The following is a 144,179-nucleotide window of genomic DNA, read 5'->3' as shown; positions in this document are numbered from 1 at the left end:
ATGCGTTGCAGAGAAGATTGCCGCCGAGGAGCAGAGAGAAGCTGGCCTGGGGGAGGAGCGCTGACACAGGGCCAGTCAGCACAGTGCAGAGAGGGCTGTGTGCAGCGGGGGAGGCACCGGCTGTGAGACAGGGAAGGCGCGCTCCCCTGGCATGCATTTAACCCCTGGGACGCCGCAGCGCTACCGCTCTGCTGCGGTCCGCTGTCCCAGGGGGTAGTGGAAAGCGCAGGTTCAGTACCTGGCTCCACGCTGCAGCCAGTCCCCAGGGAGCCTCCTGCCTGGGGACTTAGGACCATGTGACCAGCGGGGACCCACCGCGGGACCCCGCTGCTTACCTTTGTCCCCCTTGGATCCGGACATGGTCCGGAACATCTGGGGTCACCGCTAGCTGTGACCCCAGATGCTCACCAGCATCCCCGGATCGGTACCGGCGTTCTGGTACCGGCGGGGGTGTAGGGAAGACAGCATGGACGTCAGGACTGACTGTCCATGCTGTACATCCAGATGTGCAGCCACAGCTGCACTGAAGAAAGCTTCAGGGGCTCTTCTAGCCCCCACTCCGACAGGTGCACCCGACGCCGGCCGGGCACCAAACTAAACTAAGGTGCCTTGGCCCGGGGGCGGGGTATAGGAGGGGGACCTAGTGCATCCTGGGAGGCTGAAAGCTTAACTCTTTGGTGCCCTGCGACTGACGTCACACCTATACCCCCAAGGTATCCTGTGGATACCCTATGGACCCTGAAGTAGAAATACCGTGACTAGTGGGTGGAGGGGATTCACAGGGACAGAGCTTTATTGCAAGCTCTGTCCCTGCAAGGGACAGAGGCGGATCTAGACTTTTCACTTAGGGGTGGCTGTTTAATCATAATAACCATGACTCCTCCTCTTTCCTATCCTGGCATCTCCCCTTTTGGGTGGGGTGGGAACACACCTTAGTGCAATTGTGAATAGGTGCATGGAAAGGTATGCGTTCATTATCCCAGCAGAGGTGATGACGACGCTTTGCAATACCGGCGCCAGTATCCCATCTGCCATGATGCCTAAGGTAAGTAGCGGGTTGGTGGGGATGGTTAGGCACTAGACGGAGGCTGAGGCACTAAGGGGGGATGATTGGGTTTAGGGTGCAGGGAGGGGGGCGTTAGGTTTAGGCACTACGGGGAGATTAGCTTCAGGCACCAAGGAGGGAGGGTTAGGGTAGAAAGAAGGTTAGCATACCGACCAGCAAGTGTCGGTATGTTAACCCAGTCGGGACCGAGACGTCAGGATTCTGACTGCCTGGATCTGCTCCCCATGGAAAGCACCTAATATATATATATATACACACACACACATATATGTTACATATACTGTATCTATATATACACATACACACACACATACATATATATATATATATATATATAAACACAATTCACTGAAAGCCCGGCACTCTGCTGACCACAATGAGGGTCTATACCTTGCTCCGGGTGCTCTCAGAAAAAACCGAGATCACTCCCCCAATGTTAACAGCAGCACATCAGCGGCACTCCGAAGACTTTGATAAAGGTGAAAACAGGTGTCTTTTTATTCTACGTTTCGGGTTCAGTGACCCCTTCCTCAGGAACACACATTATGTGTGTGTATAGATTATATACTTCACCCCACAGCTCCTCAGTTGTTGGTGCCAGCATGCACATCACAGAGTGACACACACATTTGTTCCTCGAACCCTCCCCAGGGCTGCAGAGACTGGCTGCTCCTGCAGTGTGTGGCACAAATACCAGGGGGGCAGAGTGGCGGGAGGAGGATGAGGGGACGCTTGGAACTCTAGCAGGAGGGATAGAGAGGTAATAAAAGGGGAGCCTTCTTTTACCTCAGAGGCAGAGCTGCTTCCCTTGCTACTGCCTGGCCTCGGTCCTGGAGCCACTGTCACGTTGCACTAGACAATGAGCATCAGCAGTGGATTGTGCCCAGAGTCGGAAACAGACAGGAACAGGAGGTGGAGGAGTGGAGCGGGAGGCGGGACCATCAGCCAACACTGCAGCACTGCCAGTGCCACTGAAGTCACAATACTCTATGGTCATGACTTGCAGTTCGCAGTTCAACTGTGATAGTATGGTAATCCATTGCGATCGCTATGCCGCTGGAGAACAACATAAGGACGCCCACTTTACCTTACACACATCCGTAATGTTTAGCAAGACTGTGAAACCATCAGTACAATCGTGTACCATCGCAGCCACACTTGCACAAGCCCTGACCTTACTCAGAAAGTGCTAACTTCCACGCACGCTATCAGGCATCAGGCTGTGTAGGGCATCATAGTGGATAATTTATGTACGCCCTGCAATGGCGTTCAAACGCATTGGCATGCCTGAGTTCAGCCGACCACCCCCGTTACCACCCACAAACAGCACTTCCTGGCAATCACTCTACGATGGGTCTGTGTAGTCCCGATCCCAGTAGATATATATATCATCAGAAATACAGCATGAAATATATTTTCACATCTGAGCCAATTCACCCACCCGCTATCAAGAGATCCCTTTTTGAACTAAGGAAAACACAGACGCGGCGGCACCGACGGTGACAAAGCGGGATGACAAAACAGCAGACCGCTGTGGCTATTGTGCCTACACTAGTGAGATGAGATCGGCATCATAAACACAAGCTCCTGCATATATATTGTGGTTAAATCAGAAAGCACTGTGCGGATACAGTACCCCTGGACTGATAATTTGTGGGAGTCGCTCCAGCTACAATAATACTCTAGAGTAGTAAATAGAGACATTACCAGCGCTTCGGGACTATATCGTCCCTTTGTCAAGGCTTGATAAAGGGATGATATAGTCCTGAAACGTTGGTGTCACATTTTTCATATGTACTTTTAAATATACGCTTTTGACACTTTCATACAAGTCTCCGAGTGTTGCCGCTTGTTTGTGCTGGTATAGTATATGTATATATATATATATATATATATATATATATTATATATACACACAGTATACCAGCACAAACAAGCGGCAGCTTGTTGCTTGTTTTTATTAGGGGTGAGCGGGTTCGGATTTCTGAAATCCGAACCCCCCCGAGCCCCCCCGATCCGAGTCCGATCCGAATCAGGCTCGACTTTTCCCGCCTGACTCGGATCTGAAATCGAGGCAAAACGTCATCATCCCGCCTTCCGAGTCTCGCGGGTTTTGGATCCTATATAAGGTACCCGCGTCGGCGCCATTTTCTCACTCGGCTGTGGACAGTGAAGAGGGAGGGTGGGAGTTAGGGCTGTGTAGTGTAGTGTAGTGTAGTGCTGCTGTTGTCCACTACTTCAAAGTCCATAGGGGCTGGCTGTGTTGTGCTGTGCTGCTGTTGTTAATAGGGGCTGTGTCCACTACTTCAAAGTCCATAGGGGCTGGCTGGACTGTGTTGTGCAGTCAGTTCTCCATAGGGGCTGTGTCCACTCCAAAGTCCTGTGCAGTGTCCCAGTCCTAAAGGGGTGCTGTAGTGTTGTCCAGGGGGTGCTCTGTCCATCAGGGGTGCTCCCCCCAAGTGCTAAAAAAATAATATATTTTCTGTGTTTGTGAATTGTGTGCGCAGTAGCCGCACGTGCATCAACAAAGTAGTGCCAAGCGTGCGCCTGTGTCATAAGTAAAGGGCCAGCTGGCTTGACCGTTAAGGGTGCTGTAACCCCCGAAAGTACACTCCAGTCCAAACCAAAAAAAAAATTATTTTCTGTGTTTGTGAATTGTGTGCGCAGTAGCCGCACGTGCATCAACAAAGTAGTGCCAAGCGTGCGCCTGTGTCATAAGTAAAGGGCCGGCTGGCTTGACCGTTAAGGGTGCTGTAACCCCCGAAAGTACACTCCAGTCCCAACCAAAAAAAAAATTATTTTCTGTGTTTGTGAATTGTGTGCGCAGTAGCCGCATGTGCATCAACAAAGTAGTGCCAAGCGTGCGCCTGTGTCATAAGTAAAGGGCCGGCTGGCTTGACCGTTAAAGGGTGCTGTAACCCCCAAAGTACACTCCAGTCCAAACCAAAAAAAAAATAATTTTCTGTGTTTGTGAATTGTGTGCGCAGTAGCCGCACGTGCATCAACAAAGTAGTGCCAAGCGTGCGCCTGTGTCATAAGTAAAGGGCCGACTGGCTTGACCGTTAAGGGTGCTGTAACCCCCGAAAGTACACTCCAGTCCAAACCAAAAAAAAAATTATTTTCTGTGTTTGTGAATTGTGTGCGCAGTAGCCGCACGTGCATCAACAAAGTAGTGCCAAGCGTGCGCCTGTGTCATAAGTAAAGGGCCAGCTGGCTTGACCATTAAGGGTGCTGTAACCCCCAAAGTACACTCCAGTCCAAACCAAAAAAAAAATTATTTTCTGTGTTTGTGAATTGTGTGCGCAGTAGCCGCATGTGCATCAACAAAGTAGTGCCAAGCGTGCGCCTGTGTCATAAGTAAAGGGCCGGCTGGCTTGACCGTTAAAGGGTGCTGTAAACCCCAAAGTACACTCCAGTCCAAACCAAAAAAAAAATTATTTTCTGTGTTTGTGAATTGTGTGCGCAGTAGCCGCACGTGCATCAACAAAGTAGTGCCAAGCGTGCGCCTGTGTCATAAGTAAAGGGCCGGCTGGCTAGACCGTTAAAGGGTGCTGTAACCCCCGAAAGTACTCTCCAGTCCAAACCAAAAAAAAAATTATTTTCTGTGTTTGTGAATTGTGTGCGCAGTAGCCGCACGTGCATCAACAAAGTAGTGCCAAGCGTGCGCCTGTGTCATAAGTAAAGGGCCGGCAGGCTTGACCGTTAAAGGGTTCTGTAACCCCCAAAGTACACTCCAAACCAAAAAAATATATATTTTCTGTGTTTGTGACTTGTGTGCACTGTGGCTGCACGTGCATCAACAAAGGAGCAGCGCCAAGCGTGCGCCTGTGTCCCATAAGTAAAGAGCTGGCTGGCTCATTTCTTAAAGGGTGGTGTAACCCACAAAGTGCACTACTCTCCAGCAAAAATAAAAAAATATTTTCTGTGTTTGTGTGCGCTTTAGCCGCACGTATATATATCAATATAACATAAATGGAGGACCAAACTTTCTCCGATAAAAATAAAATAGGGAAAGATCAAGAACCACTTCCTCCTAGTGCTGTTGCTGCTGCTGGGAGTTGTTCATCATCCCAGAGAGGAAGTAGGAACATCACTACTTTTACTAAACAATTGACCCTCCAACAGTCCCTAGCGATGAGGATGAAGTACGACAGCAGTCATCCTGAAGCAAAACGTATAACTGAGGCCTTGACTGCTATGTTGGTGTTAGACGTGCGTCCGGTATCCGACATTAGTGCAGTGGGATTTAGAAAATTGATGGAGGTAGTGTGTCCTCGGTTCCAAATCCCGTCTAGATTCCACCTGCATCCTCAAAGCAGCAGCGACAAGCGTGCGTCTGTCTGTTAAAGGGTGGTGACACCCTCAAAGTGTGCTACACAAACAATTAAAATATTGTTCTTTTTTTTTCTGTCTTTGTGAATTGTGTGGGCTGTAGCCGCACCTGCATCCTTAAAGCAGCAGCGACAAGCGTGCGTCTGTCTGTTAAAGGGTGGTGCAACTCTCAAAGTGCTCCAAAAAATAAAAAACTATTTTTTTAATGTGTTTGTGACTTGTGTGCGATGTAGCCGCACTTGCATCCTCAAAGCAGCAGCGACAAGCGTGCGTCTGTCTGTTAAAGGGTGGTGACACCCTCAAAGTGTGCTACACAAACAATAAAAATATTCTTCTTCTTTTTTCTGTCTTTGTGAATTGTGTGGGCTGTAGCCGCACCTGCATCCTTAAAGCAGCAGCGACAAGCGTGCGTCTGTCTGTTAAAGGGTGGTGACACCCTCAAAGTGTGCTACACAAACAATTAAAATATTGTTCTTTTTTCTGTCTTTGTGAATTGTGTGGGCTGTAGCCGCACCTGCATCCTTAAAGCAGCAGCGACAAGCTTGCGTCTGTCTGTTAAAGGGTGGTGACACCCTCAAAGTGTGCTACACAAACAATTAAAATATTGTTCTTTTTTTTTTGGTCTTTGTGAAATGTGTGGGCTGTAGCCGCACTTGCATCCTCAAAGCAGCAGCGACAAGCGTGCGTCTGTCTGTTAAAGGGTGGTGACACCCTCAAAGTGTGCTACACAAACAATAAAAATATTCTTCTTTTTTGTCTTTGTGAATTGTGTGGGCTGTAGCCGCACCTGCATCCTTAAAGCAGCAGCGACAAGCGTGCGTCTGTCTGTTAAAGGGTGGTGACACCCTCAAAGTGTGCTACACAAACAATTAAAATATTGTTCTTTTTTTTTTCGGTCTTTGTGAAATGTGTGGGCTGTAGCCGCACCTGCATCCTTAAAGCAGCAGCGACAAGCGTGCGTCTGTCTGTTAAAGGGTGGTGACACCCTCAAAGTGTGCTACACAAACAATAAAAATATTCTTCTTCTTTTTTCTGTCTTTGTGAATTGTGTGGGCTGTAGCCGCACTTGCATCCTCAAAGCAGCGCGACAAGCGTGCGTCTGTCTGTTAAAGGGTGGTGTAACCCTCAAAGTGTGCTCCACAAACAATAAAAATATTCTTTATTTTTTTCTGTCTTTGTGAATTGTGTGGGCTGTAGCCGCACTTGAATCCTCAAAGCAGCAGCGACAAGCGTGCGTCTGTCTGTTAAAGGATTACATCGGTGACAGCATCCAAGTAGGCATGTCAGACAGTCCGTACCTGTACTGGCAGGAAAAAGAAGCAATTTGGAGGTCCCTGTACAAACTGGCTCTATTTTACCTGAGTTGCCCCCCCTCCAGTGTGTACTCCGAAAGAGTGTTTAGTGCAGCCGGGAACCTTGTCAGCGAAAGGCGTAGGAGGTTGCTTCCACAAAATGTGGAGAAGATGATGTTCATAAAATTAATTATCAACTCTTCCAGGGAGACCAGCCTCCAGAACGTACAGAGGGACCTGTGGTTCCAGCAGGGACGAATTAATACTCTGTGAGGATGAGGATGTACACACTGAAGAGGGTGAGGAATCGGTGGATGAGGAGGATGAGGATGACATCTTGCCTCCGTAGAGCCAGTTTGTGCAGGGACAAATAAATTGCCAGCTTGTTTTGTGGGGGCCCAAACGAACCAATCATTTCAGCCACAGTTGTGTGGCAGACCCTGGCGCTGAAATGATTGGTTTGTTAAAGTGTGCATGTCCTGTTTATACAACATAAGGGTGGGTGGGAGGGCCCAAGGACAATTCCATCTTGCACCTCTTTTTTTTCTTTGCATTATGTACAGTTTGGGGCCTAGTTTTTCAATGCCATCCTGTCTGCCACTGCAGTTTCACGCCTAGATGGGTCACGTGTTTGTGCCGCCCACTCGTGTCGCTTAGCATAGTCATCCAGCTACCTCAGTGCAACCTTTTGGACATAAAAACACTATTGTGAGGTTTGAGGTATTCAGAATAGACTGGAAATGAGTGGAAATTAAGGTTATTGAGGTTAATAATAGCATAGGAGCAGAAAAACCTACAAATTCTGTGATTTTAGCTGTTTTTATGCTTTTTTTCAAAAAAATACAGATCCAAAACACAAAACCCAGAACCCAAAACACGGAAGGGTGGTTTTGGCAAAACCAATCCAGATCCAAAACACGAAGAAAGATCCAGATCCAAAACCAAAACACGAAAAGTGGCCGGTGCACACCCCTAGTTTTTATACATTTCTGTGGAACCGTTAGTATTGTCAAAAGCGCAGACAATGCTATAATGTAAACTGGGCACTGCAAACAAACATAAAATGAAACAGCCTCTGAAGGATGTGACTCTAGAATTATTGGGAGTTCCTTCAAAATTATAGTTACACCCTGACCCTACATAATATGCATTAGGCTCCAGTGAGCCAGGATAGTTAATAGCTGGGTAGCCAATCAGGAGCCATCTCTTAAGGTGCGTACACACTTGATGATTTTTTGAACAATTTACCAAATTCCAAAGCATCAGAATGACAAATCATTCAAATTGTCAAGTGTTTAAGCACTATGTTGTGAAGTGCGCACTCTTGTGGGGTCGTCAGCCACATCATCAGGTTGGTCCTACATGCAGCCCTACATGCAGTCCAACCTGACGATGCGGCTGATGACCCCATGTTGTGGGATGCGGCAGGGTAAGACATATCGGGCAGTCAGGCACCGGATCGTCTACTGTGTACCATCCATCCTATATGTCAGCCTCCCGGCAGGGGGGGGGGGGGGGGGAGACGCCCAGTGCCAGATGAAGGTCCACATGGGCCTGAAGCTGAAACTTATGAAGGGCCTATTGTGTGGGGTTGTGACCAGCACAACATGGGTCTGACTAGTAATGTGGAGGGTATGACCAATGTTGTGGGGGTGTGGCACTCCTCCAAACATATATTCTTGCCAGGTGCAATCGGCATCAGCACTCAGGGAACTTTTAAACAGATGAGTCAGCACTCAACACTTGTGTTCCAATGTTTCAGAATTGAATTCTTTCCTCAGGGAACAATGGGCCTGATTGAAAGTTGTACACAAACCCAATGATTTACGCACATCTCCGATGTTTGTCAATCTGCACATGCACAGAACCTGTACTGCGCATGTACAGATCTCTATCTGCGATTATGGTTGCAGTGCTCCCTAAGCCACAGCATGATTGACATGCTGCAGCTGTTTGGGGACAGGGAAGGGGGGTTGATGGCCAGAGTTACAGAAAATGATGGTGTGTCAGCCCCATTTTCTGGGCGTACAGAGGCTTGTGACTGCACCCTTGGATGCATTTCACTTGCCCCAGAAGTGAGAAATTCACAGCCATCCTTGGTAACCTGAGGGTCACTCAAATGAACGATATTCATACAGATGCATGCAGTGGGTGTTTTTCTGCTTCTTTTACATATTTTAATACAGCAGTTGCGTCTCTCTGTGAGAACTGTGCACAACTGTGAATCAGGCCCAATGTACATTATAAACTCACCTTAAATATCCATAGTTGAGTTTCCAGCATGGACCTGGTAGGCTGCAATCGGCGGCAGCTGCTCTCAGTAAAAGCAGAAGTGCATAATCACGTTGGCGCATCCTGACTGGGGTTTGCATAGTTACTATAATAGAGTGTATACATAAAAAGAAATAGTCCCAAGTACATGAAAGAAGGTAATAACACATATACAAACATAATGATCCTGTGAGCTTAAGATGCTAATCACAATGAGCCAATAAACCTGACACGTATATAATAAAAAGAATGTAACAACTGCATTAGAGTCCTTATCACATAGAAAATGTACAAATCAACTAGGTCTAAAAGGAAAAAAAGTATAAATAAATCTGTAGCACATATAATAGGCCTCCATCTACATAATGTAATGCTGCATTCAATTGTTGACATCCTGGATGTCGACATTCAGAACATGTCAACTTTATGCAGTGGACATGCTGAATGTGGACAAAATATAGCACTCCTGTCGTCAGGGGTATGCCAAAACTAAAAGAAAATAGCTTACCTCATATCCCATGATACCATGTGCGATTCCAAATGCTGCCCGGCATTTGGAATCACACATCCTGACTATAGTACACTGTGTTGGTGTCATAATAATAAATATATATATCTGTATATACATACACACACACACATATATATCTTAATCCGCCAACATCTGTCCCGCCTCTGACATGCATAGTGGGAGCCGGGGCAATCACCATAACAGCCAAAAGCATCCACTGCAGCGAACCACAGGACAGGCCGTAGCTGGAGAGGACGAAGGAGGACCACTCTGTGGGTGCCAGGAACGGGTAAGTATTGAGCAGGGATGGATTGGGGAGGAGGGGAGCTGGACGGATCGGGAGGCAGGATGGGGCTGTGCGAGTGGCAAACCGAGTCCCTTTACTAGTGTGTGTGTGTGTGCATGTGTGAATATAAATATATTTATAAAATATATGTATTCGTATCCACTGTTGTCTTTAAAAAGGAATATATGTATGTATATACAAAGGGCACTGGTCATTGACGAAATCATGATGAAGCCTGGTCCTTCACTCATTTGAACTGAAAATAATGGAGTTCTCCCTCTCTGTACAGGGAGGGAACAGCATGGTGGTTTTCATTGGGCTGGGCTAGGGCTGGATTAATGGTTTGGGGGTCCAAGTCCCTTAAAAGTAGGGATGTGCAGGCTCGGATAGGTTCGAGTTTGCACGTGGAGTTCGGATTTTTCCCTCCAAAAAAACGGAACTCAGAAAGAGGCAAAACGTCATCTTGCATGGACGAACATCATCATTCCTGGTTCGTCCGTGCAAGATGACGTTTTGCCTCTGAGTTCCGTTTTTTTGGAGGGAAAAATCCGAACTCCACGTGCAAACTCGAACCTATCCGAGCCTGCACATCCCTACTTAAAAGTGGGGGTCCCTATAGCCTTAAATTAACAGCATAGTCATAATAAATTAGATAGATAGTAAGAGGGAGCTACAAGTAGGCGGTACATAATAAAGAGCCTTTCACACCATTTCCATAACATAAGAAACATTTATTTAGCATATATTCATAATTTCATATACAAGTATTCATATAGGCAGAGCCACTCATGCAGATCACATATAAAGTCACTCATGCAGCAGGTCATATATGCAGTCATATATGCAGCAGGTTACATGTGCAAATAAGCATGCAGGGTCACACATACAGAGGATCATATATGCACACATGAGACACACACACATACTGTACTTAACAGTAGTTAAACTCTCTTTTACCTTGCAGGCAGGTACTGGATGTTGTCACTAGGGAGTTGACAGTAAACAGGGGCTCTGTAGCAGATCATCTGCCCTCTGTCCCATGATGGCAAACCAGGAACAGTCAGCAACAGGCAGGAGGACAGTACACTGGGCCGTTTAGCCCCGCCCCCACACTCGGAACACGCCCAATCTCTCTTTGCTTGCTTCCTTGCACTGCAGCAGTTCCATTTTAATTAATGTCCGATGTCCGTTTCCTCCCTTTAATCCAGCGCTGTGTGCAGGGCCACGGAGAGCACACGCCACACAGCAGCTGGCAGCTTGAGGCAGGATTTTTTTTTTCTATCAACACTGCCAGCTGATCCTGTTGACAATATGCCTATTTTTATGGTGGGCCTGGAGCTGAAGCTCCACCCGCCCCATTATTAATCCGGCCCTGGGGACACCGGTCGCATTGATGGGTACAATCGTTGTTTAGTGTGTACCAAGCTTTACACTGTCAGCTAATCACACATTAGAGCAGCTGCATATTCCAAGTACTTCAAGTCTCTTTCTGCAAAGTGGAAAACACTAATGCACACTTAGCAAATGCTCCTCTCATCAGTATCTGCATACTTTTACCTCCAGCAATTAAGGTGCTGATAGGGGGTGGAGGGTGGTGTATATTTCAAAGTACCTGTCCAGGAACACTTGGAACTGGTGATCAGACCCTTTTCCTCCCATCCATGGTCCCAGCTAAATTGGATTATGGGTGTGGGAGGGTGCATACATAGCAAAAGCTTCTTATGGGTCTATCGTTTCTTTTTCAGTAATCCAACAGGTAATACACAATCACTGTGATACAACAATGCATTTGCCTTTACATTCCTGTGTGGCTTATGAGGATGACTCTGTAATATTTCCTCTAGGTCCTGCTGGCTGCAGATTCCTATGGCAGTCACCATTTGGCCGTTAAAGTCATGAGCAAGAGAGAGCTGCTAGCGGAGGGCGAGGAGGATATGGTGTTTGTGGAGAGGAGGATATTAGAACTTGCATCGGGAAGCGCCTTCCTTATCCATGGGTACTTTGCTTTCCAGACCAAGGTACTGCTGTCATTATCGCTGTATTGCTCAATATATACACATATACCATATATCCTCAATTTCCTCTGCTGTGACTCTTCTTTCCTAGAAAGCAAATCTCATCTAATCATTTCCAGAAATCCTGGCATTCTGTATCTACAACACTTGGTGATATAGAGGTTATTGAAAATAGACAATAGAATTGAACGTTGTACCTGAGTGTATGTGTCGCATCAGACTATTAAGTGCTTCCTGCAGTTTTATATTCATGTACACAGCAATTTTGTATCTCCTGCCATATCTACTCCAGTGCTGGCAGTACATGAATATGGTTACATTTCTTATTAAAAGTGAAGGATGCAGTTGTTAAAGTGGGCTGAAAAGAGGTGGAACTGCATTCCGTCAGTTCCTCGTTCCCCCTCCTCCAGCCCACCTTACCGGACCAGTCACACCATGCCGCAGGGAGGCTCCATTTGCCGGGAGGCTCCATTTGGCTGTTTACTTGGCCTAAATATGTCACAGACCTTCGCCGATAATCATTTAATAGTGGGGTTATATGAGGAGCTGTAGTTACTGGGCTGATAAATGGGAGGACATAGCAGGTGATGAGTATGGGATATCCTAATATGGAAATACAGCTAAGAGCCAGCTGTCCACTATTTTAGGGATATATTATTTATTATACCACCATCACTGCTATAACACATTCCTCCCTAACCTCTGTAACATCACTGCAGTAACATGCTGTAATTCTTCCCCACCCCTCCCAACTCATACTTACCTACTTTTACATTGTGCTCTCCAGGAGAAGCCGGAAAGGAGATGCAGGTGGGCAGTAATGGGCAGGACCAGACTATTTATATAAATAGGCTGTGTCCCCTTATGACAAAATGCTGTGAATCGCGCATATTTGAATAGGTAGTGGGGCCAAATGATGCATTTATCATAGAAACGCGTCATTATGCCCCTCCCCTCCAGACGGACCATATATTCCTAGTAAGATTCTCCCTATTCTGCCCACTTTACTCGGCAGTAGGTGGGATGCGGGAGAAGTGCCTGCTCTTCCGGGGGTGCGGGAGGACTACCTGAAAAATCAGGAACCTCCCACAGGTTCCATAAGAGTAGCTGTCCCAACTATGCAGTAACACATTCCCCTACATAATACTTACCTGTCCTCCCATGTGGTAAAACTTGTGAGACCATGCTCTACAATAGGACAGTAATGGTCTGGGGGCATATCACAGTGTAGCTCATTCATTCTTGCTGCTTGACTGACATTACTTATAAGAGGCCTCATTGCAGCTGTGTGGGTGATTGCAGAAAGCCAGACTCAGGGCCATGCAAGAAAGGATAGATACAGGGAGAGAGTGGTATTTCTGTACCAGGTATCCGTGTATCTGTCCTGGTTCCTGCAGGAAGAAGAGAGCAGCTTTGCCTGTGTTATGTGGCCCATAGATTGGAGATCAGTGCTATGTGGCCCATAGATTGGGGATCAGTGCTATGTGGTCCATAGATTGGGGATCAGTGCTAGGTGGCCCATAGATTGGGGATCAGTGCTAGGTGGCCCATAGATTGGGGATCAGTGCTATGTGGCCCATAGATTGGGGATCAGTGCTATGTGGCCCATAGATTGGGGATCAGTGCTATGTGGCCCATAGATTGGGGATCAGTGCTATATGACCCATAGATTGGGGATCAGTGCCATTGATAACAGCTTCTAATGCTAATGTAGTTATGCAGCCCTTGTGTAATTATTCATTAATTGCGATGTTTTGATTTAGATGCTTGAATTATTATCAGTTTGCATGTAGGACAATTTATTTCCTTTTGTAATTTGTCATTGTAAAAATAAACATTTTACTGGTGTGATGTATTAAGAACTTCACTGTAAAAACACTATAGAGCTTTCATTCAGTGTGATACTTCTTATTACCAGTTCTCCTACCCACTGTATGTTCTCCTTGTCCTCCCTATGACTGTCCATTATATTCCCAAGAAGAGAAAATAAGGGAAAAACATTTTTAAAAATGCTAAACTCTTATATTTTTTGTTTATTTATTATTGGTAAATAGATGACATTTCCCCACAGTCCAATTTGTTCCCTCCTGGATTCCCCGACATGTGTAATGATACTACTGCTTCTTCCATAAACAGGAGCACGTGCTTCTTGGCATGGAGTACGCATGTGGTGGGGATTTCCATCAGCTCCTCACAAGGGAAGGCCGCCTTGACATCCCCAGTGCAAGGTGAGGATATAGAATGATATCTTGTAAACACAACTAGATAGAGGATGGACTTAATGAACATTTTTTTCTGATGTATAGAAATAGATAACACAGTGTTTATAAGCATAAATTACATCTGTGTTATATCTTAGAATAAAAAGGAGTATCTTGTAAACAGAAGAAGGCTAAGAAAGTAATCAGATGTGCAAAGGTAAAAGCGGAGGAGAAAATGGCACAGTCAGTGGGAAAAGGGGGCAAAACTTTTTTTTTAAGTATATAAGCGAAAGGAGAAAAACAAAAGGTGGAATAAAAAGATTAAAGACAGAAAGAGGCAGTATTGTTGAGGGAGACAATGTAATAGCTGATCATCTTAATAATTATTTTTGTTCAGTATTCACTACTGAGAGAGAAGGCAAGGGGACAGTGGCATGTGGGGAGTTTGACTGGGGTGGTACACCTGTCAAACCGTAACACAAGGTGAGCTCAGGGAGGACAGAAACCTCCCATGGAGCAGACGGGAACAGTAGGTACAAGCACATTTACAGAGGAGAAGATCCTAACAGAACTCTCAAACCTGAAAGTGGATAAATCAATGGGGCCTGATGGGATACATCCAAGGATACTAAATGAGCTTAAAGGGGTGCTGGTAACACCATTAACAGAATTATTCAACCAGTCACTAGCTACTGGAGTAATTCCAGAGGACTAAAAAAAAGCAAACGTTGTCTCACTGCACAAAAGTGGAAGTAAGGAAGAGGCAAGTAACTACCGACCAGTGAGCCTTACATCAGTAGTAGGGAAATTGGTGGAAACACTCTTAAAATAAAGAGTCATAGATTATCTCAAAACAGCATGGATTTACTGGTGGGAGATCATGTCAAACAAATCTTATTGACTTTTTTGACTGGGTGACTAAGGAAATAGATAAAGGGGGGCCATAGATATAGATAAGCTAGACTTTAGTAAGGCTTTTGACACTGTTCCACATCACAGACTGTTAAATAAACTGGAAAGCATGGGATTGGATACAAAGATAGTTGAATGGATATCATGGCTGCAGGATAGGAAACAGAGAGTTGTAGTAAACGGAGTGCAGTCTCAAGAGGGAAATGTTACCAGTGGAGTACCTCAGGGATCTGTACTTGGACCATGGATTCCTGGTGAGATTCTCCCTATTCTGCCCACTTTATATGGGCAGAATATCTTTATTTGTGACATTGCAAATGGTATTGAAGGGAAGCTATGCCTTTTTGCAGATGACACAAATATATGCAACAGGGTAGACACACCAGGAGGGGTAAAACAAATGATTGATGATCTAGGTAGACTAGAGGAATGGTCAAGAATGTGGCAACTACAGTTTAATGCCAAAAAATGCAAGATCATGCACTTGGGTCTCAAAAATCCAAAGGCTAAACATAGTATTAATGGCACCATACTGGAAACTACTGAAGAGGAAAGGAATCTACAGTAGGAGTCACTATTTCAGGTGACTTAAAGGCAAGCTGTAACAAAGCAGTGAGGAAGGCAAGTCAGATGCTTGGTTGCATAGGGAAAAAAATCAGTAGTAGAAAGAAAGAAGTGATAAGACCACTGTATACTGTAGGTCATTGGTACATCCTCATCTCGAATACTGTGTTCAGTTCTGGAGGCCATATATCCAGAAGGATATTAGTACATTAGAGAATGTACAAAGAAGGGCAACTAAAATGGTGCAAGGTCTACACCCCAGAACGTACCAGGAAAGACTGAAAGATCTTAATATGTATAGTTTGTAGCAGAGAAGGGAAAGGGGGGACATGATAGAAACGTTCAAATATATAAAGGGTTTTAACAAGGTAAAGGAAGGAGACATTCTTCAAAGAAAGAGAAGTATTAGAGCAAGAGGACATGTTCTGAAATTGGAGGGAGGTAGATTCAGGGGAAATTTGAAGAAAAATTACTTCACAGAAAGGTAGTGGACAAGTGGAATAGCCTCCCATCAGAGGTGGTAGAGGCTAAGACAGTAGAGCAATTTAAACATGCATGGGATAGACATAAGGATATCCTTCAGAAGAAGTAAGGCTCAATAAGGGTTGAGGTAACAATATGTTTAAAAATGGGGCAAGTGGTTCTTATCTGCCGTCAAATTCTATGTTTCTATGTTAATTGGGATATCAGTAATATTATCCGGGAACAACAGCTGTGACATAATTGTAAAGCTGTTTTATCAAAGTGTGCAAACAAGCCACTGATCACGGCTAAGTCTTATGCTGCGTACACACTGAAGCGATGTGTACCCAGATAATATGGCAGCCGATGGGCCGACATATCATATCCATGGTACACATCAAAACTATGTAATGAAGGACGGAATTATACCTTGTTCTGTTTTTCATTACCTTGCATGGCACTGCATGCGATATCGTCCGGTTGGCCATTCAGCAGGGCCAACCAGAAGATATCGCTAACGACCATGGGAGCGTGCAGATTGGCCATACACACTGAACGATTCTGTTGATATGTTGTTCCGATATGGCCGGAAAAGTCATATCGGGCCGATATCGATATCTCTATTCCCCTCCTCTGTCTCTCTCTCACCATCCTATCTCCCCTCCTCCCTCTATCTCTCTCTATCTTTGTCACCCTCCTACATCTATATCTCTTACCCTCCTTCCTCCCTCTATTCCCCTCCTCTCTCACTCCCTGTCTCTCCCCCTTCTACCTCTATATCTCTCTTCCCTCACTCTCATTCTCACCTCCCTCTCTCTCCCCCACCACACTCTCTCTTCTCCTCCTCCCTCTCTCTCCCCTCCTACTTCTATGGGCGGAATTCAATTGTATTCACGGCCCGCATCTCCCATCTAAAGTGACAGGAAATTGCGGGCCGCTATGCAATTGTCCAAGATTTTCATGCTGATCGCGCTCATAGAGGTCAGGTTTAGCCGCGTAAAGCAGCTAAACCCAACCAAAGTGCTGGGCGCGATCGCGAAAAGTGATGTTTGGGTGCCCAAACATGTCACTTTTCGCACATTTCAGCTCTCATCCCCCAGGGGCTGCGAGCTGAAATGTAGCGCTGGCAGCTCATCATGCCCGACAGGAGCAAGAATTGAATAGCTCCGTCGGGCGCGATAGGGGCTACAAAGGATTGAATTCCGCCGTATATCTTACTTCCCTCTCATTCTCACCTTCCTCTCTCTCTTCACAATGCTGGAGGGGGTGAGAGGCTGTGTATGTGGCAGCCAGTGAGAGCTGTGAGGGGAGGGCGGGTAGGGCCTTGCTCCAGTTCTCACTGCACTTGCATAAAATTTGTCAACATTTTTTTTTTTTATATATAGATGTTTGATAAGTGACTGCAATATAGTGCAGCATCAGAAATGTTCATGTGCTAATATTAACAAACATGGTTAAAAATATAAGATTGCACTGAGATCTTTGAAATTGTGTGTGGACAATCTTAAACCGTCAAGGTTTTTGGGATTTTAAAACATTCTTCTCCTTACACCTAGCCATGTGGTGTATCACATTATATTATGTTCTCCTCCTTACACCTAGCCATGTGGTATAACAAATTATATTATGTTCTCCTCTTTACACCTAGCCATGTGGTGTATCACATTATATTCTGTTCTCCTCCTTACACCTAGCCATTTGGTATAACAGATTATATTATGTTCTCCTCCTTACACCTAGCCATGTGGTATAACAGATTATGTTATGTTCTCCTCCTTACACCTAGCCATGTGGTATAACAGATTATGTTATGTTCTCCTCCTTACACCTAGCCATGTGGTATAACAAATTATATTATGTTCTCCTCCTTACACCTAGCCATGTGGTGTATCAGATTATATTATGCTCTCCTCCTTACACCTAGCCATGTGGTATATCAGTTTATGTTATGTTCTCCTCTTTACACCTAGCCATGTGGTGTATCAGATTATGTTATGTTCTCCTCCTTACACCTAGCCATGTGGTATAACAGATTATATTATGTTCTCCTCCTTACACCTAGCCATGTGGTATAACAAATTATATTATGGTCTCCTCCTTACACCTAGCCATGTGGTATAACAGATTATGTTATGTTCTCCTCCTTACACCTAGCCATGTGGTATAACAGATTATATTATGTTCTCCTCCTTACACCTAGCCATGTGGTATAACAACTTATATTATGTTCTCCTCCTTGCACCTAGCCATGTAGTATAAGAGATTATGTTATGTTCTCCTCCTTACACCTAGCCATGTGGTATAACAAATTATATTATATTCTCCTCCTTACACCTAGCCATGTGGTATAACAAATTATATTATGTTCTCCTCCTTACACCTAGCCATGTGGTGTATCAGATTATATTATGTTCTCCTCCTTACACCTAGCCATGTGGTATAACAAATTATATTATATTCTCCTCCTTACACCTAGCCATGTGGTATAACAAATTATATTATGTTCTCCTCCTTACACCTAGCCATGTGGTATATCAGATTATATTATGTTCTCCTCCTTACACCTAGCCATGTGGTGTATCAGACTATGTTATGTTCTCCTCCTTACACCTAGCCATGTAGTGTATCAGATTATGTTATGTTCTCCTCCTCAGGCCTGTCAAGAGCCGTGCTGGGCCCCGGAAAAAGGGGGCGTGGCCTAATCACGGGAGGTGCGGTCACCGCAAAACATTTTGCAACGCCACTTGCGCACTGGTGAGGGGGGGTGCAGTGAGCCCCCTCAGCCCGGCACATAACCAGTGGGGGATGTGATTAGCTTGATCGCTCCCCCCACAGGCATACTGTCGGAGACTGCTGTGGCTGTTTCTCAGCAGCCGCAAGCAGTCTCCAGGGCAGCCCAGCACACAGCAGTGTGTGCTGGGCTGCTGCGTGATGTAAGAGGGGGGGAAGCGGTGCCGAACCCGGGCCCCTCCAGCAAGCCCGAGCAATTTGTACCCGCTCCTCCCCCTCTCGGCACCCCTGCTCCTCCTCACACCTAGTAATTATCACAAGCCACCGCACTGCCATTGCTGTGCGGGGTGAGCACTGGGCAAGCATTTGCTGAAGTCTCCTCCTTCCTCCTGTTTGGATCTGTGGTTAGCAGCATATTGTTTGAACTTCCAGTCTTGGTTGCTGCTGAGCCTCTGCACTAATTACTGCCTGTCTGTGTGCACTATCAGGTGCCCACTGATTGATTCTCCTGTCTCTGCACAGCCCAGGTGCTCACTGGTCTGTCATTAGGGAGACTTGCTCTGGTTGGGCCCTGTTTCTGTTAAATTCCAGCCAGCCCTTCACTCCATGCCGGTGATAGCGTTCCACGTGTTTCCGGTTCCAGTGTGGTCTCCTGTTTACAGTCGAGTTACCTGTGTCTAGTCAGCCTCCTTGTTTTTGCCGATTGTGTCATCTGGGCGGTACGGTCCACAATAGTACTGCCAGCTGTTTGTGTCATCTAGGCGGCACGGTCCGCAATAGTACTACTGGCCGCTTGTGTCATCTAGGCGATCCGGTCCACATTCCTGTCTCCAGCCATTTGTGTCATCCAGGCGGCGCAGGCCGCGTTCAGCGTCCTGAGTACACAAATTTGTGTACAATCGCTGGTGTCATCCCGGCGACACTAAGCACACTTCAGCTTCTTTAGTACGCAAATTTGTGTACAGTCGCTGGTGTCATCCCGGCGACACTAAGCGCATTTCAGCGTCCTGAGTATGCAATTTTGTGTACAATCGCTGGTGTCATCCCGGCGGCACTAAGAGCACTTCAGCATCCAGAGTACGCCATCAAGTGTACTATCGCTGGTGTCACCCCGGCGGCACTCAGCGCACCCCAGCGTCACCTTGCCAAGTCCTTCAGCCCTCAAGGCTGCTTCACAGTCCAAAGGCTGCAACTGCATCCAGTGACTGTTATAACCGGCCCAAAGGCCGCATCTCATCCTATTGGCCTTCAGGTCACAACTAGCAGGGGCTGTTACCGACCCAAAGGCCGCATCTCATCTTACCAGCCCACAGGCCACTAACAATCAGACATTTCCATCCCTCAAGGCTGCTACTGGCCCAAAGGCCGCATCTCATCCTACTGGCCCACAGGCCACAGCTGACCAGGCACCTCCAGCCCTCAAGGATGCTACCGGCCCAAAGGCCGCATCTCATCCTACTTGCCCAAAGGCCACAGCTCACCAAGCACCTCTAGCCCTCAGGGCTACTACTCGACCGCATCTAGCCAAGATATACCAGCCCTCAAGGCCGTAGCAGGACTAATACCCAATTATCTGACCTCAGCCATAACAGTCATGTGGTGTATCAGATTATGTTATGTTCTCCTCCTTACACCTAGCCATGTGGTATAACTATAACAAATTATATTATGTTCTCCTCCTTACACCAAGTCATGTGGTGTATCAGATTATGTTATGGTCTTCTCCTTACACCTAGCCATGTGGTATAACAAATGATGTTATGTTCTCCTCCTTACACCTAGCCATGTGGTATATCAAATTATATTATGTTATCCTCCTTACACCTAGCCATGTGCAGGGCCGCAACTAGGGGGGGCTAGGCATCGGATTTGAGGGGGTACTGAAGGGCTGACTCAGACCCTGTGGTGGCTTGGGGGCACGGAGGCTTGTGGGGCATGGTGGCTTGTGGGCTGCAGATTCCATGCAGACTAGCCGACCGCATGGAATCTGCTGAAAACGGCCCTCCAAAAATGGGCGCCGCCTAGGAGGAGACAGATGCTAGAGGTCCTACTGGACCTCTAGTTTCTGTTAGGCCAGCGAATAGCAAGCGTTCCCGTAAGCGTCGGGAATGCTGGTGCTGCTGGGAGATGTAAAACCCCTGGCAACGAGTGTGAAACCCCTAACAACGAGCATGAAACACCTGGCAATGAGCATGGAACACTTGACAACAAGTATGAAACTCCTGGCAATGAGCATGGAACCCCTGGCAATGAGCATTGACCCCTGGCAATGAGCGTGAAACCCCTGACAATGAGCATGAAACCCCTGACAACGAGCATGAAACCCCTGACAATGAGCATGAAACCCCTGACAACGAGCATGAAACCCCTGACAACGAGCATGAAACCCCTGACAACGAGCATGAAACCCCTGGCAATGAGCATGAAACCCCTGACAACAAGCATGAAACCCCTGGCATTGAGCATGAAACCCAGAGCATGAGACCCCTGGCATCGAGCATGAGACCCCTGGCAACGAGCATGAAACTCCTGGCAACGAGCATGAAACTCCTGGCAACGAGCATGAAACCCAGAGCATGAAACCCCTGGCAATGAGCATGAAACCCCTGACAACAAGCATGAAACCCCTGGCATTGAGCATGAAACCCAGAGCATGAGACCCCTGGCATCGAGCATGAGACCCCTGGCAACGAGCATGAAACTCCTGGCAACGAGCATGAAACCCAGAGCATGAGACCCCTGGCAACGAGCATGAGACACCTGGCAATGAGCATCAAACCCCTGGCATTGAGCATGAGACCCCTAGCATCGAGCATGAGACCCCTGGCAATGAGCATGAAACACCTGATAACGAGCATGAAACTCCTGGCAATGAGCATGAAACCCAGAGCATGAAACCCCTGACAACGAGCATGAAACCCCTGGCAATGAGCATGAAACCCCTGACAACAAGCATGAAACCCCTGGCATTGAGCATGAAACCCAGAGCATGAGACCCCTGGCATCGAGCATGAGACCCCTGGCAACGAGCATGAAACTCCTGGCAACGAGCATGAAACCCAGAGCATGAGACCCCTGGCAACGAGCATGAGACACCTGGCAATGAGCATCAAACCCCTGGCATTGAGCATGAGACCCCTAGCATCGAGCATGAGACCCCTGGCAATGAGCATGAAACACCTGATAACGAGCATGAAACTCCTGGCAATGAGCATGAAACCCAGAGCATGAAACCCCTGACAACGAGCATGAAACCCCTGGCAATGAGCATGAAACCCCTGACAACAAGCATGAAACCCCTGACAATGAGCATGAAACACCTGATAACGAGCATGAAACTCCTGGCAATGAGCATGAAACCCAGAGCATGGGACCCCTGGCAACGAGCTTGAGACCCCTGGCAATGAGCATGAGACCCCTGGCATCGAGCATGAGACACCTGATAATGAGCATGAGACACCTGGCAAGGAGCATGAAACCCAGAGCATGAGACCCCTGGTAACGAGCATGAGACCCCTGGTAACGAGCATGAGACCCCTGGTAACGAGCATGAGACCCCTGGTAACGAGCATGAGACCCCTGGCATCGAGTATGAAACCTCTGGCAATGAGCATGAAACCCCTGGAATCGAGCATAAAACCCCTGACAATGAGCAGGTAATTTAAAAGTAATTAGAAGCCTATCTGTGGGGCATAAAATGGTGTCAGGGGCAAATATGTAAGTGGCACTTTGGTAATAGGCATTACAGTGTGTGGCATAATGTGTAATGGGCATTATAGTGTGTGAAATAATGTAAGTCACTATACCAGGGACGTCTGACTAGTGCACTGCCTTATGGAGGAGCAAGGACAAATCCAGGTACATGAAGGGAGGAGGTGCAAAATTACTGCCTTGCCCCAGGTAACAGATATCCTAGCTTCGGCCCTGCCATGTGGTATAACAAATTATATTATGTTCTAAGCAAAATTTATATATTTGTTTAAATATGTTGATCCTAGCCTGAGAATATGAAGGGCCTAACTCTGAGTTGCACACATTGCCGATTTCTGTGCATGAATCTATGTCGCACTGCGCATGTGCCCAGATAGTGTGCGCACAGGGTCAGAGCTGCAATTGAGGGGCACGGGAGACACAGTCTCAGAAATGTGCTGCCAATGTAGTTGGCGTTCCTGGGCGGTGGCTTAGAGCATACACAGAGATGGCCCTTCTCATGGGCATGTAACGGGCGTCTCATGGGTGTGTCATGGGCGTATCAATGTGTCATCATGGGCATGTCACAAACAAGATGTCATGGGCGTACCATGGATGTGCCATGGGCGGGTCATGAGTGTGTGCTATGGGCAGGTCATGGGTGTGCCATTGTGTCATGGGCATGTCATTGAAAATGGTTGTGTACACAGACTCACAACCACTTATACCAGGAGAATTATGCCAGGCGCTGGTGTATCAAACAGGAAAAAGGAAAACATGTATAAATATATTTATTTGATATTTCATTTTCTATGTATAAGTGTCATTATTTATAATATTATTAAAAATAATTATATTACAAATAATTACACATATACATATAAAATGTGTAGAAATCTAGCAAGAAAAACTAAAAACTCCCGTGAATAATATGAAATAAAGTAATTGGACAGGCTGTCGATGGAAAGTCATAAAAGTCATAAATTGCCAGCTCAGCCGCTCATATAGGAGGCCGTACTCGGATGGGGAAACTGCATCTGCCATAGGGCTGGTGCCAGTGTCAGTGGTATGACCAATTGTATTTCAGCATTACGGGCGCTGACAGTGGGTGTCTCAGTCCTTGCACATTCGTAGGCACAGGTGTACACCAGGGAAGGACTTTGTAGCATCATTGGCATAAAGTCACCAATGGGCGACCACCAAAAGACGCACACACGGATGTGGCTGGGTCCCACTCAGAATCATATGCTCACCAATGCCAATATTACCCACATTTTTACATTGTCAAACACTTATAAAGCAAAAGCTACATGAGATGTATATTTGGGACACAGGGCCTGATTCAGAGCCGCTCGTAAGCGGCCGCTCGTTTGCTCCGAGCGATGTTCGCACAACTGCGCATGTGTATGGGTTGTAATATGCATGCGTGAACCAGTCATTGCGGTCGGAAATTGTGTGCTCGCAAAATAGTGAATGCCTGCTATTTTGAGTGACAGGATGAGGCGTTTGTGAGTGGTAACAGGGAAAGGTGCTTGAAAACGGGGAGTGGAGATCCGAACGCAGGCGTGCCAAACGGTCAAAACGGGCATTTTAAGGGTGTGCATAATTAACAAAGCAGCGTCATCGACCACGTCACTTGGTTGTCTTTTAGCCTGAACTGCTCGCATGATTGCGGTAGGAAAATCCTACCACAAGTACTGTGAGCGGTTCATACACCTTTCGATGTACTCGATTAATCTAATAAATAGCGGAGATGACGTAGGATGCGAGCGGCCAGGGGGCGTTTTTAAAAAAATAGCGAGCGCATGTTTCGTTCGCTCATTCAGACATAGAGGCGTCAACACACCGCAAAGAGCGAGCGCTCTATTTAAATATCCGGCCCCTTTTTCTGAACGAGCGAGCGCAAATAGCGTCCGGCTCTGAATCAGGCCCACACTCTTATAGTAATAAATGTGTGCTGAGAATAAAAGTAATCAGAAAGGTAATTTACATTTGTCACCTGATGAGGAATGTCCCTATAGTAATGTATACATATATTACTCACCACATGTGTTTGGAGGAGATTCTGCTCTCACTCTTGTTGCCAGATCTCAGGCTCGGCTCCATTAGGCAGGTCAGAGAGAACAGTGGGGCGAGTCAGCTTTATATAGGAAAGGAGGCAGCTGTCAGATGCAGGGAGAAGGACACATGGGTATAACACCATCCAATTAGGATAGAGCTGGGGTGGAGCTGATCACTTAGAAAGGTGCTATTTGCCTGCGGGCATGCAAGTTGGCCGATCTTATAGCGAGGTGAATACTGTTAGATTAGTGATAGGGATCACCAAAGAGAAATTAGTTAGTAAATATAAACAAATGACAGGGACATGGTCAGAATACATAGGGAGTGTTGACTTGAAATTTCTGTGCCATTACGTAAGCATCCTAACAATGAAACATTGATTTATTCTCTTTCTATCAGGTTCTATGGAGCGGAGATTGTATGTGGGGTTCAATACCTACATTCCAAGGGCATAGTCCATCGGTAAGTATAAAGCTACACTATAACAATGGTATAATATAAGTATATAAGTATGGATTGTAATATGCAAAATGTGATATATTTATTATCAGGTCTGCCTGCGCTCTACTTTTTACATATTATACTTTTATTCATTGCCACATATTTCCACCTACATCTTATACTGGGTACACACTGGGCGTTATATCCGCTGTTCAATTGAATGACCGATAATCACGAGCATGTCATCAGGTGTGTACCCCTGATATGTCTGTGAACGACATCATTCACTGACATATTGCATTGGCTGTGCAGCATAGTAGATGGCCAATATATCTGCTTTAATGGTATGACCAATAGTCTCAGTGCATACAAAGATTGTATTTTCTTCACAGAGACCTCAAGCCTGAAAACATTCTAGTTGCTGAAACGGGTCATCTGAAGATTGCAGACTTCGGTCTTGCAATTGAAAACATGCTGGGAGACAGAACAGCCAATGGATACGCAGGAACACGTGGCTACATCGCTCCTGAGGTGAGGTGCACAGGATTTCCTACTGTTACTCATGTAACTACTCACATTTCATAGAGAAGCCTGGTGTAAGTCAATATGGCTACAAAAGGCACACTGTAACATCACCTGTACATTACACCTACAAAGTATCCAATAATGAGGAAAGTAAACTGAGATTTCATACAACAGTTTCCATATCATAAGAGGACATTTGTAATATTCCTATTACAGCTGTCATTCAGCTGCTTTTACCATCTCAAATTAGACAGGCTATAAATGAGCTGCGGGCTTACTGCTGGTGGATATTGGTAAGTAATTAAATAGCTCTGAGCATTAAACCCAGGAGCTGCAGGCATGTGGTAAGTCCTGCGGATAATTGAATCTGTCTCTATACTGACACATACTGTACATGGCAATGTTTTCTCCTCACCAGGAAAACTGAAAGCTGAGACCAGCACGTGTTGTCTCCTGATAAAAAGCACCATTGCAGCCGTGCAACAAGATGTCACAATGCATTTATAGGCAATGTGTACTGTAGACACGTTACCAGGGCCAGATTAAGGCTTGTGGTGGCCCCAGGGCAACTAAATGGTGTGGGCCCTCTCCAAACCACACAGAGCCTACCCTTCCCTTCCCCCTGAAAGCCCCACATGGAGCCTTTAGGGGAGTCCTAAATATATATATATATCACTGAAATGCTGCAGGACTTCCGATCAGAGTGTAGATTTATTCAACGTTTCTGGGCTATCAAGCCCCGTCGTCAGGAATACATAAGAAGTGAGACAATTAGTCACCTTACCTTATATCCCCACCATGGAAGTGATTGTAGACCAGGCAGGGCCGCCAGGTGCACGAAACCGGAGGGAGTAAGCAGCGCATCATGATGACGCAACAGCTCACATTCTCGGCGGTTGTCATGGAAACCTTAGACGCTTGCCCGGCTCTGACCTGCCTGTAGAGAACACGTGAAGATAGAACAGAAAAAGACAAGATTAGAAAAACCGAGTTTGAAAAGAAGAGGTTTAAATCAATCAATTTGTTAAAAACAAATATCAATGCCAAATAGTGTATAGAAAATATAAGTAGCACAAAGACGATTTTCACATATGTAACTAAATATAAATATACTGTATTATAATAGCTCAAAAGTATAATAAATTTAGAGCAAACAATATATGCATGATGTACTGATTCCAAAGAATTTCATTCATAAAAGCATGTTCCATGATATGCGTTCGTTTAACCCTCTAGGGGAAACCGTATCCAGTTTGAAGATCCAGGATGCCTACCATATATATAAAACATACACTCACATATAAACAGTATACACACACTTACACATAGGGATGTAGTTATGTATACCGACAAGGAAACCCCGATAGGAACTTAAGATAGGCGTCGAAATGCTGACACCTATTTAATCCTGACGCCGGAACACTGAAGGACGCGTGCCCGAATGAAGTAAGTCTGGGGTGTCCTTAGCATTAGTAAGTCTGGGGGGAGGGTTAGGTTTCGGGAGCGTAATTAGGGTTAGGTTTTGGGGTGGTTAGGGTTAGGCCCTATTGGGGGTGGGCTAGGGTTAGGCACAAAACGGGGAGGGTTAGGGGGGGAAGTAGAGAGGCTAAGTATACTTTCCCGACCCGTTTGGATACCAATCATCGGGATGCCGCTGTCGGTATTCTGACGGGAGGCATCCCGACAGCTGGCATTACTTACCCATTCCAACACATATAGGGCGGGATGTACTAAGGTTGCAGTGACCATTCCGCCAGTTACCGCAACCTTACTAATCACATATCTACTAACATATGCGATTAGTATCGCAAAGGACAGCTCTTGCGATAAGAGTTGCCCTTTGCGAAGCAGCCGACGCCTGGTGACAGGGTCTCTGTGGGACCCCATCCCCTCCGAGCCCCGGGAGCTTCCTGCTGGTCACATGTGCAGGAAGCCCCGGGCTCCTCCTCCTCCCGCACCCAGAAGAAGATTAGGAGTAGGAGGAGATGGAGGACCCAGGAGGAGCGCGGGCCAGCGACCATGGACAGCAGGTGAGTGGGGGCCAGCGCATGGCGACGGCGGGGCGGCGGCGAAGTGTCGGGTGCAGGGTCCGGTAAGAAGCCCATAGGCTTCTTTAGGGTAATGCCAGGTTTTTCTGGTGTTACCCTCCGCGCCAAAAAAGGGTGGGCGGGGCTTAGCACATATGGAAATACGGTAAAAACCCCAAAAAAGGGGTTTTTACCGTATTTTTCCTTTAGTACATCCCGCCCATATACACATTAACACATACACACATATATATATATATATATATATATATATACATACACACATTAAGACAACACATATACACCATGACACATATACACACAGAATCACATACATACATACATACACATACACACACTGAAACAGTACTCAAACATGCCCTCACTTGATGCAGCAGCTGCTGTAGGACCAGTCCTGGTTGCAACAGAGGCCCGACACCTCGATTCATAAGGCCCCGCCCCCGTGATGTAATGCTGTGATTTTCGGTTATATGGGGGCGGAGCTTGCATATTGGCTCTGCCCCCTATGCGGCCAGTCACTGTAGGGGGGAATCGGTGTAGCAGGGGTTTTTTCTAGATACTCAGAAACCCCCCTGCAGTCGCTAGTGTGGAGCCGGCTGGCCCCTCTCCTCCCTAGACAAAAGCTGATGCAGCAGCACTGACTGTGCTGCTGCATTCCGTAGAAAAGCCACTGCTGCTGCGGAGCCTTAACCCGGGAACAGGTGTCGCAGGACACCTGTTCTCGGCAGCGTCACATTGACCCTGTGTGGGGGCCCCTGTGTGTGGGGGTCCCGGGACGACCGCCCATGTTGCCCCTCCCTTAATTCGGCCCTGCACATTACACTAAGATTGTTTTCATCAGGTGATAAATTAAAAATGAGTGATAGATTAATAGACATCACAATATGTATGTAATAGAAGATAGAGGTCTGCAGGACTGTAGTGATATAACTGCAATACACAAACTAAGATATAACAATCATTTTGGATAGAGCATTCTCACCTAAACCAATCAGATTATTGATTGAAGTAACTATCTACATTTGATTGCATGGAATGTATTATTTTCCATACACACTTGATTAATAATCCTGTAAAAACCAAAGTGAATGATTGGATTGTAAATGTGTGGACAGGCCATATAACTGCTGTATTAATGGCATTTTGAACTTAGTTATATATGAGGGGCCTATTCATCATCCTTATTTTTCACAAAATCATGTGAAAATTAACATTTTCACATACTTTTGTGAAAAGTAAGTGTCGGGGCTATTCATCAAGTTCCGAAAAAGCATTTTTTCAGGAACTTGATGGTGTTACTGACCACCACCCTGAGATGGTGTTCATCCCCCAATAACCTTCACAGACTGCTGTTTACTCAGCAACCTGTTAAGCAGGGCTGGCCACTGCAGGGTGATAGTGTGGACAGCACACAAGTGCCGTCTTCACTACACTATTAGTATAACAAACACACAGCCGCCGGCAGCTGTGTGTTTGTTTTAGCAGCCGATGACAGTCAGACAGACTCTCATCGGCTGCTGCTGCGCCCACTGCCAGAGCCATCTTCCGGCTCCTGCAGTGGGTAATGGGAGAGACGTCATTAGTGCTGGTGGCACTCCACAGGGGGCGCTACTACTACTGGGGGGGATTATATAAAGGGCACTGCATAGGGGGAACCACTACCTGGGGCAATGTGTAGGTGGGACTACTACTGGGGGAATTATATAAGTGGCACTGCATAGGGGGACCACTACTGGGAGCTCTGCATAGGGGGCCACTACTAGGGGCACTGTATAAGGGTTTGTGTAGCTATCCGCGGATGGGGGGGCGCAAGGCTGAAGAAATGCCTAGGGTGCCAAGAAACCTTGCAGCGGCCCTGCTGTTAAGATTTACATGGCAGCCACAAATCTATTCATAACTCCCTGCTGTGTGTGCACTGGCGAGCCCCAGAGCTGAGCCCTGCAGACATGTGGCCCAGCTCACTGAAAGAAGACAGGTGAGCAGGCTAATGAGAAGGAGGGGGAATGGACACCCACAGGGGGGGGGGGGAAGGGTCAAACACCTGTGGGGGATGGGAGGGGGGTCGAATCGTACACCCACGGGGATGGCAGTAAAGTCCGCAGCCAGCCTGACTTCGAGCTGTGTTTGAACTTGTGATAATTATGTTTTGATGAATAGGCCCCTGAGTATTATACTATTTTTCAACACTTTTGACAACTTTTAATAAATAACAAAATGAATAAAATATAGTTTAATAACAAAATAGTCTAGTATTATATATGTAGATAGAATGTTCCATAACTGAGACGCCGGACCCATGTTACCTGTGTACGGGATCACAGAGGCAGGAAGTAACACACCCCTAAATGGACGAGACACACTTGTGTTTTTTGCCGACACTTCCTGTTGTCACCCCCAGATGCTCCCTGTCTGCCAATTACACTGTGATTAATAACTGGCAGCGTATGACTACGGTAATGTACCGTGATACCTGCGTAGTGGCAAATAATTGCTCCACTTGCGGAAACATTGGCATTGTGTACATCTATGAATCAGGCCCATTAGCCATTGTCAGAGATCTCTTATGGGGCAAATGATAACGATATAGTTTATATCGTCCTTTTTTTTTTAACTCCTACAAAGACCAAACTATGGTCGATGCGCAGGCATGGATGGTCGATATCAATATCGACCATCGTCTGTGCATGCAGGCCAACCTGGTCGATATCGAGCAGGTTAGCCTGTTTACTATAGGGACCCACGATAGTTGATCATGGGTCGTTACATCGTTTGGGGGGTTGGTGCATATTGCTGGATGTTCAATATCGAACATCCAGCACATGCAGGATGATCAGACAATGATATCTGATCGTTGTCTGATCGTCACATGTGTACGGGCCCTTAGTGAGACTTCAGGTTCTCACATGTGATTTACGTTGTTACAGTTGTATTTGCAAGATCACTGGTGACCCAACACTGCAGAGAGCTAATCCCCACAGAGTGGTCCCTCTGCTTTAGCTGTACCAAGTCCTGGCTATAGCACTGGTGCTGGTTACACATTATTAGGGGATGACAATGAGTTCTTAGTTATTTATTTGGATCTTTCTAATGACGGCCATCATCATCGTCACGTGATTTATAATGTTGTCTTGTGATGTTACTATGTAAACAGTAAGAAAAGGTGAGTAAGGTAAGAGACAAGACAGTAACTATTATTATATTCCTGATATCCCAGCTCAGGGAAATATCTATGATATATAAATAATGAAATAAGGAGCTGAGTAATAGTAATGCCTGTATAGTATACATGCAGCTTTCCCCATACAACCCAGCACATGCCAATATGATTACAAGCTTGCACAGTCACTCATCAGTGTTCTGAATTGGAGCATTACATTGTATTGTTATTCTACCTCCATGTATTCTATCCCCACATAAACACTTATTATATAGAGTGATGGACTGGGGCAGTGAGATAAAAGAATGTAAATTAGAGAGGGATTGGTGACAGCCATAATAACTATTATCTCTCTTCTGGTAGATGCGGTCTGGCAAGAACTACAACGCTGGTGCTGATTGGTATTCGTTTGGTGTCATCCTAACCCAAATGATCACCAGCAGACTTACCTTCCAACGTAAGCTATTTAAAGCACCAGGCGCAGCAGCCAGAGACATCATTGTAAAGGTAACCTAGATATTACGTTATTTCTGTAACTTATACAATTCTAATGGCTATAGATAATGTTGTATAACATTATATACAGCATGAGGGAAATCCTAGATGTTTAATTTAAAATATAATTTATCACTGTGCTATAGGTTTCAAGATTATGGTATAATTTCACCACTTAATTTTGCCATATAACTGATTGCCGCTTTAAATTAAGAGGCAAACTTGTCGAAATTATGCCAGGTCCGTAATTTTGGACCTATTTAATATCCCTCTCTGTGTGACAAGGGCAGACACAAATGGGTTCCTATGAAACAGCATTTAACATGGGGCGTATCTATAATGGGTGTAGGGCACATGGGGCCCTGGGTCCAGGGGGGCTCACATCGCACACCCTGCTCCCATAGTTTCTAATACTTAACTCTCTGAAGTTCCACGTTGGATGGAGTGGTGCTACACAGAACGCCTGGAAAATAGCCGAAGCGGCCACTTTCCTGGCATTTTGTTCATGCACAGTAGACTCTGGGCACAGGCTAGTGCCTGGACTGTACTGAAACTGTCAGTACGCCATGGACGCCGGAGAGAGAGGAAGAGGTCCTGGATGGTGAGTGAACACGGGCCCCCTCCTCTCTAAATATGCCTCTGATTTGACATGAGCAATTATTACACTTTTCTTTAGACACTGGAGACAGTATTAGCTGCTCATCAGAGGCACAGGGCCCACACTGCACACCCTGCACCCATACAGTCTTTATACATACCTGTTTGTTGTCTCCAGAGTGCTGCAAATAGTATTAGGACAACGGCGGCGGCTATTTTCCCAGAGACTTGCGCACTAAGTCAGAATCTGCTGCACACACCGCAGCACCACTAAAGGGAGGAGGGGGCCCACACTGAGTCTGCAATGGGCCCCCTCCTCTCTTAAAACACCTCTGCTGCTCATGTGATGCCATGTTTAAAATTCATTGCTTTATAAATGCATAGATGCAGCATATAAACCCGTGTGATACCACTCTAAGAGATCCCATTCCTAATACATGAGATTAACAAATTTTCCTGATAAATGTGGCTCTGGATTCCTGATCAGAGATATTTCCCTCATACACAATATGATGCAGCAAGATAGATAAAGGGCTATTTATCAAAATGCAGCAATACAAAATGCACCACTCATTGCTGCAATAGAAAATCAATTGATGCCATTTACTGATAAAATATCACCTTGACAGCTGAGTGATGCTATGAGTGATACTCCGCTGCTTGGCAATACTGGTCACTTACTGCTTTACCGGGCAAGTCTTGGTGGCTAGCCAGGTCACGTATGCAGCCTTGGGTTTCCAGCTACACTTATATACTCATATATATCACAGGTGACGCAACAAGTGGTGACACCTCTCAATTTTCTGCAGTCGCAAAAGGGGCCTGGCCTTGTGCCCCATGACACCACACCCTAGATTTGTGCTATTTTCGGGGTGTGACCGCAATGTCACGCCCTCATACTCGTCATGCTGGGGGCTTGTCCAACACAACAGGAGATAATGGGAAGCTCGAGCCTCCACCAGCACAGTGTGTATGACACATCATCCATAACTCCTGCATCCCCCTTTGATGATGTCACCCGGTATGGCTTGCACCCCCATAGGGATGTATATACACAACTGACTACATCATCAAACTCAAACTATTTTTACCAATGTATAGTGAGATAAAAATACTAATTATTCTAACAAAGCCCATAAACATATTTCTAGTGGTCACATGTGTGGTCTTTGAAGAACTCTGGCTGTGTACCCTTGGCCTTGAACACCATGATGTTACATATAACTATATATTTGTCTAGTAAGATTTATAAGAGTAATTATTTCATTTCCAAATTTCTAAACAATTGTCCACTTTATAATGAAGCCAGACCTGATCCCCCATTGTTGCACAGACATATGACAGGGAATATGGGAAGGAATGACTTGGTGCTTAGGTGTTCCTGGAGTGGGAAATGATGATGGGCTACTGTGACTTTATGCAGCTGATGGGCTGTCTACTGAGACACCGGCCGGCTATTGCTGTAATGCTGTAATCTGCTGCAGTGCACAAATAGATGCACCATCAACTGGACATCAGTTGCACCAACGGACATGGCTGATGGTACATGGCCACTGGTGCCAGTGTAAATGCATCTTACAATGCAGTCCGTGACATAAGCCACCCCCAGTAACTGGCCAGGAACTTCTATCAGAATTGTATATGTCTCCATGAAATTCCAATCTGCGTCCCCTGGCGGTAACCATCATGATGCTTGCACAGTGGGTCTCAAACCCATGCACACATTTATAACATCCGGCACTTTTGTCTGATGTATGAAATGCATCCTCCTCTGCATCAGGCCCAATGTGAGACATGCTACAGTCCCCAGATAGAATCTCAGTGTTATCATACTGTGGCCATGGACAGATCACTTTATATTCCTCTGTGCCAGGCAGCAGAAATGTGTATAACATGATTGTGCTGAGCACGTCTGCTGTATTAATTAAAGTCACTAAATTAAATACAAATCACTTTTTCAGCTGCGCGATAAAGATCCGACCAGACGACTCGGAGTGCATGGAAAGATCCGCCACCATCCATTTTTCCAGCATGTTGACTGGGTCTCAATTGAAGCTCTTGAAGTTGCCCCCCCATACATACCCGCTCCAGTAAGTATAACACAGAACTTGTATGAGCTCCTGGGCAGCCTGTAACTAAATGCAGATCAGCAGATGATGTATAAGTGTCAGTCACATAGATATAAGGAGATGTGAACATGTCACTTCTACCATGTAACACACACATGCCCAGTTTAATCAATAGTTTGGAGTATGGAAGGAAACCCACACCAACCTGGGGAAAACATACAAACACTAGGCATATAAGGCCTTGGCTGAAAATGTAGCTCATGACCCCAGTGCCAGAAGGCTGCAATGTGACTAATATGCCACCTGGCTACTTTTACACAATTATAAATGGAAATTTTAAAATAAGATATTCTTGTGAGCAGGGCTATACAGTAATTACTGACAAGATACATTGGGGCATATTCAATTGGGCGCGAGGTATACCGATGAAAAAAAAAACTTGCGGCCCTCGCACCCCAATTTTGGATTACTTTTCTAATTGGATACAGTGGGTATCGGGAGTGTGCATACCCGCGGTATCCAATTTAAAAATAGTGCTTGCGGGGTTTTCAGAGCTGAAAACCCTGCGCCGCGTGAAAAAAAAAATTCTACACTTACCTGCCCAGGGGTCTCCGATGGTCTCCACAGCTCCCGGCAGCCTCTCCTTCATCTTCTCACTGGAGAGGGGGCTGTTGGGAGGCTCCAAGGGCTGGTGGGAAGAGCAAGGGCTGCTGGGAGATGTAGTTCTCCCAGTGCCCATTATGGGGGGCACACAGACACTTGAAGGGACAAACATACCGGGGAAAACACAACACTCATATACACACACTCACTCATACACACTTACAAACACTAACAAACACTCACACGCACTGACATACTCACCCTGCTGCATAAGACCCGGCTTCCGACGCTGGATGCCGAAGACAGTGCTGCAGAAGGTAAGTAATTAAGGACTACTTCCAATTGCTTAATTAGTCATCAGGGGGTGTGCTGCCAGGGTCCCAGAGAAAGTCCCGATTATTCCTAAAATTATTGATTTGGGAAAAAAAATCAGACTTGCTCTGGAGGAGGCGCGAGAATAAAAACCTCCCAGCGCTCAAAATAGAAAAAAGCCTGCACCTAATTGAGTAGCAAAAATCCTGCACCTTTTCTCCAATTGAATATGCCCCATTTATAAGAGTTTTCTTTCTACAAGTGGACATACAGTATATAAGAAAGGACTTTTATTACTTTGACAATAATTTCTTATAGCTGAATTCACATCTGTGACCAATTTCAGGTTTGATTACACTGACCCTCATAGTAAGTTTATAAGAACACACAGGGCTCTATTTAATCACAAATTCTTTTTCCAAAAACAGCTCCAAAATTGTTGGTTTCTTTTATGATTGAATTAGGTCAAGAACATAATTTTAAACTTATCCATCACTATTTTATGTGCAAATTTTTTTTTAAAAAACACCATAAACCATAAAAATAAACTTTTATGTTATTCTGTAGTGATGGCCATTGACAACTGTGCCATTGATGGTTCAACCATCGTTAGAAGCCATCAATTGTTTAGCGATTGGTCAAGGAGATCTGTGTAGACCACATCTGCCGATGTTTCCTAAACATCGATTGAGGGTTGCCATCGATGGTGCAACATTGATGGCCACCAGCAATGGCAAACCACTTGTTTTCAGTCAGACCATCGATGGTTTGCAAACCTTCAATGGTCAGTTGGCATCCCTAATCAGAGGCTCTGCGATATATATATCTATATATATACACATACATATATATACATATATGCATATATATATATATATATATATACATATATATATATACACACATATATGCATATGCATATATATATATATATACACACATATATATATATATATGTATATATATATGCATAAATGTATTTACATGCGTATATGCATATATACATTGTAGTTCCGGAGCCACAGCGGGAGCGTGTCCAGCTGGTGGCCCGGATACATAGCAGCAGCGGCTGCTACCAGAGCCGCTGCTGCTCCACCACCAAACAGTGATCACCTAGTGATCACTGTAGTGCCGGAGACGCAGCGGGAGGGTCTCCCTCTGGCGGCCCGGGTACAGAGCAGCAGCGGCGGCTACCAGAGCCGTGGCTGCTGGGGCCGGCTGCCCGATCACTGCTGGCCACAGTGATCGGGTCACAGCATCAGCTGCGGCTACATGAGCCGTGGCTGCTGCTTCAATGGCAGTGCACTGGGAGGGGGTTGCCGACGTTGCCCGATCACTGTGGCCAGCAGTGATCGGGAAATGCTGGGGAGGCAGCCATGCTTGCAGAGGGACCAGAAGGTCCCTCTGATGTAGGCGGCTGCGGGAAGATTAGCTTCCCATAGCCGCCTAGTTGGCATTTCTGACTGGTCGTATCAGATATGACCATGTCACGGAAAGCCCAGCCTGGTGCGGTCGTATCTGATACGACTGTGCCCGGCAAGTGGTTAAAAAGGAAAGTGAAGAGCGGCATAACAGCATCACCTCTTTTCTTTTGTCTTTTATCTCCGTATTTATATATTTATGGGTGTCGGGACAGACCTAGCGAGTAGATAACAAAGGGCCTGATTCAGACCCGGTTGCAAGCGCTGAGCGCTCACAACTGGGTCGATGGTAGCCCACAGCGCATGCGCACGACGGAGCTGGCTCCGTCGTGCGCATGCACGAGACCCGACTAGCAATGGGCAATCCATCACTCCAGGTCTCGCACCAAAGGGGGCGAGCTGTTGGTGTTGAGTGGGGGGTTGCTGCCCAAACGGAGGCGTTCCCGAGGGAATGCTTGCCGTTTGGGGGCGGCCCCACTGACATCACGAGTGATGTCAGTGGAGAGCTTCCGGCTCTGTTAGAGTCAAAAGCTCTCTGGGGCTTGTGATGAACGAGACTTGTCGCAAGCCCGCTGGTCGCGATGGTCTTGACCATCACGACCATCATCATGGGCGCTCACTATAGCTGTGTGTGGTAACCCATAGCTATGCGAGCGACCAGGAGGCCGCTCCTAAAAAAACAGCGCCCGCCCTGATTCAGAGCGAGCGCTTGCTTTTTGCGAGCGCCTCTGAATCAGGCCCAGAGTCCACTGCCATCTTTTACCCTTCTGTCCCAAAGTAGCCTGGGGTGCAATCAGAGCCGGATTAAGGGGGGGGCATAGGAGGCTAGTACCCCCGGGCCCCCCTTTCTTAGGGGGCCCCCTTCATAGCCATACTCAGAGATACCTTGAGCGAGTACTTGCACTGCTGTCCGATGGGACACACTCCTTTTCACACTGGCTGGGGACTGTCACTGCGCTGCCTGCGGTGCTTGATCGGCCTAGCTGCGCATGCGTGGCAGCCGGCAGTTCCTCAGAGCAGAGCTCTCTGACTTGAATCTATCATGTAATCAGGGCCGGATGTGACTTTTCTGCCTTCCACTCTGCTCCCAATCACAGCGAGCTCCTGAGCACCGCTGATGGTTAGGTTGGATAGATTCTACTATCAACCCACTGCGGATGCCAGTTGCTCTGTGTCTACCCTGCAGAGACTGTGACTCGCACGCAGCAGCCCCTGCAAGTTAGCAGCCAGTGTAGATGGGAGACTGTACATTACACAATGCCATTGCTATTGACTTCAGGAGGTGAGTAGTGTGGGCACCATGCTCCACTGTCTGTCTGGGAGGCGGATTTCCCTCCAGGGTAATGGCTGCAGCATTATGCACTACCTACAATATGTTCCATAAGTCTTCTCCTGTCTCTCAATGAGGTATGTGCTGCTGAATTTCCAATATCATCAAAACCGACCTGATTGGCTACAAGGTAAAAGATAATGTATTTAGCTGCAATCAGGCAATCAGTGTGCATGACTTTTCATGTACAGTGTGTGTGTGTGTGTGTATATATATATATATATATATATATAATTTATAGGAACCCTCCCCTTCCTGTGTTTGCCACAGGTCCAAGGACGATTCTACTCCTTTCCAGCGTCAGCTGCCAGCAGCAGCTCTCCCAGCAGCAACATGACAAAATGGCACGCTGCTGCTGGTGATGGAGCCTGGAGGAGGTTTCCAAGTCTGCCCCCAGTGCAGGTAGCACCTGCGCTGCTGCCTCATGAAAGTGTTTGGGGGAGGAGGCACACAGCAGGCAAAGCCAGGGGGCAGTGCTGAGAAGAGGGGGAGGGCCCCTCTGTATTAAATGCCCCGGGCACCCCAAGGGCTTAATCCGGCCCTGGGTGCAATGCAGTATGGGAGAAAGCAGGAAGAGATTCGTCTCTTCTTGCTTATCTCCCTGAGGTTGCACATAATGACATCCTTAAATGGTGTTATATTATAGTGAGAAGCTTTCAGCAGTGCCTTGTGCCTGAGTGGTGTCACTCTTTCTTTATGAATTGACAGGCTTCATTCTCATAAATGCTGGTTCAGGGCACAAAGATTTCCTCCTTGGGATCACAACACAGGTGAAACACAACACAGTCGCTGCACTGAGCAAAGCCAGCTGTGAGCACCTAGTGCACCAACATATCCGGCAAGACACATGGGCAAGATGGTGGCATCTGTGGAAGTGACACCTGGTGCGGGTAGGGGCGAGGAGGGTTATTGTGCATGTAGCAAAGCTGTGCGGTGACAAAAGGGGCGTGGCCTCCCAGGACATGGGCATGGCTCTGCGGGTAGGGGACATGGCCTCGCGGGCCAGACCCTCATTTTAGTCACTCCAGGGTTCCGGGAGATGCTGGCTGCCCCCGGAGACAAGTCTGTTACAAAGTGCCAGCTCCCTTCTTACAGCATGCTTGCCAACCCTCCTGATTCTTGCAGGAGTCTCCCGTTTTTCTAACAAGCCTCCCGCTGCCTCGCAAAACTATTAAATCCCCTGCACGCCCCACAGCTCCATCTGAAACCCAGACTGTGTGTGCACAGGTCCAGATGTGAAAGGGGCGGGACCTGACAGCAGTATGCCTGGCCACGCACCACGGGGTTGTGGTTAACATTGGCCTCCTCCCCCAGCAAGCAGAGCCTCCTGTGTGGCTGTAAGTGCAGGGAGAGACATCAGTTCCCTCCTGCTACAGCGGGGACAGCAGTGGCTACATCTCCTTCTCCTCTGCATAAACAAGGAATTAATAGTTGTACTGCTCAGGGGGTGTGTGAAAGGAGAGCAGTACAAAGTCAGATTGGGTGGCAGGGGGGGTTGAGCACAAAGGAGGTAAGTGCTCCAGGCCCACCTCTATCGGCCCCCCAGCCTTTGATTATCAGAAACTAAAAAGTGAAAGGAAAAGGGGGAAGTCTGAGCAGTGGGGGAGGGGGCGTGGCACTGTGTGTGCAGCAGGATATGAGCAGCATGAGGGAGAGGAGGATTAGTGCAGACAGTGGGCCTGATTCAGACCCGCTTGCAAGCATTATGCGCTCGCAAGCGGGTCGATGTTTGGCCACTGCACATGCGCACGCCGGCTCCAAAGTGCGCATGCGCGAGACCCAGCTAGTGACGGGCGCTCCGTCGCTCCAGGTCTCACACCAAAAGAGGGCGGCTGTCGATGTTGATCGACAGCTCGCCTCATTTTGGAGGCGGGCAGGGGGTGTAGCTGGCCAAATGGAGGCGTTCCCGATGGAATGCCTGCCGTTTGGGATCGGCCCCACCGACATCACGAGTGATGTCAGTGGTTAGCTTCCGGCTCTATTAAGAGCCAGAAGCTCACTGGGGCTTGCGGGAACGAGACCCTACTGCAAGAGTCTCGTTGCAAGCCCCGATGGTCGTGATGGTCGAGACCATCGCGACCATCACCTGGCCGCTCGCAATAGTTGTGGGTGGTCACCCATAGCTATGCGAGCGGCCAGGAGGCTGCACAAAAAAAAGAAATGCCCTGATTCAGAGCGAGCGCTCTTTCAGAGCGTCCGGCTCTGAATCAGGCCCAGTGTACACAGTGTGAGGTACTAACAGGGAGGGGGGACACTGTATATAAGTGAGTGTGACAGTATGTATGTGTGTGTGTAAATGTGTGACTGTATGTATATGTGTGTGATTGCCTCTCTCCCCCCCCCAATACTAGGGGTCACCTCACCCTGCAAAGCTGCTAATATTACCTTTATGGTGCCGATGTCACACTATTACACCCCCAATAACACTGTGAGCCAGCATCCTACATACACTCCCCCCCATGCTAGGGTCAACTCACCCAGCAGGAGGCATTGCTGGCAGCTATAATTATTAACCTTGTGGTGCCCATGTTACACCTATTATAACCTACTGTTGTTGTACCTAGAAGTGACGTGCAGTGAGGGTGGAAGTGCGGTTCCCTGCCCACACAGTTCACTAAAAAATAAACTTGTCCCATCGTGGGCTTACCACGCTTCAGGCTCTGTGGCTCGCCACAAGATTATATTTCCACTCTATGCCCTCTTGGATGGTAGAGAATGATGTTGGACAGTAGCTGATGACGGCAGGGTACAGAAACTGAGGGGGATCTAGCTGTAACCGTCACCTCACCCTACTACAGTTTTTATTTGCCACTACAGGATACACCCTTGAGAGGAATTATATATGCCCATAGGCAGAGCTAGATACGCCTTTGGGGCGGAGCCTGACACGTCCCCTCAATGGCGACCGTGCAGTGCATTCTACTAACAAATATAATCTCCCTGAAACTAGTTTTCAAAAGTGGGCAAGTATGTCCTACAGTGCAGCACCCAGCTCCTGTTACTGAGGAAGAGTCTGCACATTGGTGTCACCCCTCGGCCAGTGACACACGGGTGCGACCCGCATACCCCTTGTGACGCCCTGGCCACAAGTTGGCACAAGCAGAGATACTGAGCAGAATAAGGGAGCTCATTATGAAGCAGGGAGTAGGTACACTGGCACTCCTATGTTTCCAGAGCAGTAAGGTCTGAGATTTACTTTCTAATGGTGCATACACATGGTCAGACTTGCTAAATCAACGTTGGATGATTTATACTATTTTACCAATGATTTCACAAACGATGAATGATGAACGATTTCTGACAGTAATTAAATGAATGAAATTGTCCAAATCTGACTGCAAACACAGTCGATTTCAGAAATCTGACATGCGGGCACGCGCATCGTTCGTCGTGCATGTCAATGATATGAACGATGTAGCGATTTTTACAATTGTTATAGTTCATATCTTCCAAAAAATTGGACCGTGTGTACCCTCCATTAGAGTGATATTTTGGAAATGAGATAAGGGTGGATGTGGTGCATTTCCTTTTGTGCAAAGGGAACATTTCCACTATTATTGGGGCTTTTCTTAGCCTCCATATTGCACTTTGGGGGAGAAAGACATTTATAGCATCTCCCACACAAATTGCAGGTTTTTAGGAGTGGTGTTGTTGCCCATAGCAACCAATCAAATTCTTCTTCTAATTAGTCTAGTACCTTCTAGGAGATAATAGCTAGAATCTGATTGGTTGCTATGGGCAACATCTCCACTTCTATAAACCCGCACTTTAGTAAATAAACCTCTAAATGTTTATGTTATTGAATGGGGGGAAATAAAGTGGTTGGAGGTTGGAGTATAAAGTGATAGTTAGACTTTCTATAGTGACTCTGGAAATTCATTATCCTGTCTGCACACCAAGGTGCTCTTCTAGGTTACGTAGGCTTCTCCTGAGAGCACAGAGTACACAGAAGTTTCATAAATGCTGTTTTTCTATCTTACACATTGAAATGAAAGATGCAATAATCACTTATTTCTTCTTTCTGTAGTCAGCCATTCCTCACTCTGGATGCAGAAAGAACCACCTGGAAAGTCTGGAAGCAGCAGAGGCCAGCAAACAGCCAATAACATCCAAGGACCAGGCAGTATTTCATGGGTTCTCATTTACCAACTCCACCTGGAGAACCCTGCCAAAGCCACCCTGCCTATAAGTACACAGAGCTCAGGCAGCAGCACTGCTGGTTACACCAATGGAGGTCTCTGCATGTATGTACATAATATATTTATATTTTATTATTTGTAAACATGTTTAATTGAATATTTTAATTTTAAATGAATGAAGGATAAAGAAAGAAAAAAGGGAGCTAGAACTAACAATAATGTAAAGAGCAGTAATAATCAATATTCATAATGACAGGTGTACAATAGGCTTCTCAGAAGACCAAATGGAGAAACAATAGCAGTCTTGAGATAATTACCTAAACTGACATACAGCTTGAGTTATGCATAAGAAATATAATAAAATGGGGGAAATTGAGGGCAGGGGGTGTGGAGAAGAGGCCTGTCAGGGATGTTAGCAGAGGATGGACACCTCAGAAGAAGCAAGAGAACCATGCAATATCAGTTGTTTCACGGGGCCTTATGGTGCGTGATCCAGGGGGAACAAATGCTGGAGAATGTATTACAGTGCTCATGAAAGACGCTAGTAATGTATTCTAGCTGGTATGTACCCAAAATGGAACTGATCAGTGCAGTGGATGATTGGGTTATTGTATGTCATGTAGAGCATAACAGCCAGGGCTGCATGTAAATGGTTGTAGAGTGTATCATCAGAAATAGAATAGGGACAGGATAAGTAATAAGGTGTGTTCTGTCCACAGATCATCTGGTAACATCAGTGAGAGCCTGCTAGTAGAACACCGTCATGTCCATGAAGAGTAGGAGCAAGGATTCCACCGAGGTCGTCAGATGAGTTCGTTACTTGGTGAGTATAGTTTGGTTAGGGACATGAATGGTGGTGCTCTCACAGAACTGCCCTTCTTTTCTTTACAGCAATCCAAGGCTGGTGTACAAGGCAGGGATCCTCTTCTCCCGTGTCAGTGCTGCGTCCGTCAGTGAGGCCTGAGTTTTATTCCCTGATTACTGCTGGATCACAGCATGGTGAGTCAGGAATTTGAGGTGTCTCTCTCTTAGTCCTCTAGCTCTACACACCCTTACTTTTTGGCATAGTGGGCAGGATCATTGATCACTATAATATAGTAGGACCAAGGAGTGCCCAACACCTCCCGTACCAGCCCTAGCTCTGTATCTATTTAATCACTAGCCATTCTCTGCTCACAAATATTTCTACCATATGCCACCCTTTGCCTACCAGCTTCTATCTCACATTCCATGCTCTACCCACCAGCTTTTTGTTCATATTCCCCCTGGTAACCAACATTTCCCTCACATGCCCCCAGGCTCACCAGGTTTCTGTCACATGCCACACACTCCCTACCAGCTGTTCTCTCACTTGTCTTATCTCTCATGACACTCTCTGGTCACCAGCTTTTATCCCATAAGTCAACCCTTGCCTTCCAATTTTTCTCAACCCTGTCATTCCTTGCCAATCATCTTTGTATTATTCTAATCATTTTTATAGTCAAAACTCTGCAGTCTGACAGGGAGTATGACTGCACATCCCTGTCTCTAACATGCCCATGATCTTATCCCTCACATGCCACTACTTTCCCACCAACTTTTCTATAAAATACTGTGCTACCCCCTGCTCACCAGTTTTTATATCATGCAACACCCCACCCACTGGCGCATACTAAAATATAAGTGTAACATATTGCTTAATTAATACAATACTAACCATAAGCAGTCACTATTGTGCCAGACAGGTTGTCTTCTTCATCATGTCTGACATTTAAAGGCACATAGTTTAGGCTTATATGTTTGAATGAAGGAAGTCATTCAATGACAGCACCCATATCCAGTGGCGTAACTAGGGTATTTGGAGCCCAGGGCAAGTTAAAACATAGAGCGCCCCCAAAAGTATTAATGTGGTCGCATATCACAAGGGGCGTGGCCACTAGAAAAAAGGGGCATGTCAACATGAAGCACCACTGTTTCTCGTCACTCTGGGAAGTCCCCAGTAGTAGTGCCCCTCTTGCAATGCCCACTGTAGTAGTGCCCCATATGTAATGTCCACAGTAGTAGTGCACCCTGTAGTAGTGCCCCTTATACAATGCCCCGAGGAGTGCCTCTTATACAGTGCCCCCAGTAATGCACCCTTATACAGTGCCCCCAGTAGTGGTCCCCCCAATGCAGTGCCCCCAGTATTAGTCCCCCTTATACAGTGCCCCCAGTAGTGGTCCCCCTTATGCTGTGCCCCCAGTAGTGGTCCCCCTATGCAGTGCTCCCAGTAGTGCCCCTTAAACAGTGCCCCCAGTAGTGGCCCCCCTATGCAGTGCCCCTTATACAGTGCCCCTAGTAATGGTGCCCCTATGCAGTGCCCTCAGTAGTTGTCCCCCCTATGCAGTGCCCTCAGTAGTGGTCCCCCCTATGCAGTGACCTCAGTAGTAGTCCCCCCTATGCAGTATACCCAGTAGTGTCCCTTAAATAAAAACACACAAACAAAAAACCCCACAACACTTACCTGAATCCTCGCTCCCGCCGCACCCACCGCTGTCCGCTCCTCCTTCCTCCTGGCCCACCCTACACTCTGCATGGGTGTCTCTCCCATAGTGCAGAGTGTACAGTGGGCCAGGAGGGAGGAGCAGCAGACAGCTGGAAGATGGAGCTCATGAGTGAGCTCCAACCTGGCTCCTGCAGTGGGCGCAGCAGCCAATGAGAGTCTGTCTGACTCTCATTGGCTGCCAAAACAAACAAACCGCCGGGTAGTACACAGTAACAAACACACGTACTACCCGGTGCCAGTGTTTGTTACTGTGTAGTGTGGACCGCACTACACTTGCTTGAAATCAGTGTCCTGGACTGTGGCCTCTGGTACTGATGGTCCAACGGCACCCAGGGCATGTGCCCTGTTCAACCCTCCCACGTTATGCCACTGCCCATATCACATACTAAACTATAATGTTTAAAAAAAGAGTGACTTGTTACATTTATATAATGCCCCCTGCAGAAGGAAGAATCTGTCTTTATATATACGTATGTACAACTGCATACCAGTATCATATTCAGGTGGGGTCAAGCAGGGAATGTGCCCTGGGTGCCGTAATAGGTCTGACAAACATTTAAAAGAGATTAATAATTTTCTAATATATCTCTTCCCCCACAATACCCACCACATACCAATCACCAACTAATGATCCCCATATGTCATCCATGCCCTATATCCCTCACCCCAAATGTAATATATACCAATTAAAGCCTCATAATAAAGGCACATATATTTTGGCAAATGTAAGGCCTCATGATAAAGGCACTTACCTAAATGCATCCAAATTGAGAGCCAGCTTACCTGGGAGTCACCCCTGGGAACTTTAATTGGTATATATTACATTTGGGGTGAACGTTTGGACGTAGGGCCCCCCGAGGCTACTCTGGCTGGGCCTCCTCAGGGCATCACCACTTAATACACATAGTAACTTTTCACATCACCTTTTATGTTTGTTTATTATTCATGTATTTTCTCACATATATTTTAACCTCTCATTCCACACTTATTGATTACTCGCACACATCTATACTTTACACTGCACTATCACTCTTTTTCCATTTTCGTGTGATGCCCTGTGGAGGTCCTGGGCTGGACATTTTTTGGGGTGCACTGCGCCTCGGACGTGAACCTCTTATTGTTAGGGACTGCTAGTGACAGAGAAGCCGTGAAGAGGCCTAGCAGCTTCCCATGTATTTGCAAATGCATGCAACCAATATCTCTGATTTCTATTACCATATAGTATTCATATGTTGTTGCTAGTCAATTCAGTGTGCTGAGGAACAATAGGGGGTTAAAACCCCCCTCTCTTTTCTACTTGTATGACCCCTCCCTTTCATGCACCTGAAAAGTACTCTCAGATTGATTGAGCAGCTGCCATTTTTTCATTTTTTTGCATTTATAATCATGAAATATTTGGAAAAGGACATGTTTGTAGAAGGGTGCTTATTCAGTTTACTGGGTGGTGCTGAACAACCTAGCATCGGCCCTGTCTGTATGTTGTGTGCATATACACTATATATATATTATATGGAAACCCCCCCGCTTGTCCCTACACAGCGGCACTACTGTGTCTCTAGCATGACTCACATCACACAGCAGCACCCTCTGTGTTCTCTTTAGCTCCTAAGGTAAGACAGACTAACCACCAATGACCGTCTCCTCAGGGCTATATTTACATTTTTGTAAGCTCACTGTCTGCTGTCCTGCTGCAGCCGCCTCATGCATCTAACATCTAGTCAGAGCCAGGGACTTGAAGATTTTCCTCCCCTCACACCCCTGCAACCTAGTAGAACCCCACAGTGTCAGCACATACAGTAACCCAGCACAAAGCCCAGAAATCACACCCGCACACTAATAGAGATAGGATATAGCAGAACAGATGGTGTAATGGTTAGCATTACTGCCTCACAACACTGAGGTCGTGGGTTCATGTCCCACTACAGCCCCAACTGTGTGGAGTTTGTATATTCTCCCTGTGCTTGTGTGGGTTTCCTCCCACACTCCAAAAATATACAGGTAGGTTAATTGACCCCCAACAAAAATTAAGCCTAGTGTGTCTGTGTGTGAGCATGTGGTAGGGAATATAGATTGTGAGCTCCATTGGGGCAGGGAATGATGTGAATGGCCAGATATTCTCTGTAAAAGCACTGTGGAATATGTATGCACTATATAAATAACTGGTAATAAATAAATATAGCAATATATACATAGAATAACAGTCCTGGTTTTGGTGATATCCATGCTAAAGCACAAATGGTTTAGTCAAAATAACTGCGGTACTAATTAAGTTGCCTGTGCTCAAGTATGGCTATTCTTAAAACCTGGACTGTTAGTGTGCCTTGAGGACCGTGTTTGGGAACCACTGGTCTAGGGGATAGAAGAAGTATGATAGTAAATTACTACTTGGTTGCTCTGGACTACATCACATGTATGTTAGTAAATCAGATCCCATACCTTAATAAATAATAAGCAGGGCCGTAACTAGGGTAGTGCGATCTGTGCCATCGCACCGCAGGGCAGGGGGGCGCTGTTTGAGCCTTTCAATTTTCTGTTCATATTCATTCTCACTTGTAACTTCCTCTTAATTTATCCCCAGCATCTCCTGGCCCAGGCCCTTCCCCATGAGGCCATGCTCTTTTTTCGGGTGCGTTTCATCCCCATTTGAAAAACAGGGGGGGCGCCAATGCTCTTTCTGGCACAGGGCACCAAAAATTCTAGTTACAGCTCTGCTAATAAGACTTTCTTATGAAAAAAGTGCTAATAGCACAGAAAGGTATTGTTCACTCTAGCACCCTGCACCTGTTGCAACCTGTGCAGTTCCTCTTTCTTGCCTGGGGTGTTGCTCTCTGCTCTGGTGCTTCTAGCACACTCAGCTGATGCAACAAACTAATGAAATACATACCACAGTGTGCTAGATGCACCAGAGCAGAGAGCGACACCCCAGGCAGGAAAGAGGAATTGCACAGGTTGCGACAGGTGCAGATGCTAGAATGAAGACTACAAAGGTGCTAAGTGTCATTTACTAACTGCAACATATGATGACGGTCAGTGTGTGTTCTGTTTTTTAAATGTGCATATTAGGACATGCACAGGGGAAGCCCATGTTATACCTTTGGTAACTGTCCACAAAATGTAGATAAAGCTGTATTGGATGGATTGTGGGTGCACATGGAAATGTAGATGATGGAAAGAATAAAAGCGTCACGTTACATTCCGGCCTCCTATTATTACACCATCAGCCTATTCATTACTTTCCTATATTACACCTTCTCCTAAAACAAACATCACCAGTAATATATTAATAATGACTGGGAGGGTACTGGGAGGGTTGTGGACAGTCTCTTACTACATGTGTCCCTTTTATATGTCAGTGCTTTTATTACAAAGCGTATATATGTGCACCTAGTCAGGCATTCATCTGAAAGATGACTGGGTGATACAAAAGCCATCCTACTGATAGTATAGAGTTAGACCATCTCCTAATTACAGACACCTTCTAAGATCCTTTAGTAGAGAATAGGCTCTGCGACCACCCACTAACCAGAGAATGCCCCTATACATGCCCAATCTCCTTCCCTTCAGTCTCATTTACATATCACATCCTGCAAGTGCAGCCCCTAATATTTAGCTACAAACACTGATTATCCCAACTTCCCCCATCAAGATGTTGCACCACCCCACAGATATACAGATCCAGGTGCTTACTGTATAAGTGTGCACATTAGTGCAAGAAGAGATGTCACAAGGCAGCATATGCTCTGCAGCGGGGATGTAGTAATCTGAAGCTGGAATGCAGAACGATGCGGGCCCGAATGAGGCAAGTATAGGACGCCCATTCTCTTAGCCACGTTGTAGGTTTAGGGCACCCCTGGGGGGACTTAGGGCTATGCACCCCCCGGGGAGGGTTAAGGTTAAGCTAGGGGAAGGGGGGGTTGGGACTAGGCACCCCCCCTGGGAGGGTTAGGTTTAGGGTATGGGGAGGGGGAGTTAGGTTTAGGCCCTAATGGGGGGAGGTTAGGGTTAGGCACTAGGGGGGAGGTTAGGGTTAGACACCCCTAAAGGAGGGTTGGGGGGGGGGAGAAGGGAGGGTTACTTACCTCTCTGCTGTCAGGATTTGAACTGGTGGCTGTACAACCGCCGGCAATACAATCCCACTCCCTGCAGAGGCGTAGTGTTACACTCTGTTATATAACCCGGCTATACAGTATCTAGTTGTACATGTTACCAGAGTGCACATGTGTAATAGGTATACTGATCTGATATTCATTTGTAATTATACAGCACATCGAATACCATGCAGATGTCAAGATTATAGAAGACTGAAGATTGTAGAAGACTGAAGATTGTAGGAAGACTGAAGATTGTAGCCTTATGAATAAGATTTGTTAAATTCTATAAAAACTGTTCTTTTATATATAGAACAACATGATTTATATGTATTACCTTAATCACTTTTATACTTATTTATTTACTTTTATATTTTAATATTTAGGTTTATATATATTTAATAGATAAGAGATAATAACATCAGAGGTGTGTGCTGGCCGGCTGGAAGGGGTGGTTTGGAGGCCGGATATACATCAAATAAATTTATATAAAATGTAATGGATTGTAATATGAGGATGGTTCAATAAGTAAGGTAACATAACCTCTCATCTGTGTAATATTCTCTATTTCATTCTAATATCCGGGCAGTCCAGAGCAGGTAGACCACTGCTTCCCTTCACGTCCATTACACTGCGCCTCATATAAGTCATTGTCACAAGTCGCCATGACACCTGGGATGACACCTTCTGTTGCTCGGAGATTGAGATGCCAGATTATGTGATACTGGATGACGTTTCCTCCTCACCTGTGGATTACCATTAATCACCTGCCCTGTTAGTCTATTGGTTCAATCCCTTTGTTAAGCCTGCCTGTTCATTGCCAGCTATAGCATGTCTAACGTGTGCTTTAGGTTCCTGCCACTCATGTATCTGTGATTCTGCCTGTGTTTTGGAGATTGTCAGCTATTACGCTCATTCCATTTCTTGGCTCTCAAACTGCACCTCGGCTATCAAAGCCACATCTCGGCCCTCAAGGTCGCATCTCTACATTTTACATCTCAGCTCTCCAGCTGCACCTCGGCTCTGAAGCCGCACCTCGGCCCTCAAGGCCGCATCTCTGCCTGAACCTCGGTTCTCACAGTGGTAAATTGGCTCTCAAAGTCGCAACTCAGCCCTTTGGGCTGCTACTCAGCCATGATATCCATCAGCTCTTTAAGCCACACCCTATTCCTCCTTGTATATCTCACCCTTTCCTGAGATTCAACAGTCACATAATATCTTGTGGCCCTAGGATAGCCGTGTAAGCCTCTACTATCTCGAGTTAAGTCCAGGCGGCCACCTAAGTACCGGTGAACGTGTCCAGTTCTAAGGGAACAGCGGGTGGTTGTTATTGGTGAAGACCTCATCTGTGTGATTCTAGAGGTCTTACACGGTGAGTCCTAGGGGACCATAACAGTTATACTGTCCCAACATCAGTTGTAAGATGGCAGGGCTGGCGGAAATATGGTCAAACATTGAGGTGCGTAGTATAATCAGATTTGTGTGTCTAAAGGGCATATTAGCAGCTGAAATTCATCGCCAACTTGTTGAGGTGTACGGTGATAACGCCATATCATGGAAACAGGTTAGGTTTGGTTCACTGACTTTGATAATGGCCACACTCTGCCAACCGCACGTCTGAGTTTTTACGGTGCTGGCATTGGGAGGTACTGGACTATCCGCCCTACAGCCCTGACCTGGCACTGAGTGATTTCCATCTCTTTGGACCATTGAAGGAGCAGCTGGGTAGAATGTGATTCACAACTAATGGTGAAGTTCAGCAATCCATCATGTCCTGGCTATGTACTGATTTCTTCTACAGTATGCTGGATAGATACCTTGGTACACTGTATGAATAAATGCTTAGACAAGTATGGGGCCTAGGTGGAAAAATAATCTGTACCAAGGCCATACTATTGATTATACGTATATGTACGAGTTGAATAAACTTACGCAATGAGAGGTCTTGTTAACTTATTTACTGAACCACCCTCGTACATAAAATAAATTGATATAAAATTGAATGGATTTTAAAATAAAATATGAAGAATTGTAAGAACAAACACAATAAATGTTTTCCAGAACATTTCCTGCTGAGTGATGCATTATTCAGATACTTGGTGTACAGAAAAAGACAGGAAGCTTTCTACAATTCATTATAATAAGCGTAGTTATTATACATGTGGGGCTGTTCTATAGGAATCTGTAGTTACCAAGCTGTCTAACAGAATATTATCTACACATATTCACATAAATACTACTAAATACATATAAAATGGCAGGGAAATAAAACAGGACAACCCACAATAGACATTGCCTCTCCCAGTCAGCCACTTCCCCACACTAGCACCGGCCCTGGTGGTAGCATATTTGTGTGTACATGCAGGGCCGGATTAAGGCCCACATGGGCCTGGAGCTGAAAATGTTCAAAGGCCTGTACTGAGAAGGGGAAGAGCTGTGATCGATGCTGTGTGAGTGTGTTCAGAGTCACCTTGTTGTGTACATCCCCTACACTATGAACACTAACTACAAAGAATTAGAAAAATTGCATAATTTTTTTGGGGGTGGTGGGGACTAGAAAAACTTTTTAAATAAATACAGCTGGTAATCTTGCTGTCATGTTAATAGGCCTATTTTTATGTGGAGGCCTGGAGCAGTAGCTCCATCCGCCCCATTGTTAATCTGGCCCTGTGTACACGTGGCTGTGTGTGAGTGCATATGTACAGAGCTGGATTTAGACCTCACGGGGCCCCAGGCTGGAGAGGCGCTCTCCCTGTAGCTGCTTCTGAGTCCACTGTTGCTGCTGCTGCCCCTATATGACAAACTATATGACAGACAGCAGCAGCCTGCTGCAGAGAAGTGCAGCTGAGCCTGAGCGACTCTTTATATATACGCCCACCCCTTGCTGTTCCCTCTCCTGGCACTCCCCCTTCCTCCCCTCATATCCTCCCACTGCACTGAACCTTACATGCTGTTAAATGACATGACAGCCAGGAAGTGGGCTGAGCCTGCCTGGCTAAGCGGCTCCTCACCACCACCAGCGGCACAGCCAATCTTGTTACCCTTAGTCGCCACCCCCCCTTCTTCCCTTCTCCGCTGCGGCTGCTGAGTGGCTGAGCCTGTGCTGTCAAACTGAATGGCAGCCAGGCAGCGAGCTGTGTCTGCCCCAAGCTGAAACGGAGCTGGAGAGAGGCTCCGCCTTCTATCCTCACAGCTCAGCCACTCACTGACTGTCCTTCCCCTCCCACTAATCTGGGCTGCATGCATCGCACCGCCAGGGAAAGGCAGCCACAGACACACTCCCAGCAGCAGCAGCTGGAGCTGAAGGGCTGCTCAGGAGGCTGCAGCAAATGTGCGGGCCAGGCAGAAATGGAACAGCAGCAGGTCAGTGCTCCCATCACAGTGTTTGCCCATTCTCCAACCCAATGTTCCCCACCATTACTGACGCCCCATCCCAGTGTCTCCAATCCTACAAGCCCAGTGTCTCCCTCCTTCCTTCCCCAAACCAGCTCACTGCACCCATGCCACTGCCCCCCACCTAGAACCCCCCAGCCAGGCACAGTGATCCTTCCTCATTCAGCTTAGTGTTCCCACCTCCCACCTCTATATCACTTTCCCTCCCCATCCTGTCCAGTCTCTCTATCCACAAAGTGACCCCCCATCCAGCCCAGTGTTCCGTACTATCTGAATGACCCCTCATCGCAGTGACTCCCACCCTGCCAGCCCAGTGTCGCCCCCCAAGCAACACACTGTCCCATCTAACTGCACCTCAGCAAGAACCCCTAGATAGTCTTGTCACAGTGTACTCCTTTTTCCAGCCTAGTGTTCCCCCTCCCACTACCATCTCACTGCCCCCTTCCAAGCTGCCCCCTTCCAATCTAGTCTACCTGACATCACCCGCTACCTCTCCCTCTCACTCACTGCCTGTCACACAGTGCATCTCACTGTCATACTCTAAGTCAGGCATGTCAAAAATGCGGCCCGAATAAACATTTTATGAGGCCTGACAGTGTGGGCCCACATATATATATCAGCTCCGATTGGACAGTGTTTACAAGTTTATTTAAAGCTGGCAACGCTGGTCTCTGAAGTGATCAGAAGCCTCTGATCGCTTCAGAGGCCAGCATTCCCAATGATGCAGAGCGTGGGTGACGTCATGACGTTTCCCGCAATGAAAGGAACCTGTGCCTGCCGCTCTAGATCTAATTAGTTCAAGTCAACGGCAGTGTCTACGTGGGACGGTGGGAGTAAAGCCGGCGAGGACTGGAGCGGTGCCCAGCGGCCATAGTGAAGAAAGGTAAGTACTGCACATGAGAGTGGAGCCTGTTCTATACTGGGAGGGAGCACAGCATAAGGGGCACAACATATGGGGCATTACTGGGGGCTCTGCATAAGGGGCACTACTAGGGACATTACTGGGGGCTCTGCATAAGCGGCATTACTGGGGGCTCTGCATAAGGGTTATTACTGGGGGCTCTGCATAAGGGGCACTACTAAGGACATTACTAGGGGCTTTGCATAAGGGGCATTACTCATTACTGGGGGCACAACATTAGGGGCATTACTGTGGGCACTGCATAAGGGGCACTACTAGGGACATTACTGGGGGCTCTGCATAAGGGGCATTACTGGGGGCTCTGCAAAAGGGGCATTACTGGGGCACAACATAAGGGGCACTACTAGGAACATTACTGGGGACTCTGCATAAGGGGCATTACTGGTGCTCTGCATTAGGAGCATTACTGGGGGCACTACTAGGGACATAACTGTGGGCTTTGCATAAGGGGCATTACAGGGGGCTCTGCATAAGGGGCACTACTAGGGGCACATCAAGGGGCATTACTGTGGCACTGCATAAGGGGCATTGCATATAGGGCACAAATTCAAGGGACATTGCATAAGGGGCACTGCATTGGTTTTTTATTAATAATTAACCTTTTAAAATTGCATATAAGACTTTATATTTGTTGCGGCCCACACACTGTTAAGACCTTGAAAATTCGGCCCAGTTGGTATTTTGAGTTTGACATGCCTGCTCTAAGTAATCTACTGCCTCTCCCTGGTGTCGCCCACTGCCTCTCCCTTGTGTCCCCACTGCCTTTCTCTGTCACCCTTTGCCTCTCCATGGCATCAACCACTGCCTCTACCCTCTCCTGACACCCTCTGCAACTTCCTGTCACCCACTACCTCACTGCCTCCCATTATCTCTTCCTATCATCCACTGCCTCACCCCCTGCTTCTCCTTGATGTCACTATCTCCCCGTCACGCTCACTGTCACCCATTGCCATTCACCCTCTCCCTGTTACTTACTGCCTCTCCCTGTCATCCTCTATGTCACCCATTGCCTCTCCCAGTCAGCCACTTCCCCACACTAGCACCGGCCCTGGTGATAGCATATTTGTGTGTACATGTGGCTGTGTGTGAGTGCATATGTACAGAGCTGGATTTAGACCTCACAGGGCCCTAGGCAAGATACAGGTTTGGGGCCCCCTCCATTAAACAAATCTGTGCATATATTACAATAGGTTTCGCTGCAGCAATATACACACATTATAATATATAAATATATATATATTATTATTTTTTTGTATGCCCTCGCACCAGAGCCGGCCCTAGGCATAGGCATTCTAAGCAAATGCCTAGGGCATCTGGAATTCCTGGGGGCATTCCACACTCTGCTGGCTGCTGCAGAGATTGATAAGAGCTCAGCCCTCTGATCAGGCCAGTGGAGGAGGGTGTTGAGGGTAATTCCTCCTCTCTTTACTCTTCAAGATACATGCAACTTACAAGGAATTGCATTGTTCTTCAGCAACCCCCTTGAGGGTCCCCCAGCACCAGCAGTGTCTGGATACAGCTTCCCGGCTAAACAGTGAGTGAAGTGCAGTACTGCTGGGGAAACCTTCTATGAAGAGGAATGCTGCAACTTCTGCTTTTGTGATGCAGTGTATCCACTGCCCCCATTTACCCCCTCACTACCTGTCTGTTTAGATGAATCCACAGATTTAATTACATGGCATGAACAAGACACACCGCATCATCTAACAGTGGCCCGAAACGATCGTCGGGCCACTGTTAGCTGATGCGGTGTGTCTTGTTCATGTATATATAGTGTATATATTTATATGTATATTCTATATATAGCCCTTCCCATACTGCCCTCCCCACACACTCTCTTCTGTGGAAACTCCACCTGGGAGGCAGAGGAGCATGTGGGGGAGAGAGCAGTATGTATACAAGTCAGGAAGTCAGGGAAGCATCGGGAAGGGCTATATATATATATATATATATATATATATATACTCACACATATATACGGTATATATATATATATATATATATATATATATACACAGCCATGGCCAAAAGTTTTGAGAATGACACAAGTATTGGTTTTCACAAAGGCTGCTGCTTGGTGCCCCAATCCTGCAGCAGAATCAACTTTAGGAGATGGTCCTGGCACTTGCTGGACATTCTTGGGTGCCCTGAAGCCTTCTTCCCAACTATTGAACCTCTGTCCTTGAAGTTCTTGATGATCCGATAAATGATTGATTTAGGTGCAATCTCACTAGCAGCAAAATCCTTGCCTATGAACAATGATTTCAAGCTCCACCCTCCTTTTATTCTAACTCAATCAGCATGACAGAGTGATCTCCAGCCTTGTCCTCATCAACACTCTCACCTGTGTTAACGAGAGAATCACTAACATGATGCCAGCTGGTCCTTTTGTGGCAGGGCAGAAATGCAGTGGAAATGTTGTTTTTGGGATTAAGTTTATTGTCATGGCAAAGAGGGACTTTGCAATTAATTGCAATTCATCTGATCACTCTTCATGAAATTCTGGAGTATATTCAAATTGCCATCATAAAAACTGACAGACTTTGTGAAAATCAATACTTGTGTCATTCTCAAAACTTTTGGCCATGGCTGTATATATGCTGTGCAGGAGGGATGGGGACAACCGAAAAGATTCCCTACAGGGACTCCACAGGGACAGTGTGTCAATGCAACCATTGTCTCTGAGAAGTTTTTTCCTGAGTAGCAGGAAAATAATTGACTAACATGCTAAGATGTAAGTTGTCTTACCCAGTTTGATCAACCATGTGTGTTACTCATCTTAAGGGCTAGGCTACCCTATAATTTTATCCTGTATTTGGTAGCATGTATCCTGTTTACAAAATGTTAGGTGCTGTCCCCCTGTTATAGTGTATCACTACTCATCACACCATATTCCAACAGTCCTGGGGAAATGCTGTACACATAGGCATCTTTATAATGGGTGCAAGGTGTGCGGGGCACATGGGCCCCTGGGTCCAGTGGGGCCCACACCGCACACCCTGCACTCATAGGTAATAATACTTACCTCTCCGCCGATTCCCGAAGTGCTGCTCCGCAGCGCCGGCAGAGAACACTTACTGGGAAAATGACAGTGGCCATTTTCCCAGTGATCTGCACATGCGCAGAAAAGATGTCCCCGGAAAAGTAGGCGCGGGCGCCATTTTCCTGGAAACCTGAGCATGTGCTGTAGATTCTGGCAGGAAGCAAGAATCTACAGCGCTCAGTGCCGCGCTGAGCCGCCGAGAGAGAGGAGGGGGCCCAAACGGAGGCTGCACACGGGCCCCCTCCTCTCTTGAAATGCCCCTGGCTATACAGAAGGAGGAAACTTTGGCACAGAGCCGGCGCTAACCAAATTGGTGCCCTTGACAAGATTTTGGTTGGTGCCCCCATCAGATAATCTCTGGCTCTCCCCTCACAGCACACTGTTATAATTAAAGAAAAAAGGGTTTACAGGAAAGTCCCTTACTCTCCCACCTCAGAAAGCATTCTATAGGGCACAATCTACCCTCACAGCACATCACTCCAGGATCTCCCCTCACTGCGCAGCAACCCTAAACAATCCGGGCACAGCTTCCCTCACCCAGCACAGTACTCCTTACCCAACACAGCAACCCATTCCCAGCACAGCACCCCTCACAGCACAGATTACAGCACAGCAGCCACTACCCCTCACCTAGCATGCTTTGCAGCACAGACTACAGCACAACACCCATCACACAGTACAGCACCCCCTCTCCCAGCACAGTACCCCTCAACAAGCACAGCACTCCTTAGAGCATAGCACCCATCACCCAGCACAGCACCTCTCACCAGCACAGCACATATCCTAGCACTCATCAAAGCATAAGCGCTCTGATTGAAATATAATATATTTCCTCATTTCATGTTGAAAAAGTAAGGACAAGCGCTGACAAAAACTGTCTTTTTATTGCTTATACGAGAGGCTCGGTATAGCATATATATGCCTATAGAGCAATGGCTGGGTGAGTCTGTCTCTAATCCCCAGTATAGGTCCATAACCGAGCCCCTTACACCTCCATGCACAGAGCGTTGTACCTAGGTGGGGGAAAGACTTACAGTATGCATCCGCCTAACAGTGGGTGCTAGCAGATAATTGCCTGGAAAATTGAATTTCCCCAATTCTACAAACTAATTCAGCATTCAGCGGGACAGTCCTGTTTTTCTGGGACTGTCCCAACCACAGGCTGCAGTGTCCGTGGTGGGGGGGAGTTGGGGGGAGCACACACTGCTGCTTTGCATAGCAGAGCAGCTCGTATGCAGAGAGGGAATAGATGCCGTGAGCATGCGCACAACATCTATTCACAGTGAGGGTGGGGGGGAGCCCGGGGGCAGCCTAGCATCTTGGAGAGTGCTGGGCACGCCCCTGAATGATATAAATCGGGGGGTGTGCCGCTATGTCACACCCCATTTGCTAACAGGTCAAGGCCCCTTTTCTGGCGCGCTTAAATCCCGCATCACAAGATACAAATGTTGGGAGGTATGCAAAATGTTATCATATTTTACATCACAAAAAAGGCCACAATTTTGTATATACTGTATGTAAATCTTCTATTGCAGTGGTTCTCAAACTTGGTCCTTAGGACCCCACACAGGTCACATTTTCCAGGTCCAGCAGGTGCACAGGTGTATTTATTACTCACTCGTACATTTTAACAGATCGAGAGGTGGAGATAATTATTTTACTTGTGATTCTGTGGAAACCTGGAAAACATGCACTGTTTGAGGGCCTGATTCAGAGCCGCTTGCTGCTGGTGAGTGCTCGCTCTGAGACAGGGCTGAGATTTTTTTTTTTACCAGGCTGCTCGCTAAGCTGTGGGTGATCACCCACAGCTTTTGCGAGCGGCCTGGAGCCCGTCACGATTATCGCGACCATCGTGCTTGCGAGGAGACCCCGTGGTAAGGTCTCAGCTCTCGCAAGCCTGAGTGGACTCCCTGCTCTAATAGAGCAGGAAGTCCACTACTGACATCACGAGTGATGTCAGTAGGGCCGCCCACAAATGCCTGGCGTTCCTAAGGGAACGCCTGCGTTTGTACAGCCACCCCCCCCTCCCCGCCTGCAAAACTGGGCGAGCTGTCAATCAACATCGACAGCCACCCCATCTTGTAGTGAGACCCGTAGCGATGGAGCTGCCGTCACTGGATGGGTCTTGCGGATGCGCATGCCGGAGGCAGTGCATTCGCAGAGGGGGACCATCGACCCGCTTGCGAGCGCTGTGCGCTTGTGAGTGGGTCTGAATCAGCCCCTGAGTTTGAGAACCTGTGTGCTAATGCAATACATATGCAAGTTGGCACAAGTAGCATATACTGACCCTCCAACATGACCCGTTCCACCAGGTACAAATTGCTATGCTCCTGGACTTACCACCTAATTTATGATTGCAGCCACCTGTGGTGAAACACCTGTCTCCTCAATCAACTAGTTCAACACAGGTGTTTGCAATCATAAATTAGGTGGGAAGTCCAGCAGCAGAGCAATTTGTACCGGGTGGAACGGGTCATGTTGGTGGGTCAGCATATGTAGGGCCGGCCAGAGCCGTAGCTAGACATTTTGGTGCCCTGTGCGAGAAAGAGCATTGGTGCCCCCCCCCACCACCAACTGCACCAACCTAGCTATGGCCCTGGGCCGGCATTACCATTAGCAGCAGTTGCGGATAGATCCCTTTCAGTAGGTGTACCCTGACGTCATCAGTTACTATCCAATGTCATCAGTTACTATCCACGTGGACATAGAGTGGGAATAGCAACCTGTGGGAAGCAAAGCGGGCCATCGTTTCAGAATCCTGACAAGCAAAGTGAGCCTGCAAAGGTACAAATTTATTCTTTTGGTGAGCTTTAAGGGCATGGAACCGCACTTCCGCCCTCACTTCACATCACTTCCAGGTACAGATACTGAAGGGGAACTATACACAATCTTTAGCAGCTGCCTAGGGTGATGGGCACTAGAGGGCTCGCTGAGGCTGCCTATCACAAAAATTAAGGACATCTTGGGTGGCTGTGGGACTTATCAGCTGTGGCCACCACAGACCATACTTGCCTACTTTTGAAAACTAGTTTCAGGGAGACTACAAACCATAGCACATAGTGCCCGTTGGCGAGCCGTTGAGGGGGTGTGTCATGCTTTACCGATGGGTATATCTATCGCCACACAGCAGTGTGTCTTGTAGCGGAAGGTGAAAACTAAAGTACTAAGTGCAGCAGGCTGCCAGTGGGGGTTTGTGTATGGGTGGCATGTGCAGTCACAAAAATTCACTAATTTACGTGATCACGGCCACTGTGTACAAGTCAGAATTGGTCCCAGTATGTGACACTGATTGACTAAACCAAAATGAGTCTTTAAAAAAATATATTTTTAAAACCTTCCCTGTTTGAGCAAACAAAGGGCAGTGACAGCCTATACATGCAGGGGACAATTACAGCCTATACACACAGGGGGCAGTGCCAGCACTCACCCCGAGATCGGGCATTCCTGCTCCGAACATCCTCCTCGCTATCACTCTCCATACCAGAGCTGTAACAACTGAGTCAAAGCCGTCCACAGCCAGGCCACGGAGCTGCTCACTAGCTGGTCCAGTTCCATGTGCAGGTCCCTGGCAGCCTGTCCTCTCTGCATCGGAGCAGCAGTTCCACCAGTCCGGACAGCTGCTGCCTGACTTGCGGCTCCACCTGCTTGGCCTGGATCACAGTCATGTCTGGGTCCCACTCCCCCAGCCAACTCCCTCTCACACACATTAACCTCAGCCCTACCACATTCACATACCTCTCCCACATTCACATATATACTCCAGTCACCTCATTCTCACATATATACCCCAGCCCTGCCCCAGGCACCTCACTCTCACACATATACCCCAGCCACCTCACTCTCACATATATACCCCAGCCCTGCCCCAGCCACCTCACTCTCACATATATACCCCAGCCCTGCCCCAGCCACCTCACTCTCACATATATACCCCAGCCCTGCCCCAGCCACCTCACTCTCACATATATACCCCAGCCCTGCCCCAGGCACCTCACTCTCACACATATACCCCAGCCCAGCCCCAGCCACCTCACTCTCACATATATACCCCAGCCCTGCCCCAGCCACCTCACTCTCACACATATACCCCAGCCACCTCACTCTCACATATATACCCCAGCCACCTCACTCTCACACATATACCCCAGCCACCTCACTCTCACATATATACCCCAGCCACCTCACTCTCACATATATACCCCAGCCCTGCCCCAGCCACCTCACTCTCACATATATAACCCAGCCCTGCCCCAGGCACCTCACTCTCACACATATACCCCAGCCACCTCACTCTCACATATATACCCCAGCCAGCTCACTCTCACACATATACCCCAGCCACCTCACTCTCACATATATACCCCAGCCACCTCACTCTCACATATATACCCCAGCCACCTCACTCTCACATATAGACTCCAGCCCTGCCCCAGCCACCTCACTCTCACATATATACCCCAGTCCTGCCCCAGCCAACTCACTCTCACATATATACCCCAGCAATGCCCCAGCCACCTCACTCTCACGTATATACCCCAGCCACCTCACTCTCACATATATACCCCAGTCCTGCCCCAGCCACCTCACTCTCACACATATACCCCAGCCCTGCCCCAGCCACCTCACTCTCACATATATACCCCAGCAATGCCCCAGCCACCTCACTCTCACATATATACCCCAGCCACCTCACTCTCACATATATACCCCAGCCACTTCACTCTCACATATATACCCCAGCCACCTCACTCTCACATATATACCCCAGCCCTGCCCCAGCCACCTCACTCTCACATATATACCCCAGCCCTGGCCCAGCCACCTCACTCTCACACATATACCCCAGCCCTGCCCTAGCCACCTCATTCTCACATATATACCCCAGCCACCTCACTCTCACATATATACCCCAGCCCTGCCCCAGCCACCTCACTCTCACATATATACCCCAGCCCTGCCCCAGCCACCTCACTCTCACACATATACCCCAGCCCTGCCCCAGCCACCTCACTCTCACACATATACCCCAGCCCTGCCCCAGCCACCTCACTCTCACACATATACCCCAGCCCTGCCCCAGCCACCTCACTCTCACACATATACCCCAGCCCTGCCCCAGCCACCTCATTCTCACACTCTCACACATATACCCCAGCCACCTCACTCTCACATATATACCCCAGCCCTACACATATATGCTCCTGCTCCTGCCCCAGCCACTTCATTCTCACATTCACCTACCTCTCTTACACATTCATACCCCAGCCACCTCCCTGTCACACATACACCACAGCCCTGCGTCTGGCCCACACTCACCTCTCTCTCTCTTTCTTCCCTGGTAGTGCAGTGCAGCAGCAGGTGGGGTCTGCCTGGCTCCAGTGCTCAGCTTCTATCATGTTTAAGGCTTGGAGCCGGAGGTGCATGTGAGCCCGTGGTGCGGGCCTGCCGGCCGCTCTGAGAGACGAGCAGCAGCACTTTATTGTCAAACGCTACTACACAGGAAGCTGGCCCCGCACTGGCACCCGGGGGAGGAGCTGTCACTGTAATGATGCACACTCCTCTCCCTGCTGGCTGTATTCTGCGATAGCCCCTGCCACGTCCCACTCGGAAGCGCGCATGCGCAGTTCATCTTTTGGGCACTGGGGACTAGAAAATCCGGGGGATTTATTTAGCTTTGCGGGGCAGCGGGAGACTCCACAGTGACCCGGGAGTCTCCCGCAGTAATCGGGAGGGTAGGCAACTGTGCCACAGACAGCACTGACAGGTCACTGTGCAGCAAGCCTGGCTCCCCATGCTGCCCTGGTGACTCCTCCCCTTCCTTCCCTCACAGCCAAGCATAGAAAAGCTCTGCCTCCCATATTAGACGAGGAGCTGGCCTCTGCTGGGAGCTGCAGCAAGGTGAAAGGATCTTTTTTCTGGGTGGCAGTGTCCTATTCATGGGAGTTATCGGCAGCCAGGGCTCAGGTATGGGGCTGCCCTGACATAGATCTAGTGCACTTTCTGGCATGAGCATCCCATGTTCCTTCCCCTGGTCTGCTCCTCCCCATGTTACAGTTAGCACTACTCCTGTGCATCATCTTCCAGAGGTGAGCAGGCTGGGGGTCTACATGTCTGGGGGTGTCCTGTATAACTAGGAGACTGCCTGTGTCTGTTCAGTAGTATTGGAACTACAGGTCCTAACATACCTTGTCAGCTAGATGAGCTGGGACTTGTAGTGCCACTGCAGCAGTAGGCTACTTATAATCGGGTCCTTTTGGGTCAGTAATCACTTATTTTATGACAATAGTTACTTCTCAATATCCCATCTTACTGTATATACCTTCTGATACTAGTATTTATACACCAGGCCGATACTAGTATTTATACACCAGGCCTATACTAGTATTTATACACCAGGCCTATACTAGTATTTATACACCAGGCCTATACTAGTATTTATACAGCAGGCCTATACTAGTATTTATACACCAGGCCGATACTAGTATTTATACACCAAGCCTATACTAGTATTTATACACCAGGCCTATACTGTACTAGGATTTATACACCAGGCCGATACTAGTATTTATATACCAGGCCTATACTAGTATTTGTACACCAGGCCGATACTAGTATTTATATACCAGGCCTATACTAGTATTTGTACACCAGGCCTATACTGTACTAGGATTTATACACCAGGCCGATACTAGCATTTATATACCAGGCCTATACTAGTATTTGTACACCAGGCCGATACTAGTATATACAACAGGTCGATAGTAGTATATACATACCAGGCCGATACTAGTATATACACCAGGTCGAATACTAGTATTTATACACCAGGCCTATACTAGTATTTATACACCAGGCCGATACTAGTATTTATACACCAAGCCTATACTAATATTTATACACCAAGCCTATACTAGTATTTATACACCAGGCCGATACTAGTATTTATACACCAGGCCGATACTAGTATATACAACAGGTCGATACTAGTATATACATACCAGGCCGATACTAGTATATACACCAGGCCGTTACTAGTATTTGTACACTAGGCCTATACTAGCATTTGTACACCAGGCGGATACTAGTATATTTGTACACCAGGCCTATACTAGCATTTGTACACCAGGCCTATACTAGCATTTGTACACCAGGCCGATATTAGTATTTATACACCAAGCTGATACTAGTATTTATACACCAAGCCTATACTAATATTTATACACCAGGCCGATACTAGTATTTATACACCAAGCCTATACTAGTATTTATACACCAGGCTGATAGTAGTATTTATACACCACGCCTATACTAGTATATGTACACCAGGCCGATACTAGTATATACAACAGGTCGATACTAGTATATACATACCAGGCCGATACTAGTATATACACCAGGCCGTTACTAGTATTTGTACACCAGGCCTATACTAGCATTTGTACACCAGGCCGATACTAGTATATTTGTACACCAGGCTTATACTAGCATTTATACACCAGGCCTATACTAGCATTTGTACACCAGACCTATACTAGCATTTGTACACCAGGCCGATACTAGCATTTGTACACCAGGCCTATACTAGCATTTGTACACCAGGCCGATACTAGCATTTGTACACCAGGCCGATACTAGTATTTGTACACCAGGCCTATGCTAGTATTTATAAACCAGGCCGATACTAGCATTTGTATATTACCACAGTTATGACTCCGGGACGAGAGCGAACGCAGCTGCGTATATCCAGAATCAGGCGCACAGTATCCTAACTCTCAGCCTTTTATGGGTAATACATAATATACATTGGTTTTCAAACACAATGTGGTCTTATGAGCATATTTTTCAACAGAATTACCTGCTTGCCCTATTTTTTTTTCACATATTCTTATATGGTCCAATTTTATTTTCATCTCCCAGTCCATTTTCCTTTAACCACGGTTTCCCTATGGTACTCATTTATTTATCATGATAGACTTTATCATTATAACACAGTGATATGATCTTTAGTATAGTATGTCACTCCTCAGACTGATCCTGTGTATCTGTTAGACCACACCCACTGTCACACTTTGGGTTGCCTAGCAATGCAGCACTATACTGTACATGCCACATGCGTACCCGGCTTCTAGTGGTATACCTGATGTAGATGACAGCTTATTAATCAGATGTATTTGTTATTATATAACATGGACGTATCTGTGGGGGTGATTCAGCTTGGGAAGGAATTGCATAGCTGCATACAAGCAGCTTTGCAATCCCTGTGTATATATAGTTTTATATATATATATATATATATATATATATATGTGTGTGTGTGTGTGGAGCACTGTCTAAAAAACAGATGTCAATGGAAATATACACAAAAAAAAATTATTTTAAGAATTTCACTATATAAGAACTGCATATAAAACATGCACATAAAATCTTAACAATTCTGTCTTTGCAGATATGCAAATGCAGCAGCAGGTGTATAACACCCTTGCATTGCCAGCACTGAGACCGAGGTTGCAGGCTTGGATCACCATTGCGACTAATGGTTGCGATGGTGGATGGCATTGGGCCATCAGCCAGCTGAATAAGCCTCAGCTTACTCAGGCTAGCCAGCTTGCGAGGCCAAGAAACTACATCCATGGACGCAGCCACTGGCCTTGCCACTCCCAGAAAATGGGCCAGACATGCCCCCTTTTCCAGGAACACCGGCAGACCCCGTTCCCACACTGCCTGCCTGTCAATCAGGCAGAGGCATAGAAGTGCCTGCGTGCGATCACGCAGGACCTATTCTGAACATTCGCAGAACAGGTTGAGCACACGCAGATTCCTGATAATCTGGAATCTGCGTTCAGCATTCCACAAGCTCAATTAGCCTCTGTGTTATAATTATTTTAAACATTAATGACCTTAGAATCAGACATAGGGCTTAATTCAGAGATGGACGCAAACCGGATTGTTTATATATATCTCCGATGGTATCAGATCTGCGCATAGGCAGATGCCGCACTGCACATGTGCAGATCTCATTCTGCGAGATCACTCACATCGCCCTGGATGCCGCAGTCTGATTGAGTGGGAACAGTGACAGGCAGTGTTGCAGAAAATAAGGGCATGATGCCTCATTTCTGGGTGTGCTGAAGCCAGTGGCATGAATTCCCCTGATCATCCTGAGGAACCAGAGATTACTCAGATGGCCGATGTTCACACAGATGATCCGATGCTGCATCCACGGATGCAGAAGGGAATCAGAGAAGTTGGCAGTAGGCGTCTGTGTATACAAGTCGCATCCTATGGCATTAGCATATTATCACAGAGCCATTGCATACAGAAACCCAGTAGCTGTGTGATTAGCGTCCATCTCTGATCTGGCCCATAAATAGAATTTGTGGCTATTTATGACAGCAAGTTGCATTTTCTGTAGTGATCATACATGTCATGTCTCATTGTGCTGCTTTTCACAGCTGCAAGTCTTACTGTACCACTACAGGGCTGGATGGGGCAAGTATGTATACTGTAGGTGAGGTGTTGGGCGGAGGTTGTTGGGGGAGCATGGAAAGTATTGTGTAGCTTTGCCTAGGGCACCTAGAAACCTGTGTATGTCATATACACTTACACCCATAAGATATGGTGGTAATGTTCCACAAATGGCGCTACTCAGGGATAAGGGGAGGGGAAGGGCGTAAAAAAGATGATATTTCACAAGATGATAATAAGTAATAGGAATGACACTTCCCTTGTCTACTTATTGTGTGTTTCTTCTACGAGTTATTCATCTGCATTTAATAACATAAAATATAAATACTGTAGGAATAATGTACGTTAATACAAAATGTCCATTTTAGTAGGCATATAACCATACATTTAAATATGGGACAAGAATCAATATAAAATCCAAATGGTATTTATTAAACGACTGTTAAAAAAATATATAAAAAAAAACATCCAATGAGTGTGCACATAAGTATGGATAAAATAGTCCAATCTTTTACCAGAATGATGAATTAATCAGATGTGTATGTAATTATGAGGTTCTGGACCCTCAGGACACCCAATTGGCCTCACTCGTTCAGGGAAAATAGTCCTCCTTTATTAGAATCCCAGGAGCTTTGTACCAACACATTTTGGGAAACAGGGATCTATTAATTAGGGTGTGAATGTAAGCTCCATTGGCCAGGAAGTCAGTATGATTAGTACTTTCAGTTTCACAATGATACTCAGAACCAGAAGTGACGTCCATATCCAGCACACTTATGCCTATGTTTTTTTATGCATCAATATGACTTCATATAAGAGGCGAGTGGATGCCGTGTTATATTATGTTTAGAAGAAACTGAGATATTTACAGTTAAAGATATATTTGGCATGAATTGGACATAGCACTTTATTACACAAAATATATCAGTAAATAGACTAACATAATTTAAAATAACATTGTTACTATGATCCCTAGGTCATAACACCTTCATCCATTAAAAAAGTCATTTTTCTGAAAATTGTTACCCATGTGAGTGTTATATTCATAGACCAAAGGGTCTGTACTATACAATATAACGTTTATATACTCAACTCTGCATATCCTGCTGTCCCGTTCACATGCCCTCACTGACATTTAACTAAGTGTCAGCCCAGTTACACCACGTGGCGTCACTGCGGGGGTGCAGTTTGCACCGGCTGACACAATGCGAGGGGCTGACAATGAAATAGTAGACCTGCTATGCTATATTGTTGTCACCCCCTCGGATGAAGAGGTGATGGATGACACGCACGAGGTCACACCCTCTGATGTGACATTTTGGGGGTGTGACCACTGTGTGTGACCTCCTGGGCGCATGGGAAAGCTTCCTTTTGTGCAGTAGATGAGTGTCACTACACCCAGTGACGCCTGTGGTTACACCTCTGGTGGAAATGTGTATGACTCTGCATCACCTATACTTAAGTACGCTCAGTTTTGGTGCATACACACACAAGATACACTTTGCCAACAAGTGTATCAGCGTGACATCACACATGCAGTGAGCAAGAGCCCAGACTTGGCCTGCCAGTTCTACCTTAACATTTAAAAAAATAAAATAAAAAGATATAATAATTAAAAATAAAAAAAACAAATAATTATTTTCATTTCTTTAATTTAGAAAAAATGCATTATTAAATAATAAAACATTTTTCCCAATAAGGATGCGCTGCTATCACCATCCTGAGATGGAAATAGCGATAGGAGGAGAGCTCCCGCCACTTTGCATGGTGAAGCCTTCACCATAGAGACCCAGCGAAAGCTGTCAGTGGCTTTGATAGATAAGGAGAAACCCCTATCTCACATCTCTATGGCAATCCAAGGCATAGCTAGTCATCTGATACTAACAGAAAGTAATATAACACGTATAACACTGCTGTGTAATTTTCACCTGCAACATAGAGATTTTTCAATATTTGATGATATTTTTGTTATTGAAACAAAAAACTCTAAGAAACAAAAAGAATAGATCTGCAAATTGCAGGACACAGTGCAGGGGTAGATGTACTAAGCTTGAAGAGAGATAAAGTACCAACCAACCAGTGTCTAACTGACATTTTTCAAACATATCCTGTAAAGTGACAGTGATGAGCTGATTGGTTGGTACTATATTTCTCTCCAAGGTTTAGTACATCTCCCCCTGTGAGAGAGGGGACACTTCCATGACTGAGTGTCATTTACAGACTAAACTATAAGAATTACCTACTGTGCTCATCTGCTATATAACATTATTTGTACTGACACCTGGTTGCCCTCTATTTATTCTACCAATAACTAGTTGCTATTATTAAATATAAATAAACAAACATCTTTTCATATGTTCTTAATATAGATACATTTTTATCTGATTAATCTACATTGATAAAATTACTTCCACACCATAATTTAGGAAACCCCTATGTTATCCAGTGGTCATTTTAACCATGCCTCCCAATGGATGTTACATGCACATAGACACATCCAGCATATACCATATACAGCGCAGTGATATGGGCAGGTAACTGCCACATGTTGTGTTTGAGGCATGCGGCTGCTGCCAGGACAGCTGAGCTATTTACTTTCAAACCACTGGTACAACAGTGACAGTTGGACGTTAGCTGTGGATGCAGAGATGGAGAAGGCTGCGATGAAGAGAAGGATGGTTTCCAACTTATCTGATGAGGAAGAGGTGAAGGGAACCATCATGAGGAGGAATAAGAAGAGATGGAGAAAGTTATCTAGCTCAGAGGAGGAGAGAAATGGGTCTCGAGATGCGATGAAGAGGAGGATTAGCTCCAACTCCTCTGATGAGGAAGATGTGAAGGGATCCATCACGAGGAAGACTAAGAAGAGATGTAGGAATTTAATATCTAGCTCAGAGGAGGAAAGGAGCGGGGCTGGAGAAGCCCAGAAGAGGAGGATGGATTCTGACTCCTCTGATGAAGAACAGAAGGGATCCATCTTGAGGAAGGACAAGAAGAAGTGGAGAAAGTTACCATCTAGCTCGGACGAGAAGAGAGAGAGCGGAGCTGAGAGGAAGATGAGCGACGTACATGACGCAGTTGCAGAGAAAAGAAGTAAGGGAAACTCACACATACAAACTATTTTCATATAAACACTGTGAATGTCTTTTGGTCGCTGTACCACATTAGAGAAGTGCTGAGGCCTCTATCTCATCTACTAATATTTAAAAATACATTTATTAGAATTTATTTGCAAAATGCTAAATTACCTGCATCAAAATCTAAATGACTGTTATTTGCCTTGCTGGTCAATCTGAGAATGCCTATAAATCCCAATATTTAATGATTCTGAGTTGGGAGTAAAGCAAAACAATAATAGCAAGTATCTTTGTATCTGGAACAAACCATGTTGCAATGCAAGGGGTGCAAATACATTTATATATTTTTGTTTTATACATTCCAAAATGTTCTTGCCCTCCTTTCCTTGTCCCATTTTCTTTATTCTGTACTCCTCCCTTGAAAATTATTATTATAAATATATTTGTATGCATGCAGGGTAAATACTGGTTTGCATTGCATGTAGCCCACAAATGCTGAACAGCTTTATATTTACACTGCAATTTAGATATGAGTGTATACATGCCCATCTAAAGTCGCACATCCACTAGCAGATGGGTACACAACAGTACGATTACGACATTGTAATCGTACCATCGTTCCCCATCCCCTAAGTGCCTACACTGAAAGATTAGTCGTTCATTGTAGGCACCCTCCGTCATCCCCAAACATGGTCAATCTGTCGTTATCGGCTTATTGACCAACATGTTTGGGCGATGATCGATGCCGGCAACGACCAACGTGTACGCGCATCGCTGGTCATTGCCAACATTTTGCTGCCTGATCAGTGCGCGATTAATGGACGACTGAACGATATTGTTATCGTTCAGTCATCCATTAATATCGCGTAGTGGATACGCACCTTAAGTCTCTGCACATTTTAAATCTGCCAAACATGCAGTGCAGCATGGTTTTACCAAGGTGCACAGTTACTTGCTTTGCTCCCAACTCAGGATCAGCTCCTGTATCTTCTCCACAACAAGTATCGCTAATGTGTAATACAATGACTGTGCTATCTGTCTGTGCCATGGAGCTGCTGTTTTGAATCAGACACACATAAGAGCTCAGGTTTGGAGCAGTGATACTCAGGTTGGGTGTGTGGGTGATGTAATTGGATGTAGAGGCTTATGAGGAGCTGCCCATGGCAATGAAGCTTTAGTCACTTGCACTAGAGGCTAAACCTCTGAAATCTAATGGATATCTGACACTCACTGGCTGTTACATTTATCTCATATATGGTTACATTTCTTATTAAAAGTGAAGGAGGCAGTTGTTAAAGTGTGAAAAATAAAATTAGACACCCAAGTGCAACATGCATATGATGTCCTGGGATTTTGTAGGTCCCAACTAAACAAACATCCAGAAAAGAGAGTTCTCATCCAATTCCTTGGCAAATTTCACTGTAAGTTCCACTAAAAGGGAGGGTTTCGTGAGATTCCAGACACTGATTTATGGGTAGATCTTCCAATTCTCCTGTACCATAAACAATTATATGAAAATAGAGAAAGAAGGTCCACCATAGTGTATTACCATTTTAATAGGAATCTATAACATAAATCACATAGATAATAAAATCCACCATACATAAGTAAAAAATCAAGGCGTACCAGATGGTGTGGGTGTAAAATGGTAATACACTATGGTGGCCCTTCTCTCTCTATTTTCATATAATCATTTATGGTACACGGGTATACATCATATTCATACTTTTATTGTGGATATTCAGTTTTCATTTTTGATTGTTGCGCTTGGGTGTCTAATTTTATTGTTCACATTTATCATTTGGGTATTTATAGGGATTACCTTTTGACAGTCCAAGTGAAATTTAATCTCATACTTGATCTTAGTGAAAGGATTGACAAAGGAAGTACCAATATTGAGAAATTGGCAATTGATGCAACCCTGGCATCTAAAGACACCGTTATTAAGGCATAACCATGTCCTTTTATTCTTCACATTAGGACCCAAGTCTAAGTTTCGCAACAATATCTTTAATGTTGCTACTCCGTTTGTAACTAAAAAGTGGTGCTGTTTGACAAAATTGTCCAATATTTTCATCACATTGTAAAATATGCCAATGTTTATGAACAGCTTGACGGATATGCTTGGATGCTATTGAATAGGTTGATGTAAAGACCAAACGGTCTAGTTGTTGGTTGCATTCCTTTTTGACAAGTGCTTGTGTCTGGGTCAAATTAAGACAATATGAAATTGCCTCTTGTATCTCTTCAGCTGGGTATCCTCTGCTAATAAACCTATCACCCATCTCTCGAAGTGCTTCAGGTAATTCTGCACCATCGGAGGTGATCCGTACAACACGCAATAGCTGCGACAGCAGAAGGCCTTGCTTGAGGGGTGCAGGATGAAAGCTATTAGCTTGCAATAAGGTGTTTTTATCCGTAGATTTTTCTAAAAAGCTTGGTGTGTGTATATTAGCCGTGCGACAGAATTGCGAATGCAGCATTTTCATATATTCGCCTAAGTCCTGCCTACTGAATTGCACAGAAGTTAGCAACTGTGATCCAAGCTGAATCAGGCCCAGAGTGACAAATATATATATATATATATATATATACATACCGCATATGAGCAGCTCCTAAATATCGGGGTCAATCTAACTTTCCCCAAAGAACTTATTACACTAGAAAATGGAATTGGATATGAATATGGGTAATGGAAACATAAATGTTGTGGGCAGTCCTGTTTTTTACAAAGGGAAATCTTTAAACAAGATAAAGGGTTTATATCCAGTGGCGGGCTGGGCCGGGGGGCAGGGTGCCATGTGCCCCCCGGGCCGCAGCATCATGCGGCCCGCGGGCCGGTGCAGTCTGTGTCACTGTAACACAGACTGCACCGCGTGTGTAGCGATGACCGGACGGAGTTCGGTCAGCGCTACACTGACAAACACACAGCCGCCGGCTCCGGCAGCTGTGTGTTTGTTGTAAGCAGCAGCCAATGAGAGTCTGTCAGACTCTCATTAGCTGCTGCTGCGCCCACTGCGGGAGCCGCTCCATCTTCTGGCTCCAGCAGTGGGCAATGGGAGAGACGTCATAATGTCATATGACATCTCTCCCATAATGCAGAGCGGCCCGGCCCGGGAGGACAGACGGAGGAGCAGATGGCGGCGGCGGGAGCGGGGATTCAGGGAAGTGTTTTTTTTAATTTTGTTTTTTATATTACATGTGTCTACTGGGGGGGTGTCTGGCACTACTGGGGGCACTGCAAAGGGGGGACTACTACTACTGGGGGCATTACAAGGGGGGTGGGGGACTACAACTACTGGGGTCACTACAAGGGGGGGACTACTACTACTGGGGGCACTACAAGGGGAAAGGGAATTATTACTACTGGGGACTACTACTACTGGGGGCACTATAAGGGGACTACTTCTACTACTACTGGGGGCACTACAAGGGGGGTGGGGGACTACTACTACTGGGGACTACTACTACTGGGGACACTACAAGGGGGGACTACTACTACTGGGAACACTGCAAGGGGGGACTACTACTAGGGGCACTACAGGGGGGTCTACTACTACTGGGGGTACTACAAAGGGGGGGACTACTACTACTGGGGGCACTGCAAATGGGGGGACTACTACTGGGGGCACTATAAAGGGGGGGGGACTACTACTACTGGGGGCAATACAAGTGGGGGGGACTACTACTGGGGGCACTACTGGAGGCCTGCATAAGGGTGTTCTCTCCTGTGGCACACGGGGGCACTGCATATGGGCACTACGACAGGGGGCTGCCCTAATCTTTATTTTTACCTTACATTAATCCCATATGGACCCGCCTCCTCCCTGGAACACTGGAGGGGGGGGACGCCGTATCACGCATATTCTTCGGACACACACGCTACTCCTCTGCCAGGGCCGCCTGCATGCATTTGCCCCCCAGGCTAAAAGTTGCCAGCCAGCCCCTGTTTATATCTCTATGCATTCATACATGTATATTATTACTATGGATAGTATTAATTAATATTATTACTGCACTTGGCAGTAGGTAGTAGGATACAGGAATAAAAATCTTCATGTCACTTGGATGTCCAGGTCTTTATGTGGTCTTTGCTGTAATAAAACCCTCAGTTAATGATCTATAATATATGGCAGATGTTGATGTTCTTTTATCTCACCTTTTCTCTCTATCAGGAACCAGCAGTGCTCAGTCATCCTGCCATAGAGCCTCTGAAACCATCCAGAGACTTACATTTTACCACCAGTTAGGCCAGGGTAGTTTTGGAAAGGTAAGCAATGAAGTTCCAATAGTCACAGGGGAGTTTGGATGCTATTAGAAATGAGCAAAGCTGCAGCACAATTTCATTCAATCTGTCAGTTTTGATTTTGCATACACATTCCATATAATGATATTCCACACGTGGAAATCCTCAAGTTTACTTATGAATATTTGTGTTGTTAATGTGTTGTGAAGTATAAATGTGAGGCCTATGGGGTTGGATTGGAGGGCTTCTGGATTGTAGCTTATGTACATGCAATCGGGTGAGCTACATATCTAATAGGCTGGTTGTCAATAGATTTATTTGGGGGAGAATAAAACTTCATTGGAACTTTGTTTGATCGAACCATATTTAACTGGTATAGTGCTGGGATGGTGGCAGAGTCACTTCATTGTGCTCTGTGGTGCAGTTGAGGTTTAATTAGTGAGCAGTTTACAGAGAGGTAGAAAAATCTAAAGATAGACACATAGGGACTGATTCTGATGCATGTGCAAGTGTGTATATCTGCAAACTATGCATGCACCATAGAAAGCAAATGCTGACTGTACATATACCATAGAAAGCAATCACTGGCTGCACATGTACCATAGAAAGCAATCACTGGCTGCACATGCACCATAGAAAACAATCACTGGCTGCACATGCACCATAGAAAGCAATCACTGACTGCACATACACCATAGAAAGCAATCACTGGCTGCACATGCACCATAGAAAGCAATCACTGACTGCGCATGCACCATAGAAAGCAATCACTGGCTGCACATATACCATAAAAAGCAATCACTGACTGCACATGCACCAAAAAAAGCAATCACTAACTACACATGCACCATAAAAAGCAATCACTGGCTGCACATGCACCAAAAAAAGCAATCACTGACTGCACATGTACCATAGAAAGCAATCACTGGCTGCACGTGCACCATAGAAAGCAATCACTGACTGCGCATACACCATAGAAAGCAATCACTGACTGCACATTCACCATTGAAAGCAATCACTGACTGCACATTCACCATAGAAAGCAATCACTGGCTGCACATGCACCATAGAAAGCAATCACTGACTGCGCATACACCATAGAAAGCAATCACTGGCTGCACATGTACCATAGAAAGCAATCACTGGCTGCACATGCACCAAAAAAAGCAATCACTGACTGCACATGTACCATAGAAAGCAATCACTGGCTGCACATACACCATAGAAAGCAATCACTGGCTGCACATGCACCATAGAAAGCTATCACTAACTGCGCATGCACCATAGAAAGCAATCACTGGCTGTGCATGCATCATAGAAAGCAATCACTGGCTGCGCATGCACCATAGAAAGCAATCACTGGCTGCACATGCACCATAGAAAGCAATCACTGGCTGCACATGCACCATAGAAAGCAATCACTGGCTGCACATTCACCTCACTGGCTGCACATGCACCATAGAAAGCAATCACTGGCTGCACATTCACCATAGAAAGCAATCACTGGCTGCACATGCATCATAGAAAGCAATCACTGGCTGTGCATGCATCATAGAAAGCAATCACTGGCTGCACATTCACCATAGAAAGCAATCACTGGCTGCACATGCATCATAGAAAGCAATCACTGGCTGTGCATGCATCATAGAAAACAATCACTGGCTGCACATGCATCATAGAAATCAATCACTGGCTGTGCATGCATCATAGAAAGCAGTCACTGACTGCACATGCACCATAGAAAGCAATCACTGGCTGTGTATGCACCATAGAAAGCAATCACTGACTGCGCATACACCATAGAAAGCAATCACTGGCTGCGCATACACCATAGAAAGCAATCACTGGCTGCGCATACACCATAGAAAGCAATCACTGGCTGCACATGCACCATAGAAAGCAATCACTGGCTGCACATGTACCATAGAAAGCAATCACTGGCTGCACATACACCATAGAAAGCAATCACTGACTGCACATGTACCATAGAAAGCAATCACTGGCTGCGCATACACCATAGAAAGCAATCACTGGCTGCGCATACACCATAGAAAGCAATCACTGGCTGCACATGCACCATAGAAAGCAATCACTGGCTGCACATGTACCATAGAAAGCAATCACTGGCTGCACATACACCATAGAAAGCAATCACTGACTGCACATGCATCATAGAAAGCAATCACTGACTGCGCATACACCATAGAAAGCAATCACTGGCTGCGCATACACCATAGAAAGCAATCACTGGCTGCGCATACACCATAGAAAGCAATCACTGACTACACATGTACCATAGAAAGCAATTGCTGACTGCATATGCACCATAGAAAGCAATCACTGGCTGCACATGTACCATAAAAAGCAATTGCTGACTGCATATGCACCATAGAAAGCAATCAGAATCCCGACCCGGGACTAAAGATAGGCATACTTACCACCCTCTCGGCATGTTCATCTTTTAGGTTTCTGGCATCGGGCTATTCAGCCACCGGGACTTCCGCGGTTGCAAAATCTTTGGCAGTAAAAGTATTAGAAAAGACTCAGGAGTTAGTTTACTCTGTGGTTTATTATGCAGTTTGTTACCCATACATGAGATGGGGTTTCCAGATCCACACTGTCAGGCCTCTCTTAGGGCTCTATTTATTAACATTATTTTTACTAAAATAAAGTGAAATAGGGTGTTTTGATACCCTTTTCAAATTTTTTTAGTTTGCCCTACAGTTACTATAGGGCGATTGGAGTAGAATTCGTAAAATTCTACTCCAACCCCTAAGTATCACTTATTTTTAGTAAGCAGATTGCATTTCCCATAACTGTAATGGGAAATGTGATCTGCCTGGTAGTAACTAAAAATAAATTGTGAAAAAAATACCTAGGGAGGCCCTGTGATAATAACGCCATCTGGAGGTGGCGTTATCTAGGGTCTCCCCCGGTTACCGGACACCTGCTGTGCTCTAAAAGGCAGAGCAGAGGCAGGAGCTGGCCCCAGTGATCAGCTGTGTGGTCTCCCATGCTGCACTGCGGCCCGGTCATCAGGTGATCGAGTCTCAGTATGGGATATCACCTGACCGGAGGACATGGAAGACATCGCCGTAGGCCCGGATCATGCAGGTAAGTGTAATTAAGGGAGGGGGGGTGACGGGGGGGTCCGAGATTGCAGTGGGCGTGGCTTAGAGCCGGGGGCGGGCTTAGCACAAGGGGGTAGCAGCTGCGGCCGGTCGGCGCATGCGCGGGCACTTTGTCACGGTATTTTTTGCAAAAATACCGTGACTAGTGGGTGGAGGGGATTCACAGGGACAGAGCTTTATCGCAAGCTCTGTCTCTGCAAGGGTCAGAGGCGGATCTAGACTTTTCATTTAGGGGTGGCTGTTTAATCATATTAACCATGACTCCTCCACTTTCCTATCCTGGCATCTCCCCTTTTGGGTGGGGTGGGAACACACCTTAGTGCAATTGTGAATAGGTGCATGGAAAGGTATGCGTTCATTATCCCGGCGGAGGTGATGACGACGCTTACAATACCGGCGCCAGTATCCCATCTGCCATGATGCCTAAGGTAAGTAGCGGGTTGGTGGGGATGGTTAGGCACTAGACGGAGGCTGTGGCACTAAGGGGGGAGGGTTGGGTTTAGGGTGCAGGGAGGGGGGCGTTAGGTTTAGGCACTATGGGGAGGTTAGGTTAAGGCACCAAGGAAGGAGGGTTAGGGTAGAAAGAAGGTTAGCATACCGACCAGCAAGTGTCGGTATGTTAACCCAGTCGGGACCGAGACGTCAGGATTCTGACTGCCTGGATCTGCTCCCCATGGAAAGCACCTAATATATATATATATATATATATATATATATATATATATACATTAGGGATGTGCAGGCTCGGATAGGTTCGAGTTTGCACGTGGAGTTCGGATTTTTCCCTCCAAAAAAACGGAACTCAGAACGAGGCAAAACGTCATCTTACATGGACGAACATCATCATTCCTGGTCTTTTGTCCAGGAATGATGATGTTCGTCCATGTAAGATGACGTTTTGCCTCGTTCTGAGTTCCGTTTTTTTGGAGGGAAAAATCCGAACTCCACGTGCAAACTCGAACCTATCCGAGCCTGCACATCCCTAATATACATACATATATACACACACATATATTTTATATATACTGTATCTATATATACATATACACACACATTTACATTATATATATATATATATATAAACAAAATTCACTGAAAGCCCGGCACTCTGCTGACCACAATGAGGGTCTATACCTTGCTCCGGGTGCTCTCAGAAAACCGAGATCACTCCCCCAATGTAAACAGCAGCACATCAGCGGCACTCCGAAAACTTCGATAAAGGTGAAAAATATGAGATATGGTAAGAACTTACCCTTGTTATCTCTATTTCTACGAAGTCCATAGGGTTCCACAGGATACCTTGGGTATAGGTGTGACGTCAGTCGCAGGGCACCAAAGAGTTAAGCTTTCAGCCTCCCAGGATGCACTAGGTCCCCCTCCTATACCCCGCCCCCGGGCCAAGGCACCTCAGTTAGTTACCAAGCCATAGGCCGGAGGAGGAGAAGGAAGAGAGAGAACAAAGATCTGGACACATACAAGAATCACATTCTCACCAGAGGGAGACGGAAAACCGGTGACCAGAGCAAAGCCCATCTGCAGCACAGGTGCGACAGGGCGGGAGTCCTGTGGAACCCTATGGACTTCGTAGAAATAGAGATAACTAGGGTAAGTTCTTACCATATCTCATATTTTCTACTTCAGGGTCCATAGGGTATCCACAGGATACCTTGGGGATGTCCCAAAGCAGTATCCTTTAAGGGTGGGGACGCTCCTGTGCAGAAAGGAGAATCCGCCGCCCGAAGGAAGCATCCTGAGAGGCGAAGGTGTCAAACCTGTAATACCTCACGAAGATATGGACAGAAGACCACGTAGCAGCCTTGCAGATCTGAACTGCCGAGGCACCACGTCGAGCTGCCCACGAAGGACCCACAGACCTAGTGGAATGAGCCTTCAGAGAAGGAGGGACCGGTAGGCCTTCATGAAGATAAGCTTCAGAAATAGCCATACGGATCCAGGCTGCCAAAGTTTGCTTTGAAGCAGGCCAACCCTTTTTACAGAAGCCATAGAGGACAAACAAAGCGTCCGACTTCCTAAACGAAGAAGTGCGGTCAACATAAGTCCTTAAGGCCCGCACAACATCCAAAGAGGCCTCACCCACGGAAAGACCCGGTGAGTTAAAGGCCGGAACAACTATTTCCTCATTAACATGAAACTGGGAAACAACTTTGGGAAGAAACTCGGGCCGAGTGCGGAGCACTGCCCTGTTCCCATGAAAAACCAAGAAAAGGGGGTCTACAAGAAAGAGCCCCTAACTCAGAAACACGTCTGGCCGAAGCAACGGCCAGAAGGAAAACAGTCTTAGCTGTTAGCCATTTAATATCCACTGAGCCCAGTGGTTCAAACGGCGGTCCTTGGAGAGCCCTCAGGACCACAGCCAAATCCCAAGGCGCCACAGGTGGAACAAAGGGCGGCTGAATACGGAGAACACCTTGCATAAAGGTGCGCACATCCGGGATTGTAGCAATCCTACGGTGAAACCAGACAGATAGGGCCGAAACCTGTACCTTCAAAGAAGCAAGGCGAAGCCCATGATCTAGTCCCGCTTGCAGGAAGGCGAGAATCCGAGACAGATGAAACTCCCGCGGTGCATAACCTCTCGGTCGACACCACTGGAAGAACGTATGCCACACGCGATGGTATATCCTCGCGGAAGACTGTTTCCGAGCTCGTAACATGGTACGCACCACAGAGCTGGAAAACCCCCGGGACCTCAGCATGGCCATCTCAACAGTCACGCCGTCAAAGACAGCCGAGTCAGGTCCGGGTGAAGACAAGGACCCTGAGACAGAAGGTCCGGTCGTAGCGGCAACCGCAGAGGACTGTCCACGGACAGACCCTGAAGGTCTGAGAACCAGTGCCGTCTGGGCCACGCGGGAGCTATCAACAGGAGCGTCCCTCCTTCCTGTTTGAATTTCCGGATTACCCGTGGAAGAAGGGAGACCGGAGGGAACAGGTATGCGAACCTGAACGTCCACCGGACGGACAGAGCATCCACCAGAGATGCCCCTTCGTCTCTTGTGCGAGACCCGTACACCGGCAACTTGTTGTTGTGCCGGGACGCCATGAGGTCGATTTCTGGAAGACCCCACCTGTCCACCAGTAGTTGAAAAACGTCCGGGTGCAGGGACCATTCCCCTGGATGAACGTCCTGGCGACTTAGAAAGTCCGCCTCCCAATTTAGCACTCCCGGGATGAAGACCGCTGATATGGCCGGAAGATTGCGCTCCGCCCAAACCAGGATCCGAGAGACCTCTACGAGAGCCGCCCGACTGCGAGTTCCTCCTTGCCTGTTTATGTAGGCCACGGTGGTAGCATTGTCCAACTGGACCTGCACCGGGTGACCCTGGAGAAACCGCTGTGCCTGCAGGAGAGCATTGAAGACCGCACGGAGTTCCAAGATATTTATTGGAAGCTCCGCTTCTGTCGGCGTCCACCTGCCCTAGAACAAGTGTGGACCCGAAACTGCTCCCCAGCCCCGAAGACTGGCGTCCGTTGTCAACAGGACCCAATTTGGAACCCAGAACGGACGTCCCTTGTTGAGGTGGGTCGTCTTTAACCACCACGCAAGGGACCGGCGAACCTCCGGGGTGAGCACAATCGTCTGGAACTTCAGAGACTGAGGCAGCCCGTTCCACTTGGACAGGATCAGGTGCTGCAGAGGTCTGGAGTGAAACTGGGCGTATTCCACCATGTCGAACACCGACACTATGGAGCCCAGTAACCTCATCGCCGAGTGTAAGGACACCCGGCGGCTGTGCAGACAACTGCGCACCCTTGACTGTAAAGCAGAGATCTTGTCCTCCGTCACGAAGATCCTTTGCTGTCCCGAGTCCAATAAGGCTCCAAGATGCAGAATCCTCCGAGACGGGATTAGAGTGGACTTCTGCCAGTTGATTAGCCAGCCGTGCCGTTGCAGCAGTGCAATGGTCAGGTCCAAGTGGTGTAACAGGAGCTCTGGAGATCCTGCCACCAATAACAGGTCGTCCAAGTACGGCAACATGCGGACTCCTTGCAGCCGCAGAGAAGCCGCCATGACCGCCATCACCTTGGTGAAAACACGTGGTGCTGTCGCCAGGCCAAAAGGTAACGCCCGAAACTGGAAGTGGTCGCTGCGGATTGCAAACCGAAGGAACTCTTGATGGCGCAAAAGAATAGGGACATGCAGGTAAGCGTCCTGTATGTCCAATGACACCATGTAGTCCCCAGGTTCCAGCGCCAGAATGATGGACCGTAGGGTCTCCATCCGAAACTTCGGGACCCGCAAAGACTTGTTGAGTGCTTTGAGGTTGAGAATCGGACGATATGACCCATTGGGTTTCTGTACCAAAAATAGATTTGAATAGAAACCCTGGCCCCTCTGGGAGAATGGAACAGGCACTATAACTCCAGCCTGGAGCATAGTGTGCAATACCTTCCGCAGCTCCGTAGCCTTGTTCCGGTCTGATGGTAGACCCGTGGTGAAGAATCGAGCCGGGGGTCTGTGCCGGATGGAGAGGGCGTATCCGTGGGAGACCACCTCCAGAACCCAAGTGTCTGTCGTAGTGAACGACCAACACCGGGAGAACTGCAGCAGGTGGCCTCCCACCCTGGGATCCCCCAAGGGGAGACCCGGACCGTCAGGCCGCAGGCTTGTCATCTGGCTTGGGGGCCGGACGTCTGGTACTCCATGCCTGTTTCCGGGGCTTGACCGATTTCTTAGGGCCAGCCTGTCGAGGAAACGACTGTGGTTTGGGCCTGCCCTGGGCCCTAGATGACCTAAAGGACGATGGTCCAGAACCAGAAGGAGCAGCGGCCGATGGGAGACAAGCAGATTTGGCTGCTGCCAGCGTGGCCACAATCTTATCCAGATCCGGACCGAAGAGAACTTCTCCGGTAAACGGCAACGCTTCCAGACCTTTCTTGGAATCTGCGTCCGCCTTCCAGGATCGCAGGTGCGACGAGCAGCTACCGCTGCTGAAGAAATTCTAGACACCAGAGTACTAATGTCTAGAGCCGCCTCGTTGATGTAGGTGGCCGAATCACGGAGATTGCCAATCAACTCCGCCTGTTCGGCCGGACAGTCGGATTCAAAAGAAGCCTCTAATGAATCCGCCCAGCGCTCCATCGCTCTGGCAACCCAGCAAATGGCCATAGCCGGCCGTGCTGCCCCCCCTGCAAGGGAATAAGCAGACTTCAGGCAGATTTCTACCTTGCGGTCCGTAGCATCCTTAAGGGAGGACATGGATGGCATCGGCAATGTGGCACTACGGACAAGACGGGTCACGTGAGAATCCACCTGTGGAGGGGATTCCCACTTAGCAAAATAATTATCCGCGAACGGATAAGCCACCGCCAGGCGTCTCTGCGGCTGGTATCTTTTGCCAGGTTGTTTCCACGCCTCCTCTAAATGGTCCACCAACTGACCCGAAAGAGGAAAGACTGTGGCATCGCCCTTCACATCTTTGAAAAAGGCATACTTAGATTTAGCCGCTGGGGGAACTTCGTCCTCAATCACCAAGGCTGTGCGGACCGCCCGAATAAGTCCAGGAATATATACTTTGGACTTAGCATCAGCGTCCTTAGTATGGAGAGGTTCCTGATCGTAAGGATCCAGAATCTCTCCATCATCAGACGTCCCTTCGTCATCCTCATAAGGAGCGGACAGAGACGCCACCGGCCTTTTATGAGGCCGCATCACAGACTCCCCTTGCAACACATCCGACAAGTGCTGTACAGAACTCATCAGGGAGTTAACCCACGCTGGCTCCTGAGAACCCGGGAGCGGGGAAATAGGGAGACTGTGGGGTACCACCAATTGTCGTGGGAACCCCTGCATGGGTGACGACACCACAGACTGCTGGGACAAACCCATCGGAGTAAACGCGGGCTGCGGAGCTAACTGGCCCACTAAAGCTGTTAACGCCTGAGCGAAACAAGCCCAGGGCGGCTCCTGTACCGGTGCTGTAACCGTAATAGGCCGCGCCATGGACAAACACTGCCGGCAAAGGCCCTCCGCGCTACTCTCCCCCTCCGCTAACGGTACTTTGCACGTGGTACACTGTAGCCGGAGGGGAAAATCACTTTCAGACATGATGGCACCACGTATGTGACCTCTCTCACCAATTAAGTATTAAATAGGCGAGAGACCACCCTGCAGCACCGCACCGCAAGGGCTTTAGCAGAAAGAACAGGGACAGTAATAAAGCTGACAGTTTAGAGAAGAAAAGTTACAGGCAGCGCTAGCACAGTCACATACAATGCAGAGAAATAACAATTCCTGCACTAACAGCGCTGATCACTCAACTACACAGACACGGGGCCTGGTAGGACGCAGCGCTGCATACACAGACCTGAGCCACAGCGGAGGAGAGGTATGCGGGGGGACCCAGACCACGATGCTTCCTTCCAGACTTCCAGCAGCGTTCACTATGCGTTGCAGAGAAGATGGCCGCCGAGGAGCAGAGAGAAGCTGGCCTGGGGGAGGAGCGCTGACACAGGACCAGTCAGCACAGTGCAGAGAGGGCTGTGTGCAGCGGGGGAGGCGCCGGCTGTGAGACAGGGAAGGCGCGCTCCCCTGGCATGCATTTAACCCCTAGGATGCCGCAGCGCTACCGCTCTGCTGTGGTCCGCTGTCCCAGGGGGTAGTGGAAAGCGCAGGTTCAGTACCTGGCTCCACGCTGCAGCAAGTCCCCAGGGAGCCCCCTGCCTGGGAACTTAGGACCATGTGACCAGCGGGGACCCACCGCGGGACCCCGCTGCTTACCTTTGTCCCCCTTGGATCCGGCCATGGTCCGGAACATCTTGGGTCACCGCTAGTTTTCTTCAGTGCAGCTGTGGCTGCACATCTGGATGTACAGCATGGACAGTCAGTCCAGACGTCCATGCTGTCTTCCCTACACCCCCGCCGGTACCAGAACGCCGGTACCGATCCGGGGATACTGGTGAGCATCTGGGGTCACACTTCTAGCCCCCACTCCGACAGGTGCACCCGACGCCGGCCGGGCACCAAACTAAACTGAGGTGCCTTGGCCCGGGGGCGGGGTATAGGAGGGGGACCTAGTGCATCCTGGGAGGCTGAAAGCTTAACTCTTTGGTGCCCTGCGACTGACGTCACACCTATACCCAAGGTATCCTGTGGATACCCTATGGACCCTGAAGTAGAAACAGGTGTCTTTTTATTCTACGTTTCGGGTTCAGTGACCCCTTCCTCAGGAACACACATTATGTGTGTGTATAGCTTATATACTTCACCCCACAGCTCCTCAGTTGTTGGTGCCAGCATGCACATCACAGAGTGACACACACAGTTGTTCCTCAAACCCTCCCCAGGGCTGCAGAGACTGGCTGCTCCTGCAGTGTGCGGCACAAATACCAGGGGGGCAGAGTGGTGGGAGGAGGATGAGGGGACGCTTGGAACTCTAGCAGGAGGGATAGAGAGGTAATAAATGGGGAGCCTTCTATTACCTCAGAGGCAGAGCTGCTTCCCTTGCTACTGCCTGGCCTCGGTCCTGGAGCCGCTGTCACGTTGCGCTAGACAATGAGCATCAGCAGTGGATTGTGCCCAGAGTTGGAAACAGACAGGAACAGGAGGTGGAGGAGCGGAGCGGGAGGCGGGACCCTCAGCCAACACTGCAGCACTGCCAGTGCCACTGAAGTCACAATACTATGGTCATGACTTGCACCTGGAACATGAGGCTGCACACTGTATGGGGGAGTGTCTGGCGCTTGCGCTAGGGGGGGCGATCGCTCCAATCGCCCCCCCCTGGATCTGCCACTGGCAAGGGATTTGTAGTAATTCCCTGTGATATTGACTGAATTTGCAATGCAAATTCAGTCGGTAATATCACACTACAATCTGCATTACAATGCGGATTGTAGTAAATAGAGCCCTTTAGTGCCCCTGGTCACTGACTATCAGAGAAAATATGTGACAAAAAATATTGCATCCATAATAAATAAAATTGTTGCCTAAACAAATAAATGATGCCCTTGATAATAAAGAAATATGATTATAATGAAATTAATCTTGTCCCTGATGTTAAAGAATTGACCTAATCCTAAAGAAAGAAATCTTCCAACTGTGGTCCTGATTCACTATGGAACGCAACTGTGAATGCAATAGCAATTACGCCCGCAGTTCAACTGTGATAGTATGGTAATCCATTGCGATCGCTATGCCGCTGGAGAACATCATAAGGACGCCCACTTTACCTTACACACATCCGTAATGTTTAGCAAGACTGTGAAACCATCAGTACAATCGTGTACCATCGCAGCCACACTTGCACAAGCCCTGACCTTACTCAGAAAGTGCTAACTTCCACGCACGCTATCAGGCCTCAGGCTGTGTAGGGCACCATAGTGGATAATTTATGCACGCCCCTGCAATGGCATTCAAACGCTTTGGCATGCCTGTGTTAGGCTGACCACCCCCCGTTACCACCCACAAACAGCACTTCCTGGCAATCACTCTACGATGGGTCTGTGTAGTCCCAATCCCAGTAGATATATATATCCTCAGAAATACAGCATGAAATATATTTTCACATCTGAGCCAATTCACCCACCCGCTATCAAGAGATCCCTTTTTGAACTAAGGAAAACACAGACGCGGCGGCACCGACAGTGACAAAGCGGGATGACAAAACAGCAGACCGCTGTGGCTATTGTGCCTACACTAGTGAGATGAGATCGGCATCATAAACACAAGCTCCTGCATATATATTGTGGTTAAATCAGAAAGCACTGTGCGGATACAGTACCCCTGGACTGATAATTTGTGGGAGTCGCTCCAGCTACAATAAAACTCTAGAGTAGTAAATAGAGACATTACCAGCGCTTCGGGACTATATCGTCCCTTTGTCAAGGCTTGATAAAGGGATGAAATAGTCCTGAAACGTTGGTGTCACATTTTTCATATGTACTTTTAAATATACGCTTTTGACACTTTCATACAAGTCTCCGAGTGTTGCCGCTTGTTTGTGCTGGTATAGTATATATATATATATATATATATATATATTATATATATATATATATATATATATATATATTATATATACACACACAGTATACCAGCACAAACAAGCGGCAGCTTGTTGCTTGTTTTTATACATTTCTGTGGAACCGTTAGTATTGTCAAAAGCGCAGACAATGCTATAATGTAAACTGGGCACTGCAAACAAACATAAAATGAAACAGCCTCTGAAGGATGTGACTCTAGAATTATTGGGAGTTCCTTCAAAATTATAGTTACACCCTGACCCTACATAATATGCATTAGGCTCCAGTGAGCCAGGATAGTTAATAGCTGGGTAGCCAATCAGGAGCCATCTCTTAAGGTGCGTACACACTAGATGATTTTTTGAACAATTTACCAAATTCCAAAGCATCAGAATGACAAATTGTTCAAATCGTCAAGTGTGTACGCACTATGTTGTGAAGTGCGCACTCTTGTGGGGTCATCAGCCACATCATCAGGTTGGTCCTACATGCAGCCCTACATGCAGTCCAACCTGACGATGCGGCTGATGACCCCATGTTGTGGGATGCGGCAGGGTAAGACATTGGGCAGTCAGGCACCGGATCGTCTATTGTGTACCATCCATCCGATATGTCAGCCCCTCGGCAGGGGGGGGGGAGACACCCAGTGCCAGATGAAGGTCCACATGGGCCTGGAGCTGAAACTTATGAAGGGCCTATTGTGTGCCGGCGCAGGGGTTGTGACCAACACAACATGGGTCTGACTAGTAATGTGGAGGGTATGACCAACTCCTCCAAATATTTATTCTTGCCAGGTGCAATCGGCATCAGCACTCAGGGAACTTTTAAACAGATGAGTCAGCACTCAACACTTGTGTTCCAATGTTTCAGAATTGAATTCTTTCCTCAGGGAACAATGGGCCTGATTGAAAGTTGTACACAAACCCAATGATTTACGTACATCTCTGATGTTTGTCAATCTGCACATGCACAGAACCTGTACTGCGCATGTGCAGATCTCTATCTGCGATTATGGTTGCAGTGCTCCCTAAGCCACAGCATGATTGACATGCTGCAGCTGTTTGGGGACAGGGAAGGGGGGTTGATGGCCAGAGTTACAGAAAATGATGGTGGGTCACTCAAATGAATGATATTCATACAGATGGTGCATACTGCTCGGATCACAAAGCATGCAGTGGGTGTTTTTCTGCTTCTTTTACATATTTTAATACAGCAGTTGCGTCTCTCTGTGAGAACTGTGCACAACTGTGAATCAGGCCCAATGTACATTATAAACTCACCTTAAATATCCATAGTTGAGTTTCCAGCATGGACCTGGCAGGCTGCAATCGGCGGCAGCTGCTCTCGGTAAAAGCAGAAGTGCATAATCACGTTGGCGCATCCTGACTGGGGTTTGCATAGTTACTATAATAGAGTGTATACATAAAAAGAAATAGTCCCAAGTACATGAAAGAAGGTAATAACACATATACAAACATAATGATCCTGTGAGCCTAAGATGCTAATCACAATGAGCCAATAAACCTGACACGTATATAATAAAAAGAATGTAACAACTGCATTAGAGTCCTTATCACATAGAAAATGTACAAATCAACTAGGTCTAAAAGGAAAAAAAGGATAAATAAATCTGCAGCACATATAATAGGCCTCCATCTACATAATGTAATGCTGTATTCAATTATTGACATCCTGGATGTCGACATTCAGAACATGTCAACTTTATGCAGTCGACATGCTGAATGTGGACAAAATATAGCACTCCTGTCGTCAGGGGTATGCCAAAACTAAAAGAAAATAGCTTACCTCATATCCCATGATACCATGTGCGATTCCAAATGCTGCCCGGCATTTGGAATCACACATCCTGACTATAGTACACTGTGTTGGTGTCATAATAATAAATATATATATCTGTATATACATACACACACACACATATATATCTTAATCCGCCAACATCTGTCCCGCCTCTGACATGCATAGTGGGAGCCGGGGCACTCACCATAAGAGCCAAAAGCATCCACTGCAGCGAACCACAGGACAGGCCGTAGCTGGAGAGGACGAAGGAGGACCACTCTGTGGGTGCCAGGAACGGGTAAGTATTGAGCAGGGATGGATTGGGGAGGAGGGGAGCTGGACGGATCGGGAGGCAGGATGGGGCTGAGCGAGTGGCAAACCGAGTCCCTTTACTAGTGTGTGTGTGTATGTGTGAATATAAATATATTTATAAAATATATGTATTCGTATCCACTGTTGTCCTTAAAAAGGAATATATGTATGTATGTATATATATATATATATATATATATATATATATAAAGGGTAATGGTCATTGACACAATCATGATGAAGCCTGGTCCTTCACTCATTTGAACTGAAAATAATGGAGTTCTCCCTCTCTGTGCAGGGAGGGAGCAGCATGGTGGTTTTCATTGGGCTGGGCTAGGGCTGGATTAATGGTTTGGGGGTCCAAGTCACTTAAAAGTGGGGGTCCCTATAGACTTAAATTAACAGCATAGTCATAATAAATTAGATAGATAGTAAGAGGGAGCTACAAGTAGGCGGTACATAATAAAGAGCCTTTCACACCATTTCCATAACATAAGAAACATTTATTTAGCATATATTCATAATTTCATATACAAGTATTCACATAGGCAGAGCCACTCATGCAGATCACATATAAAGTCACTCATGCAGCAGGTCATATATGCAGTCATATATGCAGCAGGTTACATGTGCAAATAAGCATGCAGGGTCACACATACAGAGGATCATATATGCACACATGAGACACACACACATACTGTACTTAACAGTAGTTAAACTCTCTTTTACCTTGCAGGCAGGTACTGGATGTTGTCACTAGGGAGTTGAAAGTAAACAGGGGCTCTGTAGCAAATAATCTGCCCTCTGTCCCATGATGGCAAACCATCAACAGTCAGCAACAGGCAGGAGGACAGTACACTGGGCCGTTTAGCCCCGCCCCCACACTCGGAACACGCCCAATCTCTCTTTGCTTGCTTCCTTGCACTGCAGCAGTTCCATTTTAATTAATGTCCGTTTCCTCCCTTTAATCCAGCTCTGTGTGCAGGGCCACGGAGAGCACACGCCACACAGCAGCTGGCAGCTTGAGGCAGGATTTTTTTTTTTCTATCAACACTGCCAGCTGATCCTGTTGACAATGGGCCTATTTTTATGGTGGGCCTGGAGCTGAAGCTCCACCCGCCCCATTATTAATCTGGCCCTGGGGACACCAGTCGCATTGATGGGTACAATCGTTGTTTAGTGTGTACCAAGCTTTACACTGTCAGCTAATCACACATTAGAGCAGCTGCATATTCCAAGTACTTCAAGTCTCTTTCTGCAAAGTGGAAAACACTAATGCACACTTAGCAAATGCTCCTCTCATCAGTATCTGCATACTTTTACCTCCAGCAATTAAGGTGCTGATAGGGGGTGGAGGGTGGTGTATATTTCAAAGTACCTGTCCAGGAACACTTGGAACTGGTGATCAGACCCTTATCCTCCCATCCATTGTCCCAGCTAAATTGGATTATGGGTGTGGGAGGGAGCCTACATAGCAAAAGCTTCTTATGGGTCTATCGTTTCTTTTTCAGTAATCCAACAGTTAATACACAATCACTGTGAAACAACAATGCATTTGCCTTTACATTCCTGTGTGGCTTATGAGGCTGACTCTGTAATATTTCCTCTAGGTCCTGCTGGCTGCAGATTCCTATGGCAGTCACCATTTGGCCGTTAAAGTCATGAGCAAGAGAGAGCTGCTAGCGGAGGGCGAGGAGGATATGGTGTTTGTGGAGAGGAGGATATTAGAACTTGCATCGGGAAGCGCCTTCCTTATCCATGGGTACTTTGCTTTCCAGACCAAGGTACTGCTGTCATTATCGCTGTATTGCTCAATATATACACATATACCATATATCCTCAATTTCTGCTGTGACTCTTCTTTCCTAGAAAGCAAATCTCATCTAATCATTTCCAGAAATCCTGGCATTCTGTATCTACAACACTTGGTGATATAGAGGTTATTGAAAATAGACAATAGAATTGAACGTTGTACCTGAGTGTATGTGTCGCATCAGACTATTAAGTGCTTCCTGCAGTTTTATATTCATGTACACAGCAGTTTTGTATCTCCTGCCATATCTACTCCAGTGCTGGCAGTACATGAATATGGTTACATTTCTTATTAAAAGTGAAGGATGCAGTTGTTAAAGTGGGCCGAAAAGAGGCGGAACTGCATTCCGTCAGTTCCTCGTTCCCCCTCCTCCAGCCCACCTTACCCGACCAGTCGCCCCATGCCGCAGGGAGGCTCCATTTGCCGGGAGGCTCCATTTGGCTGTTTACTTGGCCTAAATATGTCACAGACATTCGCCGATAATCATTTAATAGTGGGATTATATGAGGAGCTGCAGTTACAGGGCTGATAAATGGGAGGACATAGCAGGTGATGAGTATGGGATATCCTAACATAGAAATATAGCTAAGAGCCAGCTGTCCACTATTATAGGGATATATAATTTATTACACCACCATCACTGCTATAACACATTCCTCCCTAACCTCTGTAACAAGACATTCCCCCTCCTCACTGCAGTAACATACTGTATTTCTTCCCCACCCCTCCCAACTCATACTTACCTACTTTTACATTGTGCTCTCCAGGAGAAGCCGGAAAGGAGATGCAGGTGGGCAGTAATGGGCAGGACAAGACTATTTATATAAATAGGCTGTGTCACCTTATGACAAAATGCTGTGAATCGCGCATATTTGAATAGGTAGTGGGGCCAAATGATGCATTTATCATAGAAACGAGTCATTATGCCCCTCCCCTCCAGACGGACCATGGATTCCTAGTAAGATTCTCCCTATTCTGCCCACTTTACTCGGCAGTAGGTGGGATGCGGGAGAAGTGCCTGCTCTTCCGGGGGTGTGGGAGGACTACCTGAAAAATCAGGAACCTCCCACAGGTTCCTGAAGAGTAGCTGTCCCAACTATGCAGTAACACATTCCCCTACATATCACTTACCTGTCCTCCCATGTGGTAAAACTTGTGAGACCATGCTCTACTATAGGACAGTAATGGTCTGGGGGCATATCACAGTGTAGCTCATTCATTCTGCTGCTTGACTGACATTAATTATAAGAGGCCTCATTGCAGCTGTGTGGGTGATTGCAGAAAGCCAGACTCAGGGCCATGCAAGAAAGGACAGATACAGGGAGACAGCGGTATTTCTGTACCAGGTATCCGTGTATCTGTCCTGGTTCCTGCAGGAAGAAGAGAGCGGCTTTGCCTGTGTTATGTGGCCCATAGATTGGGGATCAGTGCTATGTGGCCCATAGATTGGGGATCAGTGCTATGTGGCCCATAGATTGGAGATGAGTGCTATGTGGCCCATAGATTGGGGATCAGTGCTATGTGCTAGATGACATTTCCCCACAGTCCAATTTGTTCCCTCCTGGCTTCCCCGACATGTGTAATGATACTACTGCTTCTTCCATAAACAGGAGCACGTGCTTCTTGGCATGGAGTACGCATGTGGTGGGGATTTCCATCAGCTCCTCACAAGGGAAGGCCGCCTTGACATCCCCAGTGCAAGGTGAGGATATAGAATGATATCTTGTAAACACAACTAGATAGAGGATGGACTTAATGAACGTTTTCTTCTGATGTATAGAAATAGATAACACAGTGTTTATAAGCATAAATTACATCTGTGTTATATCTTAGAATAAAAAGGAGTATCTTGTAAACAGAAGGAGGCTAAGAAAGTAATCAGATGTGCAAAGGTAAAAGCAGAGGAGAAAATGGCACAGTCAGTGGGAAAAGGGGGCAAAACTTTTTTTTTAAGTATATAAGCGAAAGGAGAAAAACAAAAGGTGGAATAAAAAGATTAAAGACAGAAAGAGGCAGTATTGTTGAGGGAGACAATGTAATAGCTGATCATCTTAATAATTATTTTTGTTCAGTATTCACTACTGAGAGAGAAGGCAAGGGGACAGTGGCATGTGGGGAGTTTGACTGGGGTGGTACACCTGTCAAACCATAACACAAGGTGAGCTCAGGGAGGACAGAAACCTCCCATGGAGCAGACGGGAACAGTAGGTACAAGCACATTTACAGAGGAGAAGATCCTAACAGAACTCTCAAACCTGAAAGTGGATAAATCAACGGGGCCTGATGGGATACATCCAAGGATACTAAATTAGCTTAAAGGGGTGCTGGTAACACCATTAACAGGATTATTCAACCAGTCACTAGCTACTGGAGTAATTCCAGAGGACTAAAAAAAAGCAAACGTTGTCTCACTGCACAAAAGTGGAAGCAAGGAAGAGGCAAGTAACTACCGACCAGTGAGCCTTACATCAGTAGTAGGGAAATTGGTGGAAACACTCTTAAAATAAAGAGTCATAGATTATCTCAAAACAGCATGGATTTACTGGTGGGAGATCATGTCAAACAAATCTTATTGACTTTTTTGACTGGGTGACTAAGGAAATAGATAAAGGGGGGCCATAGATATAGATAAGCTAGACTTTAGTAAGGCTTTTGACACTGTTCCACATCACAGACTGTTAAATAAACTGGAAAGCATGGGATTGGATACAAAGATAGTTGAATGGATATCATGGCTGCAGGATAGGAAACAGAGTTGTAGTAAACGGTGTGCAGTCTCAAGAGGGAAATTTTACCAGTGGAGTACCTCAGGGATCTGTATTTGGACCATGGATTCCTGGTGAGGTTCTCCCTATTCTGCCCACTTTATATGGGCAGAATATCTTTATTTGTGACATTGCAAATGGTATTGAAGGGAAGCTATGCCTTTTTGCAGATGACACAAAGATATGCAACAGGGTAGACACACCAGGAGGGGTAAAACAAATGATTGATGATCTAGGTAGACTAGAGGAATGGTCAAGAATGTGGCAACTACAGTTTAATGCCAAAAAATGCAAGATCATGCACTTGGGTCTCAAAAATCCAAAGGCTAAATATAGTATTAATGGCACTATACTGGAAACTACTGAAGAGGAAAGGAATCTACAGTAGGAGTCACTATTTCAGGTGACTTAAAGGCAAGCTGTAACAAAGCAGTGAGGAAGGCAAGTCAGATGCTTGGTTGCATAGGGAAAAAAATCAGTAGTAGAAAGAAAGAAGTGACAAGACCACTGTATACTGTAGGTCATTGGTACATCCTCATCTCGAATACCATGTTCAGTTCTGGAGGCCATATATCCAGAAGGATATTAGTACATTAGAGAATGTACAAAGAAGGGCAACTAAAATGGTGCAAGGTCTACACCCCAGAACATACCAGGAAAGACTGAAAGATCTTAATATGTATAGTTTGTAGCAGAGAAGGGAAAGGGGGGACATGATAGAAACGTTCAAATATATAAAGGGTTTTAACAAGGTAAAGGAAGGAGACATTCTTCAAAGAAAGAGAAGTATTAGAGCAAGAGGACATGTTCTGAAATTGGAGGGAGGTAGATTCAGGGGAAATTTGAAGAAAAATTACTTCACAGAAAGGTAGTGGACAAGTGGAATAGCCTCCCATCAGAGGTGGTAGAGGCTAAGACAGTAGAGCAATTTAAACATGCATGGGATAGACATAAGGATATCCTTCAGAAGAAGTAAGGCTCAATAAGGGTTGAGGTAACAATATGTTTAAAAATGGGGCAAGTGGTTCTTATCTGCCGTCAAATTCTATGTTTCTATGTTAATTGGGATATCAGTAATATTATCCGGGAACAACAGCTGTGACATAATTGTAAAGCTGTTTTATCAAAGTGTGCAAACAAGCCACTGATCACAGCTAAGTCTTATGCTGCGTACACACTGAAGCGATGTGTACCCAGATAATATGGCAGCCGATGGGCCGACATATCATATCCATGGTACACATCAAACTATGTAATGAAGGACGGAATTATACCTTGTTCCGTTCTTCATTACCTTGCATGGCACTGCATGCGATATCGTCCGGTTGGCCATTCAGCAGGGCCAACCAGAAGATATCGCTAACGACCATGGGAGCGTGCAGATTGGCCATACACACTGAACGATTCTGTCGATATGTTGTTCCGATATGGCCGGAAAAGTCATATCGGGCCGATATCGATATCTCTATTCCCCTCCTCTGTCTCTCTCTCACCATCCTATCTCCCCTCCTCCCTCTATCTCTCTCTATCTTTGTCACCCTCCTACATCTATATCTCTTACCCTCCTTCCTCCCTCTATTCCCCTCCTCTCTCACTCCCTGTCTCTCCCCCTCCTACCTCTATATCTCTCTTCCCTCACTCTCATTCTCACCTCCCTCTCTCTCCCCCACCACACTCTCTCTTCTCCTCCTCCCTCTCTCTCCCCTCCTACTTCTATGGGCGGAATTCAATTGTATTCACGGCCCGCATCTCCCGTCTAAAGTGACAGGAGATTGCGGGCCGCTATGCAATTGTCCAAGATTTTCGTGCTGATCGCGCTCATAGAGGTCAGGTTTAGCCGCGTAAAGCAGCTAAACCCAACCAAAGTGCTGGGCGCGATCGCGAAAAGTGATGTTTGGGTGCCCAAACATGTCACTTTTCGCACATTTCAGCTCTCATCCCCCAGGGGCTGCGAGCTGAAATGTAGCGCTGGCAGCTCATCGTGCCCGACAGGAGCAAGAATTGAATAGCTCCGTCGGGCGCGATAGGGGCTACAAAGAATTGAATTCCGCCCTATATCTTACTTCCCTCTCATTCTCACCTCCCTCTCTCTCCTCACAATGCTGGAGGGGGTGAGAGGCTGTGTCTGTGGCAGCCAGTGAGAGCTGTGAGGGAAGGGCGGGTAGGGCCTTGCTCCAGTTCTCACTGCACTTGCATAAAATTTGTCAACATTTTTTTTTTTATATATAGATGTTTGATAAGTGACTGCAATATAGTGCAGCATCTGAAATGTTCATGTGCTAATATTAACAAAAATGGTTCAAAATATAAGATTGCACTGAGATGTTTGAAATTGTGTGTGGACAATCTTAAACCGTCAAGGTTTTTGGGATTTTAAAACATTCTTCTCCTTACACCTAGCCATGTGGTGTATCACATTATATTATGTTCTCCTCCTTACACCTAGCCATGTGGTATAACAGATTATGTTATGTTCTCCTCCTTACACCTAGCCATGTGGTATAACAGATTATGTTATGTTCTCCTCCTTACACCTAGTCATGTGGTATAACAAATTATATTATGTTCTCCTCCTTACACCAAGCCATGTGGTGTATCAGATTATATTATGTTCTCCTCCTTACACCTAGCCATGTGGTATATCAGTTTATGTTATGTTCTCCTCTTTACACCTAGCCATGTGGTATAACAGATTATATTATGTTCTCCTCATTACACCTAGCCATGTGGTATAACAAATTATATTATGTTCTCCTCCTTACACCTAGTCATGTGGTGTATCAGATTATGTTATGTTCTCCTCCTTACACCTAGTCATGTGGTATAACAAATTACATTATGTTCTCCTCCTTACACCTAGCCATGTGGTATATCAGTTTATGTTATGTTCTCCTCTTTACACCTAGCCATGTGGTATAACAGATTATATTATGTTCTCCTCATTACACCTAGCCATGTGGTATAACAAATTATATTATGTTCTCCTCCTTACACCTAGCCATGTGGTGTATCATATTATGTTATGTTCTCCTCCTTACACCTAGCCATGTGGTATAACAGATTATATTATGTTCTCCTCCTTACACCTAGCCATGTGGTGTATCAGATTATATTATGGTCTCCTCCTTACACCTAGCCATGTGGTATAACAAATTATATTATGTTCTCCTCCTTACACCTAGCCATGTGGTGTATCAGATTATATTATGTTCTCCTCCTTACACCTAGCCATGTGGTATAACAAATTATGTTATGTTCTCCTCCTTACACCTAGCCATGTGGTGTATCAGACTATGTTATGTTCTCCTCCTTACACCTAGCCATGTGGTGTATCAGACTATGTTATGTTCTCATCCTTACCCCTAGCCATGTAGTGTATCAGATTATGTTATGTTCTCCTCCTCAGGCCTGTCAAGAGCCGTGCTGGGGCCCGGAAAAAGGGGGCGTGGCCTAATCACGGGAGGTGCGGTCACACCCCCGTAAGTAAATAAAGAAAACGTTTTGCAGCGCCACTTGCGCACTGATAAGGGGGGGTGCAGTGAGCCCCCTCAGCCCGGCACATAACCAGTGGGGGATGTGATCAGCTTGATCGCTCCCCCCACAGGCATAGTGTCGGAGACTGCTGTGGCTGTTTCTCAGCAGCCGCAAGCAGTCTCCAGTGCAGCCCAGCACACAGCAGTGTGTGCTGGGCTGCTGCGTGATGTAAGAGGGGGGGAAGCGGTGCCGAACCCGGGCCCCTCCAGCAAGCTCCTCCCCCTCTCGGCACCCCTGCTCCTCCTCACACCTAGTAATTATCACAAGCCGCCGCACTGCCATTGCTGTGCGGGGTGAGCACTGGGCAAGCATTCGCTGAAGTCTCCTCCTTCCTCCTGTTTGGATCTGTGGTTAGCAGGATATTGTTTGAAGTTCCAGTCTTGGTTGCTGCTGAGCCTCTGCACTAATTACTGCCTGTCAGGTGCCCACTGATTGATTCTCCTGTCTCTGCACAGCCCAGGTGCTCACTGGTCTGTCATTAGGGAGACTTGCTCTGGTTGGGCCCTGTTTCTGTTAAATTCCAGCCAGCCCTTCACTCCATGCCGGTGATAGCGTTCCACGTGTTTCCGGTTCCAGTGTGGTCTCCTGTTTACAGTCGAGTTACCTGTGTCTAGTCTGCCTCCTTGATTTTGCCGATTGTGTCATCTGGGCGGTACGGTCCACAATAGTACTGCCAGCTGTTTGTGTCATCTAGGTGGCACGGTCCGCAATAGTACTACTGGCCGCTTGTGTCATCTAGGCGATCCGGTCCACATTCCTGTCTCCAGCCATTTGTGTCATCCAGGCGGTGCAGGCCGCGTTCAGTGTCCTGAGTACACAAATTTGTGTACAATCGCTGGTGTCATCCCGGCGACACTAAGCGCTTTTTAGCGTCCTGAGTACGCAATTTTGTGTACAATCGCTGGTGTCACCCCGGCGGCACTCAGCGCACCCCAGCGTCACCTTGCCAAGTCCTTCAGCCCTCAAGGCTGCTTCACAGTCCAAAGGCTGCAACTGCATCCAGTGACTGTTATAACCGGCCCAAAGGCCGCATCTCATCCTATTGGCCTTCAGGTCACAACTAGCAGGGGCTGTTACCGACCCAAAGGCCGCATCTCATCTTACCAGCCCACAGGCCACGTGGCCTAGCCATGTGGTTTAACTATAACAAATTATATTATGTTCTCCTCCTTACACCAAGTCATGTGGTATATCAGATTATGTTATGGTCTTCTCCTTACACCTAGCCATGTGGTATAACAAATGATGTTATGTTCTCCTCCTTACACCTAGCCATGTGGTATATCAAATTATATTATGTTATCCTCCTTACACCTAGCCATGTGGAGGGCCGCAACTAGGGGGGGCTAGGCATCGGATTTGAGGGGGTACTGAAGGGCTGACTCAGACCCTGTGGTGGCTTGGGGGCACGGAGGCTTGTGGGGCATGGTGGCTTGTGGGCTGCAGATTCCATGCAGACTAGCCGACCGCATGGAATCTGCTGAAAATGGCCCTCCAAAAATGGGCGCCGCCTAGGAGGAGACAGATGCTAGAGGTCCTACTGGACCTCTAGTGTCTGTTAGGCCAGCGAATAGCAAGCGTTCCCGTAAGCGTTGGGAATGCTGGTGCTGCTGGGAGATGTAAAACCCCTGGCAACGAGTGTGAAACCCCTAACAATGAGCATGAAACACCTGGCAATGAGCATGGAACACTTGACAACAAGTATGAAACTCCTGGCAATGAGCATGGAACCCCTGGCAATGAGCATTGACCCCTGGCAATGAGCATGAAACCCCTGGCAATGAGCATGAAACCCCTGACAATGAGCATGAAACCCTTGGCAATGAGCATGAAACCCCTGGCAATGAGCATGAAACCCCTAGCATCGAGCATGAAACCCCTGACATTGAGCATGAAACCCAGAGCATGAGACCCCTGGCATCGAGCATGAGACCCCTGGCAACAAGCATGAAACACCTGATAACGAGCATGAAACTCCTGGCAACAAGCATGAAACCCAAAGCATGAGACCCCTGGCAATGAGCATGAGATACCTGGCAATGAGCATCAAACCCCTGGCATTGAGCATGAGACCCCTAGCATCGAGCATGAGACCCCTGGCAATGAGCATGAAACACCTGATAACGAGCATGAAACTCCTGGCAATGAGCATGAAACCCAGAGCATGAAACCCCTAGCAACGAGCATGAAACCCCTGGCAATGAGTATGAAACCCAGTGCATGAAACCCCTGACAGCGAGCATGAAACCCCTGGCAATGAGCATGAAACCCCTGACAACGAGCATGAAACCCCTGGCAACGAGCATGAGACACAGAGCATGAGACCCCTGTCATCGAGCATGAGACCACTGGCAATGAGCATGAAACACCTGATAACGAGCATGAAACTCCTGGCAATGAGCATGAAACCCAGAGCATGGGACCCCTGGCAACGAGCTTGAGACCCCTGGCAATGAGCATGAGACCCCTGGCATCGAGCATGAGACCCCTGGCATCGAAGTGGGAGACCCCTGGCATCGAGCATGAGACCCCTGGCATCGAGCATGAGACACCTGGCAAGGAGCATGAAACCCAGAGCATGAGACCCCTTGTAACGCGCATGAGACCCCTGGCAACGAGCATGAGACCCCTGGTAATGAGCATGAGACCCCTGACATCGAGTATGAAACCTCTGGCAATGAGCATGAAACCCCTGGCATCGAGCATAAAACCCCTGACAATGAGCAGGTAATTTAAAAGTAATTAGAAGCCTATCTGTGGGGCATAAAATGGTGTCAGGGGCAAATATGTAAGTGGAACTTTGGTAATAGGCATTACAGTGTGTGGCATAATGTGTAATGGGCATTATGGTGTGTGAAATAATGTAAGTCACTATACCAGGGACGTCTGACTAGTGCACTGCCTTATGGAGGAGCAAGGACAAATCCAGGTACATGAAGGGAGGAGGTGCAAAAATATGAGATATGGTAAGAACTTACCCTTGTTATCTCTATTTCTACGAAGTCCATAGGGTTCCACAGGATGCCTTGGGTATAGGTGTGACGTCAGTCGCTGGGCACCATAGTTAAGCTTTTCAGCCTCCCAGGATTCACTAGGGTCCCCCTCCTATACCCCGCCCCCGAGCCAAGGCACCTCAGTTAGTTATCAAGCCATAGGCCGGAGGAGGAGAAGGAAGAGAGAGAAAAAAGATCTGGACACATACAAGAATCACATTCTCACCAGAGGGAGACGGAAAACCGGTGACCAGAGCAAAGCCCATCTGCAGCACAGGTGCGACAGGGCGGGCGTCCTGTGGAACCCTATGGACTTCGTAGAAATAGAGATAACAAGGGTAAGTTCTTACCATATCTCATATTTTCTACTTCAGGGTCCATAGGGTATCCACAGGATACCTTGGGGATGTCCCAAAGCAGTATCCTTTAAGGGTGGGGACGCTCCTGTGCAGAAAGGAGAATCCGCCGCCCGAAGGAAGCATCCTGAGAGGCGAAGGTGTCAAACCTGTAATACCTCACGAAGGTATGGACAGAGGACCACGTAGCAGCCCTGCAGATCTGAACTGCCAAGGCACCACGTCGAGCTGCCCACGAAGGACCCACAGACCTAGTGGAATGAGCCTTCAGAGAAGGTGGGACCGGTAGGCCTTCATGAAGATAAGCTTCAGAAATAGCCATACGGATCCAGGCTGCCAAAGTTTGCTTTGAAGCAGGCCAACCCTTTTTACGGAAGCCATAGAGGACAAACAAAGCGTCCGACTTCCTAAACGAAGAAGTGCGGTCAACATAAGTCCTTAAGGCCCGCACAACATCCAAAGAGGCCTCACCCACGGAAAGACCCGGTGAGTTAAAGGCCGGAACAACTATTTCCTCGTTAACATGAAACTGGGAAACAACCTTGGGAAGAAACTCGGGCCGAGTGCGGAGCACTGCCCTGTTCCCATGAAAAACCAAGAAAGGGGGTCTACAAGAAAGAGCCCCTAACTCAGAAACACGTCTGGCCGAAGCAATGGCCAGAAGGAAAACAGTCTTAGCTGTTAGCCATTTAAGATCCACTGAGCCCAGTGGTTCAAACGGCGGTCCTTGGAGAGCCCTCAGGACCACAGCCAAATCCCAAGGCGCCACAGGTGGAACAAAGGGCGGCTGAATGTGGAGAACACCCTGCATAAAGGTGCGCACATCCGGGATTGTAGCAATCCTACGGTGAAACCAGACAGATAGGGCCGAAACCTGTACCTTCAAAGAAGCAAGGCGAAGCCCATGATCTAGTCCCGCTTGCAGGAAGGCGAGAATCCGAGACAGACGAAACTCCCGCGGTGCATAACCTCTCGGTCGACACCACTGGAAGAACGTATGCCACACGCAATGGTATATCCTCGCGGAAGACGGTTTCCGAGCTCGTAACATGGTATGCACCACAGAGCTGGAAAACCCCCGGGACCTCAGCATGGCCGTCTCAACAGCCACGCCGTCAAAGACAGCCGAGTCAGGTCTGGGTGAAGGCAAGGACCCTGAGACAGAAGGTCCGGTCGTAGCAGCAACCGCAGAGGACTGTCCACGGACAGACCCTGAAGGTCTGAGAACCAGTGCCGTCTGGGCCACGCGGGAGCTATCAACAGGAGCGTCCCTCCTTCCTGTTTGAATTTCCGGATTACCCGTGGAAGAAGGGAGACCGGAGGGAACAGGTATGCGAACTGGAACGTCCACCGGACGGACAGAGCATCCACCAGAGACACCCCTTCGTCTCTTGTGCGAGACCCGTACACCGGCAACTTGTTGTTGTGCCGGGACGCCATGAGGTCGATTTCTGGAAGACCCCACCTGTCCACCAGTAGTTGAAAAACGTCCGGGTGCAGGGACCATTCCCCCGGATGAACGTCTTGGCGACTTAGAAAGTCCGCCTCCCAATTTAGCACTCCCGGGATGAAGACCGCTGATATGGCCGGAAGATTGCGCTCCGCCCAAACCAGGATCCGAGAGACCTCTACGAGAGCCGCCCGACTGTGATTTCCTCCTTGCCTGTTTATGTAGGCCACGGTGGTAGCGTTGTCCGACTGGACCTGCACCGGGCGACCCTGGAGAAACCGCTGTGCCTGCTGGAGAGCATTGAAGACCGCACAGAGTTCCAAGATATTTATTGGAAGCTCCGCTTCTGTCGGCGTCCACCTGCCCTGGAACAAGTGTGGACCCGAAACTGCTCCCCAGCCCCGAAGACTGGCGTCCGTTGTCAACAGGACCCAATTTGGAACCCAGAACGGACGTCCCTTGTTGAGGTTGGTCGTCTGTAACCACCACGCAAGGGACAGGCGAACCTCCGGGGTGAGCACAATCGTCTGGGACTTCAGAGACTGAGGCAGCCCGTACCACTTGGACAGGATCAGGTGCTGCAGAGGTCTGGAGTGAAACTGGGCGTATTCCACCATGTCGAACACCGACACCATGGAGCCCAGTAACCTCATCGCCGAGTGTAAGGACACCCGGCGGCTGTACAGGCAACTGCGCACCCGTGACTCTAAAGCAGAGATCTTGTCCTCCGTCACGAAGATCCTTTGCTGTCCCGAGTCCAATAATGCTCCAAGATGCAGAATCCTCCGAGACAGGATTAGAGTGGACTTCTGCCAGTTGATTAGCCAGCCGTGCCGTTGCAGCAGTGCAATGGTCAGGTCCAAGTGGCGTACCAGGAGCTCTGGAGATCCTGCCACCAATAACAGGTCGTCCAAATACGGCAACATGCGGACTCCCTGCAGCCGCAGAGAAGCCGCCATGACCGCCATCACCTTGGTGAAAACACGTGGTGCTGTTGCCAGGCCAAAAGGTAACGCCCAAAACTGGAAGTGGTCGCTGCGGATTGCAAACCTGAGGAACTGTTGATGGCGCAAAAGAATAGGGACATGCAGGTAAGCGTCCTGTATGTCCAATGACACCATGTAGTCCCCAGGTTCCAGCGCCAGAATGATTGACCGTAGGGTCTCCATCCGAAACTTCGGGACCCTCAAAGACTTGTTGAGTGCTTTGAGGTTGAGAATCGGACGATATGACCCATTGGGTTTCTGTACCAAAAATAGATTTGAATAGAAACCCTGGCCCCTCTGGGAGAATGGAACAGGCACTATAACTCCAGCCTGGAGCATAGTGTGCAATACCTTCCGCAGCTCCGTAGCCTTGTTCCGGTCTGATGGTAGACCCGTGGTGAATAAGCGAGCCGGGGGTCTGTGCCGGAAGGAGAGGGCGTATCCGTGGGAAACCACCTCCAGAACCCAAGTGTCTGTCGTAGTGGTCGACCAACACTGGGCGAACTGTAGCAGGTGGCCTCACACCCTGGGATCCCCCAAAGGGAGGCCCGGACCGTCAGGCCGCAGGCTTGTCATCTGGCTTGGGGGCCGGACGTCTGGTACTCCATGCCTGCTTCCGGGGCTTGACCGATTTCTTAGGGCCAGCCTGTCGAGGAAACGACTGTGGTTTGGGCCTGCCCTGGGCCCTAGATGACCGAAAGGACGATGGTCCAGAACCAGAAGGAGCAGCGGCCGACGGGAGATAAGCAGATTTGGCTGCCGCCAGCGTGGCCACAATCTTATCCAGATCCGGACCGAAGAGAACTTCTCCGGTAAACGGCAACGCTTCCAGACCTTTCTTGGAATCTGCATCCGCCTTCCAGGATCGCAGCCACAAGGTGCGACGAGCAGCTACCGCTGCTGAAGAAATTCTAGACACCAGAGTACTAATGTCTAGAGCCGCCTCGTTGATGTAGGTGGCCGAATCACGGAGATTGCCAATCAACTCCGCCTGTTCGGCCGGACAGTCGGATTCAAAAGAAGCCTCTAATGAATCCGCCCAGCGCTCCATCGCTCTGGCAACCCAGCAAATAGCCATAGCCGGCCGTGCTGCCCCCCCTGCAAGGGAATAAGCGGACTTCAGGCAGATTTCTACCTTGCGGTCCGTAGCATCCTTAAGGGAGGACATGGATGGCATCGGCAATGTGGCACTACGGACAAGACGGGTCACGTGAGAATCCACCTGTGGAGGGGATTCCCACTTAGCAAAATAATTATCCGCGAACGGATAAGCCACCGCCAGGCGTCTCTGCGGCTGGTATCGCTTGCAAGGCTGTTTCCACGCCTCCTCTAAATGGTCCACCAACTGACCCGAAAGAGGAAAGACTGTGGCATCGCCCTTCACATCTTTGAAAAAGGCATACTTAGATTTAGCCGCTGGGGGAACTTCGTCCTCAATCACCAAGGCTGTGCGGACCGCCTGAATAAGTCCAGGGATATATACTTTGGACTTAGCATCAGCGTCCTTAGTATGGAGAGGTTCCTGATCGTAAGGATAGCAGAAAGAACAGGGACAGTAATAAAGCTGAGAGTTTAGAGAAGAAAAGTTACAGGCAGCGCTAGCATAGTCACATACAATGCAGAGAAATAACAATTCCTGCACTAACAGCGCTGATCACTCAACTACACAGACACAGGGCCTGGTAGGACACAGCGCTGCATACACAGACCTGAGCCACAGCGGAGTAGAGGTATGCGGGGGGACCCAGACCACGATGCTTCCGTCCAGCGCTTCCAGCAGCGTTCACCATGCGTTCTGGAGAAGATGGCCGCCGAGGAGCAGAGAGGAGGCTGGCCTGGGGGAGGAGCGCTGCCACAGGACCAGTCGGCAGCATGCAGAGAGGGCTGTGTGCAGCGGGGGAGGCGCCGGCTGTGAGACAGGGAATGCGCGCTCCCCTGGCATGCATTTAACCCCTGGGACGCCGCAGCGCTACCGCTCTGCTGCGGTCCGCTGTCCCAGGGGGTAGTGGAAAGCGCAGGTTGGTCGCCTGGCTCCACGCTGCAGCCAGTCCCCAGAGAGCCCCCTGCCTGGGGACTTAGGACCATGTGACCAGCGGGGACCCACCGCGGGACCCCGCTGCTTACCTTTGTCCCCCTTGGATCCGGCCATGGTCCGGAACATCTGGGGTCACCGCTAGCTGTGACCCCAGATGCTCACCAGCATCCCCGGATCGGTACCGGCGTTCTGGTACCGGCGGGGGTGTAGGGAAGACAGCATGGACGTCAGGACTGACTGTCCATGCTGTACATCCAGATGTGCAGCCACAGCTGCACTGAAGAAAGCTTCAGGGGCTCTTCTAGCCCCCACTCCGACAGGTGCACCCGACACCGGCCGGGCACCAAACTAAACTGAGGTGCCTTGGCTCGGGGGCGGGGAATAGGAGGGGGACCCTAGTGCATCCTGGGAGGCTGAAAAGCTTAACTCTATGGTGCCCAGCGACTGACGTCACACCTATACCCCAAGGTATCCTGTGGATACCCTATGGACCCTGAAGTAGAAATTACTGCCTTGCCCCAGGTAACAGATATCCTAGCTTCGGCCCTGCCATGTGGTATAACAAATTATATTATGTTCTAAGCAAAATGTATTTATTTGTTTAAATATGTTGATCCTAACCTGAGAATATGAAGGGCCTAACTCTGAGTTGCACACATTGCCGATTTCTGTGCATGAATCTATGTCGCACTGTGCATGTGCCCAAATAGTGTGCGCACAGGGTCAGAGCTGCAATTGAGGGGCACGGGAGACACAGTCTCAGAAATGTGCTGCCAATGTAGTTGGCGTTCCTGGGCGGTGACAGGGAGGTGGCTTAGAGCATACACAGAAATGGCCCTTCTCATGGGCATGTAACGGGCATCTCATGGCTGTGTCATGGGCGTATCAATGTGTCATCATGGGCATGTCACAAACAAGATGTCATGGGCGTGCCATGGGCGGGTCATGAGTGTGTGCTATGGGCAGGTCATGGGTGTGCCATTGTGTCATGGGCATGTCATTGAAAATGGTTGTGTACACAGACTCACAACCACTTATACCAGGAGAATTATGCCAGGCGCTGGTGTATCAAACAGGAAAAAGGAAAACATGTATAAATATATTTATTTGATATTTCATTTTCTATGTATAAGTGTCATTATTTATAATATTATTAAAAATAATTATATTACAAATAATTACACATATACATATAAAATGTGTAGAAATCTAGCAAGAAAAACTAAAAACTCCCGTGAATAATATGAAATAAAGTAATTGGACAGGCTGTCGATGGACCTTAAAAGTCATAAATTGCCAGCTCAGCCGCTCATATAGGAGGCCGTACTCGGATGGGGAAACTGCATCTGCCATAGGGCTGGTGCCAGTGTCAGTGGTATGACCAATTGTATTTCAGCATTACGGGTGCTGACAGTGGGTGTCTCGGTCCTTGCACATTCGTAGGCACAGGTGTACACCAGGGAAGGACTTTGTAGCATCATTGGCATAAAGTCACTGCACCAAAAGACGCACACACGGATGCGGCTGGGTCCCACTCAGAATCATATGCTCACCAATGCCAATATTACCCACATTTTTACATTGTCAAACACTTATAAAGCAAAAGCTACATGAGATGTATATTTGGGACACAGGGCCTGATTCAGAGCCGCTCGTAAGCGGCCGCTCGTTTGCTCCGAGCGATGTTCGCACAACTGCGCATGCATATGGGTTGTAATATGCATGCGCGAACCAGTCATTGCGGTCGGAAATTGTGTGCTCGCAAAATAGCGAATGCCTGCTATTTTGAGTGACAGGATGAGGCGTTTGTGAGTGGTAACAGGGGAAGGTGCTTGAAAACGGGGAGTGGAGATCCGAAATCAAAACGGGCATTTTAAGGGTGTGCATAATTAACAAAGCAGCGTCATCGACCACGTCACTTGGTTGTCTTTTAGCCTGAACTGCTCGCATGATTGCGGTAGGAAAATCCTACCACAAGTACTGCGAGCGGTTCATACGCCTTTCGATGTACTCGATTAATCTAATAAATAGCGGAGATGACGTAGGATGCGAGCGGCCAGGGGGCGTTTTTTTAAAAATAGCGAGCGCATGTTTCGTTCGCTCGTTCAGACATAGAGGCGTCAACACACCGCAAAGAGCGAGCGCTCTATTTAAATATCCGGCCCCTTTTTCTGAACGAACGAGCGCAAATAGCGTCCGGCTCTGAATCAGGCCCACAATCAGAAAGGTAATTTACATTTGTCACTTGATGAGGAATGTCCCTATAGTAATGTATACATATATTACTCACCACATGTGTTTGGAGGAGATTCTGCTCTCACTCTTGTTGCCAGATCTCAGGCTCGGCTCCATTAGGCAGGTCAGAGAGAACAGCGGGGCGAGTCAGCTTTATATAGGAAAGGAGGCAGCTGTCAGATGCAGGGAGAAGGACACATTGGTATAACACCATCCAATTAGGATAGAGCTGGGGTGGAGCTGATCACTTAGAAAGGTGCTATTTGCCTGCGGGCATGCAAGTTGGCCGATCTTATAGCGAGGTGAATACTGTTAGATTAGTGATAGGGATCACCAAAGAGAAATTAGTTAGTAAATATAAACAAATGACAGGGACATGGTCAGAATACATAGGGAGTGTTGACTTGAAATTTCTGTGCCATTACGTAAGCATCCTAACAATGAAACATTGATTTATTCTCTTTCTATCAGGTTCTATGGAGCGGAGATTGTATGTGGGGTTCAATACCTACATTCCAAGGGCATAGTCCATCGGTAAGTATAAAGCTACACTATAACAATGGTATAATATAAGTATATAAGTATGGATTGTAATATGCAGAATGTGATATATTTATTATCAGGTCTGCCTGCGCTCTACTTTTTACATATTATACTTTTATTCATTGCCACATATTTCCACCTACATCTTATAATGGGTACACACTGGGCGTTATATCCGCTGTTCAATTGAATGACCGATAAATCGCGAGCATGTCATCAGGTGTGTACCCCTGATATGTCTGTGAACGACATCATTCACAGACATATTGCATTGACTGTGCAGCATAGTAGATGGCCAATATATCTGCTTTAATGGTATGACCAATAGTCTCAGTGCATACAAAGATTGTATTTTCTTCACAGAGACCTCAAGCCTGAAAACATTCTAGTTGCTGAAACGGGTCATCTGAAGATTGCAGACTTCGGTCTTGCAATTGAAAACATGCTGGGAGACAGAACAGCCAATGGATACGCAGGAACACGTGGCTACATCGCTCCTGAGGTGAGGTGCACAGGATTTCCTACTGTTACTCATGTAACTACTCACATTTCATAGAGAAGCCTGGTGTAAGGCAATATGGCTACAAAAGGCACATTGTAAGAACACCTGTACATTAAACCTACAAACTATCCAATAACGAGGAAAGTAAACTGAGATTTCATACAACAGTTTCCATATCAGCAGAGGACATTTGTAATATTCCTATTACAGCTGTCATTCAGCTGCTTTTACCATCTCAAATTAGACAGGCTATAAATGCGCTGCGGGCTTACTGCTGGCGGATATTGGTAAGTAATTAAATAGCTCTGAGCATTAAACCCAGGAGCTGCAGCCGTGTGGTAAGTCCTGGGGATAATTGAATCTGTCTCTACACTGACACATACTGTACATGGCAATGTTTTCTCCTCACCAGGAAAACTGAAAGCTGAGACCAGCACGTGTTGTCTCCTGATAAAAAGCACCATTGCAGCCGTGCAACAAGATGTCACAATGCATTTATAGGCAATGTGTACTGTAGACACGTTACCAGGGCCAGATTAAGGCTTGTGGTGGCCCCAGGGCAACTAAATGGTGTGGGCCCTCTCCAAACCATACAGAGCCTACCCTTCCCTTCAACCTGAAAGCCCCACATGGAGCCTTTAGGGGAGTCCTAAATATATATATATATATATATATATATATATCACTGAAATGCTGCAGGACTTCCGATCAGAGTGTAGATTTATTCAACGTTTCTGGGCTATCAAGCCCCGTCGTCAGGAATACATAAGAAGTGAGACAATTAGTCACCTTACCTTATATCCCCACCATGGAAGTGATTGTAGACCAGGCAGGGCCGCCAGGTGCACGAAACCGGAGGGAGTAAGCAGCGCATCATGATGACGCAACAGCTCACATTCTCGGCGGTTGTCATGGAAACCTTAGACGCTTGCCCGGCTCTGACCTGCCTGTAGAGAACACGTGAAGATAGAACAGAAAAAGACAAGATTAGAAAAACCGAGTTTGAAAAGAAGAGGTTTAAATCAATCAATTTGTTAAAAACAAATATCAATGCCAAATAGTGTATAGAAAATATAAGTAGCACAAAGACGATTTTCACATATGTAACTACATATAAATATACTGTATTATAATAGCTCAAAAGCATAATAAATTTAGAGCAAACAATATATGCATGATGTACTGATTCCAAAGAATTTCATTCATAAAAGCATGTTCCATGATATGCGTTCGTTTAACCCTCTAGGGGAAACCGTATCCAGTTTGAAGATCCAGGATGCCTACCATATATATAAAACATACACTCACATATAAACAGTATAAACACACTTACACATAGGGATGTAGTTATGTATACCGACAAGGAAACCCCGATAGGAACTTAAGATAGGCGTCGAAATACCGACACCTATTTAATCCTGACGCCGGAACACTGAAGGACGCGTGCCCGAATGAAGTAAGTCTGGGGTGTCCTTAGCATTAGTAAGTCTGGGGGGAGGGTTAGGTTTCGGGAGCGTAATTAGGGTTCGGTTTTTGGGTGGTTAGGGTTAGGCCCTATTGGGGGTGGGCTAGGGTTAGGCACAAAACGGGGAGGGTTAGGGGGGGAAGTAGAGAGGGTAAGTATACTTTCCCGACCCGTTTGGATACCAATCATCGGGATGCCGCTGTCGGTATTCTGACGGGAGGCATCCCAACAGCTGGCATTACATACCCATTCCAACACATAGGGCGGGATGTACTAAGGTTGCAGTGACCATTCCGCCAGTTACCGCAACCTTACTAATCACATATCTACTAACATATGCGATTAGTATCGCAAAGGACAGCTCTTGCGATAAGAGTTGCCCTTTGCGAAGCACCCGACGCCTGGTGACAGGGTCTCTGTGGGACCCCATCCCCTCTGAGCCCCAGGAGCTTCCTGCTGGTCACATGTGCAGGAAGCCCCGGGCTCCTCCTCCCGCACCCAGAAGAAGATTAGGAGTAGGAGGAGATGGAGGACCCAGGAGGAGCGCGGGCCAGCGACCATGGACAGCAGGTGAGTGGGGGCCAGCGCATGGCGACGGCGGGGCAGCGGCGAAGTGTCGGGTGCGGGGTCCGGTAAGAAGCCCATAGGCTTCTATAGGGTAATGCCAGGTTTTTCTGGTGTTACCCTCCGCGCCGAAAAAAGGGTGGGCGGGGCTTAGCACATATGGAAATACGGTAAAAACCCCAAAAAAGGGGTTTTTACCGTATTTTTCCTTTAGTACATCCCGCCCATATACACATTAACACATACACACTAATACATATATATATATATATATATATATATATATATATATATATATACACACATTAAGACATTACACATATACACCATGACACATATACACACAGAATCACATACATACATACACACACACCCACTGAAACAGTACTCAAACATACCCTCACTTGATGCAGCAGCTGCTGCAGGACCAGTCCTGGTTGCAACAGAGGCCCGACACCTCGATTCATAAGGCCCCGCCCCCGTGATGTAATGCTGTGATTTTCAGTTATATGGGGGCGGAGCTTGCATATTGGCTCTGCCCCCTATGCGGCCAGTCACTGTAGGGGGGAATCGGTGTAGCAGGGTTTTTTTCTAGATACTCAGAAACCCCCCTGCAGTCGCTAGTGTGGAGCCGGCTGGCCCCTCTCCTCCCTAGACAAAAGCTGATGCAGCAGCACTGACTGTGCTGCTGCATTCCGTAGAAAAGCCACTGCTGCTGCGGAGCCTTAACCCGGGAACAGGTGTCGCAGGACACCTGTTCTCGGCAGCGTCACATTGACCCTGTGTGGGGGCCCCTGTGTGTGGGGGTCCCGGGACGACCGCCCATGTTGCCCCTCCCTTAATTCGGCCCTGCACATTACACTAAGATTGTTTTCATCAGGTGATAAATTAAAAATGAGTGATAGATTAATAGACATCACAATATGTATGTAATAGAAGATAGAGGTCTGCAGGACTGTAGTGATATAACTGCAATACACAAACTAAGATATAACAATCATTTTGGATAGAGCATTCTCACCTAAACCAATCAGATTATTGATTGAAGTCACTATCTACATTTGATTGCATGGAATGTATTATTTTCCATACACACCTGATTAATAATCCTGTAAAAACCAAAGTGAATGATTGGATTGTAAATGTGTGGACAGGCCATATAACTGCTGTATTAATGGCATTTTGAACTTAGTTATATATGAGGGGCCTATTCATCATCCTTATTTTTCACAAAATCATGTGAAAATTAACATTTTCACATACTTTTGTGAAAAGTAAGTGTCGGGGCTATTCATCAAGTTCCGAAAAAGCATTTTTTCAGGAACTTGATGGTGTTACTGACCACCACCCTGAGATGGTGTTCATCCCCCAATAACCTTCACAGACTGCTGTTTACTCAGCAACCTGTTAAGCAGGGCTGGCACTACTACTAGGCAAACGTAGGCATTTGCCTAAGAGTGCCGGCCACTGCAGGGTGATAGTGTGGACAGCACACAAGTGCCGTCTTCACTACACTATTAGTATAACAAACACACAGCCGCCGGCAGCTGTGTGTTTGTTTTAGCAGCCGATGACAGTCAGACAGACTCTCATCTGCTGCTGCTGCGCCCACTGCCAGAGCCATCTTCCGGCTCCTGCAGTGGGTAATGGGAGAGACGTCATGACGTCTCTACCATAATGCGGAGCAGGCCCGCCCGGGGTACAGAGGAGCGGACGCCGGAGAGGGGATTAAGGTAAGTGGAGTTATTATTTTTTTTTTACGTGTGTGATTTCCTGGGACTACTGCTGGGGGGGCGATCACTACTGGGGGCACTGCTGGGGGGAGCCTACTACTGGGGACACCGAACGACTACTACTGAGGGAACTGCTGGGGGGGATCACTACTGGGGGCACTCCTGGGGGGAGGCTACTACTGGGGACACCTCACGACTACTACTGAGGGAACTGCTGGGGAGGCTACTACTGGGGGCACTACTGGAGACAGGCTACTACTGGGGACACCGAACGACTACTACTGGGGGCACTGCTGGGGGGAGGCTACTACTGGGGACACCGAACGACTACTACTGAGGGAACTGCTGGGGGGAGGCTACTACTGGGGGCACTGCTGGGGGGAGGCTACTACTGGGGACACCGAATGACTACTACTGAGGGAACTGCTGGGGGGAGGCTACTAATGGGGACACCGAACGACTACGACTGAGGGCACTGCTGGGGGGATCACTACTGGGGGCACTACTGGGGGGCTGCAACTGGGGGCACTGCACGAGGGGGATTAGTGCTGGTGGCACTCCACAGGAGGCGCTACTACTACTGGGGGGTATTATATAAAGGGCACTGCATAGGGGGAACCACTACCTGGGGCAATGTGTAGGTGGGACTACTACTGAGGGCATTATATAAGTGGCACTGCATAGGGGGACCACTACTGGGAGCACTGCATAGGGGGCCACTACTGGGGGCACTGTATAAGGGTTTGTGTAGCTATCCGCGGGTGGGGGGGCGCAAGGCTGAAGAAATGCCTAGGGTGCCAAGAAACCTTGCAGCGGCCCTGCTGTTAAGATTTACATGGCAGCCACAAATCTATTCAGAACTCCCTGCTGTGTGTGCACTGGCGAGCCCCAGAGCTGAGCCCTGCAGACATGTGGCCCAGCTCACCGAAAGAAGACAGGTGAGCAGGCTAATGAGAAGGAGGGGGAATGGACACCCACGGGGGGGAAGGGTCAAACACCTGTGGGGGATGGGAGGGGGGTCGAATCGTACACCCACGGGGACGGCAGTAAAATCCGCAGCCAGCCTGACTTCGAGCTGTGTTTGAACTTGTGATAATTATGTTTTGATGAATAGGCCCCTGAGTATTATACTATTTTTCAACACTTTTATTTGACAACTTTTAACAAATAACAAAATGAATAAAATATAGTTTAATAACAAAATAGTCTAGTATTATATATGTAGATAGAATGTTCCATAACTGAGACGCCGGACCCATGTTACCTGTGTACGGGATCACAGAGGCAGGAAGTAACACACCCCTAAATGGACGAGACACACTTGTGTTTTTTGCCGACACTTCCTGTTGTCACCCCCAGATGCTCCCTGTCTGCCAATTACACTGTGATTAATAACTGGCAGCGTATGACTACGGTAATGTACCGTGGTACCTGCGTAGTGGCAAATAATTGCTCCACTTATGGAAACATTGGCATTGTGTACATCTATGAATCAGGCCCATTAGCCATTGTCAGAGATCTCTTATGGGGCAAATGATAACGATATAGTTTATATCGTCCTTTTTTTTTAACTCCTACAAAGACCAAACTATGGTCGATATGCAGGCATGGATGGTCGATATCAATATCGACCATCGTGGGGTGTGGCCTGACTGCAGACCTGAGTGGCAGCACTGTACGGGAGCTCCGTCCGAGGAAGCCTGTAAACCCCTTCCTCAGCATATAAAGGGACTTTTTTTTTCCCCCACATACTGGCTGTGGTGGAGCTAGGTGCAGGGGAAGTGAAATTAGCCTTCCCGGAATCGTTGGTGCGGAGGCGGGAGACCAGAGGCCTTCTCGCGCCAGAAGCCGCGGCCTAAATTTTGGGTCATCTGCCCGCGGCGGATCGTGGAGTGCCGCGCGGCTTGACGAAACTCCACACGGAGCTGCCCTGCGGCTGCCGTGGATGCCGGGTCGCCTTCTACTAGCCGCTGTCCCCCGCCGGCCGACCTTAACCCTCTGAGTGGATCTACTTACCATCCGGGTGCCGCGGATCGTGGCCTGGAGCTCCGGCGGGGTCCCGCGTGGCGCTGCTGTAACGGGCGCTGCCCGGCGCTCCTGGTCGCGGTGAGTGCGTCCCCTGGTCCTTGCTTTCCTCAGCTGTGCCGGCTCTCTCCTCTCCCAGGGCTGCTGCTGACCAGACTCCATTAGACGCCTCTGAGGAGGCCGAGGGCGCCATTTTGGATCAGGGCTACATGCCCATAACATACTTGCTTCTTGCTGGTTCTGCACTTATCAACTTTCTGTATGCCCTATCCATTCCAATACTACAATCCCCCTATTGGATGAACATTGCATTCCTCTATATCTTCCTCATACCAGGATAATAGCATACATTGCTGTCATGTTTTTTCAGTGATTTACTTTCTCATCCCTATGAGACCTCCACAGCCCATATTTACCTAATACTACACTGTTGGTAACAGTAACCATCTATCTTCCCATATTTGCTATACGAAGACGCCAGTATGCCCAACAAAAGAGGCAAGTTGTCTACTCTCGCGCCTCCTATTAAATTTGTAGCACAGAGAACCACCGATTCTTCTTCTACTGGGAAATCTCCGCTGACAACTAAGGCTGTTCCTTCTCCTGTCCCTGACGTCAACCTTGATATTTCTGCTGATGCTCCGCTTACTGTCCGCACTCTTCACCAAATGCTTCAGGCATTCCGCACGGACCTTACCTCTGACTTTCAAGTGTCTATTAAGCAACTCACTACTGAAGTGACAGGTATTGGAGACCGCACGAATAACTTGGAGACTAAGATGCAAGAACTAGTCTCCTCGCATAATGACCTTCTAACCTCTCACAATTCGGTCCTTACGGAGTTGACGGCGGTCAAAAACAAATTGGCAGATTTAGAAGATAGATCCCGGAGGAACAACGTTAAAATTAGAGGCGTCCCGGAATCGGTATCAAATTCAGAACTTCAGTCCTTTGCTTTAAATATCTTTCAGAAGCTATTGCCATCTGTAGAAGTTCGGGACTTATTGATCGACCGCATTCATCGCCTACCTAAGCCCCGCTCAGCTCCAGCAGGTTCTCCCAGAGACGTTCTCCTGCGACTTCACTTCTTTCACATCAAAGAAGAGATACTCAGGGCGGCACGTGATTCGACAGATGTGGAAGTCCTTAATAACCTACAGTTGTTTCCTGATCTCTCGATTCATACTATAAATACACGGAGGACATTCCAACCTCTTACGAAGGCGCTTCGGAATAACGACATCCAGTATAGATGGGGGTTCCCGGTGAAGCTCCTAGTACGAAAAGATGGCTCGACATTTGTAATCTCTTCCCCGGAAGCTGGCGTTAAATTACTAGCAGAATGGGAGATTCCGGTCTCGATCCCTACACCTTCACAAGCTCTCCCTATCCAATCGGAGTGGTCTCGAGTGGGATGAAGCCGATTTTTGCTGCCTTTTCTGAAATCCCTTCCATTTTTCTTTTTTCCCAACGTCAGAACTCTGTTTCTTTCATAGATACAGATTTGGATTTCTTTTGCAGTCGTTTCATGTTATGTCGTTTCATAAGAACTTACTGGTGTAAAGGTCTGTTGTTTATTTACAACTTCTGTGTATTGTTTTGTTTACAATAAGTGGTTTACTGTTTGACTACAATAATCCCTTTCCCCTCCTCCTATCCTCTTTTCCATCATAATATGTATTGGGACTATCTCCCTGTTGTTAGGATGGAGAGGGGTAGGTAAATATGTTATATCATTATATGTTTATATTATGTCTCATAATAGGTCTCAGGGATGGGTATTGTCACGACCCGCCCCACATGTTAACCATGTTGCCGTATTGTTTTCTCACGGCAACTACTGTGGCCCGATATACCGGGCCTTTTGGGTTCTCTATTTTTCTTTTTTACCTTAGTTTTTTATTTTTCTCCTTCTTCTTTTTTTTTTTTATGTACATCTGTAACTTTTCCTTTTTGTTTTGCTGCTGTCTGACATGTATACTTGGAGGAGCTTACATTATGCACTGTTTTCAATGTCCCAATGGTTAAGGTTCTTTCGCTAAATGTCAAGGGGCTTAATTCCCCACAAAAGAGACGCTTGGCTCTTTCTACTTTTCATCATCATAAGGCTAATATTGTAGCTCTCCAGGAGACACACTTCTCATCCTCAGCCCCCCCCGTATTTAAGGATCATAGATACCCTGTATGTTATACTGCTAAAAGCCCTCTCAAACGTAATGGAGTTGCTATACTGTTCCATGTTAACACTCCATTTGAATTACATAGGAAAGTGGAAGATGGGAATGGCAGGTTTCTTATTCTCATTGGGAAAGTTGAGGAGACTTTAATTACTTTAGTATCTTTATATGCCCCCAATTCCCGACAGGTTCCCTTTTTACGAGACACCTTTGAGGAAATATCTAAAGTTAGACAAGGTGCTCTCATTTTGCTGGGTGACTTTAATTTAGTCCTCGATCCTAAACTAGACAGGTCCTCGCCGCAGGGACATTCCTCTTCCCCTCGTGTAACGGGCCCATCGCTGGCCTTTAAGAAATTATTGGCGGAATATGATTTGTATGACGCTTGGCGTACTTATCTACCTGATGAGAGGGATTATACCTTTTACTCTTCGGTCCACAATAGTTACTCCAGAATCGATTTAGTCCTTCTGGATAAACGAACTCTACAATCTACTAAAAAGGTTAAAATCCTCCCTATTGCTTGGTCTGACCACGCGCCTGTCCTGTGGATTTGGAGTATAGGCAAACACATTTCCTCTAAGCGTCCCTGGCGCCTTCCTGAGTATCAATTAAAAGACTCAGAGACTCGGCAGGCCCTAACAGATTCTCTTAAATTATATATTCAAACTAATTCCCCTACCGATACTTCTGTTTTCACACATTGGTGTGCCTTAAAAGCAGTACTCCGTGGTACTTCCATTCAAAAAGGAGCTCAATTTAAGGCTCGCTCTCGTGAATTACAGAATAATCTGGAAACGTCCCTTCGGTCCTTAGAGTCCCAAAATCAAAATCATCCCACTAGAGCATTGCGCAAACAACTCCAAGAAGTGCGAACGCAACTCCAAAAGCTCTTTATCTCACGTATGCAGGCGGCTTTTTCACATTTACGACACAAGTTCTATACGGCCGGTAATAAAGCCTCCCGCCTACTAGCCCGGAAGCTGAGGGGCCAGCAAGCTCGCAATAGAATTAAATGTTTATTAACCCCCTCGGGAGCGAAATGCCTTAATCCTCTTGACATTGCCAATTTATTTTCGGATTATTATGCAAAATTATATAATCTACGTGAGGATCCCTCAATCCCCCAACCTTCAGCTACTGTTATATCCTCTTTCTTAGATAACCTATCTTTTCCCTCCCTGGATGCGGACGACCTGGAGTCTCTGAACGCCCCTTGGTCCTTGAAGGAAATTCAGGAAGTCATTCAGAAACTACCCAGGGGCAAAGCCCCTGGTCCTGATGGCTTTTCAAACTCCTTTTACTCTGTATTTACTGAAGCCCTCTCCCCAATTTTGCTAAATTTATTTACGGAAGCTTCCGATATTGGATCCTTCCCACCCGAAATGGTAGAAGCTCAAATAGTCACCATCCCGAAGCCTGGTAAAGACCCCTCTGAGTGTAAAAATTATAGACCCATCGCGCTCCTTAATACGGATGTGAAAATTTTTGCTAAATTAATCGCCAATCGTTTAAACCCACTGCTCCCCCGTCTGATACATCCTGATCAAGTTGGGTTTGTCCATGGGCGCCAGGCTCCTGATAACACCCGAAGGGTTTTGGATTTAGTGGAATGGGTATCGTTCAATAAGGGACAATGCCTTCTTTTATCCCTTGACGCTGAGAAGGCGTTTGATCGGCTTCACTGGGACTATATGCGTCAGGTTTTACATCGGTATGGATTTCGGGGCGATATTCTCCGATCCATTAATGCCCTTTACTCTGATCCCTCTGCTCGTGTCTTTAGTAATGGATTTCTCTCCTCACACTTCTCAATCTCTAACGGCACAAGACAGGGGTGCCCACTCTCTCCACTAATATACATGTTGGCCATAGAACCTCTTGCGCAAAAGATTCGACAATCATCTGAGTTCCCAGGGCTCTCTGTTTATGATACCTCCCATAAGTTATGTCTGTTTGCAGATGACGTTTTGTTGTTTGTCACCGACCCGGAGATTTCGCTGCCATCGCTCCAAGGCATTTTAGATACTTACAGCGCAGCATCCTATTATAAATTGAATGTTACAAAAACTGAAGCTTTACCTATTAATATTTCACCTTCTTATTTACGATCATTAAAGAGTCATTATCCTTTTATTTGGAAAAAGTCTTCCCTATCCTATTTGGGAATTAATATACCTTCCTCTATTGATGGTGTCTTTACTGAAAATTATGCTCCCCTTTTGCTGCAATTGTCCTCTCTAGCCACTGCCTGGATGAGCCACGAGATCTCCTGGTTGGGCCGTATAGCGGCGTTCAAAATGATGCTCTTACCATAACTGATGTACCTATTCCGTGCTATTCCATATGATGTCCCAGGGAGGCTACTGCAACAGATGCGCCGCTTGATGGTTTCATATATCTGGAAAGGCAAAGCTCATAAAATGGCCTATAGTCGTATGGTTCGTCCTAAACCTCAGGGAGGCCTTAATCTCCCTGACCTGACTAGATATCATGAAGCGGCCCTTCTTTCTCAAATATGTGACTGGTCTCTCCCTCCTGCAGTCAAACCCTGGGTTGATCTGGAGCATGCACTCCTGCGGCACTTTCCCCTCCCTGACCTTTTATGGATACCTTATAGATTGCGACCACAACCCCCTTTATTCCCTAAAACAATATTGGACACTTTAAAAGTTTGGGATAACAGTCTCTTGGCCCATTTCGATTTTGCCTTACCTACCAGAAATGTTTCCCTTCGGGCGCTGAGCAGGATCTTGCCTAATCTCAATTTGTCCTACTGGATGTCCTTGGGCATGGTGTCTTTCGCAGACTTTCTTTCCCCGTCCTCTTTAATATCATACACAGATTTGTGCATTAAGTACCCATTGGGATCATCAGCCTGGTTTTACTATCTCCAACTCACACATTGGTATGCTCTGATGAACACCGGCCCTACCGTATTCCAGACTCCACCACATCTAATTCTGAGTAAATTTAATAACCCCTCCTCTAGGGGTGCAATATCTTTTTGGTATTCCGTACTCTCCCCCATAGCCCCGACGGTTAAGTCCCCTGCTCAGCTCCGGTGGGAGGCAGATCTTCAACGTACCTTTACCTTCTCCCAATGGGAGACTATCTATTTCTCTACCTTCTCTATATCTAAATGCACTAACCATATTGAGATGTATGTAAAACTTTTAAATAGATTATATTTGACACCCTCTAGATTGCATAAAATTTGGCCTACAGTCTCAAAGTTCTGTTGGCGTCTCTGTCATTCTGAAGGATCTATTTTTCATGTCTTCTGGGATTGCCCTGTAATACGCCCCTTTTGGGAGGAAGTGTTCAATCTTATTAAAGATGTCCTGGGTCTCACCTTAATCCCAGATCCTTCCCTCGCCCTTCTCCACTGGTACCCAATCTCTGTACCCAAATCTGACCGATATGTTCTTGGCCATATTCTGATTTCTGCTAAAGCTACTATCGCTCAGAGTTGGAAATCCCCTTCCCCTCCCCCATTTGCCAAAGTCATAACTAAAACACAATCCCATTTTGAAATGGAGACGAGGGAGGCTCCTCACTCTGTGACTATTTCATCCCCTACTGTAAAATGGTATCCTTGGTATCTGTATGTCACAGATGGAGGACCGCCACCCCTATCCCTACCCTCTCCGGTTCCTCAGGGTGCCTCTCCTTTTAATCTAAATGAGACTCCAGAGCGGGACTAGCACATCTAAGTACATGTTCAGGCAGCTATGGTTCCTTTATTGGTTCCTTTTTTTTTTTTTTTTTTTTTTTGTTTGTTTGATGTCTTCAAGTGTACTGCCACATCCTTTTATTTTATGTATGTTCCCCCCCCCCTTTTTTTTTTTTCTTTTTTTCTCTTTCTGTACCCCATAAAAATTTTGTACTATATTCAATAAAAATTTAATGATGAAAAAAAAAAAAAAAAAAAATATCGACCATCGTCTGTGCTTGCAGGCCAACCTGGTCGATATCGAGCAGGTTAGCCTGTTTACTATAGGGACCCGCGATAGTTGATCGTGGGTCGTTACATCGTTTGGGGGGTTGGTGCATATTGCTGGATGTTCAATATCGAACATCCAGCACATGCAGGATGATCAGACAATGATATCTGATCGTTGTCTGATCGTCACATGTGTACGGGCCCTTAGTGAGACTTCAGGTTCTCACATGTGATTTACGTTGTTACAGTTGTATTTGCAAGATCACTGGTGACCCAACACTGCAGAGAGCTAATCCCCACACCCCCTGGTGGTCCCTCTGCTTTAGCTGTACCAAGTCCTGGCTATAGCACTGGTGCTGGTTACACATTATGAGGGGATAACAAGGAGTTCTTAGTTATTTATTTGGATCTTTCTAATGATGGCCATCATCATCGTCACGTGATTTATAATGTTGTCTTGTGATGTTACTATGTAAACAGTAAGAAAAGGTGAGTAAGGTAGGATACAAGACAGTAACTATTATTATATTCCTGATATCCCAGGTCAGGGAAATATCTATGATATATAAATAAATAAGGAGCTGAGTAATAGTAATGCCTGTATAGTATACATGCAGCCTTCCCCATACAACCCAGCACATGCCAATATGATTACAAGCTTGCACAGTCACTCATCAGTGTTCTGAATTGGAGCATTATATTGTATTGTTATTCTACCTCCATGTATTCTATCCCCACATAAACACTTATTATATAGAGTGATGGACTGGGGCAGTGAGATAAAAGAATGTAAATTAGAGAGGGATTGGTGACAGCCATAATAACTATTATCTCTCTTCTGGTAGATGCGGTCTGGCAAGAACTACAACGCTGGTGCTGATTGGTATTCGTTTGGTGTCATCCTAACCCAAATGATCACCAGCAGACTTACCTTCCAACGTAAGCTATTTAAAGCACCAGGCGCAGCAGCCAGAGACATCATTGTAAAGGTAACCTAGATATTACGTTATTTCTGTAACTTATACAATTCTAATGGCTATAGATAATGTTGTATAACATTATATACAGCATGAGGGAAATCCTAGATGTTTAATTTAAAATATATTTTATCACTGTGCTATAGGTTTCAAGATTATGGTATAATTTCACCACCTAATTTTGCCATATAACTGATTGCCGCTTTAAATTAAGAGGCAAACTTGTCGAAATTATGCCAGGTCCGTAATTTTGGACCTATTTAATATCCCTCTCTGTGTGACAAGGGCAGACACAAATGGGTTCCTATGAAACAGCATTTAACACGGGGCGTATCTATAATGGGTGTAGAGCACATGGGGCCCTGGGTCCAGGGGGGCTCACATCGCACACCCTGCTCCCATAGTTTCTAATACTTAACTCTCTAAAGTTCCACGTTGGATGGAGTGGTGCTACACAGAACACCTGAAAAATAGCCGAAGCGGCCACTTTCCTGGCATTTTGTTCATGCACAGTAGACTCTGGGCACAGGCTAGTGCCTGGACTGTACTGAAACTGTCAGTACGCCATGGACGCCGGAGAGAGAGGAAGAGGTCCTGGATGGTGAGTGAACACGGGCCCCCTCCTCTCTAAATATGCCTCTGATTTGACATGAGCAATTATTACACTTTTCTTTAGACACTGGAGACAGTATTAGCTGCTCATCAGAGGCACAGGGCCCACACCGCACACCCTGCACCCATACAGTCTTTATACATACCTGTTTGTTGTCTCCAGAGTGCTGCAAATAGTATTAGGACAACGGCGGCGGCTATTTTCCCAGAGACTTGCGCACTAAGTCAGAATCTGCTGCACACACCGCAGCACCACTAAAGGGAGGAGGGGGCCCACACTGAGTCTGCAATGGGCCCCCTCCTCTCTTAAAACGCCTCTGCTGCTCATGTGATGCCATGTTTAAAATTCATTGCTTTATAAATGCATAGATGCAGCATATAAACCCGTGTGATACCACTCTAAGAGATCCCATTCCTAATACATGAGATTAACAAATTTTCCTGATAAATGTGGCTCTGGATTCCTGATCAGAGATATTTCCCTCATACACAATATGATGCAGCAAGATAGATAAAGGGCTATTTATCAAAATGCAGCAATACAAAATGCACCACTCATTGCTGCAATAGAAAATCAATTGATGCCATTTACTGATAAAATATCACCTTGTCAGCTGAGTGATGCTATGAGTGATACTCCGCTGCTTGGCAATACTGGTCACTTACTGCTTTACCGGGCCAGTCTTGGTGGCTAGCCAGGTCACGTATGCAGCCTTGGGTTTCCAGCTACACTTATATACTCATATATATCACAGGTGACGCAACAAGTGGTGACACCTCTCAATTTTCTGCAGTCGCAAAAGGGGCCTGGCCTTGTGCCCCATGACACCACACCCTAGATATGTGCTATTTTCGGGGCGTGACCGCAATGTCACACCCTCATACTCGTCATGCTGGGGGCTTGTCCAACACAACAGGAGATAATGGGAAGCTCCAGCCTCCACCAGCACAGTGTGTATGACACATCATCCATAACTCCTGCAGCTCTGCTATTTTGGTGTCACCCCCTTGGATGATGTCACCCGGTATGACTTGCACCCCCATAGGGAGGTATATACACAACTGACTACATCATCAAACTCAAACTATTTTTACCAATGTATAGTGAGATAATATGGAAAAATACTAATTATTCTAACAAAGCCCATAAACATATTTCTAGTGGTCACATGTGTGGTCTTTGAAGAACTCTGGCTGTGTACCCTTGGCCTTGAACACCATGATGTTACATATAACTATATATTTGTCTAGTAAGATTTATAAGAGTAATTATTTCATTTCCAAATTTCTAAACAATTGTCCACTTTATAATGAAGCCAGACCTGATCCCCCATTGTTGCACAGACATATGACAGGGAATATGGGAAGGAATGACTTGGTGCTTAGGTGTTCCTGGAGTGGGAAATGATGATGGGCTACTGTGACTTTATGCAGCTGATGGGCTGTCTACTGAGACACCGGCCGGCTATTGCTGTAATCTGCTGCAGTGCACAAATAGATGCACCATCGACTGGACATCAGTTGCACCAACGGACATGGCTGATGGTACATGGCCACTGGTGCCAGTGTAAATGCATCTTACAATGCAGTCCGTGACAATGTCTGCCAACATGCACACCAACATAAGCCACCCCCAGTAACTGGCCAGGAACTTCTATCAGAATTGTATATGTCTCCAAGAAATTCCAATCTGCGTCCCCTGACGATAACCATCATGATGCTTGCTCAGTGCGTCTCAGACCCATGCACACATTTATAACATCCGGCACTTTCATCTGATGTATTAAATGCATCCTCCTCTGCATCAGGCCCAATGTGAGACATGCTACAGTCCCCAGATAGAATCTCAGGGTTATCATACTGTGGCCATGGACAGATCACTTTATATTCCTCTGTGCCAGGCAGCAGAAATGTGTATAACATGATTGTGCTGAGCACGTCTGCTGTATTAATTAAAGTCACTAAATTAAATACAAATCACTTTTTCAGCTGCGCGATAAAGATCCGACCAGACGACTCGGAGTGCATGGAAAGATCCGCCACCATCCATTTTTCCAGCATGTTGACTGGGTCTCAATTGAAGCTCTTGAAGTTGCCCCCCCATACATACCCGCTCCAGTAAGTATAACACAGAACTTGTATGAGCTCCTGGGCAGCCTGTAACTAAATGCAGATCAGCAGATGATGTATAAGTGTCAGTCACATAGATATAAGGAGATGTGCACATGTCACTTCTACCATGTAACACACACATGTCCAGTTTAATCAATAGTTTGGAGTATGGAAGGAAACCCACACCAACCTGGGGAAAACATACAAACTCTATGCATATAAGGCCTTGGCTAAAAATGTAGCTCATGACCCCAGTGCCAGGAGGCTGCAATGTGACTAATATGCCACCTGACTACTTTTACACAATTATAAATGGAAATTTTAAAATAAGATATTCTTGTGAGCAGGGCTATACAGTAATTACTGACAAGACACATTGGGGCATATTCAATTGGGCGCGAGGTATACCGATGAAAAAAAAAACTTGCGGCCCTCGCACCCCAATTTTGGATGACTTTTTTAATTGGATACAGCGGGTATCGGGAGTGTGCATACCCGCGGTATCCAATTTAAAAATAGTGCTTGCGGGGTTTTCAGAGCTGAAAACCCTGTGCCGCGTGAAAAAAAAAATTCTACACTTACCTGCCCAGGGGTCTCCGATGGTCTCCACAGCTCCCGGCAGCCTCTCCTTCATCTTCTCACTGGAGAGGGGGCTGTTGGGAGGCTCCAAGGGCTGGTGGGAAGAGCAAGGGCTGCTGGGAGATGTAATTCTCCCAGTGCCCATTATGGGGGGCACACAGACACTTGAAGGGACAAACATACCGGGGAAAACACAACACTCATATACACACACTCACTCATACACACTTACAAACACTAACAAACACTCACACTCCAGATCTCGCACCAAAGGGGGCGAGCTGTCGGTGTTGAGTGGGGGGTTGCTGCCCAAATGGAGGCGTTCCCGAGGGAATGCTTGCCGTTTGGGGGCGGCCTTACTGACATCACGAGTGATGTCAGTGGAGAGCTTCCGGCTCTGTTAGAGCCGAAAGCTCTCTGGGGCTTGTGAGGAACGAGACTCGTCGCAAGCCCGCTGGTCGTGATGGTCTTGACCATCGCGACCATCATCATGGCCGCTCACTATAGCTGTGTGTGGTAACCCATAGCTATGCGAGCGACCAGGAGGCCGCTCCTAAAAAAACAGCGCCCGCCCTGATTCAGAGCGAGCGCTCACTTTTTGCGAGCGCCTCTGAATCAGGCCCAGAGTCCACTGCCATCTTTTACCCTTCTGCCTCAAAGTAGCCTGGGGTGCAATGCAGTATGGGAGAAAGCAGGAAGAGATTCGTCTCTTCTTGCTTATCTCCCTGAGGTTGCACATAATGCCATCCTTAAATGGTGTTATATTATAGTGAGAAGCTTTGAGCAGTGCCTTGTGCCTGAGTGGTGTCACTCTTTCTTTATGAATTGACAGGCTTCATTCTCATAAATGCTGGTTCAAGGCACAAAGATTTCCTCCTTGGGATCACAACACAGGTGAAGCACAACACAGTCGCTGCACTGAGCAAAGCCAGCTGTGAGCACCCAGTGCACCAACATATCCGGCAAGACACATGGGCAAAATGGTGGCATCTGTGGAAGTGACACCTGGTGCGGGTAGGGGTGAGGAGGGTTATTGTGCATGTAGCAAAGCTGTGTGGTGACAAAAGGGGCGTGACCTCCCAGGACATGGGCATGGCTCTGCGGGTAGGGGACATGGCCTCGCGGGCCAGACCCTCATTTTAGTCACTCCAGGGGTCCGGGAGATGCTGGCTGCCCCCGGAGACAAGTCTGTTACAAAGTGCCAGCTCCCTTCTTACAGCATGCTTGCCAACCCTCCTGATTCTTGCAGGAGTCTCCCATTTTTCTAACAAGCCTCCCGCTGCCTCGCAAAACTATTAAATCCCCTGCACGCCCCACAGCTACATCCGAAACCCAGACTGCACGTGCGCAGGTCCAGATGTGAAAGGGGCGGGACCTGACAGCAGTATGCCTGGCCACGCACCACGGGGTTGTGGTTAACATTGGCCTCCTCCCCCAGCAAGCAGAGCCTCCTGTGTGGCTGTAAGTGCAGGGAGAGACATCAGTTCCCTCCTGCTACAGCGGGGACAGCAGTGGCTACATCTCCTTCTCCTCTGCATAAACAAGTAAGGAATTAATAGTTGTACTGCTCAGGGGGTGTGTGAAAGGAGAGCAGTACAAAGTCAGATTGGGTGGCAGGGGGGGTTGAGCACAAAGGAGGTAAGTGCTCCAGGCCCACCTCTATCGGCCCCCCAGCCTTTGATTATCAGAAACTAAAAAGTGAAAGGAAATGGGGGAAGTCCGAGCAGTGGGGGGGGGGGGGGCGTGGCACTGTGTGTGCAGCAGGATATGAGCAGCATGAGGGAGAGGAGGACTAGTGCAGACAGTGGGCCTGATTCATTATGCGCTCGCAAGCGGGTCGATGTTTGGCCACTGCGCATGCGCACGCCGGCTCCGAAAAGCGCATGCGCGAGACCCGGCTAGTGACGGCACCAAAAGAGGGCGGCTGTCGATGTTGATCGACAGCTCGCCGCATTTTGGAGGCGGGCAGGGGGAGTGGCTGGCCAAATGGAGGCGTTCCCGACGGAATGCCTGCCGTTTGGGATTGGCCCCACCGACATCATGAGTGATGTCAGTGGTGAGCTTCCGGCTCTATTAAGAGCCAGAAGCTCACTGGGGCTTGCAGGAACGAGACCCTACCGCAAGAGTGTCGTTGCAAGCTCCGATGGTCGAGACCATCGCGACCATCACCTGGCCGCTCGCAATAGTTGTGGGTGGTCACAAAAAAAAAAAACGCCCTGATTCAGAGCGAGCGCTCTTTCAGAGCGTCCGGCTCTGAATCAGGCCCAGTGTACACAGTGTGAGGTACTAACAGGGAGGGGGGACACTGTATATAAGTGAGTGTGACAGTATGTATGTGTGTGTAAATGTGTGACTGTATGTATATGTGTGTGATTGCCTCTCTCCCCCCCAATACTAGGGGTCACCTCACCCTGCAAAGCTGCTAATATTACCTTTATGGTGCCGATGTCACACTATTACACCCCCAATAACACTGTGAACCAGCATCCTACATACACTCCCCCCCCATGCTAGGGTCACCTCACCCAGCAGGAGGCATTGCTGGCAGCTATAATTATTAACCTTGTGGTGCCCATGTTACACCTATTACAACCTACTCTTGTTGTACCTGGAAGTGACGTGCAGTGAGGGTGGAAGTGCGGATCCCTGCCCACACAGTTCACTAAAAAATAAACTTGTCCCATCGTGGGCTTACCACGCTTCAGGCTCTGTGGCTCGCCACAAGATTATATTTCCACTCTATGCCCACTTGGATGGTAGAGAATGATGTTGGACAGTAGCTGATGATGGCAGGGTACAGAAACTGAGGGGGATCTAGCTGTAACCGTCACCTCACCCTACTACAGTTTTTATTTGCCACTACAGGATACACCCCTGAGCGGAATTATATATGCCCATAGGCAGAGCTAGATACGCCTTTGGGGCGGAGCCTGACACGTCCCCTCAATGGTGCCCGAGCAGTGCATTCTACTAACAAATATAATCTCCCTGAAACTAGTTTTCAAAAGTGGGCAAGTATGTCCTACAGTGCAGCACCCAGCTCCTGTTACTGAGGAGGAGTCTGCACTTTGGTGTCACCCCTCGGCCAGTGACACACGGGTGCGACCCGCATACCCCTTGTGACGCCCTGGAAACAAGTTGGCACAAGCCAACTTGTGGCCAGAGATACTGAGATACTGAGCAGAATAAGGGAGCTCATTATGAAGCAGGGAGTAGGTACACTGGCACTCCTATGTTTCCAGAGCAGTAAGGTCTGAGATTTACTTTCTAATGGTGCATACACATGGTCAGACTTGCTAAATCAACGATGGACGATTTACACTATTTTACCAATGATTTCACAAACGATGAATGATGAACAATTTCTGACAGTAATTAAATTAATGAAATTGTCCAAATCTGACTGCAAACACAGTCGATTTCAGAAATCTGACATGCGGGCACGCGCATTGTTCGTCGTGCATGTCAACGATATGAACGATGTAGCGATTTTTACAATTGTTATAGTTCATATCCTCAAAAAAATCGGTCCGTGTGTACCCTCCATTAGAGTGATATTTTGGAAATGAGATTAGGGTGGATGTGGTGCATTTCCATTTGTGCAAAGGGAACATTTCCACTATTATTGGGGCTTTTCTTAGCCTTCATATTGCACTTTGGGGGAGAAAGACATTTATAGCATCTCCCCCACAAATTGCAGGTTTTTAAGAGTGGTGTTGTTGCCCATAGCAACCAATCAAATTCTTCTTATAATTAGTCTAGTACCTTCTAGGAGATAATAGCTAGAATCTGATTGGTTGCTATGGGCAACATCTCCACTTCTATAAACCCGCACTTTAGTAAATAAACCTCTAAATGTTTATGTTATTGAATGGGGGGAAATAAAGTGGTTGGAGGTTGGAGTATAAAGTGATAGTTAGACTTTCTATAGTGACTCTGGAAATTCATTATCCTGTCTGCACACCAAGGTGCTCTTCTAGGTTACGTAGGCTTCTCCTGAGAGCACAGAGGGCCTGATTCAGAGCCGCTCATAAGCGGCCGCTCGTTCTCTCCGAGCGATGTTTGCCCACCTGCGCATCGGATCGTTATACACATGCGCGAACCAGTCGGTGTGGTCGAAATTCATGTGCTCGCAAAATAGCGAATGCCTGATAATTTGTGTGACAGGAGTAGGCGTATGTGGGTGGTAACGGGGGAACGTGCTTGAAAACGGGGAGTGGAGATCCGAACGCAGGCGTGCTTAAAGGTCAAAACGGGCGTTTTATGGGTGTGCATAATTAAAACAGCAGCGTAATTGACCACGTCACTGGGTTATTTTATAGCCAGAACTGCTCGCAAAATTGTGGTAGCAAAAACCAACCCCAAGAATAGCGAGCAGTTCATACCCTGGTCGATTTACTCGATTAATCTAATAAATAGCGGACATGACGTAGGATGCGAGCGGCCAGGGGGCGTATTCTTTGAAAAAATGACCGCAACTTTTGTTCGCTCGTTCAGACCTAGAGGCGTGAACAGACCGCAAAGAGCGAACGGTTGATTTGAATAGCCACCCCTATTTTCTGGACGAGCGAGCGCTAATTGCGTCCGGCTCTGAATCAGGCCCAAAGTACACAGAAGTTTCATAAATGCTGTTTTCCTATCTTACACATTGAAATAAAAGATGCAATAATCACTTATTTCTTCTTTCTGTAGTCAGCCATTCCTCACTCTGGATGCAGAAAGAACCACCTGGAAAGTCTGGAAGCAGCCGAGGCCAGCAAACAGCCAATAACATCTAAGGACCAGGCAGTATTTCATGGGTTCTCATTTACCAACTCCACCTGGAGAACCCTGCCAAAGCCACCCTGCCTATAAGTACACAGAGCTCAGGCAGCAGCACTGCTGGTTACACCAATGGAGGTCTCTGCATGTATGTACATAATATATTTATGTGTTATTATTTGTAAACATGTTTAATTTAATATTTTAATTTTAAATGAATGAAGGATAAAGAAAGAAAAAAGGGAGCTAGAACTAACAATAATGTAAAGAGCAGTAATAATCAATATTCATAATGACAGGTGTACAATAGGCTTCTCAGAAGACCAAATGGAGAAACAATAGCAGTCTTGAGATAATTACCTAAACTGACATACAGCTTGAGTTATGCATAAGAAATATAATAAAATGGGGGAAATTGAGGGCAGGGGGTGTGGAGAAGAGGCCTGTCAGGGATGTTAGCAGAGGACGGACACCTCAGAAGAAGCAAGAGAACCATGCAATATCAGTTGTTTCATGGGGCCTTATGGTGCGTGATCCAGGGGGAACAAATGCTGGAGAATGTATTACAGTGCTCATGAAAGACGCTAGTAATGTATTCTAGCTGGTATGTACCCAAAATGGAACTGATCAGTGCAGTGGATGATTGGGTTATTGTATGTCATGTAGAGCATAACAGCCAGGGCTGCATGTAAATGGTTGTAGAGTGTATCATCAGAGATAGAATAGGGACAGTATAAGTAATAAGGTGCGTTCTGTCCACAGATCATCTGGTAACATCAGTGAGAGCCTGCTAGTAGAACACCGTCATGTCCATGAAGAGTAGGAGCAAGGATTCCACCGAGATCGTCAGATGAGTTCGTTACTTGGTGAGTATAGTTTGGTTAGGGACATGAATGGTGGTGCTCTCACAGAACTGCCCTTCTTTTCTTTACAGCAATCCAAGGCTGGTGTACAAGGCAGGGATCCTCTTCTCCTGTGTCAGTGCTGCGCCCGTCAGTGAGGCCTGAGTTTTATTCCCTGATTACTGCTGGATCACAGCATGGTGAGTCAGGAATTTGAGGTGTCTCTCTCTTAGTCCTCTAGCTCTACACACCCTTACTTTTTGGCATAGTGGGCAGGATCATTGATCACTATAATATAGTAGGACCAAGGAGTGCCCAGCACCTCCCGTACCAGCCCTAGCTCTGTATCTATTTAATCACTAGCCATTCTCTGCTCACAAATATTTCTACCATATGCCACCCTTTGCCTACCAGCTTCTATCTCACATTCCATGCTCTACCCACCAGCTTTTTGTTCATATTCCCCCTGGTAACCAACATTTCCCTCACATGCCCCCAGGCTCACCAGATTTCTGTCACATGCCACACACTCCCTACCAGCTGTTCTCTCACTTGTCTTATCTCCCATGACACCCTCTGGCCACCAGCTTTTATCCCATAAGTCAACCCTTGCCTTCCAATTTTTCTCACCCCTGTCATTCCTTGCCAATCATCTTTGTATTATTCTAATCATTTTTATAGTCAAAACTCTGCAGTCTGACAGGGAGTATGACTGCACATCCCTGTCTCTAACATGCCCATGATCTTGTCCCTCACATGCCACTACTTTCCCACCAACTTTCCTATAAAATACTGTGCTACCCCCTGCTCACCAGTTTTTATATCATGCAACACCCCACCCACTGGCACATACTAAAATTTAAGTGTAACATATTGCTTAATTAATACAATACTAACCATAAGCAGTCACTATTGTGCCAGACAGGTTGTCTTCTTCATCATGTCTGACATTTAAAGGCACATAGTTTAGGCTTATATGTTTGAATGAAGGAAGTCATTCAATGACAGCACCCATATCCAGTGGCGTAACTAGGGTATTTGGAGCCCAGGGCAAGTTAAAACATAGAGTGCCCCCAAAGTATTAATGTGGCCGCATATCACAAGGGGCGTGGCCACTAGAAAAAAGGGACATGTCAACATGAAGCACCACTGTTTCTCGTCACTCTGGGAAGTCCCCAGTAGTAGTGCCCCTCTTGCAATGCCCACTGTAGTAGTGCCCCATATGTAATGTCCACAGTAGTAGTGCACCCTGTAGTAGTGCCCCTTATACAATGCCCCAAGTAGTGCCTCTTATACAGTGCCCCCAGTAATGCACCCTTATACAGCGCCTCCAGTAGTGGTCCCCCCTATGCAGTGCCCCCAGTAGTGGTCCCCCTTATGCTGTGCCCCCAGTAGTGGTCCCCCTATGCAGTGCTCCCAGTAGTGCCCCTTATACAGTGCCCCCAGTAGTGGCCCCCCTATGCAGTGCCCCTTATACAGTGCCCCTAGTAATGGTGCCCCTATGCAGTGCCCTCAGTAGTGGTCCCCCCTATGCAGTGACCTCAGTAGTAGTCCCCCCTATGCAGTATACCCAGTAGTGTCCCTTAAATAAAAACACACACACAAAAAAACCCACAACACTTACCTGAATCCTCGCTCCCACCGCTGTCCGCTCCTCCTTCCTCCTGGCCCACCCTACACTCTGCATGGGTGTCTCTCCCATAGTGCAGAGTGTAGAGTGGGCCAGGAGGAAGGAGCAGCGGTCAGCCGGAAGATGGAGCTCATGAGTGAGCTCCAACCTGGCTCCTGTAGTGGGCGCAGCAGCCAATGAGAGTCTGTCTGACTCTCATTGGCTGCCAAAACAAACAAACCGTCGGGTAGTACGCAGTAACAAACACACGTACTACCCGGTGCCAGTGTTTGTTACTGTGTAGTGTGGACCGCACTACACTTGCTTGAAATCAGTGTCCTGGACTGTGGCCTCTGGTGCTGATGGTCCAACGGCACCCAGGGCACGTGCCCTGTTCAACCCTCCCACGTTACGCCACTGCCCATATCACATACTAAACTATAATATTTAAAAAAAGAGTGACTTGTTACATTTATATAATGCCCCCTGCAGAAGAAAGAATCTGTCTTTATATATACGTATGTACAACTGCATACTAGTGTCATATTCAGGTGGGGTCAAGCAGGGAATGTGCCCTGGGTGCCGTAATAGGTCTGACAAACATTTAAAAGAGATTAATAATTTTCTAATATATCTCTTCCCCCACAATACCCACCACATACCAATCACCAACTAATGATCCGCATATGTCATCCATGCCCTACGTCCAAATGCTCACCCCAAATGTAATATATACCAATTAAAGCCTCATAGTAAAGGCACATATATTTTGGCAAATGTAAGGCCTCATGATAAAGGCACTTACCTAAATGCATCCAAATTGAGAGCCAGCTTACCTGGGAGTCACCCCTGGGAACTTTAATTGGTATATATTACATTTGGGGTGAGTGTTTGGACGTAGGGCCCCCCGAGGCTACTCTGGCTGGGCCTCCTCAGGGCATCACCACTTAATACACATAGTAACTTTTCACATCACCTTTTATGTTTGTTTAATATTCATGTATTTTCTCACATATATTTTAACCTCTCATTCCACACTTATTGATTACTCACACACATCTATACTTTACACTGCACTATCACTCTTTTTCCATTTTCGTGTGATGCCCTGTGGAGGTCCTGGGCTGGACTTTTTTGGGGTGCACTGCGCCCCGGACGTGAACCTCTTATTGTTAGGGACTGCTAGTGACAGAGAAGCCGTGACGAGGCCTAGCAGCTTCCCATGTATTTGCAAATGCATGCAACCAATATCTCTGATTTCTATTACCATATAGTATTCATATGTTGTTGCTAGTACAATTCAGTGTGCTGAGGAACAATAGGGGGTTAAAACCCCCCTCTCTTTTCTACTTGTATGACCCCTCCCTTTCATGCACCTGAAAAGTACTATCAGATTGATTGAGCAGCTGCCATTTTTTTGTTTGCATTTATAATCATGAAATATTTGGAAAAGGACATGTTTGTAGGAGGGTGCTTATTCAGTTTACTGGGTGGTGCTGAACAACCTAGCATCGGCCCTGTCTGTATGTTGTGTGCATATACACTATATATATATTATATGGAATCTCCCCCCGCTTGTCCCTGCACAGCGGCACTACTGCGTCTCTAGCATGACTCACATTACACAGCAGCACCCTCTGTGTTCTCTTTAGCTCCTAAGGTAAGACAGACTAACCACCAATGACCGTCTCCTCAGGGCTATATTAACATTTTTGTAAGCTCACTGTCTGCTGTCCTGCTGCAGCTGCCTCATGCATCTAACATCTAGTCAGAGCCAGGGACTTGAAGATTTTCCTCCCCTCACACCCCTGCAACCTAGTAGAACCCCACAGTGTCAGCACATACAGTAACCCAGCACAAAGCCCAGAAATCACACCCGCACACTAATACAGATAGGATATAGCAGCACAGATGGTGTAATGGTTAGCATTACTGCCTCACAACACTGAGGTTGTGGGTTCATGTCCCACTACAGCCCCAACTGTGTGGAGTTTGTATATTCTCCCTGTGCTTGTGTGGGTTTCCTCCCACGCTACAAAAATATACAGGTAGGTTAATTGACCCCCAACAAAAATTAACCCTAGTGTGTCTGTGTGTGAGCATGTGGTAGGGAATATAGATTGTGAGCTCCATTGGGGCAGGGAATGATGTGAATGGCCAGATATTCTCTGTAAAAGCACTGTGGAATATGTATGCACTATATAAATAACTGGTAATAAATAAATATAGCAATATATACATAGAATAGGTACAACAAACAATAAATAAATCTCATGAGCAAGGGTCACAACAAAATCATTTTTGTTTAATGCATGTAGCACACATAAGTAAAATTTACATATAAATGTGCTTTAATTTCACTGATCATTTTGCTAATATGCTTTTGACAGTTTTTTCAATTGAATTCTGTACACAGTGTTATAGTAATTAACCAGTTTATGTATCTTTATTAGGTTTATTTCATTCTGATGTAGAATTTTTTTTTTCAAGGGGGGGGGGCATTTCACAATTTGCCCTGGGCACTAAAAACCCTGGTTACTGTACGCCTCTGCTATACACCCTAATTTTAATCCTAATAAGTGGTGCTACCATGCTGAGATGAAGTCCTACTGTATATAAGAAAAATAGGGTGATGGTGCATACTCTGATTCTTTGGAAGGTTACATTATGATTAGAGGCCTTTTCCTGTAATTAACCTGCAGGTGCTATGAGGACCCCTTGTGGACTGGGTGGTGGACAGTTGAATGATATAAATGTTAAATAAACCTTAATAACTAATAAGCAGGGCCGTAACTAGGGTAGAGCGATCTGTGCCATCACACCGCAGGGCAGGGGGGCACTGTTTGAGCCTTTCAATTTTCTGTTCATATTCATTCTCACTTGTAACTTCCTCTTCATTTATCCCCAGCATCTCCTGGTCCAGGCCCTTCCCCATGAGGCCATGCTCTTTTTTCGGGTGCGTTTTGTCCCCATTTGAAAAACAGGGGGGGCGCCAATGCTCTTTCTGGCACAGGGCACCAAAAATTCTAGTTACAGCTCTGCTAATAAGACTTTCTTATGAAAAAAGTGCTAATAGCACACAAAGGTATTGTTCACTCTAGCACCCTGCACCTGTTGCAACCTGTGTAGTTCCTCTTTCTTGCCTGGGGAGTTGCTCTATGCTCTGGTGCTTCTAGCACACTCAGCTGATGCAACAAACTAGTGAAATACATACCACAGTGTGCTAGATGCACCAGAGCAGAGAGCGACACCCCAGGCAGGAAAGAGGAACTGCACAGGTTGCGACAGGTGCAGATGCTAGAATGAAGACTACAAAGGTGCTAAGTGTCATTTACTAACTGCAACATATGATGACGGTCAGTGTGTGTTCTGTTTTTTAAATGTGCGTATTAGGACATGCACAGGGGAAGCCCATGTTATACCTTTGGTAACTGTCCACAAAATGTAGATAAAGCTGTATTGGATGGATTGTGGGTGCACATGGAAATGTAGATGATGGAAAGAATAAAAGCGTCACGTTACATTCCGGCCTCCTATTATTACACCATCAGCCTATTCATTACTTTCCTATATTACACCTTCTCCTAAAACAAGCATCACCAGTAATATATTAATAATGACTGGGAGGGTACTGGGAGGGTTGTGGACAGTCTCTTACTACATGTGGCCCTTTTATATGTCAGTACTATTATTACAAAGCGTATATATGTGCACCTAGTCAGGCATTCATCTGAGAGATGTCTGGGTGATACAAAAGCCGTCCTACTGATAGTATAGAGTTAGACCATCTCCTAATTACAGACACCTTCTAAGATCCTTTAGTAGAGAATAGGCTCTGCGACCACCCACTAACCAGAGAATGCCCCTATACATGCCCAATCTCCTTCCCTTCAGTCTCATTTACATATCACATCCTGCAAGTGCAGCCCCCAATATTTAGCTACAAACACTGATTATCCCAACTTCCCCCATCAAGATGTTGCACCACCCCTAGATATACAGATCCAGGTGCTTACTGTATAAGTGTGCACATTAGTGCAAGAAGAGATGTCACAAGGCAGCATATGCTTTGCAGCGGGGATGTAGTAATCTGAAGCTGGAATGCAGAATGATGCGGGCCTGAATGAGGCAAGTACAGGACGCCCATTCTCTTAGCCACGTTGTAGGTTTAGGGCACCCCTGGGGGGACTTAGGGCTATGCACCCCCCAGGGAGGGTTAAGGTTAGGCTAGGGGAAGGGGGGGTTGGGACTAGGCACCCCCCCCGGGAGGGTTAGGGTATGGGGAGTTAGGTTTAGGCCCTAACGGGGGGAGGTTAGGGTTAGGCACTAGGGGGGAGGTTAGGGTTATACACCCCTAATGGAGGGTTGGGGGGGGGGGAAGGGAGGGTTACTTACCTCTCTGCTTTCAGGATTTGAACCGGTGGCTGTACAGCCGCCGGCAATACAATCCCACTCCCTGCAGAGGCGTAGTGTTACACTCTGTTATATAACCCGGCTATACAGTATCTAGTTGTACATGTGACCAGAGTGCACATGTGTAATAGGTATACTGATCTGATATTCATTTGTAATTATACAGCACATCGAATACCATGCAGATGTCAAGATTATAGAAGACTGAAGATTGTAGAAGACTGAAGATTGTAGGAAGACTGAAGATTGTAGCCTTATGAATAAGATTTGTTAAATTCTATGAAAACTGTTCTTTTATATGTAGAAAAACGTGATTTATATGTATTACCTTAATCACTTTTATACTTATTTATTTACTTTTATATTTTAATATTTAGGTTTATATATATTTAATAGATAAGAGATAATAACATCAGAGGTGTGTGCTGGCCGGCTGGAAGGGGTGGTTTGGAGGTCGGATATACATAAAATAAATTTATATAAAATGTAATGGATTGTAATATGAGGATGGTTCAATAAGTAAGGTAACATAACCTCTCACCTGTGTAATATTCTCTATTTCATTCTAATATCCGGGCAGTCCAGAGCAGGTAGACCACTGCTTCCCTTCACGTCCGTTACACTGCGCCTCATATAAGTCATTGTCACAAGTCGCCATCGTGCTCCGATTGTCTCTCCTCCTCCAGGTCGCGAGTCACACGCCCGGACTTCTGCTACTGTGTAACGTAAACACCTTACTGGGATGACACCTTCTGTTGCTCGGAGATTGAGATGCCAGATTATGTGATACTGGATGACGTTTCCTCCTCACCTGTGGATTACCATTAATCACCTGCCCTGTTAGTCTATTGGTTCAATCCCTTTGTTAAGCCTGCCTGTTCATTGCCGGCTATAGCATGTCTAACGTGTGCTTTAGGTTCCTGCCACTCATGTATCTGTGATTCTGCCTGTGTTTTGGAGATTGTCAGCTATTACGCTCATTCCATTTCTTGGCTCTCAAACTGCACCTCGGCTATCAAAGCCACATCTCGGCCCTCAAGGTCGCATCTCTACATTTTACATCTCAGCTCTCCAGCTGCACCTCAGCTCTGAAGCCGCACCTCGGCCCTCAAGGCCGCATCTCTGCCTGAACCTCGGCTCTCGCAGTGGCAAATTGGCTCTCAAAGTCGCAACTCAGCCCTTTGGACTGCTACTCAGCCATGATATCCATCAGCTCTTTAAGCCACACCCTATTCCTCCTTGTATATCTCACCCTTTCCTGAGATTCAACAGTCACATAATATCTTGTGGCCCTAGGATAACCGTAAAAGCCTCTACTATCTCGAGTTAAGTCCAGGCGGCCACCTAAGTACCGGTGAACGTGTCCAGTTCTAAGGGAACAGCGGGTGGTTGTTATTGGTGAAGACCTCATCTGTATGATTCTAGAGGTCTTACACGGTGAGTCCTAGGGGACCATAACAGTTATACTGTCCCAACATCAGTTGTAAGATGGCAGGGCTGGCGGAAATATGGTCAAACATTGAGGTGCGTAGTATAATCAGATTTGTGTGCCTAAAGGGCATATTAGCAGCTGAAATTCATCGCCAACTTGTTGAGGTGTACGGTGATAACGCCATATCATGGAAACAGGTTAGGTTTGGTTCACTGACTTTGATAATGGCCACACTCTGCCAACCGCACATCTGAGTTCTTATGGTGCTGGCATTGGGAGGTACTGGACTATCCGCCCTACAGCCCTGACCTGGCACTGAGTGATTTCCATCTCTTTGGACCATTGAAGGAGCAGCTGGGTAGAATGTGATTCACAACTAATGGTGAAGTTCAGCAATCCATCATGTCCTGGCTATGTACTGATTTCTTCTACAGTATGCTGGATAGATACCTTGGTACACTGTATGAATAAATGCTTAGACAAGTATGGGGCCTAGGTGGAAAAATAATCTGTAACAAGGCCATACTATTGATTATACGTATATGTACGAGTTGAATAAACTTACGCAATGAGAGGTCTTGTTAACTTATTTACTGAACCACCCTCGTACATAAAATAAATTGATATAAAATTGAATGGATTTTAAAATAAAATATGAAGAATTGTAAGAACAAACACAATAAATGTTTTCCAGAACATTTCCTGCTGAGTGATGCCTTATTCAGATACTTGGTGTACAGAAAAAGACAGGAAGCTTTCTACAATTCATTATAATAAGCGTAGTTACTATACATGTGGGGCTGTTCTATAGGAATCTGTAGTTACCAAGCTGTCTAACAGAATATTATCTACACATATTCACATAAATACTACTAAATACATATAAAATGGCAGGGAAATAAAACAGGACAACCCACAATAGACATTGCCTCTCCCAGTCAGCCACTTCCCCACACTAGCACCGGCCCTGGTGGTAGCATATTTGTGTGTACATGCAGGGCCGGATTAAGGCCCACATGGGCCTGGAGCTGAAAATGTTCAAAGGCCTGTACTGAGAAGGGGAAGAGCTGTGATCGATGCTGTGTGAGTGTGTTCAGAGTCACCTTGTTGTGTACATCCCCTACACTATGAACACTAACTACAAAGAATTAGAAAAATTGCATAATTTTTTTGGGGGTGGTGGGGACTAGAAAAACTTTTTAAATAAATACAGCTGGTAATCTTGCTGTCATGTTAATAGGCCTATTTTTATGTGGAGGCCTGGAGCAGTAGCTCCATCCGCCCCATTGTTAATCTGGCCCTGTGTACACGTGGCTGTGTGTGAGTGCATATGTACAGAGCTGGATTTAGACCTCACGGGGCCCCAGGCTGGAGAGGCGCTCTCCCTGTAGCTGCTTCTGAGTCCACTGTTGCTGCTGCTGCCCCTATATGACAAACTATATGACAGAGTCAAACTATATGACAGACAGCAGCAGCAGCCTGCTGCAGAGAAGTGCAGCTGAGCCTGAGCGACTCTTTATATATACGCCCACCCCTTGCTGTTCCCTCTCCTGGCCCTCCCCCTTCCTCCCCTCTCATATCCTCCCACTGCACTGAACCTTACATGCTGTTAAATGACATGACAGCCAGGAAGTGGGCTGAGCCTGCCTGGCTAAGCGGCTCCTCACCACCACCAGCGGCACAGCCAATCTTGTTACCCTTAGCCGCCAGCCCCCCTTCTTCTGCTCTCTGCTGCGGCTGCTGAGTGGCTGAGCCTGTGCTGTCAAACTGAATGGCAGCCAGGCAGCGAGCTGTGTCTGCCCCGAGCTGAAACGGAGCTGGAGAGAGGCTCCGCCTTCTATCCTCACAGCTCAGCCACTCACTGACTGTCCTTCCCCTCCCACTAATCTGGGCTGCATGCATCGCACCGCCAGGGAAAGGCAGCCACAGACACACTCCCAGCAGCAGCAGCTGGAGCTGAAGGGCTGCTCAGGAGGCTGCAGCAACTGTGCGGGCCAGGCAGAAATGGAACAGCAGCAGGTCAGTGCTCCCGTCACAGTGTTTGCCCATTCTCCAACCCAATGTTCCCCACCATTACTGACGCCCCATCCCAGTGTCTCCAATCCTACAAGCCCAGTGTCTCCCTCCTTCCTTCCCCAAACCAGCTCACTGCACCCATGCCACTGCCCCCCACCTAGAACCCCCCAGCCAGGCACAGTGATCCCTCCTCATTCAGCTTAGTGTTCCCACCTCCCACCTCTATATCACTTTCCCTCCCCATCCTGTCCAGTCTCTCTATCCACAAAGTGACCCCCCATCCAGCCCAGTGTTCCGTACTATCTGAATGACCCCTCATCGCAGTGACTCCCACCCTGCCAGCCCAGTGTCGCCCCCCAAGCAACACACTGTCCCATCTAACTGCCCCTGAGCAAGAACCCCTAGACAGTCTTGTCACAGTGTACTCCTTTTTCCAGCCTAGTGTTCCCCCTCCCACTACCATCTCACTGCCCCCTTCCAATCTAGCCCAGTGTCCCACTATATATCACCCACTGCCTCTCCCCATCACCCATTGCCTTTCACCCTCTACCTGACATCACCCGGTACCTCTCCCTCTCACTCACTGCCTGTCACACACTGCCTCTCACTGTTATACTCTAAGTCAGGCATGTCAAAAATGCGGCACGAATAAACATTTTATGAGGCCTGACAGTGTGGGCCCACATATATATATCAGCTCCGATTGGACAGTGTTATTTAAAGCTGGCAACGCTGGTCTCTGAAGTGATCAGAAGCCTCTGATCGCTTCAGAGGCCAGCATTCCCAGTGATGCAGAGCGTGGGTGACGTCATGACGTTTCCCGCAATGAAAGGAACCTGTGCCTGCCACTCTGGATCTAATTAGATCAAGTCAGCGGCAGTGTCTATGTGGGACGGTGGGAGTAAAGACGGCGAGGACTGAAGCGGTGCCCAGCGGCCATAGTGAAGAAAGGTAAGTACTGCACAGGAGAGTGGGGCCTGTTCTATACTGGGAGGGAGCACAGCATAAGGGGCACAACATATGGGGCATTACTGGGGGCTCTGCCTAAGGGGCACTACTAGGGACATTACTGGGGTCTCTGCATAAGCGGCATTACTGGGGGCTCTGCATAAGGGTTATTACTGGGGGCTCTGCATAAGGGGCACTACTAAGGACATTACTAGGGGCTTTGCATAAGGGGCATTACTCATTACTGGGGGCACAACATTAGGGGCATTACTGTGGGCACTGCATAAGGGGCACTACTAGGGACATTACTGGGGGCTCTGCATAAGGGGCATTACTGGGGGCTCTGCAAAAGGGGCATTACTGGGGGCACAACATAAGGGGCACTACTAGGAACATTACTGGGGACTCTGCATAAGGGGCATTACTGGTGCTCTGCATTAGGAGCATTACTGGGGGCACTACTAGGGACATTACTGGGGGCTTTGCATAAGGGGCATTACAGGGGGCTCTGCATAAGGGGCACTACTAGGGGTACAGCAAGGGGCATTACTGTGGCACTGCATAAGGGGCATTGCATATAGGGCACAAATTCAAGGGACATTGCATAAGGGGCACTGCATTGGTTTTTTATTAATAATTAACCTTTTAAAATTGCATATAAGACTTCATATTTGTTGCGGCCCACACACTCTTAAGACCTTGAAAATTCGGCCCGGTTGGTATTTTGAGTTTGACATGCCTGCTCTAAGTAATCTACTGCCTCTCCCTGGTGTCCCCCACTGCCTCTCCCTTGTGTCCCCACTGCCTCTCCCTGTCACCCTTTGCCTCTCCATGGCATCAACCACTGCCTCTACCCTCTCCTGACACCCTCTGCAACTTCCTGTCACCCACTACCTCACTGCCTCCCATTATCTCTTCCTATCATCCACTGCCTCACCCCCTGCTTCTCCTTGATGTCACTATCTCCCCATCATGCTCACTGTCACCCATTGCCATTCACCCTCTACCTGATATCACCCACTGCCTCTCTCTGTCACTCCCTCTCACCCATTGCCCGTCACCCTCTCTCTCTCACCCACTGCCTATCACCCTCTCCCTGTTACTTACTGCCTCTCCCTGTCATCCTCTATGTCACCCATTGCCTCTCCCAGTCAGTCACTTCCCCACACTAGCACCAGCCCTGGTGGTAGCATATTTGTGTGTACATGTGGCTGTGTGTGAGTACATATGTACAGAGCTGGATTTAGACCTCACGGGGCCCTAGGCAAGATACAGGTTTGGGGCCCCCTCCATTAAACAAATCTGTGCATATATTACAATAGGTTTCGCTGCAGCAATATACACACATTATAATATATAAATATATATATATATTATTATTTTTTTGTATGCCCTCGCACCAGAGCCGGCCCTAGGCATAGGCATTCTAAGCAAATGCCTAGGGCATCTGGAATTCCTGGGGGCATTCCACACTCTGCTGGCTGCTGCAGAGATTGATAAGAGCTCAGCCCTCTGATCAGGCTAGTGGAGGGGGGTGTTGAGGGTAATTCCTCCTCTCTTTACTCTTCAGGATACATGCAACTTACAAGGAATTGCATTGTTCTTCAGCAACCCCCTCGAGGGTCCCGCAGCACCAGCAGTGTCTGGATACAGCTTCCCGGCTAAACAGTGAGTGAAGTGCAGTACTGCTGGGGAAACCTTCTATGAAGAGGAATGCTGCAACTTCTGCTTTTGTGATGCAGTGTATCCACTGCCCCCATTTACCCCCTCACTACCTGTCTGTTTAGATGAATCCACAGATTTAATTACATGGCATGAACAAGACACACCGCATCATCTAACAGTGGCCCGAAACGATCGTCAGGCCACTGTTAGCTGATGCGGTGTGTCTTGTTCATGTATATATAGTGTATATATTTATATGTATATTTTATATATAGCCCTTCCCATACTGCCCTCCCCACACACTCTCTACTGTGGAAACTCCACCTGGGAGGCGGAGGGGCATGTGGGGGAGAGAGCAGTATGTATACAAGTCAGGAAGTCAGGGAAGCATCGGGAAGGGCTACATATATATATATATATATATATATACACACACTCACACATATATATGGTATATATATATTCAGCCATGGCCAAAAGTTTTGAGAATGACACAAGTATTGGTTTTCACAAAGGCTGCTGCTTCAGTGTTTTTAGACCTTTTTGTCAGATGTTGCTATACTGGAGTAAAGTTACAAGCATTTCATAAGTATCAAAGGCATTTATTGACAATTATATTAAGTTTATGCAGAGTCAATATTTGCAGTGTTGACCCTTCTTTTTCAAGACCTTTACAATTCGCCCTGGCATGCTGTCAATCAACTTCTGCACCTCATACTGACTGATGGACAACCATTCTTGCCTAATCAATACTTGGAGTTTGTCAGAATTTGTGGGTTTTTGTTTGTCCACCCACCTCTTGAGGATTGACCACAAGTTCTCAATTGGATTAAGGTCTGGGGAGTTTCCTGGCCATGGACCCAACATTTCGATATTTTGTTCCACGAGCCACTTAGTTATCACTTTTGCCTTATGGCAAGGTGCTGCATCATGCTGGAAAAGGCATTGTTCATCACCAAACTGTTCTTGGATGGTTGGGAGAAGTTGCTCTTGGAGGATATTTTGGTACCATTCTTTATTCATGGCTGTGTTCTTAGGCAAAATTGTGAGTGAGCCCACTCCCTTGGCTGAGAAGCAACCCCACGCATGAATGGTCTTAGGATGCTTTACTGTTGGCATGACACAGGACTTATGGTAGCGCTCACCTTTCAGATGCCCCAAACAATCTGTAAGGGGGTTCATCAGAGAAAATAACTTTACCCCAGTCCTCAACAGTCCAATCCCTGTACCTTTTGCAGAATATCAGTCTGTCCCTGATGTTTTTCTTGGAGAGAAGTGGCTTCTTTGCTGCCCTTCTTGACACCAGGCCATCCTCCAAAAGTCTTTGCCTCACTGTGTGTGTGAAGATGCACTCACAACTGCCTGCTGCCAGTCCTGAGCAAGCTCTGCACTGGTGGTGCCCCAATCCTGCAGCTGAATCAACTTTAGGAGATGGTCCTGGCACTTGCTGGACGTTCTTGGGTGCCCTGAAGCCTTCTTCCCAACTATTGAACCTCTCTCCTTGAAGTTCTTGATGATCCGATAAATGATTGATTTAGGTGCAATCTCACTAGCAGCAATATCCTTGCCTATGAACAATGATTTCAAGCTCCATCCTCCTTTTATTCTAACTCAATCAGCATGACAGAGTGATCTCCAGCCTTGTCCTCATCAACACTCTCACCTGTGTTAACGAGAGAATCACTAACATGATGCCAGCTGGTCCTTTTGTGGCAGGGCAGAAATGCAGTGGAAATGTTGTTTTTGGGATTAAGTTTATTGTCATGGCAAAGAGGGACTTTGCAATTAATTGCAATTCATCTGATCACTCTTCATGAAATTCTGGAGTATATTCAAATTGCCATCATAAAAACTGACAGACTTTGTGAAAACCAATACTTGTGTCATTCTCAAAACTTTTGGCCATGGCTGTATATATGCTGTGCAGGAGGGATGGGGACAACCGAAAAGATTCCCTACAGGGACTTCACAGGGACAGTGTGTCAATGCAACCATTGTCTCTGAGAAGTTTTTTCCTGAGTAGCAGGAAAATAATTGACTAACATGCTAAGATGTAAGTTGTCTTACCCAGTTTGATCAACCATGTGTGTTACTCATCTTAAGGGCTAGGCTACCCTATAATTTTATCCTGTATTTGGTAGCATGTATCCTGTTTACAAAATGTTAGGTGCTGTCCCCCTGTTATAGTGTATCACTACTCATCACACCATATTCCAACAGTCCTGGGGAAATGCTGTACACATAGACATCTTTATAATGGGAGCAAGGTGTGCGGGGCACACGGGCCCCTGGGTCCAGTGGGGCCCACACCGCACACCCTGCACTCATACGTAATAATACTTACCTCTCCGCCGATTCCCGAAGTGCTGCTCCGCAGCGCCGGCAGAAAACACTTACTGGGAAAATGACAGTGGCCATGTTCCCAGTGATCTGCACATGCGCAGAAAAGATGTCCCCGGATAAGTAGGTGCGGGCGCCATTTTCCTGGAAACCTGAGCATGCGCTGTAGATTCTGGCAGGAAGCGAGAATCTACAGCGCTCAGTGCCGCGCTGAGCCGCCGAGAGAGAGTAGGGGGCCCAAACGGAGGCTGCACACGGGCCCCTTCCTCTCTTGAAATGCCCCTGGCTGTACAGAAGGAGGAAACTTTGGCACAGAGCTGGCGCTAACCAAATTGGTGCCCTTGACAAGATTTTGGTTGGTGCCCCCATCAGATAATCTCTGGCTCTCCCCTCACAGCACACTGTTATAATTAAAGAAAAAAGGGTTTACAGGAAAGTCCCTTACTCTCCCACCTCAGAAAGCATTCTATAGGGCACAATCTACCCTCACAGCACATCACTCCAGGATCTCCCCTCACTGCGCAGCAACCCTAAACAATCCGGGCACAGCTTCCCTCACCCAGCACAGTACTCCTTACCCAACACAGCAACCCATTCCCAGCACAGCACCCCTCACAGCACAGATTACAGCACAGCAGCCACTACCCCTCACCTAGCATGCTTTGCAGCACAGACTACAGCACAACACCCATCACACAGTACAGCACCCCCTCTCCCAGCACAGTACCCCTCAACAAGCACAGCACTCCTTAGAGCACAGCACCCATCACCCAGCACAGCACCTCCCACCAGCACAGCACAGATCCTAGCACTCATCAAAGCATAAGCGCTCTGATTGAAATATAATATATTTCCTCATTTCATGTTGAAAAAGTAAGGACAAGCGCTGACAAAAACTGTCTTTTTATTGCTTATACGAGAGGCTCGGTATAGCATATATATGCCTATAGAGCAATGGCTGGGTGAGTCTGTCTCTAATCCCCAGTATAGGTCCATAACCGAGCCCCTTACACCTCCATGCACAGAGCGTTGTACCTAGGTGGGGGAAAGACTTACAGTATGCATCCGCCTAACAGTGGGTGCTAGCAGATAATTGCCTGGAAAATTGAATTTCCCCAATTCTACAAACTAATTCAGCATTCAGCGGGACAGTCCTGTTTTTCTGGGACTGTCCCAACCACAGGCTGCAGTGTCCGCGGTGGGGGGGAGCACACACTGCTGCTTTGCATAGCAGAGCAGCTCGTATGCAGAGAGGGAATAGATGCCGTGAGCATGCGCACAACATCTATTCACAGTGAGGGTGGGGGGGAGCCCGGGGGCAGCCTAGCATCTTGGAGAGTGCTGGGCACGCCCCTGAATGATATAAATCGGGGGGTGTGCCGCTATGTCACACCCCATTTGCTAACAGGTCAAGGCCCCTTTTCTGGAGCGCTTAAATCCCGCATCACAAGATACAAATGTTGGGAGGTATGCAAAATGTTGTCATATTTTACCTCACAAAAAAGGCCACAATTTTGTATATACTGTATGTAAATCTTCTATTGCAGTGGTTCTCAAACTTGGTCCTTAGGACCCCACACAGGTCACATTTTCCAGGTCCAGCAGGTGCACAGGTGTATTTATTACTCACTCGTACATTTTAACAGATTGAGAGGTGGAGATAATTATTTTACTTGTGATTCTGTGGAAACCTGGAAAACATGCACTGTTTGAGGGCCTGATTCAGAGCCGCTTGCTGCTGGTGAGTGCTCGCTCTGAATCAGGGCGGAGATTTTTTTTTTACCAGGCTGCTCGCTAAGCTGTGGGTGATCACCCACAGCTTTTGCGAGCGGCCTGGAGCCCGTCACGATTATCGCGACCATCGTGCTTGCGAGGAGACCCCGTGGTAAGGTCTCAGCTCTCGCAAGCCTGAGTGGACTCCCTGCTCTAATAGAGCAGGAAGTCCACTACTGACATCACGAGTGATGTCAGTAGGGCCGCCCACAAATGCCTGGCGTTCCTAAGGGAACGCCTGTGTTTGTACAGCCACCCCCCCTCCCCGCCTGCAAAACGGGGCGAGCTGTCAATCAACATCGACAGCCGCCCCATCTTGTAGTGAGACCCGTAGCGATGGAGCTGCCGTCACTGTATGGGTCTCGCGGATGCGCATGCCGGAGGCAGTGCATTCGCAGAGGGGGACCATCGACCCGCTTGCGAGCGCTGTGCGCTTGTGAGTGGGTCTGAATCAGCCCCTGAGTT

General features: G+C 47.1%; 2 protein-coding genes and 1 long non-coding RNA gene across 4 annotated transcripts in view; 2 read left to right on the top strand and 1 right to left on the bottom strand.

Annotated features, from left to right (window-relative positions):
- LOC148511669 (protein kinase C theta type-like) overlaps positions 1-42,441 on the top strand; it is a 55,682-nt gene extending 13,241 nt beyond the window's left edge. Inside the window, exons 2-9 of one of the 2 annotated variants that reach the window (XM_088482893.1) lie at positions 11,603-11,776; positions 13,910-14,001; positions 24,793-24,855; positions 25,227-25,365; positions 30,928-31,071; positions 33,618-33,746; positions 41,419-41,635; positions 42,250-42,441. In XM_088482893.1, coding sequence (XP_088339019.1) covers positions 11,654-11,776; positions 13,910-14,001; positions 24,793-24,855; positions 25,227-25,365; positions 30,928-31,071; positions 33,618-33,746; positions 41,419-41,580 — 852 coding nt within the window. In that variant the 5' untranslated portion in view covers positions 11,603-11,653 and the 3' untranslated portion in view covers positions 41,581-41,635; positions 42,250-42,441. Of the gene's footprint in view, positions 1-11,602; positions 11,777-13,909; positions 14,002-24,792; positions 24,856-25,226; positions 25,366-30,927; positions 31,072-33,617; positions 33,747-38,099; positions 38,163-41,418; positions 41,636-42,249 lie in introns of those variants that run through there. The other variant, XM_088482892.1, reaches the window with a different exon arrangement.
- LOC148511670 (uncharacterized) lies at positions 11,554-26,230 on the bottom strand. The gene is made up of 3 exons (XR_015880237.1): positions 26,144-26,230; positions 24,377-24,472; positions 11,554-11,860 (listed from the first exon to the last, which is right to left on the bottom strand). It is a non-coding gene; the product is annotated as an uncharacterized LOC148511670 (long non-coding RNA).
- A 27,927-nt stretch (positions 42,442-70,368) lies between the features above and the next one.
- Positions 70,369-135,607, top strand: LOC148511668 (protein kinase C delta type-like). Its single transcript, XM_088482806.1, has 11 exons — positions 70,369-70,448; positions 72,218-72,312; positions 88,124-88,297; positions 89,937-90,028; positions 105,152-105,214; positions 105,587-105,725; positions 118,481-118,624; positions 121,214-121,342; positions 126,608-126,824; positions 127,439-127,718; positions 133,707-135,607. Exons 3-9 carry the CDS (start codon positions 88,175-88,177, stop codon positions 126,767-126,769), a joined length of 852 nt encoding a protein of 283 aa, XP_088338932.1. The 5' UTR covers positions 70,369-70,448; positions 72,218-72,312; positions 88,124-88,174; the 3' UTR covers positions 126,770-126,824; positions 127,439-127,718; positions 133,707-135,607.
- Positions 135,608-144,179: the final 8,572 nt, after the last annotated feature.

Source organism: Taudactylus pleione, unplaced genomic scaffold (genome assembly GCF_031769625.1).
Source record: "Taudactylus pleione unplaced genomic scaffold, aTauple2 ptg000296l, whole genome shotgun sequence".
NCBI classification, from domain to species: Eukaryota; Metazoa; Chordata; class Amphibia; order Anura; family Myobatrachidae; genus Taudactylus; species Taudactylus pleione.
Note: the sequence above shows the minus strand (reverse complement) of the source record. Positions and strands in the feature narration are given on the sequence as shown.

Bases quoted from the DNA above. Each gene is read 5' to 3' on its own strand.
- LOC148511668 (XM_088482806.1), top strand. From the start codon at position 88,175: ATGAGCAAGAGAGAGCTGCTAGCGGAGGGCGAGGAGGATATGGTGTTT. The intron at 105,726-118,480 runs GTGAGGTGCACA...CTCTTCTGGTAG, and splicing joins GTGGCTACATCGCTCCTGAG to ATGCGGTCTGGCAAGAACTA. The intron at 118,625-121,213 runs GTAACCTAGATA...TCACTTTTTCAG, and splicing joins CCAGAGACATCATTGTAAAG to CTGCGCGATAAAGATCCGAC.